This window comes from Halichoerus grypus, chromosome 7 (assembly GCF_964656455.1).
Source record: "Halichoerus grypus chromosome 7, mHalGry1.hap1.1, whole genome shotgun sequence".
NCBI lineage: Eukaryota > Metazoa > Chordata > Mammalia > Carnivora > Phocidae > Halichoerus > Halichoerus grypus.
The window spans coordinates 129422549-129564019 of NC_135718.1; the positions used below are offsets into that span (position 1 = coordinate 129422549).

General features: G+C 48.9%; 3 protein-coding genes across 7 annotated transcripts in view; all 3 read left to right on the forward strand.

The window, feature by feature from the left end:
* The first annotated feature begins 12691 nt into the window (after window positions 1-12691).
* On the forward strand, window positions 12692-103455 carry ATP2B4 (ATPase plasma membrane Ca2+ transporting 4). Of its 4 annotated transcripts, none has more exons than XM_036079557.2 (22): window positions 12692-13115; window positions 56596-57261; window positions 64054-64251; window positions 64896-65153; window positions 65608-65733; window positions 66159-66284; window positions 67377-67412; window positions 68955-69116; window positions 71831-72045; window positions 72394-72636; window positions 73204-73445; window positions 76915-77146; window positions 78070-78249; window positions 79108-79195; window positions 80731-80837; window positions 86011-86202; window positions 86662-86875; window positions 87432-87643; window positions 88633-88740; window positions 90732-90908; window positions 93727-93834; window positions 98871-103455. In XM_036079557.2, the coding sequence occupies exons 2-22, from the start codon at window positions 57069-57071 to the stop codon at window positions 99180-99182; spliced, it is 3729 nt and encodes a 1242-aa protein (XP_035935450.1). In that variant the 5' UTR covers window positions 12692-13115; window positions 56596-57068; the 3' UTR covers window positions 99183-103455. The 4 variants fall into 4 exon arrangements, with proteins under 4 accessions (XP_035935450.1, XP_035935447.1, XP_035935448.1 ...); XM_036079555.2 differs by having other exon boundaries at window positions 12693-13115; window positions 93727-93907; window positions 98871-99043; XM_036079554.2 differs by lacking the exon at window positions 93727-93834.
* Window positions 103456-112551: 9096 nt separating this feature from the next.
* On the forward strand, window positions 112552-123407 carry LAX1 (lymphocyte transmembrane adaptor 1). Of its 2 annotated transcripts, XM_036079550.2 has the most exons (6): window positions 112552-112755; window positions 112965-113160; window positions 115985-116097; window positions 116545-116655; window positions 117225-117310; window positions 119062-123407. In XM_036079550.2, exons 2-6 carry the CDS (start codon window positions 113072-113074, stop codon window positions 119854-119856), a joined length of 1194 nt encoding a protein of 397 aa, XP_035935443.2. In that variant the 5' UTR covers window positions 112552-112755; window positions 112965-113071; the 3' UTR covers window positions 119857-123407. The 2 variants fall into 2 exon arrangements, with proteins under 2 accessions (XP_035935443.2, XP_035935445.2); XM_036079552.2 differs by lacking the exons at window positions 112552-112755; window positions 115985-116097 and having other exon boundaries at window positions 113098-113160.
* A 15719-nt stretch (window positions 123408-139126) lies between these two features.
* ZBED6 (zinc finger BED-type containing 6) overlaps window positions 139127-141471 on the forward strand; it is a 5027-nt gene continuing 2682 nt past the window's right edge. Inside the window, exon 1 of the mRNA XM_078078281.1 lies at window positions 139127-141471. This exon is cut by the window's right edge and continues 2682 nt beyond it. Within this exon, the coding sequence (XP_077934407.1) occupies window positions 140045-141471 (1427 nt within the window). The 5' untranslated portion in view covers window positions 139127-140044.

Sequence of the window (141471 nt, forward strand, 5' to 3'; positions counted from 1 at the left end):
ACCACTGGGAGAACAGTTCAAATGCAGAAGGATCCCAGCCAAGATAGCATCCAACCTTGGGGAGGCAGTATGGACTGGGCCATAACCAAGCTAAAGACCGAAAGGCACTGGCCCCCCTCTCTGATTGGAAAGGGCTCTCAGAGGGGACCCAGGAGCCTGGCAGGTGTGGCTGCTTCATTAGTCCGAGGCTGAAACATCTTCAGCTTGCTTCCCTCAGGCATTTGCTAGTTAGGATATTCTTCCTCTCATCTAAGCACAGAATCTCCAGATGAAGAAGAGGGGGCCAGAGGGGAAGAATACCGTGGAGGTGATTAATACAAGTCCTGCTTCTCCGAATGGTAATTCAAAAACTGGGGCTGGCCAGAAGCCAAGATGGGTGTGGGTGCCAGGGAAGGCAGAGGCGGGGAACAAACAGGAGTGACTGACATATCTAGCTGCAATACACCGAAGAGCAGGGGCCTTTTAGTCTAATGCATTATAGCAATATCTTACCTTATAGGTAAGTAGAGAAATCCCCTAATGGTGTGACCTGTCTAAAATGTGACCTCGAGATTGGATACTGATACCAGCTAAAATCCCTTTGCTCTTGTGAGTAAAAATCCGCTCCCCCCCCCCCGCCCCACCCTCAGCTGATTCTCTGAATACTAGGGGCCTTGGATTGAAAAGGATGGGAGCAAGGCCTCCAGGAATTCTGGAGTTTTGAGGCAAAGAGGGTAATTACTTCAGTCTCAGGAATGGGAAGATACAGGGTAGACAACTTCTCAGGAGCACATATCATTGTCTACTGACCAACTGCTCCTCCCTCACCCAACCTTAGGGCTCTTCCTGGGATTCAATGCAGACCAACTGCATTGGGCTCTTCCTCACCCAACTGCTCCTCCCTCACCCAACCTTAGGGCTCTTCCTGGGATTCAATGCAGACCATCCTTAGGGCTGTTCCTGGGATTCAATGCAGCCTAGGGTCACCCCTAAAGGAGGGCTCCTAAGGAACATTGCTTTGCTTCTGGATTTCCCTATGGCCTCACCTGTCCTATGGGGACAATACTGCCTGGAGGCTTGCTCTTCCTCCTCATCTACACACTCTGACATGCTTATCCTGATGAAATCAGGTGGAACCAAACTCCAGGGACAACTTGGAAGGGGAAGGGAAGTGAAAAATGGTCAATGTAGAACAGGAGATGTGAGGAGGAAGAGAAATTCACTCCTGTTCCCTGGGACTAGAGGGAAGAGACAATATATATATTTTAATGAATATGGGTCTCAAGTCCCAAATTAGTCAGGATTTCTTTTCTCACTGCAATGAAAAGAAACCCAACTATCCCCTGGCTTGAGCTAAATCTGCAAGGACATCAGGCCTGGCTGCATACAGAGCTCTCACCATGTGGTCAAGACTGATTTCTTTCCAACTTATAGCTAGACTTTCATCTACATTGGCTCCATTCTCTAGCAGACATTGGCAAGATGGCCCCAGGAACAGCAGGTGTTAACCCTATTAGCTTCCATTCTACTGGAAGGAGTTTCGACCAAAGTCTCAGAATTGAGTCTTATTGCCTGGTTCGGGTTCTATGCTCACTGCTGGATTCCAGGAGTGGGGTCATCTGCTCCCAAACTGCAAGATCTGAGCATGGGGGAGCAGTGATTTTTTCCAATAAAAGTCAAAGTGCTGTTATCAGAAGCAGAGAATGCAACAAATGTCCTACAGACCCTATCTGGAATCAGCGAATCAAGTTTCTTAACATGAGGATGTCCAGTTAACCATGAAAATATGTGTCAGGGGTAGGGGAAGCATTTAAGCAGGTGGATGACATGAGGCACTTCTGACATACTCCTGGTCCCCCAAGGGCTACAGTCAGTCTTATCCACCTTTGTCTTCAGTCTTAAAGCACGAGGTCAGGACGTTTGACTTGAACTACCTCCCAGGCATTTAGGAAAACCGAGTTCAAGAAAAATGAAGAATGGTTAGCAAAAATGTCATTTTTCCTAGTGTCTAAAAGAGGCAGAAACTACTTGGAAAATTCTAGTTTTCCTAATTCAGGGGATCTGTTTAATTTAGTTAGCTCCCGGGGCTCCTGGGTGGCTCAGTCATTAAGTGTCTGCCTTCGGCTGGGGTCATGATCCCAGGGTCCTGGGACTGAGCCCTGCATCGGGCTCCCTGCTTAGCGGAAAGCCTGCTTCTCCCTCTCCCACTCCCCCTGCTTGTGTTCCCTCTCTCCTGTCTCTCTCTCTCTGTCAAATAAATAAATAAAATCTTTTTAAAAAAATTTAGTTAGCTCTCTGGGGTTGAGTCTATCCACCAAGATGCCAGACCCAGTAATAAACTATTTCGGGAACTCTAAACTTCTGACTAAATGTTAAGAGAGGGCAAGTAGAGGTAGGGGATAGGGGTGGAGAAAAGGCAGAGGTTCAGGAGCCATGGACTCTAGGCTTTGGAAGAGAAAATACAGGCTCTGGAGTGAGGAAACCAGGTTTGAAACCTAGTGCTGGGGCGCCTGGGTGGCTCAGTTGGTTAAGCATCCGACCCTTGATTTCAGTTCAGGTCATGATCTCAGGGTTGTGAGACTGAGCCCCCCATCCAGCTCCACGCTGGGCATAGAGCCTGCTTAAGATTCTCTCTCTCCCTCTGCCTCTCCCCTCCACTCCCTTTCCCTCTGCTCCTCCCCTCCACTCTCTCTCTCCCTCTCTAAAAAAAAGAAAAGAAAAAAGAACCTAGTAGTGCTATATACTAGCTATGTGACCTTGGGTAAGTTACTGAACCTCTCTGACCTTCGGTTTCCTCTTCTATAAAATGAGGATAATGATACTAACCCCTCAAATTGTCATAGGCTCAAATACAATAGCATAACTAAAACCTTTATCACAGTATCCGGAACTTCAGAAAGTATATGATCAATGGTGAGTATAGACTCCACCCAAGACTTCCTATTTCAAAGGTTTTTTAAAGATTTTAACATTTTAACATTTGCTACGCCATAGGCAGCCTCAGAAACAGATGAGGGAAAGACAGGGTGTTCTTAGAGGGAGAGACATTGAGCCTATTCTTCACTTCCTTCCTTAGTATCTGTGGCTTCCAACAGAGTCAGAGACCCGCAGCCTATTCCCAGGCCTGGCAAAACCCACGATTAGCCCAGACCAGGCAGGTGGCATGTCCCTCCATCTTAAAGACCTCCAGGCAACAGATTTCTTGGCCTCCTTGCCTCTGGAATTCTATTAGGTAGGAGAAGCCCTTCCTTGTGACCAACTCCAAAACCTCCCGCATCAACCACAGTTTACACCCGTGCAGGTAGTCATTCAACTGTGGATTCATTCTCAGTGTAATAATTATTGGGCCCCTGTTAGGTCAGGTACCATGCCAGTTGCTGGAAATACAAAAATGAGTAAGACACCCTTGCCTTCAAGGGGTCTGAAGTCTGGAGGGAAGGAGCACATCAACAGTCATTGTAGTACATGGTAAGCCCCTTAACAGAGGCCAGCTCTGAACAGTTTGGAAATCTCAGGGGCACCTAACCTGGCTTTGGGAGAGGGAACTCAGGGAAGGCTTCTCGGAGGAGGTGACAGCTGAGCTGAGTCTTAAGGGACTGCTGAGCAAGCAGATCCAAGCAACAGTTATTTTGTGACTATTGTTTCTCAGCCTTTATCACACAAGAAGCCAAACGTTGCTTATTGTCACATGGAGATGATATCACATGGAGCTGATTATCACATGGAGATGATATCACATTGACTGCACTGGGGTAATTACCAAGCAGAAATTGTAGCCCAATGCCTGTGATTCCAGGGTAGTAACAGTTTGGGCACTATGACCTCTTGTGGTGAATGATGCCCTACAGTCCTGAAATGGATGCACCATAGGGCTTGTTGCAGCCTCCACCTTCAGTGGGAAGTTCAGGAAAGTTAATGGAAGTGACTGATCCTCACAGAGATTGGGAGTAGTGGCCTGCCAGGGTAGAGCTTGGAATCATCTTTTTCCCTTGAGCCAGAATCAGATACTGTGTGGGTGGTGACAAGGACCACCCTGCCTAGAAAGTGGAAGGAAAGAACCAGATGAACCCTAGAGGTCCTCTCTTTTCAGGGGAGCGGACAATTTAAGAATCTGGCTATTTCTAACTTACCCCAAGGATCTTGGCTCAAGGTACTGCTGTTGGTCTTCCCCTCAAACTAATCAGCCGGACTTCACACCACAATAGGAAAGGCGTCCCAGGCTCCCACGCCGCAGATGTGGGGAGCCCACGGGGCGTTCAGAAGGTGAGCACTTTGCAAAAGCCCACTCGGCAAACCCAAAATAGAATGCTGGCCACTAGCATTGGTCAGATAAGCTACACTCCTCCACGCAACATGAAGAGGAATGGTTTTTCCTGCCTACACAATTTCTCCTCACCCTGAACACCAAATCCCAGAAAAAACTGAGAAGATAAACGAAGCCAGATTGCAGCAACCAGTTGAAGCAATCCCTCTTCACCTCCCCTTGGTTCTGGCTGCTACCCTCCATCATCCTCACCTGAAGTTCCAGTAGACAAAGGTGCCTCTAAGGTAGGAACCCCCCCCCCCCACCGTCACAAAGGTCAGTGCGGAGCGGGGTGCTAGGGACGACCCAGTACAAGTCTTCAAGTGTCCCACATCTCCATTATTGTCCTCTTTCTGTTTCTGGTGGGTGCCTGTCAGAATTTTCGGTAAGAAGGGCTCAGGTTAGACCTTCTGAAGAATGTGCTGGCTTCTTAAAGATAAAAGCAGGAATGTGTAACCCAAGAAGGCAGCAGTCTCCTCAGGGCGATTTTAAGGAAGAGTGTTCTCGACCTGTTGAGTCCTAGGCAGGTCTGCTTCGAGGGAGGGATACGGACAGACAGACGGAGTGACTTCCCCGGAGCAGAGGGTGCCAACTTCTCCATAGGTAGGGAGCGGAGCGGGACAGACAGCCGTTGGGGAGTGAGCGGTTTTTGTAAAAGATTCCCGGCCCCAGCTCTCACGACCCTTCCCTTCACACTTGGGTCTGCCCCTCCATTTGCCTGCTCTCCTCTCCCCACCCCTTCCTACTTCCTAGGTTAAATACAGAAAGTAGTTATCTGCTTCCCTCCTTCTTCTTCCTCTGCTAAAGCCTCTGCAGGGGGTCCAGACGTTTCTGCCATCCTCAGTTCCTGCCTTCTGGAAGCTCTTCAACTGAGATGGACACACAGACTAGCCAGACATTTAAAACACCTCCTCCCTGCCTTTGGGTTAGGCCTGGATACCGCCCCCTCTCCACGTCTGTTCTTTATTTTCAAACAGCACAGAGGGGCGGGGCAGAGTCAGAACGATGACAGCTGGCCCCAGCTTTGTGACTTACTGGTCATCAGCCCTCGCATATCTCCGGAAACCAGTGTAATAACACCTGTTTCTTAGGACTGCCAGAGCGAAAGGAGATAATGCAGGAAAAGTGGTCTGCCCATTGTCTGGCATATAGTAGGGCTCGATAAATAATAGTTGAATGAGTGACTGAAAGGTAAATGCCCAACGCAAGCATTTGCCCAGGCCCCAGTGGGAAGCCTTGGTTCAAGGAGTCATGGAGATGGGGGCTAAGGAGCTACTTAAATAATGGGAAAGACTGAAGGTGCCAGATGCCCGAGCCTCTGCTACAAAGCCAATCCCACTCTAGGTTTCTGTAAGGGCCCATCTCCTGTGGTCCTCCCCAGGTGAGAAGGTGAGGGAATCCGGATCCAGTCTCAGCTTGAGAATGAACCAGAAGGGCTAGAACCCAGTTCTTGAAATGGAGGCAGATTCCACTGCTACCTCCCCTTCCCTGCAGCCCCTCCCAGCAGGGCTGCTCTCCCCAGGTGTCCCCAACACTCCCCCAGTCCATGGATCCTGAAGCCTGCAGAACCCGCTTGAGTTGTGCAAGGTGAGGGAGCCCGTCAGCTCCAAGTAGGGGAGAAGAGCCCTGGGCCAGCCATCAGAGGACCTCTGTTCTATTCCTGCCTGCCAAATGAATTGTGTGGCGATCTCAAGCAGTTCGGTCAACCTGTCCGAGCCTCAGTTTCCCCAGCTGCAGCATGGGAATAATACCTTCACACCCCATTCTCCCTACCATATAGGACTATTGCAAGGGTCAAATTAAATATTCCACATAGAAAAGGCACTTTGTAAACTGCGAAGTTCTCTACAAACAGACGAGTCAGTGGAGGCTCTGGAGTGGAGGACCTAGGAGATGGGGCCAACCGGAAACTCTTCCTGTCTGGCACGGGGGCCAGGACGGATCCTAGCAGTTGGCTTTTCTTTGATCTGCATTTGAAACTTAATGAGCACTTAAGGCATTGCTGACACTCTAATTAGGATTAAAAATTAAATTCAAAAGCCATCATTTGTTTCCTTCTTTCCACACTCACTCCCTCAGCTGTGCTGAGCATAGCCATTAACCCAAAACTATTTTTAAAGTTGCTGTACACTAATTTGCTCTACACTGAAACAAATGAAAGACAAATATTTTGTTAGAAGAACAAATCACGAACCAAACTTGAGTTAAAAAAAAAAAAAAGCACAAACCTAGTTAATGAGTTCAAAGTGAAATTAACACCAAACCACTACAGCCTTCAAAACAATTGAACCAGAATACAATTGGAACAGCAAAATAGGCTCCCAAGTAAATCAAACTGATTGTGCATATCCTCAAAGGCCACAGATCCAAAAAAAAAAAAACCCAAAAAACAAAAAAACACCCCACTCTGGCCCTCACCTCCGCGGGTTCTGGCTTTCCCACATGAGATTCTGTATTCCTTCGTTTCGCAGGATGCCCCTCCCCCCCGGACATCCCAGAGGTGCTAAATCACTGGGGATGCAGAAATGAGGGAGACAGTCCCTTCCTCCCAGGAGCACATGATCTGACGGGCTTTCCCTCTGTGAACATACTCCCACTGCCCAGTGCCAGTGCTGTCCACCCAACACTGCTCTGCCCAACCTCGCCCGGTACAATGGCGTTCTCGGCACCCCCACTAATCCTGGTGATTGCCAGCATCAGAGCCCGAAACCGTCAACACACCAAAACACCAAAACCCCAACAAACACAGTTGAGCCACAAAGACCTCTGTGGTGACAGAGATTGGCGATCCTCTGAGACCAGCTCCTCCGAGCCAGCAGAGAAAGTGTGCTCTGATTTAATTCTGCATCGCACCCGTGCAATTCAGACGCCACGCTTTCTAAAGACCTCTGTAAAGGCTGTCCCATCCAGTCCTCTCCGCAGGAACTGCAGGAAGTGGGAAAAATGAAATTGCTGCCTGTCGGTGGGGATGACCACCCACACTCAGCAAGGGGGTGAGCAGGAAGCCAGGCCTCCTGTGGAGGACCCAGCAAGGTTCCTGCAGGGGAAAGATGGCCCCGGCTGGCTGCTGAGACAGCTGCTGAGATTCGCTCCTCGCTCACACACATGCAGCCGGAGCTGCCCGTCCTTATCGCCCTTGAACTCCCCCACTGAAGCCACTATTGTCTTCCAGGAGCAGTGTGCTCCCCATCTGGTTCCTGGAGCAACCCTCGCCACAGACTCGGGAGTGAGCGGTTTGATTATATTATCTATCATCTTGGGGGCTGAACCTTGGCTGTGTTATCCAGTTGCAGCCTCCTTTTATCTCCTGTCATCTTGGCCCAGGCCAATTTTATGGACTTCTGGCTCGATGTCTCTGCCTATTCCCTCTTATCTCCAGTCCCTATGGGGGCACGTTTGTCCCTGAGCCTTTGGGGCCAACCTGTGGCTATGTCAGTTTCCCCAGCTCTGTCTTCCTGGATCCGGTTTCCTCCCCTTGCCCGGGGTTATGTATGACAAGGACTAGAGGCATGAGGGCAGATGTTGCTTGGATAAATAGCTTGCCTTCAGCCATCACCAGACTCCTCTGCAGGGGAGTGGGAAGAGAGACACTGGGAAGAATTTCCAAGTCCAGCTGGAGCCCCACCAACTGGAAGAAGCCATCCCCCAAAAGCTCCAGCCCATCTTCAGCTTCCCCTTCACTAAGCTGTCTTTGGATTTTTCATCTAGATCCTTTTAGACATGATCACACACTGTTTTGTTACCTCTTTTTCTTTAGATTTATTTTTGTTTTTTATTTGAGAGAAAGAGAGTGCGTCTGTGCGAGCGGGAGGGGCAGAGGGAGAGGGAGCAAGAAACGTAAGCAGGCTCCTTGCTTAGCTTGTCACAGGGTTCCATCCCAAGAACCCAAGATCACAACCCAAGCCAAAACCAAGAGTCAGACACTCAACCGACTCACCCCTGTTGTTATCTATTTCATGTGTCTCCACAACTAGATGGGAGGCTTCTAGAAGACAAGGACTGTGTTTTATACAACTATATGAAACTGCCGAGCATCGCACTGGGCACGGATCATCCCTGCCTGCCACCTAGGTTTCCAATCTACCTTCCACACCACTGCCACAGCGAGCTTGCTCAACACAGACCTGGGGGGCCACTCAGTGCCCTCGGTAGTCCAGCCCCCCAGGCTTCACTCCATCCTTCTTACCTCTGTACCTTTGCTCAAGCCATTACCCTCATGGCTCCACCCCACTCACCCCTCCAAAACGGATTAAAGCTTGCTCTTCCAGGTTTTTCAGGTACCTCCAAATACCATCTCCTTTCTAGAGCCTTCTAACATTCCTGTCGGAAGTAGCCATTCCCTGGAGTATGGTAGTTATTGCTGCTAATCTCTTACTGTGCCTAAGAGATTGCTGCTAATCTCTTACTGTGCCTAATTTACAAATTAAACTTATCATAGGTATGTAGGTAGGTAGGTGCACATAGGAAAAAACATAACATATATAGGGTTCAGTACTATCCAAGGTTTCAGGTGTCCATTGGGGGTCTTAGAATGTATTCCCTGAGGGATAAGTGGTGCGGGGGGGTGGGGGACTACTGTGGGGCGCCTGGGTGGCTCAGTTGGTTAGGCGTCTGCCTTCAGCTCAGGTCATGATCCCAGGGTCCCGGGATGGAGCCCCACATTGGGCTCCCTGCTCTGCGGGAAGCCTGCTTCTCCCTCTCCCACTCCCCCTGCTTGTGTTCTCTCTCTCTCTGTGTCAAATAAATAAAATCTTTAAAAAAAAAGGGGGGGGGACTACTGTATTTTCATACTTCACCTTTTAACATGCATTACCTAGCACATAGTAAGCACTCAGTAAATATGTTTCAAAGAATAATTATAACACCTTCTATTGTGGTTACTTGTGCTATGAATTTATCTTTTTCCTCCACTAAACTATAAGCTTTATTATCTCTGTACATCTTGTCTGGGCCCAGTGGATGTCGAAGCAGTAGACGTTCAAGAAATGCATCATGAATTGAATAGTAGGTATCCAGTAATGAATAAAATGAATGAATAAAATTCCCTGAAATGAGTGTACCTAAATGGTAGGTACCAGCTCGAAGGGTTTCTATATTACTTTCTATATTACCTCGTACAAGGGACCAAAAAGCCCAATTTAGTGTAGCTTATACATGCATAATGAGTCATGTAACCAACTCATTTGTAGGAACAGCAAGGGCACAGTAGGATATGAGGTACAGTTGACTCAAATGTTGCCAGGGACTCACTCTTCATCTCTCCTCTCAGCCTCTCTCCCCACGAAAGCTTTCCTCTTTCCCACCGTCAGCTTTCTTCCGTGCGCAGGAAACATGGCCGCTGATAATTCCAGAGCCTCACTCCTCACAGTGTCCACTGCTGGAGGTAAGCAACCCTTGTTCTTTCTGTGGTCCTAAGTTCAAAAATTCCAGGAAAGGATGTAATTGGCTCAGTTTGGGCCAAGTAGGGGCGGGACCTCTAATAAACTGACAGTTCCCATGTTAACAGTGAGGAGAAAGATTGTCTTAAAGAAGAGGGTGTGGGTGTGGGGAGGATGGTTGCTGTTCTGGACAGGTAAAACAGCAGATACTCCCAGGAGGGAGAGATGCAGTTTGCATTCAAAGGCGGTAAGGAGAATCAGCAAGTGTGATCTGGGGAACTCAAGAGGGAGCTCCCAAGAGGCCGGAGGAGCATATTCTGTTAAACACCTATGTGGGTCCTCCCCACACCCAAGACCTCAAGCCTGCTGCTGGAAGAAACAAGGCACCGAGGTTTCTGGGTTTCCAGAAAACACAGGTTTCGGTGGCTGGCTCAGGTGTAGAGATAAGGCTGCGGCTAAAGGCCCCTAAAGTCACCTTGACCCATGTCTCACATCCTTCCCTCCTGCCTCCACAAGGGCTGAGGGCTGGAATGGGGTGGAGGGTTCCTCTTCTCTCATCCCACCACCCCCGCCTGGGCAGGGGGAGCCCTGGGCTCTGAGAGAAGGGAGGACCTACCTGATGGCTACCATGGAAGCCATATTCCTGGCCTGCCCAGGAATCCCAGCCAGCCAGAGGTGGGACTCACATCAGAGCCTCCTGGGCAGCACCTCCCCCACAGAGCCGGTCTCCCTGGAACCCAGGGAGTTTGAAGAGAGGATCTTGCCTTTCACATACTCACCAGCTGGGAACTGGCATCATGTCTCAGCCCCCACATGCCAGGCAGCCGAAGTAGACTTCTCCTTTAATGGAACCACACATCTGGCCTAAATTGTTACTCCCCCAAGACAAGTTTACTGAACAGTTGGGCAACGCTTCCACGCACAGCCACTGCAGACAGAGCTTAAAAGATACTTTAATACCTTTAAAGCACCATTCTGGAGACCGGCTTTCTCATGATAAAGACGCAACTGACATTCATTGGGCTCCAAAATGTCAAGTTATTGCAATCCAGCAGGGAGCCTGACAAGCCATTAAATCTGAAGCTCTGTTCAGCGGATTCCTTTCCTTCCATTCCCATGTCTTCCCCAACAACCCATCTCGGCTCCTGAAGCTGACATTTTGGCAGGACTTTCCAAACCCTAACAAGGTATGGTCCCTATCCTTGCCAGCAGGTCTTCCAAGGAAATGCCCTGGGGAGTGGGGTGGGAGGGACCAAAGAAGTTGGGGGGGGCAGGGAGTGAATGAGAACAAATCTCACCCTCGGCGTCCTCTAAGCGCCAAGGAGGGTGAAACTTGGAAAAGAAGCCCATGGATGGTTTCCGTAGAAGGTGACCCTAAAATCCCCCCACACCCCTGCAAGCTTCCACCAGCTGGGCAGGAGAGAGGAGGCACAGGACAGGAGAGGCTTATTTTGGACCTGGCTCCTAAGATGGATGGCGGCAGGCAGTCTTCAGCACCACCTTGGGGGAGCTCTAAGTTCTGAGCCCAGTGTAACAAATCTAAAAAAGTTTCCTTCCTTTTATCTGTTTAACTTTCCCCGAGGTTAGAAATAGGATGCAGATGATTTCCCGAGAAACAGTGGGATAGGAAAATAAAGAGAGGAGAAAAGGACCCAAATGTTACGCAATTGGAGAGGATGCTAAGGGGCAGAAGGAAAGTAGACTCTAGAAGTCCAATTCACAAGTCTGTTTCCCCATGTGCCTATGGTTCTCCATCCTGGGGCAGGGAGGACAGGATGCAAAGCAGGACAGGGATGGTATGAAGGGCTGGGTTAGGCTGGAAGGATCTAAGAAGCCTCTTCCCAAACCCTGAAGTTCTGGTAGGTCACCTTCTTCACTGCACAGTTGACAACCTTAACCTGTGTAGGTTAACATGCCTTCCAGGAGCATATGAATATGAATGAGCGGTGTGCTGAGGTAGGTGTGGGAATATATCAGTCAATGTAGATTTGTTGTGTGAATCAGTCGATGGTGCATGTTTGTACTTGAAAGCCACAATCAAAATCCAGGCAAAAGCTATGGGTGGTACTCTTGCCCAATGCTGGTGGGGGTGTGGCTGTGGAGGTGTGATTAACAATTTATAGGCTGTGTATAAGTGCACACAGATGCCTGAGTGAGGGCAAATGAAAATGGAAATGTGTGTTGGAGTAGGACACAAGCACAGGAAAATCCATGGACTTTGGAGTCGGTCTGATTGGCTTTGCATCCTGGCTCTGTCATTAGCCAGGTGTATAACCTTGCGCCAGCCACTGATCCTCAATTTCCTCAACTCTGAAATGAGGATAATAATAAGTACCTGCCAAGATTGCCATGAGCAGTGGAAATGAGACCACATATACAAGCAAAGCTTTTCTGCTTTAGCCCACACATAGTAGGCTCATAAGAAAGCAGCTATTACCATGCAGTGTGGATGGGCCCCTGGTAGGTACAGAGGCAAGAGGGAGCAAAATATGACCTAGGACTGTGTGTGTAAAGTCTGGGTGAGGAGGTGTGTGCTAAGATTTGTGTGTAAGCAAAGCTGTGTACTTGTGTGCATCCAAAGCAATTCCTTCTCCTCCAGGGAGCCCCCTATTCAGACAGGGGCAGGAGGGTGGGGGCCGGTGGCACAAGGTGCCTCAGACACCTTCGGTTTCTGGGTCCTGGGTCTAAGTGAGTAAGAGGTTGAGAGGCCCTTAGGAGCTGCAGGAAGCCAACAGCCAGCAGAAGCTTCCTTTTTTCCCTCCACCCAGCAACGGTTGAATACCGCCACCCACATCCACTCCCCACCTCCACCCCCCACCCTACTTTCCTTCCCACATGTGACAGCAAGGGAGGGGAGGAAACCAGAGAGAAGAGAGGATTCCTCCCCTCCATTTTTCCATTCCCCCTTAAGACGAACCAGGAAGCAGCTGCAGCTCGAAACCGGGCCACCTTAACAGTAGAGTAATGGTCTGGCCTCCAGCCAAGCCCCACCTCCGCTCCAGCTCTCGCTCCTCCCCCTTCTCCTCCCTCACTGCTCCGGGAGAGCTGGTGAGCAAGAGTCTGGCCCGAGTTGGCTGGAGCTGTTGCCATGACAAGCATTTTTTTAAGAAAGCTCTGCTGTTGAGACCGTCCAAAGCTGGGGGTTGAGGGGGGCAGCACGAACTTCCTGGGGAACCATCCCTCCGAGGAGAGCAAGGCCAGAGACACCCGTCCAGCTCCCCTGCACCCATTTTCTTCCAGGAACCTGAGAGGTCCTTCCCTTTGGGAGGGCCGGGGGAGGAGACCCAGCCCACTCCCTGGCCGTAGCTGGAAAGGCGAGAGGGCAGAGGCAGCATCTCTAGCGTGGTTGCCACACTGGGGAGACCGGTGGGTGCTCACCCCCACCCTACCCCGTCCATGGAAACCCGGAGGGAGAGTCCCGCTTGGAGAAGCCTGGATCTTTGCTAGAAAGAGAGGTAGGCTTGCAGAAAATGAATTGACTCGCGATTTGCAAACTTTGTTTCTTTCTTTGCTCTCAATGGCTTCTAAAACTCCCTGAATTTCCTCTGCCTAGCATGTTTCTTGCGACTGGGTTTGGAGTGTGTGTGTCTGTGAGCGTCTCTGTGTGTGTGCGCACAGATTTGTCAAACACCGTATTTCCTAGATTCCGTTCTGAGAGACCGAATAATCAAACAAGTGATTTCTTTCTCTTTTCCTAGTTTTTGTCATTCCTGGGCCACGGGGGTAGGGAAATGGAGGCACGGTCTTTTTCACACCCAAACTGAGCTTTTGGAAAAAGCATTTATTTCCCCCCATCCGTTCCTGCCCTCCCCCTCCCCCTTGGCTTGGGAATGAGACGCAGAATGGAAAACTGTTGCAAAAATATTTTCCGCGTCTGTTCCCTTTCTCCAAAGCCCCAAAGAGAGATGGAAAAAAAAAAAGGACCGAGTAAGAAATTTTCAACAGGAGGGAGGGGCTGCAATGAGGGGCTGGGAGAGGGGCTCACTTGGGGGGGGGGCGGACGTCGGAGAAGTTGGGGGCTGGGGAAGGGGAGTGCACAAATTAAATTTCTTTAGCTTTGTAGAGAAACCTCAGCAGTTTCTCTGCCGCTTGCAAAACATCCTCAGACTTTCACGTCTATAATTAGCTGTGGAAAAAGCCGGGAGTTCCCTGGCCCCGCTGTTGTTCAGTGTGCGCCGAGCGTCAAGAACCAACTGTATGAGTGTCTCTGAGGGCACCGCCCCACACATCTCTGGTCCCAAAGGGGAGGAAAGAGCAGGGGGTGAAGTTGGAAAGTTTGCAGTTCTGAGGCTGGTGCCTGTGGGGCTGGTGAGCGTTGAGCGGTTGGAGGTTGGTCACGGGCATCCTGGGGAGGGTCCCCCGAGCGCCCTGGGCCACTGCGCCGTCTTGCAGAAGAGCTGGAAATGATGGTCCCTCCCGCTCTCCTGCACACGTTCGCTCCCTCACATACTTGGCTGGCTCTTGGGGTGGAGGAGGCCGGCTGGCACCCTCCCCGAGGCGAGGCCCGCCTCAGGCGCTCCCCCGTGTCTCCGAAGGACCCACCGCTCTTCTTCTGCTGCGTGGGGGGGGGGGGGGGACGCGGGAGTGGCCGGCGCATCCTGGGAGCGAGTGGGCACTCTGCTGGCCAGAGGCACCTCCCCCGGGCATTCCTGCCGGACTTACAACAACTTGCAGACGCGGTGTCGGCGCCGGCTGGCCTGGTAGGGGGGATGTCAGATGGAGAAATCGCGGGCACGCAACTGACGCGGCGGGGGAGGGGAAGTGAATCCCGGGCTACAGCGCCATCTCCTCCTCTGGGTGGGGTGTCTGGCAGGGAGGCTGCAGATCCTCCCCTCCCTCCTGGAGCTCCTCCCCAGAGCTGCCCCTTCTTGCCCTTCCTATTCCGAGGTCCCCTCCAGCCCCCTTAGCGCCGGCCCTCTTTCCGCGGAAGGAAGGGAAGAGACCGGGGTCATCCTAGGCTGGGACAGGCCATGGAGGGGGGCCTAGGTGGTCAGGACGGGCTGGCTGGGGGAAGGTGGAGGAGGAGGGGGGCAGGAAGAGGTGGTGGCTCCGATGGCTCAGTGAGCCTGGGTCCCTGTAGCCTAGGGGTGGTGGCATGGGGAGCGGGCTCTGGGAGGTGGGTCCTGGGCCTGAAGCTGACCGATCAGCGGGGTCAGTCGGGGGTGGGGAGGAGGAGGAAGCACCTGCCTTCTGCCCCAGCTGGTTTGTTTGGAGGGGTGGTAAAGGTGGGAGCTTAACTGTAAAGAAGGAAGCAAAGGACTTTTGGAGGAGAGCTTAAATGGGGGCCCAGGAAGCAACAGGAACCAATTTTCATTTTGAGGCGTTGGATGACTGATCTGACTGCACCCCAAGGCCAGGCAGCTTCTCCCTCCTTGTCTTCTGATGGAGAATGGAATGAGGCCTTCCCCCAGTGGGCAGGGGACCCAAGACAGGATCCATGCCCTTGTTCTGTAGGAAAGGGGGAGGGGAATCGATTTCTTTGCTTCTGCTGGGGAGCCCCATCCTCCCTGCCACCATCTTGCTGAGGTACAACCCCGAAATCACCCCTCCCCCCGCGCGCCCTGCCACCGTGGGGGCCCATAATCCCACCATCCCAACGGTTGGCCTTCCTATTTTCAGTGCTCTGACTAGGAGTAGGTTCTGGTGGGTTCGGGGAGGGCTTCTCCCCGAGGAGCAGGTCCTTATCTAGCGCGCGCCGAGGCGCCGGCTCCCCCATCCCCCCACCCCGCCGAGGCCTGGAGTCGCGCGCGGGGCGGGGGCGGCGGGGGCACCTCCTCTCGGTTCCCGCCCGGGCTGCAGCAAACCCGCGGCCCCCGGGCTCCCAGCGGCCGGCGCCCCGCCCCGTCGCGGCCTCTCCCGCAGCTCGGCTCCGCCCCCCCGGCTCCGCCTTCCCGCGAGTACTCCGCGCGGGAGGCGCTCGAGCGGCCAAGCCCAGGTTTGCTGCCTCCCGGCCTGCGCTGAGCCTCCGGCCCCCTCCCCGGCCCCTCCCCGGCCCGCTGCCACCTCCGTGTCCCTGGCTGGATTCAAGGGCAAGTCTGGATTCGAGGCTGGATCGAAAGAGGCACAATCTTAGCCCCGGGACTCTCGGCACCTAACACAGTACCTGACAGGTTATAAGGTGCTTGATCAACGTTTGCTGAAAGAAGGAAGTGACATTCTGGGAGAGCCAGAGAATCACCCTCCTCCGGGCTGATGTGGGCTTCAGTTCCCCTCCGCACAGTGGAAAGCCTGCACCCACTGTAATGGTGGGAGGGAGTGGCTGAGTCAGGTTTGTCCGATTTCTTTGGTGTTTGGTGTCGGAACAAAGTCAAAATGGGAATGCCCAGTTACGGGCAGGAGGAGAGCAGTTAGTTTGCCCAAGGGGTGAGTGCTGGAAGAAGTAACGCGGTGTGGAGGGGGGTTGGCGGTCCCTGAGCAATGATATTGGGGAGCCTCACTCTTCCCCGGCGTTGGCTGGAGGGTCTTCAGAGGAAGAGGGGCCCTGGGGCTACTGGGCCCAGCCCTGACTCAGCTGCCACCTGTCAGCTACTCAGCATTCCACAGGAAACTGCCTCTATTTCAAGAATTTAGCTGCTCTCAGTAATCCTCCTGGGCCCTTTACTCTTTTTTCTCTATGTTCTTGGTCTGGGACCAAGCACCCAAAGATATGGATAAGCCCTGCCCATTTAGGGCCTTCCAGATCCATGAAGCTTTGGAGGGAGGAAAGGAAGGTGGTCGTTCTGGCTCCCCAGGACCTTAAGAATCATGTTTGGCTTAGGTTGACCCAGGTGTTTGGTTTGACCTTGAAGAGGAATGCCCTGCCCTGGGGCCTCACTGCTTTTCCTGGAGGAATTCTTCCAGCCCTTTGATGTCTTCCCCCCAGCCTATCCCTCAGACAGAGCTCCCTTCCCAGCCCAGGTCCCTGTTGATTCCCATCATCCCCAATTGGTATTTGGTCAAACTGGGATGACATCCTTTCCCCTGCTCATTTCCCCTTCCCCCTTTTTGTAGAGCGGGTCATAGAAAGAAAGCAGCTCCTGGGGCTGGAGTCCCCAAGGCTTGTGCGGAATGTTTTGTGCTTCCTCTCCCAACATCTCTCTTTGTCTCCTCTTTCCTCTTTCCCTTGTATGAGCCAGACTTGCTCCACTGACTTAACTTCCTCTGCACATGTTCAAAGAGAAATGACAGGGACTTTTGAATTCTGCCTCCACCTTAAGCCAGCCCTCTGTGTTCAGCCCACAGGAATGTGGTCTGAGGAGGGAAACCAGGCAGGATCCAGTTAGGACCAGAGCCAAGGGCTCCCGGTCAGCAGAGGAGCCTTTGGAGCCAATTTGTGTTGGGGAGTGGGTGGCGGGTGGGATAGTGGAAAGGCCAAAGGAGAGAAAAGGGAGGTGAGAATTGAGGCATCAAGGGGCAAGGGTCCTTCCTCTCTACGGCCTTCGCCACTCTAATTCCTCTCTGGCCAAAGTTTTTAGCCCCATCACTTCTCTGTGCTCTGATTTCCCAAGTGAAGTACAGAAAGCTCTGGGACAATTCAGGATGATGAACTGGAATGGAATCAGTGAGGCCCCTTTGCTCTTGCCTTCCTGCCAGATCACTAGGGCACGGGGAGTGTGAGGTAGTGTGTTTACTGGTGGGGAGGTCAAGGACTCTCACATATAGGCTCGGGGAAACTCTCAGCTCAGAACACCTCTTGCAGGATCCACCTAGGTTGCAAAATCAGTGCTAAAAGTGCAAACCAGTACAACTCCTACAGAGGGCAAGCTAGCAATATCTAACAAAACAGCATATGCATTTACCCAGCAGTCCTACTTCTAGGAATTTATCCAGAAAATGCACATTCACAGATACAAGAAGACATATGCACAAGGTGATTCTTTAAGGCATATTTGTAACAGGAAAGGAAATCACTGGAAACTACCCAATGCTCATCTTTAACAGACTGGCTGAATGAACAACAGTACATCACACAATGGAGTACTATGCAGCCAAAAAAAGTAGGAGCCCTGTGAACTGATATGATGTGATTTCTAGGATATGGTAAATGGAAGATGCAAGATGCAAAAGAGTGCATACAGTATGCCACCTTTGAGTTGAGAAAGCAGGAGAAATAAGAAGAGTTTTTTGCAAACACACACACACTAACACACACAAAGCATAAACCAGAAATTAATTTAAATGGTTACCTATAGAGTGGGTGGGAACAAGGTAGAGGAGATAGAGACGGGCATGAAACTTTCCTGATTATACTTTTTTAGACAGTTTTGGGTTTAAATTAGATTTAAATTAGATCCAAAAGAAAGAAAACCGCAAACCCCAAAGCCAACCACAACAGAAACAGTGAACCTAACTGAATATCAGTTTGATTACTCTTCAAAGAAAATAATTAATTCAAGTAATTTTTTTAGTTTAATGCCTTGACTCTTGGTGGAATGTATATTCTCGGGATAAAAAGAACTACAAAAAAAATCTTGAACTTTACTTTATCATTGTTTTATTAGTCATGGTTGTTGGTGTCAGAAATTGGAAACAGTTTTTTGTTTATTGTAGGATAGATCCAATGAGTAACCATATTGGTAGCTCTGGAAATCAGGGTTTCACTATGGAAGAAGAGAGACAGAAATACAGAACCAGGGAAGGTGAGGCAGAACCCTGTGATCCTTTATCTCCTAGGTCTATTCCCTGGAAGGGTCTAGAAGCAGAGCTACCCGGTAGTGGTGAACACGTCTCACGCCCAGATGTTTCTTTCTAGGGACCACCAAAGCAGTGCTCCCTGGAGAAATGGCGGGTTCTAAGTGTGGGACTGGGGAAGTACGCGTGAATCATGTGATGCCAGAAAGCTAGACCATGCTCATGGCCAAAGGACACAGGAATTGGCTTCAGGAAGCTCCCACAGCACAATTTCAGGACACACTGAGCAATGAAAAGAATAACAGTAATAGATTGTGAGACACTGAATAAAAGATGCCACGAGTCCATTCTGACAGTTAAAGTGGAACAGGGAGGGAAAACTCTTAGCACAGAGATGCCAGCTGATGAAAGGTGGAGGCACTGAGAGCACTTGACATTTACCAGTTTGCGGCCCCTCATGGAATAGCTGGTTCACGCCAGGCTTACTAATGAACGCTAAAACCATTGGGTGAAAGGCTGATCTCAACGCCTATCACCTCATGGATTACTTACTCCTTGCAAAATGAAAAATCTGTCTTTACAACAGGGAGATTCAGCACTGACCACCCTAACCAAGTGACCAAACTTCAGCCATAGTGGGACCACCCAGCCTGAGTTCCTCCTGATGCGCTGGACGTGCAACCACGTCACCTATATTCTTGTCAAAAATGTTTATCTGGAATGTAATCATGAGGAGACAAGAAATGAATCTAGAATGTGAGCCATTCCGCATGACAGCTGACTGAGGCTTCAAAAAAGTGAATGTCATTAGGAGAAACATTGAAATTGTGTGCTAAGGGAGAAGGGCAAGGAGGCAGAAGCCAGGCTAGGTGTAAAGAAGCTAAAGAAACATTATCGCCAGGGGCGCCTGGGTGGCTCAGTCGTTAAGCGTCTGCCTTCGGCTCAGGTCATGATCCCGGGGTCCTGGGATCGAGCCCCACATCAGGCTCCCTGCTCCACAGGAAGCCTGCTTCTCCCTCTCCCATTCCCCCTGCTTGTGTTCCCTCTCTCGCTGTTTCTCTCTCTGTCAAATAAATAAATAAAATCTTAAAAAAAAAAAAAAAAAGAAACATTATCGCCAAAGGCCATGAATAAACCTTAAATGGATCTTGGGTCAAAAAAAAGACTGTAAGAGACATCCCAGGACAATTGGACAAATTTTAATACAGATATGAGATGATATGTAATTATTAATTGTTGAAGATGTCATAATGGTAATGATAATGGTTTTGTAGGAGAATATGCTTGTCCTTAGAAAGTATGCAAAAGTATTTAGGGGCCAAGTGTTTGCAGGTGATTGTCAAATGGTTTAGCAAAAATAGTATGTGTGTGGGGGTAAGTACTTTGCATACAAAATGTTAACAATCGGTATTCTCAGTGAAGGGTCTGGAGTTGTTTATTGTACTGTTTTTTTCAGTGTTTCAGTTTTGGAGTTTTTCTCATACTAAGCTGGGGAGAGAAGTCAATACCAGGAAGGACCCCTAGGTTCCTGGACTCCTCATCTCCCAGACTCCTGACCCACAGGAGCATCCTTTCTCGGTTTCCCCAGCCCCACACAACACAGGGAGGGACCTTCTTGACAGCATGGTTTCCCCTGGGGGTCTTCCTTCTCTCCCTCACTGCTGTCAGCACCAAGCTTTCCAAACCTCCAGGTGGGAGCAGCTGGGGCACAATGGGTGGGCCAGCTGGGCCAGGGGCAACAGGTGGGAGCAGATATTCCACCCCCCCTCCCCCTGCCATGCTGTGGGCCAGCTAAGGAAGCCTAGGAACTGCGGGCTTCTAGAACCATTCACCTACTTTTTGGGGAGGGGTCCCAGGCTTGAGAGGAAGCATCCACTGACAGCCCCAAGGCTGTTTCTCCCCAGCCTTTCGTATCCCTTCTGAATTCTATTATTCGGTGATTCTGGGAGAACCTGGCTGTGCCTGCCCTAAGCCTTCATGCTTGGGCTAAGCAAGGCCTTCTGGGCCCACGCCCGCCCCCCCCCCCCCCGGGCAGGGACTGTGTACCAGCTACACTGTCAGTGACCCACATCATCACCGTGCTGGCCACCCCCGCCTTGCCAGCCTGGTCCCAGCTCTGGAGAGAGATCAGGTTTCCAGGACTGCCATTCTTCTCTCTCTCTCTCTCTCTCTCTCTCTCTCTCTCTCCCCCTTTCTCTCCCCTCCCTGGAAACCCTGGCATGACTCAGGGCTCTTTTCATGCAGGAGAGGGCTATTGATCCTTTAGTCAATTCCCCTTCTGTCTTGCTAGGGAGCCTGTAAGAGCACGAGCCAGGAAGTTGAAAGGGGGCAGACAGGGCAGAGTTTGTTCTTGGGTGCTGCCAGGCCTGCCAGAAGAGCATGGGACTGGGAGTCAGAAAACTGGTCATCTGGCCCCTTTCCTGCTGTGTGACCTCGACTAAGGCGGTGCTGTCTCTGGGCCTTTGTCTCCCCCACTGTAAAATGAAACCAGGCTTGGACAAAGGCATTTCTGAGTCAAGGCTCATTTTCTACAAAAGGGTAAAATTCTCAATGCCCAAACCAAACTCTTTCTATCTTAGAGCCTAGCACAATGTAGCCCAGCGGCCTGTAACCAAGTTCCATCCTTCTATCGAGGATGACCAGAGGTGAGGAGTCCTAAAGGAGTCTGTCCTGTGGACCACTACTCTTGAAGTCTGGGAGTAGGACAGGTCCTAAGATTCCCCACCTCACCTGCCTGGATGTTCACTTAAGAAGTCCCTACTCAGTATCTTCCAAAGCCACAATTCTGCTGTCCTAAGCCGGAAACTCAGAAAATTGGCTAGAGATACAGAGGTCCAGGCCTTCAGGGGGTTTACTCTGTCCTAGGGAACATGACATCCCCAGAGTTACTAGACTAAACCATGAACCATATGAAATTGCCGAGATGCAAAAAAGGCAATTTCATATGGTTCAGCTTTGTGCTAATATTAGCAGATATTGGAAATCAGTGACTGCATTCTGTGCTGGGGGATAGAGAGATGAGGCTTTCATCCGAACCATGTGTTGGGTTTGGAGAAATTTGGCCAGCTGCTGGGCCAGCCTGCCCTCCCTCTCAATCCAGACTTTTGGCCTTGGAGGTAGACACATCGGCCAAACCCTTGTCCAGACTCTGGCTGAGATTCCAACATTAGCCTTTCTGGTAACTGGCCAGGTCAGCTGCCCGTGGGGAGAGAGGAGAGTGCTGTCCATCCACGGTGCACTATTCCTCTGTCCTGAATGCCCTGCCTCATATCTTGGGAGCTGAGGCTGGATGAAAGTCAGAAAGGAGGGAATTGGGAATACCCACGCTATTCTTCACTACCCGCCCCCCCCCCCCAAGTCTGGTGGCAGACAAGAGCAAGATCACACACTTGAAGGCTCATCTGGCACAGGGACACGTGACCTGGTGATGCTTGGGTCTGAAGGGTACTAGTGAGAATGTGGAGACCCGAATTTCACAGGGCTCACCTGGAATTATTCTTCGAGGAGGTGATTGCCAAACAGGGTCTGAATGAAGAGAGAGGATAGATCTGATGGAGGAGAGGTTGGGGGAGGGGAGGTGGGTTGGGAGGAAGAGCCGGGCTGCCGCATCCGGCAGAGGGCAGAGGACACCAAGCATCCTGGAGAGTCAGATGCTCTGGCAGGTGAAGGATGCTGCCTGTTGCCCCTCCTCCCTGCCCACCCCCCCAACCCCCACCCCCAGGAATGACTCCAGCCTTTGTCTGAGCCAGCACCCAGGTCGCGGGCAGGATGGCATCTGGCCTCAGCAGCCGCCCGCTGCCTGCGTGCTCTCCTGGTGCTTGTGGACCATTAGGATGATTTTTTTGATGTTTCCTCCCTGCCGTCTGTACCACAGCCTTCTTCGTGGGACACACTCAGATGACATCTGTTAGCATGCTAGGACAGACACAGCTGGCGTCCACATTTCCAGGGGCTTCCTGACCTTGGTCCAGGGGAGGTTAGTTACCAGGCTTTGGCTGGAGGGTGGGGGGATTGTTCATGTTATGAGCCAGAGCATTTGAGATGGACAGAGTTGGGAAAAATGGTGCAGTTGCCTTCTTTGGCAAGGGAGAAAACTGAAACCTGGAGACTTACTCACCCAAGCACATCAGGCGAGTTTGATAGTTTGAGGCCAAGCCAGAACTAGACCCCACTTCTCCCCACTCCAAGTCTGTGGCTGGGCCCCTGACCCCATCAGTGCCACCCATGTGACCCAGACCAATGCCCAACCTCCTCACTACCCAATCTCTCTACCTGAGACACAGGGAGAACCACCCCGGTCCCTCCAAGGATGATGTGTAGTAGCATGGTGAGGTCATGTGTTAGAAGCACTTTGGAAAATGCCAGAAACCATGAAAGTGCTGTGCCATGATTGTTATTGTTGCTGCTTTTCTTAACAATCAAGGTCATTAGCACTGAAGAAAATGCACAGGAGAAGCCCTGCTGGCCCCACCCTCATCACTGGGGAGCTCCTAATGGAGCTGGGTTTCCTCTCTTGGAACTTTCCTCGGCTCCGCCCAGATAGTGGGCCTGGAGCTGGGAGAAGCAAGGTGATTGAGAGGGGGAGCCGAAGTCCTGGAGACAGGTGGGCAGAACCTTCCCCCTGCCTGGGCCTCCGTGGCCCTGCCCTTTCCACAGGGTTTGGCACCTCTGAAAGGTCAGAGGAAGTGTGCAGGGGAAGCCCTCTGATCACTACTTCTACCTTCACCTTCTGGGTTGGCTGCAGAGCTCTGATTTGGGGGCTAAGAGTCAGCAGGTGGGGGCCGCTGTAATGTGACAGACAGAACAGGCTGATGTGATTGCCAGAGCCAGTCTGTCATTCATTCGCTCGTTTGTTTATTCATTTAACAAACATGAAGTGAGCACAAACTGTATGCCAGGCACTACGTTAGGATTTGGGGAGAAGTCATGTCCAGGACGCAGAGTGGCTAAGAATCACCCCCTTTTGGCTCAAGGGCAAGTGTCCTGAGCCTGGGGGCCCACAGCAAGCCCTGAATGGCACAGTGTTCCGGAGAACTTGAATTTGTGTCCGTGGAGAGCAGGGAAAGGTAACCCCTGGCCTCAGAAACATAAGGCCTAGATTCCATATGTAATTGAGCTGAGAGGGGCCTTGGAGACCATTGCAGGGCAGCCCTGTGTTACCAGTGAACCTCTGGCCAGATGGTGAAGGCTGTGCCCTTGTCCTTTACCAGAGGAAGCCTTCTCCTGGGCCAGGGCGTGATGCGGAAGCTGGGCATCCATCTAGCCTGGTACATCCAGTCCTTAGGCTGGCCCCCCCACCCCCATGTTGTCTGACTTTGCAATCCCTTGCCTGCATCCTGGAGCCTCTGAGCCAAATCTGGCAGAGCCATTCCATTGCTGGGATGCCCAGAAAGGATCTGAATGAAATCTTGGAATGAAAACAAACTTCCCAGAGAAACCCTCCAGTTTCTCCTGTAATCCTTAACTTCCCATCTCCCATTTCAGCCCCTCTACCCTACTTTCCAGAGGCACTGTGGTATCACAGGATAAAAGAGTGGATGTAGAGTTGGTTGGTACCTATGACGCAGATCTTTATCGAACTTCAGTGTTCCCATCTATAACGTGTAAATATTATCACCTTTCCTGATCTGCCCTATAGAGTGTTGTGATGGACAGATGAAATACAGTAGGAGAAAGCATTGCATACACCCTAAAGGGCTAGGGATGTGCAAGTGCTAGCTAAGCATAAGGCTTCGTATTCCAGGGCCTCCTCTCATTCCCCACTGCTCGTTTTTTTTTTCCTTAAGATTTTATTTATTTATTAGAGAGAGCACGCAGGGGAAGGGGCAGAGGGAGAGAGAGAGAGAATCCCAAGTGGACTCTGCACTGAGCACAGAACCTGATGCAGGGCTCGATTTTATGACCCTGAGATCATGACCTGAGCCCAAATCAAGAGTCAGACGTTTAACCGCCTGAGCCACCCAGGCGCCCCCACTGCTTGTTTCCATTCCTTCTCTCTGCTGCCCAGCCCCTTGACCCCACTACGTAGCATATGCTTCTCTGTTCTCTGTTCTCTCACTGCCCCCTCCAGATGCTGGAGTCCTCCCTCCTTGCCTCGATCAACACCCAACACAACACGTGTTGCGTGTTAAGCAATAGTGACAACAGTAGAAGTGATAACCCGACCCACCATCCATTCATTATGTGCTAGATACGAGGATTATCGCGTGTCATATTTGCAACAGGCAATCAAGTCTTCATTTTACAGGTCAATAAAGGTATTCATATAGCATAAGGCTGAGGTCCAGCCCTAGCCTAAAACACACATAGATTTCCTCTGTCCATTGCCAAGTGAGTGACTGACTGGTTGACGAGAACATGGAGAGATTCGGCAGCATTTATTGAATGTTGCCTGAATGTCAGCTGCTTTCACATTATGTCGTAGCCACCACCTGAGACAGGTGCAGGATTCATCTTCCAGTTCATCTGGTTACAAAGCAGCAAAAAAACAGGGCGGGGGTGGGGGGCTTTTATTAGAAGCTTAGAGAGAATATCACAGACCTTAGTGGGGGAAAGGGTAGCCCCTGGGTGGGGGCTTCTCTCTGTGCACTCCCTTCTCCTCTGCTCCCTTGTGCACAGGTACAGCATCACTGAGATCAGCCCAAGCAGGGGGTTCAGCCTCCAAATCCATATGACCTTCCTGCTTAGCTCTCCAAGTAGGTGAACTGAGTCTCTCAGTCCAAAGAGATGCCAAGAGGTGCCGATTGCAGCTTAGGTCCCATGTCCACCCCTGTGCCAATGATCTGTGGCCTGCTGGAGGGAAGTGGGGACGAATCAGACATGGCCACCGAGGACTCTGCCTTCAACAGGGGCTACAGGAAGGAGCAGCTGTTTCTAGAGGGGACATTCTTTGACCTTACGTAGTGGATGAAAACCCAGATACGCTCCTCACCACAGAAACTGTGTCCAGGACACTGTAGAGATGATGCCCTGGTTTCAGCTTCTAAATAAAGGGCATGTGAGTTGTTGTCCCAGAATCTGTGGGTTTGGCTAGGAGGCCTGGAAAAATAAGATTAGCATTTGTGAACCCTGCTATAGGCCAGGCATTGCATATACATTTTTTTTTAAGTTTTATTTTTGGGGTGCCTGGGTGGCTGAGTTAGTTAAGCGTCCGACTCTTGATTTCAGCTCAGGTCTTGATCTCAGGGTCATGAGTTCAAGCTCCGCATCGGGCTCCATGCTGGGCCTGGAGCCTACTTAAAAAAAAAAAAAAAAAAAAAAAAGATTTTATTTTTAAGTAATCTTTATGCCTAATGTGGGGCTCGAACTCACAACCCCGAGATCAAGAGCCGAATGCTCTGCTGACTGAGCCAGCCAGGCACCACCCCCCCTTTTTTGCATATACATTATTTTTAATCGTTACAGCACTACTCCAACATGCTATTGTTCCAGTTTTACAGGTAAGAAAGCGAACACCCAGTGAGTTAAGTAGCTTGCCCAGAAATCTGGCCGGTTAAGGTTGGGCTGATCTTTGACCAGGCCTGTCTGACACTGAGACTCACGTCTTTTCTATCATGCACCTCTGCCTCCCACAAAAAAGGGCTGTTTTACTTTGATTCTGCTGGAATATACACTCCATGAGGGCAAGGTTCTTTGTCTCTTTGTTCACTGATGTATCCGAGGCAGCTGGAATAGTACCTGGCACATAGTAAGGACTCAGTAAAAAATTGAGTGGATTTTGCTTTGGTATCTTCCGTACTCCTGGGATTCCCATGGTCAGAGGACAAAAGGGTAATATTCTAACCCCTGGAGAATGACCCACTGGGTGTGCCTCTGATCCCCACTCCACTCCCACAGTCCGCGTTGATGGGGGACATTAGGAGCAGTCCCTCAATGTGGAGGAGTCCAAAGAAACGTATGGTCCTGGAACCATCTCTGCTGGTGGGCACGTCTGACCTAAGACACTTCGTCCTGTGAGGGGAGGAGGGAAAAGGAGGTTTCCCTGACACTGGAAAATCTCTTTCCTGGAACTAGGAAATGAATGCCAAGTTCCTCGATGGCTAGAGAAAAGAATGCTAATTTCCAGATTTTCAGCCCCAGGGGTCAGAGTTTACCAAATCCTGGATCTCAACCCCTGCCTTTCTCTATAGCAAAGCTCTGTGTTCTCGGTCACCCCATCCGCATTCCCAGTCCCAGCAGCCTGGTACTAGATAAGAGTGAGGATCCAGTGGAACTGGGTTCAAGTCGGCCTGGGCAACTGTGTGCCCATGGACACATCATTTGACCTTCTGGACTCAATTCTCTCGTGTTCCAGGCTTCTGGCACAGAGGAGGTGTTCACCAAATTTAAATTTTTCCTCTTCCAACACCTTCGCTTCTCTTTCTTCTCCCTGGATCCTGACATGAGCCTGCCTACCTGCTCCCTGCTAACCTCTGGGCTCAGTACATTTATAGAAGGATAATAGCCCATTATCCCCCACTAACCGAAAGGCCCAGAGGCCCCAACCTCCTGCAACTGTCCACCAAGGCGCCCACGGGGGCCAACCATGGGTTGCATCATTTCCCATGACAGGTTACCCTCCAGGGATGTGCTTGCTCTTCGTGCAGCCACAGTCCTGGAAAAGAATCGCAGCAACCAATCTTACCTTGTTGCCTCCTGCCCTGCATTCCTCCCCTGGAAGCAGATGCTGTAGGAGCCAACGCTGGGAAATCTCTTGTCGTTGGAGGGAGCGAGGCTGGGTCACGCTGTGGCCCAAGGATGCCATTACTCTGGTCACCCAGGTCGGCTGCCGTTGGAACTGAGCAGGCCACTTGATAAACAGGCAGGAGAGTCCCAGTCTGGGAGCCCCTCCCCTCTCTAGCTGGTATGAGGCGGCAGCTGGGCCAAGGTAATACATAAAGCAGCACTTGCCTTCCCTGAGCCGGAAGGCGCTTGGCACAGAGCTCCTGGGTCGGGTCCCGGTTCTTGCTCCTGCTCCCTATGGATCGCTGGAGTGGTCCAGGTCCTCTGGGAGTGGGGGACGTTCTCCAGGCTGGCATCCAGTAATGGGAGATGCTTTCAGAGGAAATGAGGGTGTGAATTTTAGCTGCGAGTTCGTGTGAGCGGGCCTATGGCAGCTGGCTGGTGCTGGCTACGGCGTCAGCCGAGCCCACTCACAGCCTGTGAGCTGCTTGGAAGGAGGGGTGGCGCCTTAGCCATCTCGGAACACCCAGTGTTTAGCACAGCCCTGGGTTCATAGGATGATCGTGAACATAAAATGTTGGATGGATGGATGAATAACTGGATAAACAAATAGAAATTTTTCATTAAACTGGAGTCGAGATCATAGCAAAGTTTACATTCTTCCTTCCCAGCGTCCCCATCCCTGTTCAGCGCTTCCTCATCTGGTGCCTGAAGAACGGCAAAGGCCTCCTACTGACAGGCAGGGGCGTCTAGAGGCATGAGTTCTAGGTTCGAAGTTGGGAGACCTGGGTTTTGAACCATTCGAGTTGCTTTATCACGTTTGGGAAATCACTGAGCCTCTTTCCAGACTTCAGTTTGTTCATGTATCACATGAGCCGTTTGACCTAAATGCACTTCAAGGACATTTCAACCCTCAAATTCTCTGCCTCCTCCTACCAAACAACCCTGCAGATGAATGAGAATTGGTTACCGACATTGAAAAATCCGAAGATTTCAAATAGAAATCCAAATTTCTTGCTTTGTCTCAGAAGTCAGAAGTGCTGACCCCATCGGCCTCCCTCTTTCTCAGGACAAAGTTAGCAGGAGCTGAGTAGCTTCCTCCGCATTCAGACAAGTGTGTGCCCGGGTCCTTCTCCCCCTGTCACCTAATGCTCAGCCTGCTTCGCTTCGTTTCGTGCCTGCCTCGTCCCTTAGGCATTTGAGTTTGCAAACCTAGAATGAGAAAAATAAAACTTCTAAGTGTGGAGGGAAGGGCACCTAGGATGGGCTGGCAGCCCTGAGAGGCAGCTGCTCATGCTTAGCCAGGCTTAGGCGGCAGAGACTGGGGGCAACTTCCTAGGAAGTGGGGTGAACAGAAACAGGAGCCGGTGCCCCAGGAGACTTTGCTTAGGGACTCGGCGCCCCAGAATTGTTGAGCCAAGCTGCGTCTCCCCCTCCTTGACCCCTCTCTCCATCCCGGACCCATGCCGGGAGTATAACTCTGTATAACTGTGTAAATATAACTCTATGGCCACTACTTCAAGGTTTGAAGAGGGCTGGGGCTCCATTTTAGAATTTTGACAATGGTGGTAATTCCCTTTCTGCTCTTCTCTGCTGTCCAACCTCCCCTAGTATCTTTGGCACAAAGCAGGGCAGGGCGTTGGAAGACCCAAGTGCTTAAGTGCCCCATGAGGCAATCCAGGAGGGCAGCTCTATTTGGACAAGTGGCGTGCACATTCTCCCGCTGACTAGCTCAGCTCTTCTCCTGCACCACGGCTGTGAACAGCTGCCCCCCAGAGCTCCCCAGGGCTGGCCCAGTCTGGGGTCCCGATCCCAAAGTCCCTTGTCTAACTGGGAGCTAACTTGGGCCCCAGTTGAAGTCAGGGCTGTTTCCCAATTGGCTCCTTAGTCATCCTGCCCGAGCCCCAGGCAACTCTGCCTCTGTTACCTTAACCAGGGAGCATATCCCCAGCTTAACCCACTCACCAAATCTTTTCTTCATACTTCCTGGTTTGTACGCTTTTCTTTAGCGTGTTACTTTTAGTTTGATCAATTATTCTGTGGTCTGGTCTAGTCTTGTGTGTGTGTGTGTGTGTTGTTCTAAAAAAAAAAAAGTCTGTATTTCCTTCCCCCAGCCAGGCATTACTCACAGTCATCATGCCTCATTTGACACCTTTCATATGGACATGACATCTCTAAACCCCAGTGTACACAGCAATTATGCTTGTCCCACTCACTTTCAGGGACACTGCATGTTCAGGCGGGCTTTTGTTGTTTTCCCAGTGTCCTTTAATCCAGATGGTGGCTATTGAGCAAAGTGGTTCTTTTTGTTTTTACAGATTCCCCCCCCCACTCCCCCAGGATAAAAGGAATGCATAAAAATCTCTAACGTTTCCTGAGCACTTACTCTGTGTTGGGCACCCATACCAAATGTTGAAATTGCATGACCTCCTTTTCCTTCTCAGGACAATTCTGTGAGGAAGGTGTCGTTCCCATTCTCCTTTTTTCCAGAGAAGAAACTGAGGCTCAGAGAGAGAAAATATTTTATCCAAGGTCCCACAGCTACTAAGTGGAGGATATGGAATTGAAACCATGCCTCTCAAATTCCAGAGTCTGAGCTCTGTACTGCTTCCGTACAAGATCATTCTAGAAAGTTTGGAAAATTCAGAAAAGCAGAAAAGAAAAAAGATGTCCATAAGTCCAGAGATAACTGTTAACATTTTGGTGTATTCTCTAGTATTCTTTTATATCTATCGGTGAGTATATACATTTTTTAAAATTGGAAACACATTAAATATTGAAGGTTTTTTTAAAGATTTTTTTTCTTTTCATTTTATTTTTAAGTAATCTGTACACCCAGTGCAGGGGCTTGAACCCCCAACCCCAAGATCAAGAGTCACATAGCTCCAACAACTGAGCCAGCCAGCCGCCCCTAAATATTGTGGTTTTGGTTCTAATTTTTTCCTACCCAATCCTATCTGTATCGTGAGCATTTTCCTACATTATGAGGAATTGGCCACAACTCATGTCTCAAATAGGGTCCAGGGAATCTAATAATAGCAGGCTACCAGAAGCAAAAGGTTGGTGTGATTTTAGAAGAGAATTATAGATACAAACGCCCGCAGCCTCTTCCTTGAAAGTGGACAGTCTGGAGCCAGCCTGGGTGGGGCGCAGAGGTCTGCACCTGGGATGAAGAGATCAGAGAGGGGAGAAAAGCTTGCAACTCTTGAATTGCCTTTGAGAAGCTCCGTCCCTCCCTCTGAGTGTCTGGATCCCACATGGATGTGCAGGCTCACTTGTGTTTGAAGTGAGAGTTACAAATGCAAAGTGGCTTTTACACAGGCTCAGCTAAGGGCCAGGAGTTCTGGAAGAAGATATGAAACACCCTAAATCAAGCCCCCTATAAACCTGTGAGTGGAATTACTCACTAACGACAGAGAGGCTGGCCCTGCCTGGAGGGTGTGTGCTTACACACTGGCCTCTGGTAGGAAAGAACCGTGAGGCTTTCCTGCCTTCTTTCTCTTAAATGTGTATGTGTGAGAGAGGCTGGGTAGATTTTATCTGCGGCTGTACTTTTAAAGGAAAGAAACTTTTTTTTTTTTTTTAATCATCCAAGAATAGAGCAGGGAGGGGCAGAGGAAGAACAGGAGGCTGTCACCAGCCCTAAGATAATGAGCAAATGCAAGGCTGGGGGCAAAGGCAGCATCTAGCGTAGAGGACAGGACAGAGTGATGCTTGCGGTAGGTGATTCGACACCTCTTGGGAATGACAACTGAGTTGCCAGCCTCTTGAAGGTTGCACCAAACGCCTGTTATCAATTCAAGAGTGACAGAGTCCTGGTGGCCTCCATGACTGACACGGTCTTATCCAAAGGATGTTGGCACGTGTTCAGTGCAGGCTCCAGAGCTGAGATAGGAGGTCTTGGGTTCATCCACGAGCTGGTGCCACCTCACTGACTCTGGGGAAGACTGCCACCACTCTGTGCCCATGCTCTGTCCCCTGGCCTACGGGGAGGTTTCCCTCCTTCCTGGGCCATCTTAGATAGACAAGAAAAATGGAGAGAGATGCTTTGGGTATCCATTATGAATGTAGAGGAATCTTCATGATCACATTGGTTGTTCCAGAACCTTCTACAGCAGCACAGGAAGAAGACCGGGTGCTATCATTGCACATGTCACTTAACTGTTAAACGGTAGCCTTTTCCTTCTACTTAAGATATCAGATAATAGAGTCCTGAATACCTTATAGGGTTATTACAAGAATCACATGGGGTAATGGATATGGAAGTGCTTTGTACACTGTAGAGTGCCTAAAATATGTGGGTTATGATTTATGAAGATTCTCAGATGGGGATCTGACTCCTCTGAGGTTTGGAAGGCCACCTCTCCAGCTTATATAAAATTTGAGCCCTCTTCCTTGGCTGCGGTGGATTGTCTCTATGGCTGTAGATGGGAAGGCGAGTCCCAGCAAGTGTGACGGGGTCGCTCAAAGTTGGGGAAGAATCTGGGACTCTCCAGGCATTAAAAAGAGCCCCTTAATTGAATTCCACTCTTGACCATGCTGCTAGCTAACAGCGTGGCCTTAAGCAAGCCCTTAACTTCTGAGCTCAGTTTCCTCATTGGTTATTTGTTCCTAATCACAAAGGATCCTTATGATAACCAGGGGGAGAGTATGGAATCTACATAGAAGTGTTTGAGAAGTTAAAAGCACTCTCCTTGTGTGAGAGTACATCCTTAGAGCTCACGGGTATTCCTGAGGATGCTGAGCTGAGCCAGTGATCCATTAAGACGAGAAGTCCTAGAATCCTGTATGTCAGTGCTGGAAGGAGCCATAACTCCAGCCCCTCAATTTTACAGCAGAACTGTGGCCACGGAAAGCATGTGGTTCCCGCTTGTACCCTGACCAGGCCAGGCTCTACTCTAGGGCTCAGGTTCCCCCCAGGCACAGTGGGGTGCCCTCCAGTTTACCTCCCCCTCATCCCCGCACCTCGGAGGGAGAACTGAGACATTCACTCTGTATCTACTGTAATAACCTGTGTTAGAGCCTCTGGGATTTACCTGGGGCCTTCCCTTGCAGCAGGATGTAAACCGTGCCTTTCGTGCTGACATCCCAGAATCACCCCAGTTTTCATCCCTTCCCTCGGACATCAGGCAAGCATTGATCATCAACATTTAGGGAGGCTGCCCTGCAGGGCAAAGTGTGGAGCTGGGCCCTCTTACCAGCGAGCCGCAGCAGCTCAAGGAGGGCAGCTCAGGGATGGGCTCTCCGGAAGAAACCCTGCTGAGCAGTAGGCTGAGCCACTGAAACCACAGGGCGTTGCTCTTGGGGTGTTAGGGAGGCCAGGTGAAGGGAAGGGCGGGGTGAGAACTGGCCGGCTTCCCCGCGGCGTCCCGAGGCTGAAGGGTGGAGATTACTCCCCGGAGGCTGAAGGGTGGAGATTACTCCCCGGGGTGTGGCGCGGGGTGGACGAGGGTCCTGGGGGAGGAAGCCGGGCTGCAGTGACTCACTTGTCCCTTCTATGAGCCATCGCTAGCTGGCCGGGGTGGAGCCGCCCGCCTTCTTGGGGGGCTTTGGCGCGGAGCCAGACTTGGAAGGGGCTGAGGCCTTAGTGACCCCCGCTGCTCCCGGGGCCGGGCGGCGCTGGAGCGGAGCTGGAGCAGAGCTGGCCGACTCGTCGGAACCGGCTGGCCCCCGGGGCGAGGGCGACGAGGGTGGGCGTGGGGCCGGGCGGCCCGGAGAGTGGAAGGGCTCGCGGGTGTGGGGCTCTCCGCCTGCCTGCCCACGGGGCCGAGGCCTCCGCTCTGGAGGCCCGACGCGACCGGGTTCGGGAGGAGGTTCGGCGGCTCGGCCCCCTCCCGAGCCCTGGGCCCAGGGCTCCCTGGCTGGGTGGGGGTGGCACCGGCTGTAGGACCCAGGAAGTCTCAGCGGGAAGGGGTTGGCGCTCTCCCCAAACTGTTTCACTTTGGACCTAAGAGGAGACGGGCTCTTGGGCCCCCAGTTGCTAATTCCCTGAGTCTCCCTTCCTCATGAAATGATGATTCTCTTCCACCTCTCCCCACCCCAAGGAGGAGACCGGGTCACCGCTGCCTTCTCCCTCCCACTTTCCTTCTGTGCGCTCCCCACTTCTGGCTCTCAGCCCCCAGAGGAATATCGGCCCCTGTGCCCAGTTTCCCTTTACTCCCATCTCCAGCCCACCCCCCGCCCCGCACCTCACCCCCAGAATCAGAATTTCTAAGTTGATTGGTACTTTCTTATTAGGCTCATATGGTCGAATGCAGTATACTACGTTGTTCAAGGACAAGTTTAGACCATGAAATTGACAATAGAAGTTCTCATCTAAAACAGTCTTGCTAAGTTTTGGTAGATCCATGGCTATCTTTGATCGTGCAGATTAAAAAATGTTGCAGGCAGAAATAGTGGAAACCTATTTTTCTTTTTCTGTCATCTCTAGCTTTCTTTATTTCTCTGGTGCACAAAATTGAATGAATATTCATGATACATTTTCTTCATTGGTTTATGCATGTCTCTCTTCACTACTTATTTATGTAGGTTATTTAGTATTTCAATAACCTAATGAAGACACCTAAACCCACCACCCAAGCCAAAAATAAGATCACTACCATAACTTGCATCCACCTATGTGCCCTTTCTATCCCATGCCCTTACCTCATCACCCGTTCCAACCACTATCGTGAATTTTGTGTTTATCATTCTCTTGATAAATACATGTATGCCTAAGCAAATATATTACTTAGTTTTGCTTTATGTACTTTATTAAAAATATATACCGTATACAGTCACCTGGGCTTTTTAAATTTTCATTCAATATTATGATACTAAGACTTATCCCTGTTGAATGTGGCTGTAGTTCATTCAATTTCACTGCTATACAATATTCTCTTGGTGAAGGTATCACCCTTTTTCACAGTTATGAACAGAACTACCACAAACATTCCTATTCATGTCTCTTGGTGCGTGTGTGCAAGTCTCTCCTGAGTATAGATCTCAGAAGGGAATTGCTAGGCCTTGGTATATGAATATTCAACCTTATAAGGTAATAACAGGTTGTTTCCTAATACATTTGTAGTAGTTTTGCCCCTACCAATGAAGTGTAAGAGATGCTATTGTTCCATGTCCTCTCAAGTACTTGGTATCATCAGACTTTTTAATTTTTGCTAACTGAGTGGTGGAAATAGTATCTCTTATGGTCTTGATTTGCAGTTCCCTGATTAGCAATGAAGTTGAGCAACAGAAATAACACAAATAGATCAGACCTGCAGAAATTACAGATATTGGGGTTATTAGGTATAAAAAATAGGGGCACCTGGCTGGCTCAGTCAGTGGAGCATGTGACTCTTCAATCTCAGGGTTGAGTTTGAGCCCCACATTGGGTGTAGAGATTACTTAAAAATAAAATCTTTTAAAAAATTAAAATTAAAATAAAATAATTTTTAAAATATATTTTAATATGTCCTAAGAGGGGTGCCTGGGTTGCTCAGTTGTTTGAACATGTGACTCTTGATTTCAGCTCAGGTCATGATCTCAGGATCCTGAGATTGAGCCCCACGTCAGGCTCTGCGCTGATCTCTGCTTGCGATTCTCTCTCCCTCTGCTCCCCCCCTCAGATAAATAAATAAATCTTTTAAAATATTTTATAAGAAATAAGAGGGTATTGAAAGAATGATGGACAGGAAACTCAACTAACCAGGCAGATATTCAAAGGGAACTTCTAGAAATGAAAAAATTTCTACAATTAACAATAAAGGAAATTTAAATTTCAATGAATAGTTTAAAAAATGATATATTACAGCTGGAGATAAAATTGGCGAATTGGAAGATATTTCTTTTTTTTTTTTTTTAATTTATTTGACAGAGAGAGACCTAGCGAGAGAGGGAACGCAAGTGGGGGAGTGGGAGAGGGAGAAGCAGGCTTCCCGCTGAGCAGGGAGCCTGATGCGGGGCCTGGGATCATGACCTGAGCTGAAGGCAGACGCTTAATGACTGAGCCACCCAGGCGCCTCTTGGAAGATATTTCTGAAGAAATTATATAGATGATGGAAAAGAAGATGGAAAATGTGGAAGAGGTGTACAGGCAGGAAAATAGAGCAGGGGTTGACAAAGTTTTTCTTTAAGGGGCCAGAGAGTAAATATTTTAGGCTTTGTGGCCCATATGGTCTCTGTCATAACTACTCAGCTCTGCTACTGTAGTGTGGAAGCCGCCTGTAGTTGATACGTAAATGAAGGGGTATGGCTGGATGCTAATCAAACTTCCTTTACAAAAACAGGCAGCAGGCCAGATTTGGACCATATGTTATAGTCAGCCCATCCCTAGAATAGAGTAAAAGGATCCCAGTGTACCTTTAATTAATGTTCCAAAAGGAGATAATAGAGAAAACAGGAATATGACAATATTTGAAGAAGCGGTGGTCAAGAATCGACGAAATACAATCATTATATTTATGATACCTAATGAATCCCAAGAGGGATAAATAAAATTCACCCCTAGACACATCAAAATGAAACTACAGAACACCAAGGGTAAATTATTTTAGAGTAAACCCAGAAGGTAAATTGCTTTCCAGGGAATGACATTTAGACAACTGATTTCTCAACCTCAATGAGAAGAGCCAAAAGACAGTGGAATAATATCTTCAAAGTGCTGAGAAGATAACTGCCAACACGGAATTGTAGCATCAGTGACAATCTTTCAAGAATGAGGGTAAATAAAGGCCTTTGCCGACAAACAAAAACAAGTTTCTACCAGTAGTGATTTCTAAAGGAAATAGTTCAAGAAGAAAAATTACCTTAAAAGAAGTCTAAAATTCAAGAAGGAATGATGAGCAAAGGAAATTGTAAACATGGCACTAAATCTGAATACTGATGTCAAAGAAAATAAAGACAACAATGTCTAACTTACAGGGATAAAATGAAACTACAGTTAAAATCCCCAGTAACAATAGCATATAAATTGGAAGGTGAGTAGTTGGAGTTCAAGTGTTCTAAGGTCCTTGTGTTGTTTGGGAAGAGGTTAAAGATACTGATCATAGGGAGTTTTTAAGTTAAATACATATGTTAAGATTTCTAGGCTAACACTATAAAACTAGGAATAATGTAACTTCAAACTAGGGAAGAAAGAAAAGGAAACAGGAATGAAGACAATAGAAAATGTGGCCATTAAAAAAAGGTTTGGGGCACCTGAGTGGCTCAGTCGTTAGGTGTCTGCCTTCGGCTCGGGTCATGGTTCCAGGGTCCTGGGATCAAGCCCCGCATCAGGCTCCCTGCTCAGTGGGAAGCCTGCTTCTCCCTCTCCCACTCCCCCTGCTTGTGTTCCCTCTTTCACTGTGTCTCTCTCTGTCAAATAAATAAAATCTTTAAAAAAAAAAAAAAGGTTTAACGTTGTGATCTAGAAAAAATAATAACTATTACCATTTATTGAGAAGCTACCATGGAGTCATTTTGATTCATTAACATTCATAATTTCATGTGATATGTGTAAGAGTGCCAGTCAAAAAGAAAGCATACAAATCATAGTTTCTATTATCATTGCATCTTTGTGTTCAAAACAAGGTCTGGAACTCAGTAGAAACTCATTAAAGAATGAATGAAACGGAAGTGAGTATTGATTCCATCTAAAGATGAGCAAACTGAGGTCCTGAGAAATAGCACGTTAAAAGGAAAAATGTCGACATGAATATGAAATTCACCTTCCCTACTTAGGAATTTTGTGGTATTGAGCATAAAAATACAGCTCTTTTTTTTTTTAAGATTTATTTTATTTTGGAGAGAGAGAGAAAGAGTGAGCGTGCACGCTCGCCCACACGGGGCGGGGGGGCAAAGGGAGAGAATCGCAAGCAGACTCCCTGCTGAGCATGGAACTCGATGTGGGGCTCCATGCAAGGCTCAATCTCAGGACTCAGATCATAATCTGAGCTGAAATCAAGAGTCGGTCGCTTAACCGACTGAGCCACTCAGTCTTCTCCTCAGTCTTCTTATCTGTAAAAATAAGTCATAGAGTACTTGATGCCAAATAACGCTCATTAAATGCTAAATGCTCACTAAATGGTAGATTTGGAATTCGACCATAGCTACTTTCCCTTCTACCATGTAGTAGATTTTTCCTCTCTTCTCTAACGCAGAAGCATCATGTAATAGCTGAGAATATGAGCTTTGGAATCAGGCAGACCCAGGTTCGTGGCTCAGCTTGACCACTAGTTAACTGTAGGACTCTGGGCCTCAGTTTCTTCAACTGTTGAGAGGAGATAATAGAAGCTATCACAAGAGGGTTGTAAGACTCGGAGAATGCGTACCAATCACTGGGGTGCTGGAGATCACAAATTAGGTCCCAATTTAATATAAGGGAGAGTAGGAGCTAGTGAGTAGGCTCATAGGGAGCAGCAAGAGGAGAATGGTTTCTAACACTGGACAAGAGATTAGTCTAAATGACTTTAAGTCCCTTCCAACCATAAGGTTCCTTATACAGAAGTCAAGGAAATACTGCACTATTTCCACACTCACCTTCAGACTGGTGGGCAGGCCCCTAGTGGCTCCACACCCAACAGGTGAAATGGGCTGATGGATAACATTCCGTAATAACCACAATAATTATTTGAGTGCTTACTCTGGGGCAGCATTGTGTGCCTTTATGTGGATTAATTATCTCAAAATCTTGCAAAACATTTTAAATGAGGTTACTACTATTATCCCCAGTTTATCACTGCCAAAAGAATGAACAGAGACATTAACTAACTTTCTCAAGGCCAAACAGGTAATGACAGTGGATGTGGGCTCACTGAGCCTGTGCTCTTGATCACTGCACTATACCGTAAGAGAAAAAGAGAAAATGAGCCCTCGTATCCGGAAAGCACCTTCAAGGCAATATTGTGGAAGAAGTGTAGCCTTTGCCAAGCTCTGGTTTGGATTCTAGCTCTGCATTACTGTGTGGCCCTAGGCAAAGTACTTAGCCAGTTTCTTCTCTGTAAAACGGGGCAGTATTATCCACTTCCCAGATTTGTGGGGAGGGTCAAATGAGATAATGTCCAAGGTCCTCGAAAAGACTGGAGACTCTGTATTTCCACTGTGAGTCAGAAAGGCCTTAGCTCTACCTGCTCCGTGCAGATGCCTCTGTGCCCTGAGCCAGTGATGGGGTGACTTTGGAAGAGTGAGTAGCTGAAAGCCAACTTTTTCCCTTCTGCTTGAAAAGAGAACTGGTCCATTGCCCTCAATGCCCTTCCACCACCATCCCTGCTGCCCCCCCCCACCCACCACACACACACAGAGCTTGGTGTTTAGAGAGCCCAGTCTGTTTCCCCTCCCCTTGGCCTCGCCACTCAGCCTTGCCAGGTCACCTGTTGTGTTGTTCGATGGTGTGCCAGGCCCTCCGTGGGCTCCCGACCCTGGACGTGTCAGAGGCCGCCTTCTGGAATAACTGACCTCTGAGCCACTGGGCCTCCACCTCCATTACCAAGATGGGGCTGAGCTCCTGGCGGCAGCTGCAATCGGGCTCCTCAGTCTTGAACTTCGTTCTGCTCTTCCTTTCTGCCTCTTCTCACCTGTCTGCACCAGCACTGTTCCATTTGCTTTCCTATCTTCTTTTTTTAATTTTATTATGGCAAAATAAGAGAACATAAAATTTAACCTTTAACCATTTTTAGTTGTACAATTCAGTGGCATTAATTACATTCACATTGTTGTGCAACCATCACCACTATCCATTCCCAGACCTTTGTCATCCCCCCAAGTAGGAACTGTACCCATTGAACAGTAGCGCCCTGGGGTGCCTGGGTGGCTCAGTTGGTTAAGTATCCGACTTGATTTAGGCTCAGGTCATGACCTCAGGGTCATGAGATCAGGCTGCGTGCTGGGTATGGAGCCTGCTTAATATTCTCTCCCTCTCCCCCTCCCACCCACACTCTCTCTTTCTCTCTCTAAAAAAAGCACCCCACCTTCTTCCCCCAGTCCCTGGCAACCTCTACTCTACTTCCGCCTCTGAGTTTGGGCCTAGAGTAGGTGCTTCATCTAAATGGAATCCTATAATATTTGTCCTTTTGGGTCTGGCTTCTTCCTTTTTTTCTTTTTTTCAAGATTTTATTTATTTATTTGAGAGGGAGAAGCAGACTACCCACTGAGCAGGGAGCCCGATACAGGCCTCGATCCCAGGACCATGCGATCATGACCTGAGCCGAAGGCAGACACTCAACCAACCGAGCCACCCAGGTGCCCTGGCTTCTTTTACTGAATATAATATCCTCAAGGTTCATCCATGTTGTAGCAAATGTCAGAATTTCCTTCCTTCTTAAGGCTGAATAATAGTTCATTGTCTGGATAGACCACATTTTGTGTATCTATCCCTCTGTCTTGAATCAAACCTCCTCGGGTATATCATCAGTTTGCTGTAATATGGAGAGAACTGTCTCTTTCCTGGAGGCAGGAAACTGAGGCGGTGGGGGGGTGGGGGGCAGCCCAGTGTGCTGTTTGTAAACTCTGCTCTGGAGCCTCTTCTGGGGTTTCGCCCTTCCAGAGGTCTCTCTTCTCAACAGATAATGTGAGTGACATCACCTGAACCTGGATTGCTAGTTGGAAAGGAGAGCAGGGATTATCTGAAGCTACAACCTGGGGACAGAGGCTGCTGTTTCCCTCGGGGGTACTCTGTTCTCAGTACTGCAGGCAAAGGGTCTGGAGACTCCAGAGCAGCTTTTGTTTCCTATGCTTATTGTTGAGGGTTTTGTTTTGTGTATTACTTCCCCTCATCAATGTGTCATCTCTGGCGTCCTGCTTGGCTTGATGCCCTTCTGGATTTCTGTATGCGCTGTGCTAGAACTCTGCGGCTTCTCAGTACAGGCATGTCCTATCTTCCTTATGAAGACTTCTAGGTCTGGGAGTTCCCTTCAGCAAAGGGCCCCTTCCTTCCTTTCCCTGACTCTTCCCCGCCCTTTTCTGTTCTTTTTCTGTTTGTCCCCCTTTGATGCCCCTCCGGCGCACCAGCCGCTGTCTGTCCCTCTGGACCACAGTCTGTGCCCTCAAGGTGTCCACAGGCTAAGAGGATGACACACGCTGACATCACACACACCCTCCGCGTGTCTCACAGATACCTCTGGGAGGAAGTAGGAGAACCCGTATTTATCCTCTGAGCTCATCAGGACAGGAATCCCCCAGCTCCAGTGTCCTGGGTGGGGCCTCACATTACCTGACTGGGGAATAGAGCTCTCTTGCTCTCTTATTCCTTTTTCTCCCCTCGTCATAAAGGACCGTGTGGCATGTGGTGTGTCTTAGCTTCTTCCCGGCTCTTCCTGTGGTTGCATGGCCTTCGCGGAGTCATGTCACCTTTAAGACCATGTGTTACAAAATTGGTAGAGAGAGTAATATCATCAGTCCTGTCTACCTTAAAAGGCCCGTCCCCAAAGAGCACACATCAGAGTGCTTTGAAATGGCAAGGCATCACCCGGATGTGAGTTCTTACCACAAGCTTCTTTGACTCTCAGGAGCTTTTCTGCCTTTCTGCTCAGTCTTGCTGACACCACTTCACAAGGAACCTCAGGCAGACCGTTCCCCAGATGGAGCTGCAAAAGTTCGAGGTTCTGGAGAAGTCTGTGGATGGGGAGTACCAATGACTTCCTGGTACATAGAGCCCAAGACCCAGACCCAGGACTGGGAAGCATGGTTCAATAGCATCTCAGTGCAAGGTCTCAGTGCAAGGGCCGGGGGCCTTTGTACACAAAAGAAGTGACAATCCTCTCAGCTTTCGTCTGAGGTAGGCTATTCTTGTTATCCTTGGTTTTCAGCTGAGGATTCTAAGGCCCAGGAAGAATGGATTTGGAGGAGGGGACGCAGAGGGAAAGGCAAGCCCTGAGCTGCTTGGGAAGAGCTGGTATGGGAGAGCCCACGAGCTGAGAGGCGCAGGAGTCTGGCCAACGATGGGCAGCTCTGGCCCGCAGGCAGAGCTCCAGGAGGGACTGGGGCCACGACGCCAGCTGCTGTGGCACCTCAGCCCTTCCGAGTCCATCCCCTGGTCAAACCGGATTCACTTCCGGTTTTCTTCCCTAGCTATTTCTTAGGGGCTGGCGATCCAAGGCCGTGCTCCAGGTTGACGGCTAAGTCAGCAGCTACTTGCAGCTAAGTCTTGCAGCTACTGACCTAAGGCACCTCTATTAAGATGTTCGAAAGATGCCCCCTTCAGATGACTACAGCCCATGGGCACATGACCTGTCCCATGAAGCTTAGGCTGTTTCACTCCCAACCACCTCCTTCCCTGGTTCCCGTGTTCAGGACACACTCTGCACAGCTGGAAAGCCCTGAGAAAGCTCCCCTTTGCTCGTGGTGTGGGCCTGAGCCCATCAGGAGCATCCAGGCTGTGAGCGAACTCTCCCCAGCAGCGGCTGGATGGCTGCGAGCCGGCCTGCAGGGCAGAGTCTGGGGGTGTTGGACACACACAGGGGAACAGGTCAAGGAGAGATCTGCACCCTTCGTTTGACACCCGATCACAGATTTCTTTGCCTCATCGACCTCTGCCTATATTCTGTTTTTCCGTGTAGATTGAATAGCCTTTTTGTCCCAATGCCCAACACCGTGTTGGACTCATCAGGGCTTCGCTGTAAAATGAGGGGGTTTGTATTATATTTTCCTTAAAGTTCCCTTCATGACTGTGATTCTGGAATTCTACGAGATGTCTGATACAGTGGGTAGGAGAAGCAGAGGGTCTGTTCCCCGAAAAGGCCAGGAACTTACTGGCTAGTGCAATTGCCAGGGATGAAATTGGGATTAGGTCTGGCCTGCCTCCGAGCGTGTGGTCAGTCAACCCACGGCCCGTTCTGCTTGAAGAAGGTAGCAGAGCATCCGTGGTACTTCACCTACGGGGCTGCCTCATCCCTGCTTCCGGGTGTGGCAGAGTCCCAAGCAGCCCTGTCTCCTTCCTGTCTCCCCAGTGTGAGCCGAGCAGGCACCAGCTCTGGAGGAGGCATCCAAGGGGTCCTCCTACAATGCAGATCACTGCCCCTGAGTCTGAAAGGGAATTCTTTGGCCAGGTGGCCCTGTTGCCCAGACAGCTCCTGCTAGGAGGACATGGTAGCATTTTTGGCACCTGACAGGGTTCTGTCCCACCTGGCTCCTTTGGAAAGAGAGTGAAAGAGTCCTGACCAGGGGGCTTGGGAAGGTGGCGCATTAGGGTGGGCTTCAATTCTGGGGATCAGCACCTCTCCACATCACTTCTGGGGATGGTCATCTCCCTGCCCTCCTTGCAAGCAAAACTCAGAGTCTTTGGAGGTCCTTGCCTTTCCCAAAGCAGCTCAACTTCTGCTCTGTGCTCCCTGCCTCCTAGGTTAGGTTGGCTGGACATTTTAGAGAGAAAGATTGCTCGTCTTCCTATTTACTTCCTGGGTTTATCTCAGCCCCTGAGAAGTAGCTTATCATCCTATTAATGGGGCCTTCCACCCCGGCCTCCCCAGGAAGAATGGGAGTTGTCAAGACTGTCCATTTTCTTTTCCCTGGAACCTTCTGTAACCTCCTCAGCATTTTACCCCATCCCCGTCTTGTCTTGGCTCTTGAAACTATTCCCAGAGGAAGAAAAGGCAGTTCACCCTCCTATCCCTCTTTAGAGCCAAACCTCTGTTTGTTCTCTTGGAAACCATGGCAACCTGGCCTAAGAGACCATTTCTACCATCGTGGAAGTTAATGTCCCAAAGCCTCGCACTCACAGCTGTGAGCCCTCTGGCTTCTTTTTCCAAAGGGGGACAAGAGCCTCTGATCTTTCAGATCTGCTAAGAGGAGAAAGTTTCAAACAAACCAACCCCTAGACGATCTTTTCACAAGCAGGTCAGCAATGGGAGCGATGTATTCTGTAGGGTCTGGAGTATGAATACAGGCAACATTAGCTGGGAACCCTGAAGAGTATTCTGGAGTGTGGTCTACACTTCTTTTTCTTCTGCTCTTTTCTTCTCCGCCCCTCCCCACACTTACTCGGTTACTCAGAAGACTGGTGTTGGGGGACGGTTATCTGTTAGCTTCCACTAACTGTTTTTTTCTTTTTCTTCTCCTCAACATGTTTGTCCTTCTAGCTCTGGTGCTACCTTTTAAAGCCCAAATCAGGAATCCAGGGAGCCACAATGATTAACTGCAGGAGCCCAGTAAGAGAATTCCACAGCCTTAGACGGCAAAGTTTCCAGGCCTCACTGCCCTGGGACTTTCCCCCACAGAGGAGTCCTCTTTCTTGCGCTGCCTCAAGGAGGAGGGGGGCAGGGAGAGCAGCTGTTCGTCCTCAGCTTCTCCTTGGACTTGGCTGCTTGCAGAGGGAGAGTTCAGTGGCTGAGACCCTAAAGGGAAAGCACTGACCCCTCCCCGCAACTGAAAAGGATTGTTCTCCAGTGATGGAGAGCTTACTGATTTGGAACAGATGGCCAGAGTGTGTGAGCCTGGAGATGTGGGGGGGGGGGGGGGCGGGGGTCGGAGCGGGGGGTGGGGGGATGAATGCTCTTGCAAACTTTTGCAGAAGCAAGTGTTAGGCAGATACCGTAAGACGCCTGCAGAGGTCTGGCTCTGCCGGGTCGCGGTCACTCTGAATCCTGGAATCCTCACACCGCGGTGGGGCAGAAGGCAGCCCTGTCGCCAGGGAGCTGGATCCAGCCTCCATATGTCTATTCCCCACCCATGTGTTATAGGCTCCGAGTGAAAATGAAGTGGGAGAGTGGAGCTATCTTGCAGCTTGTGGTGGGGTAGGACCAGCTTATTGTGTTCAGTTCTTGACTTTTCCACCTCTGTGGACGCTTTGAAAACAACCAGAGTCAGATTGTAGTCCCAGGTGCCTTTCAGTCTGTCTAGGCTCCCAGCCCCTTCGTCCATCAGGCCACTTCTTTATTTATGCCAGATTGAGAACTTGGTCATGCACACTCAATCCTGATTTTAGTTTTTAATCCACGCAATAGTCTCATATCCTTTCTCTTCCCCCATCTCGTTAGGGCTCCTCAATTCTGGGGCCTTGGTGTTAGCCATTTATTTGCCTGTACTTCAGGCACAGATCGATGCACACATTTGGCTTAGCCAGGCAAGCTCCAGAAGGATGATGGAGGATGCAGGTAGACTCACAGAGTTCATCCTATGTGCCCTTGGTCCACCATCCATGACCCCAGGGGCATGGATTGGCGCTGTGTTGATGCTCACTGTGATAGCTCCATCGTGCCCACCTGCTTCTCAGCATGCCCATACCCCTTCCACTCCTTGCGCCAATGTGCACTGGACAGGGTTGATCGGTTCCAGAAACATAAGGAGAATGGAATTCCATACAATCGGGCTGTTGCTGAAGATGTGGGAAAGAGAATGAGAGATTTTACGATTGAGGTAGATGGGGTAGGGGGAGCAGGGTGGGGGAGATAGGGAGGGAGAGAAGGAAGGAGGGAGACTGGTAGACTGGGAGAGAGGGAGAGATGGGGAAAATGATACACATACATATAAAAAAAAGAAAGTGAGAAGCTTGGAACTGAGGTATAGGGAGAAAAATGAGGAGATTGAAAGACTTTGGTGCTAGGTATTTTTCCGATGATTTCTGGCAGCACAATGCTTCAGAAAGAATCCAGAAAGAATCCTTTTTTGCCACTTCCTACAGGCGTCCCCCCTACCACCATCACCATAGTTCTCCCAGGCTTTTCCTTGGAGGTACTGCAGTGGTGTTTAAAATGCTGTGTGTGGGAGTTGAGAATTGAATGGGTGTTGGGAGAACTTCAATTCTTTATGTTTACCTTTGCCTCTCCCTAGAGAGCGGGTGATTTCTGCAATGATGGCTGGTCTGCCTCTACCTGTACCCAGAGAGCCCTGGGACTGTGTCCTGGAGAACAAGAGAGGGGCGCCAATCCAGCCAGTCTACCAGGACCCCAAGAAGGAGGAGGGGAAGATGGGGCAAGTGGTGAGGGAGTGGTTCTTGGGACTTACAGGTAACCGATTCCCTCTGGAGATTGGGTCCCCTTCCGGGACTTCCATGCTTCTTCTTCCCTTGGAAATGGAAGCCCACTGGATCAGAGAAGCATGGTTCGTCCATTAAGTCCATGTGAGGTCAGGTGCTGGCTCAGGGCCTGGGATGGAGAGGTGGACGACCTTTCTGCTCACTTGGAAGAAGAAGACACACTCTCCACTTTCTCTCCTCTTCCATCAACAATGACCAGCTGAGGCTGAGTCACCTCTTCACCTGCCCTCTGTGTCTTTCAACAATGGGCTCTGTGTCCATCACCATGAATCTGGGCTTTTTTTGAATAGATGTTCTTTCTAGCCCCATGATTTTTGGAAGCTTCCTCTACCTTGGGGGTTCTGAGATGTGTCTGCTTCTCTTTGTCTTCTTATCTATCCCTAAGTAATGGCCACTCAGCTTGAGTTAATACCCTGAGACTTAGGAATAGAAACACTGGTGTCTGGGACACCAGCCTTTCCATCAGCCTCCTCTCAACTGTCCGGGACGGTGCCCCATACCAGACCCTTTCCTCACCTCCTCCCTCCTGCCTTCTTACCCTAGAGGAACAATGGGACGTTGATGACAGTTGGTTTGACAGGCTTAGAAACCATGCCTGCTCTGCTCTTTTGACCCCAAGGTGCTGCCAAGACTGATTTCTGTCCCAAGTTCTGATTTTCCCAGCAAGACTTCGTCAGCTAACCAGGGCTGTCAGTTAGGGCATTGACCTCTCCTGGGGCAGCCGAGGGTGCTTCTGCCTTCTCCTGCCCTCTCTCCTCCTCGTGGGGTTGTTTTCCTCAATATCCTTTCAGAGTTACGGTGGCATCTGGAAACATTCAGTTATAATCAGAGATGGAAGGATTTGGAACAGTTTGTGGGATTTGCTCTTTTTAATACTGCCCTAACTTTATTTTATCTGATTAACATGCCCATCAGCAGTAGGGTTTTTGGGGGTTTTTTTTTCTCCTCCTAAGGATATACCAAATCCAAAAGGAGCTGGGATAAGGTGGAGAAAGAGGGATGATAAAATCCTGTAGCATCTTTTGTATTCCCACCAGCTGTTTCTGGAAGGGGACGCTCTCTTACTGAGATGTTATTTAGTGGTTGTCGGCCTATAGCATGTTTGTCAAAGTTGGTGCACATTTTTGGCTTGGGGGGTGTGTGTGTGTGTGTGTGAGTGTGTGAGTGTGTGTGTGTGTGTGTGAGTGTGATTACCACAAGGGCTAGTTCCTTCCACTCTCTTGCCCTTCTTGAGCTGCCTCTGACCCACAGCCCATTTCTTTTTTGTTACTTTACCTCGGGTTGGATGAGTGGAGAAGGCAGAAGGCCACAGTGCCCCCGGCCAGTGGCTAATTTCTGATCACTCCCTGCCTCCTCTGCCCAAAACCTTTCCCATGTGCCTGGTGCCTCGAAGACAAGTGTGTCCCAGGAGGAATCAGCCTCCCTTCTGATTATCCTTCCGTATCTGAGCCTTGAGTGCCAACTCCTTGGTACCAGCTAGGGGTCCTTGCCACCCTAAAACCTTCCATCTTGTGTAGGATAACCCTTCACCCCAGAGCTCCCTGAAGGGTGAGAACTGGATGAAAGCTCTCTGTGTAGGTGGAGAAACACGTGTCCCTGCAGAGGCATTTCTAGAGGTCCAGTCCCGGCAGACCTACAGCCAGGGGGATGCTTTGGGGCTCTCTCTCCATGACTCCTGGTGGAATCGTCTTCACCCTGGTGACATTGGCAGCAATGGGGACTGATGGCGGGGGGCAGGAGGGGGGTGTGAGGAATGCTGCTGGCTGGAGCCTGCCTTTGACAGGAAGACAGAAGACAGAGTGGCTTTGTCTCCTTTTAATATTCAAAGTGGTGCAGAGGTGAGAGGAGTTCCTCTCTCCTTGAGGAGCTGAGGCACAGGCCTGTATGAGCAAGAAGACACACATTCCTGGCTTGAGAGGAACGTACCATATTCTTCACTTCAGCTTTCCCTTTCCTGGACCGGGTCCTAAGCTCTGTTTTCCAGCTATACTCTTTCTGTTCCTGAGAAAGTTGTGGTGGCTCTTTTTTTTTTTAAAGCTGTATGAGGCGGTTGGGAAAGGAAAGCTTTAAAAGTAAAATAATAAAAAACAGACCGCTGTGCCGTTACAAGCACATAAATAGCTTCACTGTAGCCGGGCTGCACGCTCACTTTGCCATAGCAACCTGCAGCGGGTGTTTATAGCATCCTGTCACCCCGACAGGAAAACAGCTGCTTCTCCCCCAGCCCCAAGGCCCCGCCGCCTGGGCCTCAGAGCAGTGCGCAGGCGCCCCCCCAGGGGCTGCTGGGGGGTGGCGGGGAGGGCAGCCTGGGGTCCAGCTGGGCCAGCGGTGGGGACACAGAGGGGAGCGGGAGCCCAAAGCGAGTGGTGGGCATCTTGGGTTTCCACGTTTCCATCCCTGCGTGCGGCCCCCTCGGTCCCCCATCTCCTGCTGTGGGCTGGAGGAAACAGGGGCGCAGAGGGTGCTTGGTTCCCCCTGAACCTAGGAGAGGCCTGGGTGTTCTCTGAAGCTCACCAGGTAGCTTGTTTCAACTTTCTGAATAAATCTTGGCTCCTGTTGCAAGTCCCAGGAGGTCCTCTCGAGTCCCGATTTCTGGCGGACTCACAGGAGAGGGGCTTTCCTAGGGAACATCGTGGCTCTCTCTGGGAAAGGGGCTGCCCTGAGGTGAATGGAAGCAGAGACGGGCACCCTGGGAGAAGGAAAAGCAGGAGGAGGTTTGTGACCAGACCCTCCCATGCCTCGGTGATCAGTCGAGGTCCGAGAACACTGTCCGAACTGGGCCCCTCTTTGGGGCCTGCAAAGGGCATTCCCCTGGTGTGGTGGGAGGTGCTTCCGATGTTGTTTGCAGAGACGCTTGGTCACCTCTGCGGTGTCCTCAAGGTGTGGGCCCCAGACCAGGCGCGGCAGCACCCTTGTAGGGAACGTGTTAGAAATGCATATTCCCAGGCCTGGCCTCATATCCCCGAATCCGAGAGCCTGGTGGCAGCAGCAGGGCCCAGCCATAGGTCATACTCCCCTCCCGGGGACCTATTTTTTTTTTTTTTTTAAGATTTTATTTATTTGACAGAGAGAGAGAGCAAGCACAAGCAGGGGGAGCAGCAGAGAGAGAGGGAAAAGCGAGGGGGAAGCAGACTCCTTACTGAGCAGGGAGCCTGACGCGGAACTCGATCCCAGGACCCCGGGATCATGACCTCAGCCGAAGGCAGACGCTTAACGGACTGAGCCCCCCAGGTGCCCCTCCTCCCGGGGATCCTGCTGCTCACTTGAACTCAAGAACCACTGCTCTAAGGCAGGCTGCAAGTGTAAGGGAGAACGACAGGTCGGCTTTCTAAAGCCCGGGGGGGCCGTGGTGGCTGCTGCTGTGCAGTTTGTGAACGAGGAAGGGCGAAGCTGGGCCAGTGGGGTGACACGTTATCCGGGGCACTCCCACCCCCCTGTCCTCGTGCCCGCCATCTTCTCTGTGTGGAGTCCTGGCTCGTCTGCCTGGGACTAGCAGGAAATGGGTGGCCTGAGGGAGGGCTGGGGGAACGGGGGATTCTCTGTGCTCTGTACAGGGGAGACTGTCATGGAGTGGAGGGTGGCGATGGGACTGCCATGCCGGCCCGATGTCCAGTGTGTGGAACCCTGACTACCGTCTGGGTCACACAGCCACAGTGCTTGGCTTCCTCTGCTGCTGAGCTCTCGCCGCTCGCAGCACCCTCTCTTGGCGGATGAGCTGTGGCCTTCTCTCGCCCAGGCCGGGGGCTTCCCCCGCCCCTCTGAGGGCTCCACCGGCGCCTGAGGCCCAGGAGCTACGAGATCCTGTTCCAGAAGCCAAGGGAGATTGACCCTCCTCTCCCTCTCCACCAGCCTGGCATGACTCTGCTGAAATTTATTTCTAAAAATAACACAAGATCCAATCCAGCTGCTAAAAAGCCCCTTTGTTCCCTTGGAACCAAAATGTGGAAAAACCACAGAAAGCAGTCCCAAGAAAGGCAATATATGTTGTCCAATACAGTATACATGCTGGACAGTTGCATGTTACCGCCCAAGGTCTGTGTCCTGTCCCAGTTCTGAGGAGCTGCTCCCTACTTGGTTGTGAGAAGCAGATACCCTTGCAAACCCATATCCTGAGCATTTCCCATGAGCAGGTGGGAGGGACTGGGGGAGGCTGCCAGCACCCCTTTCGTTAAACAGCAGACCTGCGTGGCCCTGTCACTCCCACCTGAAATTAGCTCTTGTCCTCCTTAATCAGCTGAAGGAAATGGTCAGTGTTATGGTTCCATCCTCCACGTTTTTTTAAGCTCTGGCTTGCTGTGAATACTCCCCCACACCCGTAGGGTCACAGGAGGCCAGGGAGGTGACCCAAGCCAGTATGACTCAGATTATGTGGAAGAGGGTACATTCCCCATGGCTCTGAGCCTGAGGGACTGCCCTTTTTCATCTTGATATATTGATGCTATTTTAGGATAAAGCCAGGGGGGGGACACTGCCCTGTCAGGCACATTCTGCTTTAGTGTCCCAACGCATGCCGAGAAGCTTCCTGTCTTCATCTCGAAGGTTCCCCGGGGGGTCTCTGACGTGAGCTGTATCTCAGCAAGCCACATGATTAGGGACAGGCTACCAACCTTGGGTCAATTCTTGATATCACTGTGTAGAGAAAGTTTATGCTCTCAATGGGCCCTCCCTTCCCCTGCCCCCTGAAGGCATCAGGCCTGAGCCGATAAGTTTGGTCATCATTGCCATAATGTATTTTAGACAGTACAGCCCCTCTAGGACTGTAGGTTTTCAGGATCATGGTATGTTTTGTTTTTATTTGTTTGGATCTCAGGTGCAGAGTAGGGGGCTGATCATACCATTGGTTCGTGGCCCATTTTATCACTGGGCCACGCGAGGCCCTTTGCGCGCTCACTGTTACCTCACATCCCACATCTACCCCCTTCACCGCCCATGAGCAGCATTCTCATGGGCTCATACATATCTTTTTGTTTAAATACATCCCTTAAAATGTATAGCATCACTTTAGATCATGTGTTTTTAATTTGTGTAGAAGCTATTAAAGCACTCTGCCCCACCCCAACGCTGTTTCTAAGATCACTGGTATCGTTGTGTGTACATCTGATCTGTGTTTCTAACTCTTGCCTAATAACCGCTGTTATCTAGTGCACATATTCTGCCCGCCCATCCCTGGACAGGGAATCTCAGGTTGCTGTCACCGCCAGTAACGTCCCAGTGAACATCCTTATGCATGCCCCCTGCTGAACTTGCATGGTCATTTCTTTGAGAGATGCACCCAGGAGTAGAGCATGGGGCCAGGGTGTGCGTAGATGTAGTTTTGACTTAGAAGTACCAGGTAACTCTGGAGAAGAAGGAAGAATTCTGGATCCCTGAGGCTCAGGGGTGGAGGGTGACACCTTTTCTCCAGAAAGATAGCTTTGATTCTCGCACTACATTTCTGCTGTGGAATTGAAGGCTTGCTCAGCGTGGCAGACGGGGAAGAGATGGGTCAGTGAGACAGCCCCATGGGTATTGCCCCCCAACCAGGAAGTGAGGTTCTCTCTTCAGGAAGGAAGGAACCTCCAGAACCCAGGTCCTAGGAGCTGGCTGAGAATTAGCATTGGGTTCCAGGACCGAGACCAGGACCACAGGCCACATCGTGACATCCTGTGGTCAGTGAGGAAGCCTGGTTGTGGCGCCCTAGCCCTCACTTGGCTTCCTGGCATGGGCACGGCTTTAGGGGATGATGACGGGGGTGACGCCCACCACCTGGACTCTGGCCTCTGACCTTCTTCCCCCTTGCCTCCAAAGGGCCTCCAAAGACTGAAGGAGGGTGTGTGCTCAGGTCTGCTTCTGCAAGCCAGGGGGCATCGGAGGGGCAACAGGGCAGGGCAGGCCTGGGGAGGGAAGGAAGAGCCTAGAACCGTGATGGGGATGGGCTGCCAGACCTGAGGGCAAGAACTGGCCAGAGCGGGCTAGGATCCGAATCATGGAAATGAGGGGCCTGTAATGAGGAGGGGCAGAGAAGCCTCTGCGTGGGGTTTAGACCTGCAGAGAGAAGGGCCAGCCAGGGATGCTTCACGCCAGGCAGACCGCCATGTTCAAGTGCTTGCCATATTTCTTGACAGGGCATGGCCCTCTCAGAAGCCTGGGAGTGCCTGAAAGGAGAAGCAAAGCTTTGGAAACGGTAGGTGATGGCCCAGGAAATGCCCCTGCTGGAGACAGGAGAGAGAGAAGCTAAAGCAGGATCTCTCTGTCTCAAATGGTGTTTCTAGGTGTTTCCCTGCCCTGTTTCAGAGCCCTTAGGGCTGGCTCTTGGGCAAGGGACAGAAAGGTTTATGTGGACCTCCTCATCAGGCTTTAGGAGGTAAAGCTGTAGCTTTTTTCCCTTTGTGTCACAGGATTGTCCTTGCCCTTGAGGCAAGGTGGCTTGGATTCAGACTGGGGCACAAATCCTGGCTCTCTGAAGCTCTGTTTCCCTGCCATAAAATGGCAATGCCCTCCCTATGGGGCTACTGGTGAGGATTCAGTGAAACAATATACGTAATGATGGTAAGAGCTACTGCGTGTGGACCGACCACTCCGTATCAGCCACTATGCAACGCACTATATGTCACATAACGCATGCGCCCGCGCCTGCGACTTCTCATTCCCACACAAAGTGCCGACTCTGGTACCTGGCTCACTGTATGCGCTAATATTATTTCCCTCCCTTCCGACCCCCCACCCCATCCCCTCCCTGTCCCTGCAAATAGGGAGGAAAACAGAGCCTCACTTAGGAAAGGGAGCTTCCAGTCTCCCATCCAAGTACTAACCAGGCCCGACCCTGCTTAGCTTCTGAGATCAGACAAGATCGGGCGCGTTCAGGGTGGTATGGCCGTAGACAAAAGGGAGCCTCCGGATCAGAGAGAAGGGAACAGGTTATGGGAGGGGGGCTGCTGGAGCAGGTCTCATATTTCAGTTTGGTGCCATCTAAGGTGGGACTGGCCTTGCCCCCCACCTTCGAAATCTTGCCTCCTTCACCCCTCACGTCCCCCATGGCAGTGATGCTCGCACTCCAAGCAAAGCATCTCCGAACGCTACCAACACGCTCCTGAGCAGAGGCGCTGGTAAAGAGGACAAGCCAGGGCAGGGCACCAGAGTCTGCTCTACTGAGCAGCCCGCCCTTGCAGCCTGGAGGCCAGAGTTGAGTGTAGCCCTTATTATTCCAGGCAGGTCGAGCTGCAGTGATGAGCCAGCCTGATGCCCTAGCCCCTGGCCCCTCCTCTTTCCTTTCTCCTGTTTCCATTCATACTTCATTTCCCATGCATCGTGCCAGATTCAATAGAAGCCTTTGGCAGGGGAGATTCAGGGGGTGGCTTCCTTCCAGATCCTCAAAAGACCCTACTCGATCCCCTACACGGGAGCTACCCTTTCTCCTTGTAGTCTGGGGATGGATCTCTTCCTTAGTGCTGGGAAGATTTCCAAGAGTAAGGGATTCCTTGGACAAAATTGGAGGAAACAGAGTGTCTGACTATTGTTTATGGTTTGATGGCTTAGGGCATGAGGTTCTTGTCTCTGGCAGCTCCCTGTTTTGGAACTTGCTAGCAAACCTCGCTGCAGCCTGAGTTATCAGGAAGTGTGGGGTGGTTTGCTTCTCAGGTGTGTATGGGAGTGGGGGAGGGTCTGTTTCAGCCCCTGTAATGTAATATAGTTGATTCTGAGCGAGAAAGAACAGGAGGAAGAGTCAGCATTTCCTCTAAGTGGAAATAGGTATTTTCTGTACTCCAGAGACGCTGCATTTTAAAGGACCTCTTAGATGTTTGTCAGAAAATGAGGAGGTCCAGACTCGAGGGAAGGAGTAAAGTGTCACAAAAAGGGCGCCAGACAGCCAAGGACGCTGACTTGCCAAAGACTAAATCGCTTCTTATCTGGGTAGACCTCAGTGTCTTCATCTGTGGGGGGAGGGGGAGGGTGTCCCAGCTGTCCTCCCTAGAACTGATATATGACAGTGCTTTCACACGTCATTACAAATTGTAGAACAGATGTCACAGGACTTTAGGAAGAAAAACATTGAAATGATTCAGCGATCATGTAAAGTAATACAATTTCTTGCCCCTGAAGGAAGCGATGGGAGGGTTTGCTCTTCCATCCTATCGTCCTTTAAGCTGGCACAATGCTAGAAACTGGGAGTGAGAACATACCTTACCCAGAATGCCCCGAGCTGAATGACTAATCCTGACCTGACAAGAGGTGGTACCTCCCAGGCGTCTGAGCGTTGCGTCTGAAGCTGAGGCTGAGGCTGAGGCTGAGGCTGAGGCTGAGGCGGTGTGAGCACTTACAGATTATTCTTTGCCAGTTGCCTAATAAGGATAGGGGCTAGGCAGGCTTGGCAATTGCAGAGAGCTCACATTCTAAGAGCTCAGAGAGAAGTATGGGTGCCTGCGACGCCTCCGAATTCCAGAAGAACTTTCATAGAGATCCCACCTTAACCTGGGCCCCCAGCTGACACAGCCCACTTTAGACTCTGTACCAGCCGCTTAGTGCTTACCCTCCTCTGTATGTGTCTCTAGAACAAACCTGAAGCAGACAAACTTCATTCTTTTCCACACGCCCCCTATGTTCTAATCTTAAGTGTCCTTTTCTCTTTGATTGCCCAAGTGACTGAAAAATTTCTCCTCTTTGATATCTTGAGGAGAGGTTCAAAGTAAGGAATTCTGACTCAGACTGTCCCTTCTTCTTTTCTAAAAATCTGAGTTTGCCTAGCCTAGTGGTATTGCCAATGGTTATAACCTAGCTAATGGTTATTGCTAATGAAGGTGCCTTGGAATTTCCCATTCTTTTCGAGGGTTGGGAGTTCCCTCCAGCAAGGAAAGATGGAGGGGCACATGGAGCTTATTGGCCTTCTGCTTAAAGGGCTAGATACCAAAAGTTTATTGAGATCAAAGTAAGCCTTCTCCCATCACTTGAGAGCGGACATGCTGGACGCTGGGCATCTTTCATCTAAGACTTCCAAGCACTATTTCTATCTCTCATTCCTGTCCTTCATCACTTTCTGAGGATGGTGTGAAGAGGTAGGGCTGATTTTTTTCCCCCCAGGTAAAGGCGGGAGGAACTGAGCCCTAAGAAGGACAAGTGACTTGCCCAAAGGGTACCTGGCAAGATGGTAAATCTGGTTCTGAATCTGCTACCAATTATTCAACAACAACAAATTAACTGGATGCCCACTGTATGCGGGCTCTCTTCAGGCACTGGGGATAAAGCAGTGAACAAGACAAGTGCAGACCTTTGCCCTCAAGGAACATAGAAAAAAAATAAAGAGAAAAAAAGTAAAATCTGATTTCCAGTTTAGCACTCCCATCAGCACGGTTCTCAACATCCTCTTGAAAGGTTAAGGAGTTCTACTTACGGGTCAAGATGGGCTTCTTACTGCTATAGCCCTTCCCACTGCTTCCAGGCTTAGGCGGGAAGCTGAACTGGAGGGACAGTCTGTGGTACCCCACTTATCCCCATGCCAGTCGGGATGAAGGGAGTTTGATGCGCTGCTTCAGGTTCCTTCCAGACCTCTACTCCCCAGGCTCCTGGACGACATCAAAAAAGAAAGGCAGAAAAAAGAAAGGCAGTATGATATTTGAAAAGCAATAGCAACAACAGAACAAAACCCTGCTTGCTTAACCCTCTGTAGGTCAGAGTCACTCTAAAAATCTCTGGTAAAAGGAGAAGGCAGGGGGTGCACTAGTGGGGAGGCGGAAGTGTAACCTACTCCATCCCCTGGGACCTGCCGGAAAGAGGATTGATGGGAATCAGCAGGAACTTTGGCCACATGTGCTTTTTGGAAAAGTACCTGGTAAAAGAGTCAAGCCTTTATCTGATGGTTCTTGTGCTTCTTTGTTCACCTTCTAGAAGGGAGGCTGTCATCTATGTGTTAGAGAGGGGCTGTCCAGAGCTCCTTGCCACCCCCTGGTAACTGAACTCAAGTCAATGGGGACTGTTTAACCAGGGCTGGGCCCCCAGGTTCTGGTGCTACATTCAGAAAGAGCCCCTTAGGGATGCCTGGGTGGCTCAGTTGGTTAAGCGTCTGCCTTCAGCTCAGGTCATGATCCCAGGGTCCTGGGATCGAGTCCCGCATCAGGCTCCTTGTTTGGTGGGGAGACTGTCTCTTCCTCTTCCTGCTTCTCCCTCTGCCTGCCGTTCCCCTGCTTGCACTCTTGCTCTCTCTGACAAATAAATGGATAAAATCTTTAAAAAAAGAAGAAGAAGGGCACCTGGGTGGCTCAGTTGGTTAAGCGACTGCCTTCGGCTCAGGTCATGATCCTGGAGTCCCTGGATCGAGTCCCGCATCGGGCTCCCTGCTCGGCAGGGAGCCTGCTTCTCCCTCTGACCCTCCCCGCCTTCTCATGTGCTCTCTCTCTCTCATTCTCTCTGTCTCAAATAAATAAATAAAATCTTTAAAAATAAAAAAATAAAAAAATAAAAAAAAATAAAAAAAGAAGAAGAAGAAAAAAAGAAAATGCCCCTTCACATTTTTTGAGCCCCTTCACAATTAAATGATCTGGGGGCGCCTGGGTGACTCAGTCGGTTAGGCGTCTGACTCTTGATTTTGGCTTGGGTCATGGTCTCAGGGTCATGGGATCAAGCTCTGTATCAGGCTCCACGCTGAGTGCAGGGTCTGCTTAAGATTCTCTCTCCCTCTGCCCCTCCCCCCCAAATAAATAAATATACAAACAAATAAGTGGCTGATGTGTGGCAGTGGGTCCCACACGACAGGCAGGAGCTGCGCTCTAAAGCTAAACAGGACAAGGATGAGCCTTTCCACCTTCAGCCCTTTATATCCTCACCTGCACATAGCTCTGCCCCTCCCCCAGTCAGAGGGGGAGCACCTGTCTCTCTGAGGAGAGAAATGCTGATCTGAGACCCTCTGGTGCTCACTCCCACACGGGCTAACGCTGCTCTCCCACTGACCTTGCCGTGGCCCTGGGCTCTATCTGAACTGATTGCTGTCTTATCCCTGCCAGCCCAGTAACTTTAACACTCATATTTAACTTTAAACTCTCTTCCTTCTCCTCAAAGGTCCTTCTGTCCCCTTTATGTAAAAAGGCTCCACCCTGTATGGCCGACTGCCAGAGCATTTTACTCTCCCCTTTTGGAGAGAGGGAAAGCTTTTTGGAGGGGTGGGCTTAGCTCCAAGACCTGAACCTAGTACCTGACCCGCTGACAGCAGCTGCGGGCTGCAGGATTTCCGTCCGGCTGGAGGCTGAATATTCTGAGGGGCCCCCGAGGACGCGGGCATCGCCTACCAGGTTGGCCTCCTGGCATGTAACTGTATGTGTCGGGTGCAGGATGCGCGGGTGACAGCCTGGCAGACCACCCTCCAGATCACTCTGGTCTGGACTCCTCTTCTGACCTCTTCTCCCCAGTTAGAGGCAAGGTCAGATGAAAGGATTTCGTGATGGGGCCCTCAAATGAATAGACAAGGAGAGCATGAGAGCCGTTAGTTTCTGAAGCTGCCGGATCTGTGTCACTTGGCTTGAGAGCGGTGTGTTGGCAGGACGGGGGTGTATCTGAAATTACTTCTCTACACGGAAGTTTGCAGGCTGCTGGGGCCTCCTAGGGAGGAACGGGCCCCTCCTGAGTCCACCCGCTCAGCCCAGGCCTCAGCGATCGGTTTGGCTCAGGCATCAACTGTCACCTAAACCCTTGTGCTAGAATGAGTCCCTCTTGCCCTCGCAGATGCCAGATCCTCACGGCCGCTCTAATTGTTTTTGTCTGTCTCTGAATCTTTATTCCAGAGATCCAGTTGTCAGCGGTATCCAGGGAGCCCTCCTCTTCCTCCTCCTTCTCCTGCCGCCTCCCTACCATCGCAGTTGCTGGTTGTTGCTAAGGTGGCCTCCATGGTAACATGCACATCCTGTTTACACCTCCATCTGGGCAAGTTGGTCTAAGCTAGGAACCTACCTACCCTGGACAAGCACTTCCATCACTACCTGGGGACAGCAATCATCGCGACACGTGGTCTGGCTTCCACTCAGTTCCCCCATCCTCTTCCTCCTCTCGCTGCCAAGCTTCACACACAAAAAAGGATCTGGGCTAGAGGCTGCTCCTCCAAAGACTATTGCACAGGATCTAGTCCATCTATTTCCTAACTGGGCTCCCAGAGAAGCAAGAAGTAAGAAGAAGTGAGGCAGAAAGGCAGGTGTCCCTGATCAGTTAAAGGGAAACTCCGCATTTTCTCTGGTCGAGGGGCTTGGTAACAGCAGACAAAATGACGAACCCAACAGAACATGCCTTGCCGGCCAACTCGATGGTCGAGAGCCATGAAGGGGACTTTGGCTGCACAGTAATGGACCTGAGGAAGCTCATGGAGCTGCGTTCCTCTGATGGAATCGACCAGATCAATGTCCACTATGGAGGTGTAATGAATCTCTGCAGTAGACTGAAAACCGACCCTGTGGAAGGTAAAGGCCGGACCAGGGGCGGGGAACCAGAGCAAGGTGGCTAGTGTTCAAAGCTGTTGCTTCCCTAGCTCCTGGAGAAGGCAGCGGGAGACCTCCCTGGTATATCTGTGTCTTTTGAGAAAAATGTGGTCTCTGAAGCACTGAAAGGGGGTGAGGCCATGGAGAGCCATTTCATTCCTGGAGATGGTGTTCTCTGAAGATCATGCTTTCTTCCTTTTTCTGTTATCAATGTGCAGAAAGGAGACAGTTTACCTCTGTTTTACAAATGTTTATGTTAGAGATGCTTTTATCAGCAAACAGTCAAGTCTCTGATTCAGGATCGGTCTCTGATCACAAAAGAATTTAAGATACAGTTCTGCTCCACACTGATCTTACAGTGTAACTGGGGAGAAGGGGCACCAAAAAAAATGAATGAGTCCATCTACCCAATGTGGCACTTCTCTATCGTGGACAGTTAGAAATAGGGTGCAAAATCATTGGGTATATAGAAGTACCTACCATATCTTTGGATTATTCACTTTGTTTCATGTCAGGGAGTTATTGATGACTTTCAAACCCGCCTGGTGCTGTGGATTTGGATCGAGCAGAATGTTGGTGCGAATTTCTATTTCACGTTCCCTCTGTACCCTGCGACTTCTCCTCTCAGAGCTGAGGGTGTGACAGGGATACAGAGGGTTTCCTGTTCCTTTTCAGCCACATTCAGGTGCTGGGGACCCCAGGGTGGATCCGGCAGGCACAGTCCCTCCTTCCCTAGAGCTGACAAGAGGATACACAGAAACTAAGGCAATTTCAGAAATATTGTCACAGTGCTGTGATGGGGAAGAGCTGGGTGTGATGGAAGCAGCCAGGACGGGGACCTAAGCTGAAGGGACTGCAGGGGAGGGGAAGGGGCTTAGAAGGTGAATAAGGACTCCTGTACATCTGACTGTCTGGGACGGCTCTGTCCTGACCACGCTCTGTGGTAATTGCTACCACTCACTGAATGTTCCTGATGTAAGATGCAAGTATGTGTGCCTCACAACCTTACTGAGCAGCTGCTAGGTTTGGGGAGCTGAGATTCTTTGGGGGAGGGAAAAGCAGGAAGGGAAAAAATCTGTTTTAAGACCACCCAGCCCGAATTATGACTCTGGTTCATTAACTGCAGGATTTAGGGTACTATTTCCTGCCGCCCCAAGATCTCTTGCATTCCTGTTCCCAAGCCTTGGGTCAGTGGCGTGTTCTACCAAGCACTGTCCATTTTTCTACAAGCTGGGACATGCGGGGATGGGCTCTTCCTCCATGTGGTAGATTGAAATTTCCAGTAGCATTTTCAATCTGGAAAAAAATTGAACACATAGCCCCAGTGATAAACAATAAATGCTTACCCTCAGCACTACTGTATTACTATTAGTACTTCCAATGCTAGTATTATTTACGTAGTAAGATAGGCAAGAAATTGAAGTGGATGAAGTAATATAAAAAGTTCTGGTATTTCTCCCACACTCCGGCAGATGGATGCGCCCTACTCAGAGACCACTGCTTTAGAGAATTCTAGTGTTGGAGGGGAGTAAAGAACCAAGCGAGCGAATATGGGATGGGAGGGATGGGAGAGGAAGATGGCAACTGGCTTCTTTGACATTTTCTTCCCTGTCTTAGAGCGTATAGTGTGTTTCAAAATATCTGCATTCAGGAGTACGTCAATTTCAGAATAGAAGCAGAGCCAAGCTCCTTCTCTTAACTCCAGCCCTCTGCCCTGTGGCCATCACCTTGAACTCTTGCCCCAACTCTACTAAAGATGCCAAATAAATGATCCTAAAAACAGTGTATGTGGGCCTGGCTGCAGAGGCCAACAGTCTGGGCTACTCTGCCCATCACGCTCGGGGCGGATCTATTAGCACTACTTTAAGATGTGAGAGAGACTCAAGCCAGAAGAATATCTTGGCGGGAAGGGAGAGGGTGGAGGTGGGCAGACCAGCTCAAACAGCCAGAAAGCAGCTACGCTGTGATGTGAGCAGTTGAGGCAAGTCCAGGTAGCTTCATAAAAGAAATACTTAGTACTTTATAGAGGGGTGGGAAAGGCTTCCTACCAAACCCACGAGAAGCAACATCAACAGCTGGAAGGAGGAGGGTAGATGATGGAGAAAGAGGAGAGTGAAAGTGCCCTCTCTCTGTTCCTCCTCCCCCTGCAGGGAATTCCACGTTGCATCCTGGGAGTTCCCTGTCTGATATGAGTTATGTGCCCAGGGCTGAATGAGGCCAACAGCGTGTGACAGCTCTGGGCCTTCTCTTCCCTCTCCTCCCAGCCCAACCCGGGCTCTGCGAAATCCAGTCCGCCCCTCCTTGCCCAGAGCGGGGCTTCTGGGGTTGCTGGCATAGTGCTGCCAGGCAGGGGCCAGAGAAGTCTTGATGGGGATCGGGGATATGTCTTCCTGCCAGGAGCCCTTTGTGCTGCAATCCTTTGGGAGCTCAGCAGAAACTCTTGCGAGTTCTGTGTTGTTTTGAACTTTCTTACTGCCTTGCATCGAACATCAGCTAGGGCTGGGAAGAAGGATAGCACTCCCTCCTTGGCTGAGGCAGATGTTGCGTCTACCCTTGGAAGTAGGGCTTTCGCTCTTTTTATTTAGCTCCAAGGTGTGAGCACCGGAGAGTGTGATACTGGAGGGGCGCACACGCAGGCCGTGTGGGAGCAGGTGGCCGGCGGAGGGCTGCGGAGGGCAGACGAGGGAGCTTGCTTTCTCCGCTCCAGCTTCGGAGGCGGCAGAAAGGGCACAGAGCAGAGGGCCAGACAAAGGGAGACATGCTGCCTTCCTGAACCGAGAATGAGGTAGGGGCCATTCTTCCCGAAGTCCAGCATCCTCTTGCGATGACCCCGGGGAGACGGCTTTATCTCTAGGGGCTGGAAGTCCAGCAGATTGAGAGCACATCTCCGAGCTGTGGGTGTGGTAAGCTGGAGATGCTGACGTAAGGAAACTGCTCTGCCTCCTCAAGAAGTGGCATTTGGTTAAAGCCTGTGGTCCCTGTGCTGATTTTAAGCTCCTCCTCCCCTTCGCCCCCAATCCAAGGTGTTTACAGTAGGACCTGAAAGGCATTCTTCCTTTCTTTGGACTTGAAAGGTATTCCGATATCTGTTCTCATATACCAAAGTGGACTGCCTTCGAATCAACCCAGAGAAACCTCTCCCTTGCATTATCTGTGTGGGAGAAGATTCTGCTGTCTCTTTGGCAAGGTATCATAACTCAGACAGCTAGGAAGTCCCTCATGATGTCTAACCTCGCCCCACCCTTTCTGGGGCTGAGCTGGTTCTCATAGGGGTGCCTCTGCCGACAGTCCTCGGCGTCCCAGGGAGGCGGGCGGCCGTGGCCCTGCCCTGCTGGAGCCAGGCCACTGAGGGCTGGGTGCAGGCTCTCCTCCCAAGAGCTGGTTCCCTGCACAGGCTCTCAGCACACACAGATTTTCCACGGCTGCCTGCTCCATCTCCAGCCAGCCTGGGCAGGGGCCATGTATCTCCCCAGCATGGGGTGGGGACGATGACTTCACAGCCGGACATTCTTGTCGCCTCTCCCAGCTCATGTGTTCAGTCTGGTGCTTAGGGCCAAAAGTACTCCTGATTTGGGTGGGGCTTTCTCACTCATGTTCTTGGGGACAAAGATTCCTCTCTTTTTTTTTTAATGTATTTCTAAGGGAAATCCTTTTCCTGCGTTTCCAGCATTCTCTCCCTGCCAAGTGTTCCTTCCCCTCTCCGGGAAGCTGTGTGAGTATTTGCGAAGCAACTGCGGAGATCAGGGACTAATACCCTCTGCTTGGCCAGACGAGTCCTTCTGTGATATCACAGCTGCAGAGAGCAGGGCCTGAGAGCCTCTGGGGGCAGGAAGAATGGAATGGAAAGCCCAAAATTGGGGATTGGCTGAGCTCCCGGTCCCACATGGCCTTCCCGTGCCCCCTAACCACAGGTCCAGAGAGGATTCCCAAGGCTACTAGGCTCACAGCCCCCACCGGCCCCTCCCTGCCCCAGGGCACGCTGGGAACCGGGACAGCCACTTGCCCGTCTTAAGGCAGCCACTGCAAGAGCTGAGGGTCGCTTAAGATGGAGCAGACAGATGAGAGAAAATGGCAAAAGGGAAGTAAGTGTGTGACTCTGAGAGCATCTAGGCCGGAGCAAGGCCTGACCTTTTTTGCTTTCCTTAATGGGTCTTGTTTGGCTTGCTTGGGTCCGAAAAGGCCATCCTGGACCTTTTATTGAGCACCAGATCCATAGGCTGGACTCTGACGGGCCTGGTGTCACCACCTCTGAGGACAGGAAAAAGGTAGGACGAATTGAGCCCAGGTGCGAACAGTGGGAACAGGGCTGATTGGCTTCGAGGCGCAGACAGAAGCGGCACGTGGGCTGCCCTGCCTGAAGGAAGCAGGGTGACCGACCATCCTGTTGGCCTGGGACCCAGGGAGGTTACGGTTTCCGGCGGGGGGGGGAGGGGGGAGGAGCCTCAGTGCCCAAACCCGGGAAGTCCCAGGCACACCGAGACTGGTTAGTCACCCTCCAGTGAAGCCTCAGTGGAGTGCGGCCAATGCTACACCCCGGCCCCCTCGGGCGTAACCTGGTATCCCGGTGCTTCCCGGGGAGTGGTGTCGCCTCAGCCGCAGACTAGCTGGGTGCTTACCTAACCTCTCCGGGCCTTAGTCTGCCCCGATGAAACGCGGGGTTCACAGTAGCTGCCACATAGGGTTTGGCGGTGTCTGAATGAGAAGACACGAGTGTTCCTGCTGAAGCATCTGGCACATAGTAATCGCTTAAATGTTAGCAACCTGATTTATTACTCATTCATTCAGTTCATTCAGCACATTTGTATGCGTACGATGTGCCCGGCCCTGCTGTAGACCTAAGGAACAAAGACAAAAGTCCTGCCCTCGTGGAGGGCGATAGACAAACATCTTAAGTAAATACATCATATAACGTGTTAGGGAGAAGGCCTGTGGAGGGGACCAATGACACAGGACAAGGGGATTGAGAGTCCTGGAGCAGAGAAGCCACCTTATTAAATAGGATGGTCAGGGTCAGCCTCACTGAGAAGGTGATGTGTGTGCAGAGACCCTAAGGACGTAGGAGAATAAGCCCGAGCCAGTGAGGAGCAAGCTGAGCCAAGGGAAGAGCTCGTGCAGGGCCCTGAAATAGAAGCTTATCTAACGCGTTCAGGGAATGGCAGGAAGGCTCGCTGGGCTGGAGCTCAGCGAACAAGGAGCAAACAGTAGGAGTTAAGGGGTGGGAGGGCGGGGGGCTCTTAGGGGGCCTTACAAACCATCATAAAGACTTCGGGGCCCAGTTTCACTCCCAGTAAAAGCCAGCAGAGGATTCTGAGTCGGTGAGTGGCAGGAGTGGGGTTTGAAAAAGATCATTCTGGCTACTGTGTTGGGAGGAGACTGGGCACAGGACAGCAAGGGTGGGAGCAAGGTTACCAGTTAGAGGACGGTTGTCATCACCCGGGCGAGAGAGAATGCCAGCTCAGACCAGGACGGTGGCAGTAGAAAGTGAGACGTGAGTGGACCTTGGGTATTCTTTGAAGATAAAGCTGCCAGGATATGCTGGCTGAATGGTTAGAGTGAGGAGAGAGAGAGAGGAAGCGAGGGTAGTCACGGGGTATTAATCTGAGACCAAGGAGGGCAGGATGACCTCAGAAGGGGGCTTTTAGTCAGACCTCTGTCGTCGCTGCTCTTGTTTTGGCCTCTGTTGGGCTGTGGGATGTCCCTTAAGATGATCTCTATTATCTGCTGTCTGCTTTGCCCTCATAGTCATCTACCCACCTTGTTGCGGGGGGCGGGGGGGGATGGCATCTCCTTGCTGCTTCCTTGAGAAACATCCCAGGGAGATGAACAAATGATCAGAACTCCTATTTCCCTCAGGCCAACCTGGCCTCCAGGACAGCAACCCCAAACTGGCACAGCCTCGTGCTCTCAGGTCCTCAAGGAGAAGGACCCAGCCCGGACCCCCCGGCTCCTCTGCCTCTGCCCGCCCGGGGGTCAAGATGCCCTTTCCCAGGCCCTTACTCTCCCTTCCCACTGGGAACCTGATTTCCCAGAGCGCTGGAGACAGGGAGCCTCTGGGAAGCAGCCCAGTTTGCTTCCAGTTCTTTGGCCAAACCCCCTCCCCCGCAGAGCTTGGCTGTGCCGCTCAGCCAGAGGCCAGGGTGGTGCATCTGGGCACCAGGAGGCAGGAGGCCCTGGATAAGAACATCAGCCCCGCTCCCCTGCCTGGCTTCCTGTTCTCCCTTTTCGAAGCACTGGCCGGCCAAAGGGGTCTCCCTTCTTCGACTCTGTAAGTGCAGCTGCAGGTTCACCCTTCCACACTTTCCCTCCACGCCGGGTCCTCCATCTACCCTCCCAGACAGGTGAGGGTCTTGAGGACCTCCCCTGATGGTTTTGTTTTTTGGGTGGAGAAAGGGAGGCCGTCTCAGACCCTACAAGCAATACCCCCTTGGGGACCCATTTTCCCCATTTTCAGAGTCTTTTTCTGTCCAAATGTCTTCCTTAGGTCTGACCCAAATCTCTCCCTTTGCTGTGTAAGGTACCACCCTGGGGTCCTGTTGAGTGGAGATGGAGAGTAGAGGTGTGCCCGCACGCCACGCCCCAGGCCCCTCCAGTGGAAGAGCCCTCACATGGACCCGAGTGTGAAGAAGTCCTCTGGCCGTAACTGGATCTCCTACTTGGGCAGAACAGGAAGCAGGGGGGTCTTTATTTAAAGGTGTCTTTGGACCACCTTCTCCCATCATAATTTCTCCCCCTTGTTTTTCTTACCTGCTCCTCCCCCTCGTATCGCCTTTTCAGGTCTGTCTGGGAACCCTGCAGACCTGGAGAAACGTAAGCAAGTGTTTGGACAGAACTTCATCCCCCCCAAAAAGCCCAAGACCTTCTTAGAACTAGTGTGGGAAGCCCTTCAAGATGTCACACTCATCATCCTGGAGATCGCAGCCATCATCTCCCTCGTCCTGTCCTTCTATCGCCCCCCTGGGGAAGAAAATAAACGTGAGTGTCTAGGACAGCCTGGCGTGACTCTGATCCATGTTCTTTCCACCCCCACCAAAAAGCACTAGTATTCGTGGGTGACAGGTTTGTAGCTTAAAAGCTTACCCCACTCTCCAGGGTGGGTTCTCTAAAGAAAACCAACAAGTAGCTAGCCAGCCATTCTTCAGCCCATCCTGATTCCAGGGTCTTCTTCCCCTTCTTCCACCAAATCCTTATGCAAGATATCAGAAGTCCCCTACCCTCACCCAATCACCAAAACCTGCTTCTCAGAGTGCCCACCATCAATTATCTGGCATTATGGGAAATAGCAGTGACCTAGAGCCCGGAGCAGGGGGCCTGGCCTTGTTGGGAATCATAAGTTCTATACATATGACTGGCCAGTAATTTGCACTGACATGCTTTGTGCTACATACTCATTAACTTCTTTTGGGCTAACATAAATACTTATATCGGTGATGACACGATGCCCAACCCAGCTGTCCTCCAGTATCCTCAGAGGACAGCTCCCCTGCCCAAGGGTTGTATTTTCTGTGATGTTCTTTCCCTGACTTTCCATCCTGGGGGGCTGTGGAAGCACTCCTCCCATTTTTAGTGTTCACCAATGCCCCCGGTGACCCTTACATTCTGCCCTTTCCCTGGGCTAGAGTGTGGTCTACCTGTAAGTAGCCCAGAAGATGAAGGAGAGGCGGAAGCCGGCTGGATCGAGGGGGCAGCCATCCTATTCTCCGTGATCATCGTGGTGCTGGTGACTGCCTTCAACGACTGGAGCAAGGAGAAGCAATTCCGGGGGCTGCAGAACCGCATTGAAAAGGAACAGAAGTTCTCCGTGATCCGAAATGGCCACATCATCCAGCTGCCCGTGGCTGAGATCGTGGTGGGTGACATCGCCCAGATCAAATACGGTGAGAGCTCGTGCTTCTTGTACCTGTGTCGTCCTCCCTATCTGAGGGCTGGGTCCTTTGGCACAGGGGGCTGGGAATCACTGAGGACCCAGAAAGGTAAGACCCCAAATGGCGTTAGCTTCTAGGTTAGTTGAAAGAGGTTGTTGAGAAGGATTCAAAGAAAGAAGAAAGTCTCCCCAAAGAATGTCACACCTGCACCCTGTGTATCTCAGGTTTAAAAATACATAATGTTGAGGCCATGGGAAGGCGTTTTGGGATCATTGTTTGAATCTATAAGGAGTCTTGTCGTCAGAGATGAAGGCGTCTGTCAGAGGTTCTCCAGGTACCCCCTGGGCCATTGCCCTATAGGTAGGGCCCGTGGAAGCAGCCCTGAGATGGGGTTGGATGGTTCCCACCCTCTGACAAGCTCTTCCCTACCCTCTTTCCCTGTTGCCCCTTCCCCTCTGCACACTAGGTGACCTGCTGCCTGCAGATGGGATCCTGATCCAGGGGAATGATCTCAAGATTGACGAGAGCTCTCTGACTGGGGAATCAGACCATGTCAAGAAGTCCTTGGAAAGAGACCCAATGCTGCTCTCAGGTATGGCGTCTGGCTGCTCCAGGCCTTGCCCTCTATTCTGGCCCTGCCCCATCTCCTTCCCCTGGGCTCTTTTGGGGCAGGGGCATATTAGTGAGCTGAGTACAAGGTTATCAGTCAACCAAAAAGAGGTTCTCTATAAAGCAAGTGCTGTAGGGGCCTTGATAGGGCTCTGCTGGTTAGCGGTGGGAGTGGGGGAAGGAGCTTTACCCTAAAGCAGTTAGACACATTTTTCTCCTTACCCCCCAATTTGTCGGTCTATTTTAAATGGGCCCAGCTCTTGACCTTTTCCTGCTATCTGCTGAGTATATCATTATCCACGGGGGAGGAAGGAAGAGGGACTGTTTTTTTCTAAGTTTGTGTTCCACACCAAAGCATGGCTAGGTATAAAAAACAGCACTCCTTCCATCTTTTCCTTTCTCATATAGGGACCCATGTCATGGAAGGTTCTGGCCGGATGGTAGTAACTGCCGTGGGTATCAACTCCCAGACTGGAATCATCTTTACCCTTTTGGGAGCCAGTGAGGGAGAAGAGGAGGAGAAGAAGAAAAAAGGTAAAGGGCATTTGGGATGAGATTGTGTCCCCTCCCATCCCCATGGACAGACTAGGAAGCAAGGGACCAGGTCTGGATGGAATGCCTGGTGGGAAGAATCTGCTGGATGAAGAATGCAGATATCCAAACTTCTTGCGGAGATAAAGATGTTGAGCCTGGCTCCCCAGGGTGCTCTGATGAAAACCAAATCAGGTCGCCTTTGAGCCTCGACTCCTGTGTCTGTTTGTGGGTTATAAAGGTGTGAGATGTAAAGCTTGCCCCAAATGAGCTGGCCAGGTGCTGTGGCCCCAGCAGCCCTCTGTGTAGTCCCCCAACGCTCAAACATGAGGGAGTAAGTGAACCATCCAGGCTGAGGGAAGACTGCTGAAAGCCTGGGCTGTCAGTGGAAGAGACATGGCTAGGAGAGTGGGAACACAGAGGTAATGTCTCCCCCCAGAGTTAGCCCCGTCTTTGCCATTCACTTGCTCCTAAAGGAAGGACAAATAAGGAAGGAAGGTGAACAAGAAAAAGATACTAAAGAGAGATCGACACCTTACCCTCAGCATTCCTTCTTTCCTTGGAGAAGAGAAGGATTTCTGTCACTTGGCTGGAGGACCATCTCAGGCTGTTTCGTGGACGGCAGTTTATCAGGAAACAAAACCCATTCCCTTGGGAACTAGACTAGGTTTTTGCAGCTACCTGCAGATGAGTAAGGAGGGACCCGGCCACAGAGACACCTTTCAGAGCCTTTGCCTTCAGGCAGAACCGGTTCCAACCTCTCACTTTCTAACCCCTACCCCACATCTGCAAGTGATGGGACTCAGCCGAGAGCAGCCTCCCAGCAGCCGCTGTGCTCTGGGAGAAAGCAGCCCAGGTGTGGCTGTGCGCTCACCTGCGGGAGAGGTCTGGTCCACATCCCGGGGAGTCCTGCGACCCTGAGTAAGCGCGGATGTGAGCAGAGACGTGAACTTCCTTTACATCCCCTTCCCTGCCATTCCACCCCTTTTTGCTGTGGCCCTTTTGGGCTCTGAGCAGGACCGACAGATTGGATACCTGATCTCTTAATAGTCACCTTGGGTCTCCACCCCACTTTTTTCTTTCTTGTTCAAACAGGTAAAAAACAAGGAGTCCCTGAAAATCGCAACAAAGGTAACCTCTCCACCCACTCATTTACCATCTCTACCTGCCCACACTCAATCCAGACCTTTCCAGGCCATCTGCCTTCTCCCTTTTCCTCTCCATAAGTCTGTTATCTGCTGCTGGGGCCCCCCAATGCCTCATCCTGAGGAAGGTGCAGAGATTTGGGGGTGGTGTCCAGGTCCCGAGCCCCATCTAAGACGGGACAACAGCACCCCCTGCTGTTGTCTCACGGACCCTCCCATCAAGGTTTCTCTTGGGGAGCACGTGGGATTGATCTGCTCTTCCCCGGGGCGCTGAACTCCCTGCTTCACCGCCCTAGGCCCACGGTCATCCGTTTCTGGGCTAGAAGACTTCAGGGTCCCCACGGTGGAGGGAGTCGGGGTGGGCAGTCCCTGCACCCTCCTCTTGCTAGCTTCCTCATCGGTGTCCTCTTCTGGTCTGGATTCCTTCTCTGCTAGTCTTCTTGGGGTGCTTGGACAGAGCCCGTTCTCTGTACCTCTCCCCACTTCCTTCTTTGTTCTCGCCGTCTGTCTTCTTCCTCCCGATCTGGTGTGTGTTTCTTTTTTGGTGACTGTGTTTACATCCCGTCTCTGTCTTTTTTGTGAGTCTGACAACAGAGACAGTATCTCAGGAAGGGCATCCTAAGCAAAAGGGCCGAGCTCCACAGGGGTGAAGCTGGGGGTGGGGGGTGGGAACCGGTGAGAATGGCTCTCTTGAGACAGCTACTGGAGATTTTTTTTCCTTTGTACCCAAGTCATAGTAGTCTTTAGGAATAAAGTCATCACATCGGAGAAGCAGGGCTCCACAGAAATAATTCTTTAATTTTAGGTCTCTTTAACTCTTCTTTGGAAAGCAAAATGGATTTATATGTCTGTCTTTATCCCTCTTATTCCAGAGGGTCCCTCCTACCAGTTTCTTCCCTCTCCCCCAAAAGACTTACCCTCCCCACTCTGTATCTCCCCACCTTCGTCAGGGGAGAAAGGGCATTTCCTTCCCCAGTTATTCAACTGATAATAAGAAGGAGCTGGAAAATACCCTGTTTGGGGGTCTGTGTTTCTTCCCTGACAGTCTATAGGGAGAAAGAGATGAACCTTTTAATAGAGCAGACTAGGACCCTCATGCTCTGGAAACATCTACCAGCCTTCCCCGTCAGTCAGCCCCTTTCTGCACTAAAGATTCACTATTTTAAGCACTGAATTCCAGGAAGGATGGTTGTTGGTAATAGCACTTAGTGGCATGACTAATCCTCTTGCTGGAATAAACCTGGCTTGGGGCTCTGAGGTGGTGCCAGGAAGCTGCCACTGAAGAGGAAATCCATACCCTAAAAGCACTCCCGTTTCATCTCCCGTTGTCAGAATATCATTCTAAAGGCCCTAGCAGAGGGTGGAAGGCATGTTCCTTGCCTGGCATGGGGTGAGAGTGGCCAGAGCTGACGCTGGGGGTCCAAGGTGGATTCCAGGAAGGAGACAGAGGAGTTTTGGTTCCCACGTGCTTGCTCCTCGGCGCTACCACCTCGCGCACTCACCTGTCCTATTTGTGTGCACACCCTAGCAAAGACTCAGGACGGAGTGGCCCTGGAAATCCAGCCACTCAACAGCCAGGAGGGGATCGACAATGAGGAAAAGGAGAAAAAGGCAGCCAAGCTGCCCAAAAAGGAGAAGTCGGTGCTGCAGGGCAAGCTGACGCGCTTGGCTGTTCAGATTGGGAAAGCCGGTGAGTAGGGCAGCGCCTCCTTGGTATTGGGGCTACTCTGGATCCTCGCCACTTTGGCTGTCTTCCTTCTGTCCCAGCCAGGCCGGCAGAAAGAAGCCAAACCTTCCCAGGGGCTCCTGCAGCCGAGGTGGCTGCGCCCCTCTCTCTGCCCCCCTCCGGCCCCTCCCTGGGCCTTTTCAGAGAGAAGTGTGCCCCTGTGTGCGAGGGTTAAAGACCCCACGCTTGGTCTCTTCCCTCCCAACAGAAGGGAAATAAAGGACTTCTGTCATGGGGGGGAGATTTACGTTAGCAAGAAGGAGGACGTGGACAACCACTCACCTGTTTCATGTGTTGGCTAGTAAATTCCTTCAGGAAGAGAGTCCCTAGCACGGGACTAGCAGCTGGCCTGGCAGAGCGCGATAAATGCAAAATAAGGACTAGAAGACATGGGAAGACCGTGATTTAGAGGGGCTCTTTCCAGAGGAGGGGTCACTCTTGTGTATCTTGAGAGGAAGTGGCTTCTCCAACCCCTGCCTCTACATTCCCTCTCCACCTTCTGGCGGGGCGGGGCGGGGCGGGGCGGGGCGGGGGGTTTGGAGGAAGAAACTAAAGGAAGATTGCCCCTTTGGTGGACACACCTCTCAAGGGACCACCTTGTACCACTGTTTCATTTGCTCCTGACCCCGCCCTTCTGTGGACCACAATCCGTCTAGTCCGGTACATTCTGCGGGGACACTTCACCTGAGATCTTATTAAAGCGCAGATTCTGATTCAGGAGGTCCGGGGGCGGGGCCCGAGGTTCTGCGTTTCTAACAAGCCCCCAGGTGGTGCCAATGCCGCTGATCCGCTAACCACACGTTGAGTGGCAGGAATCTATGCAGGGCACTACCATGGCCACTAACCACGCTGTTTCCCCTTCAATGAATTACAATTAAGTATGGGTAAACATTCAGTTCCTCCATCACATCAGCCTTGTTTCGGTTGGTCAATAACGACACGTAGCTAGCGGCTACCTTATTGGATAGTGCAAACGGGGGATGTTTGAAGCATCACGGAGAGTTCAATTGGACAGCATTCGTCCAGCGTATTCATTCAGTTCTGGTCCCCAACTGATGGTGCCCACCGTGAAATCTCTTGCATATCAAGTGTACATGGAGGACATGAATTACAGGTGTGGAATCAAGTTACTGAGCCTGGCACACAGGTGTGAGACATTAAACAGACCCCACCCAACCCCTCCTATGGTCCTCTGAACCCCTGCCTTGTTCTCTAGGGAGTACAGGCTTACCTGATGGCTGGCCACTAGTCTCCTCTCTTGTTTCAGTTTATGTTTCAAGCTGGGCCAGTAGGAGGTGAGGCAAGTCTGGTGCTTTGTACCACCCTGGGAGGGAGTGCTTCCTTGAATTTTGGACCCTAGGCACCTTGTTTGCCTCACCTTAGCCCTGACCCTGCTGAAGCAAAATTCAGAAGAATATGCTTTTATTGATATAATCACCTCTAGCCTTGCCCTGATCCTCTTGCATCATTAGGCCCTCAGGAAAAGCAAAGACCCACACTTACTATGGTTGGAAGCAAAGCTCTTCCCAGATATTGAGCCACAGATCGGTACAGTGTGCCCAGATACTGATCCCCTCCGCCTGCAGGGTGGCCAGGCAGTCCCCAGGGTGGTTGGAACCCCTAAGCCAGTTGCTTTCTGACCTCAAAAAAAATTCTTCCATTCACATCAGTGTGTCAGATGACCAACCTGTCCCAGCTTGCTTGGGACTCTCTTGATTTTACCACTGAGAGTCTCACATCCCAGGAATCTGCTCAGTCTCAGGCAAGCCAGAATAGTTGGTCCCCCAACCAGTGTGCCATTTACAAAAAACCCTCTGTGGGGAGGTGGGTGTAGGGATGGGTGAAATAGGTGATGGGGATTAAAGATGACACTTACCATGATGAAAATAAATAAATAAATAAGATTAAAATTTTTTTAAATCATAATTGTTTCTTGATCTTCTTTAAAAAAAAACTCTTTGTGTCTCAATTTCCTCATGAAAGGGGATGATAATACTAACTATCTCACAGGGGTTTTGTGAGGATTAAATGAGTTAGTGTTTGTGAAATGCTTGCCTGGCCTATGTAGTAAGCACTATAGAAATATTTGCTTATTATAAACATATAAATTATTGTCATATTCTGTCTATCCCATGTCAAGAGAAAGGTCAAGAAGCACCGTTCTAAAGGTTAGCCATGTGGGTGACGGGCTAACACCATAGGGGCATCGCTGTAAACAAGTCAGGTGAATTACCCGACGTTCCTCAGCTGCTAGGGGAGAAGCCCAAATTGATAAATTCCTAGGAAATAGGCAAATACAGTCACTACATTATGAATTGTAGAAAGAGGGTAGGTCTGAGTTAGATTCATAAAATGCTGTTTTAGAAAACTAAACCAATTCCTTATTTATGAATGAGGAAACAGGCCCGGAGAGAGACAACGACTAGTCCAAAGCCACGAGTCGAGTCAGTGCCGTGCTGACACTAGAACTGTGTCTGTGGATGACAAAACCAGCGTCTTTTCCCCTCCCCGACAATGTACACGCAGCCGAGGACGGATAGGGGATTTGGGTGTGACTCCCCAGAGACAGTGGATTTAAACCTTGGTAGCAAAGGCTCCACCTCATGCCAGCCCCCTTCTGGCTGGGGCCCCCGGGGACACCCTCGAGCCTGGGCTCTGGTGCCTTGTTTCCGGGACAGGCCTCATCATGTCTGCCATCACGGTTCTCATCCTGATCCTGTACTTTGTGATCGACAACTTCGTGATCCAGCGCAAACCATGGCTGTCGGAGTGCACTCCCATCTACATCCAGTACTTCGTCAAGTTCTTCATCATCGGTATCACCGTACTGGTGGTGGCCGTGCCAGAGGGGCTGCCCCTGGCCGTCACCATCTCGCTGGCCTACTCTGTGAAGGTAAGACCGCAACGGGGCCGCCTCTCCTTTGGGGGCAGAGGTGGGAGGGGAGGGTGCTGGAGCCTCCGCCGAAGGGATGGGCCATCCTATCTCCGCAAACTCCGGGGGGCGCCTCAAAGAGCAGAAGCCTCGGCACCGCTCAGAGACGAAAGGACCATCTGGATCGGCTGCATCCAGGTTGAGGTAACCCAGGAGCATCTGAAGAAGATTCATAAAAATTGTCTCCTGCATTGTTGTGCAGACAAGAGCATGAGACGTGGAGACACGTTGGCTAAAAAATGGCCTTTGACCTATATTTGGCAGAGCTCCGTCGGTCTCCTCTCAAGTCTGTTCTCATCTCCTTTGTAGAAAATGATGAAAGACAATAACTTGGTGCGTCACCTGGATGCTTGTGAGACAATGGGCAATGCCACGGCCATCTGCTCTGATAAGACCGGCACGTTGACCATGAACCGCATGACTGTGGTACAGGCTTACATCGGAGACACTCATTACCATCAGATCCCAAGCCCCGACGCCCTCGTGCCCAAGGTCCTGGACATTATTGTCAATGGCATTTCTATCAACAGTGCCTACACCTCCAAGATTCTGGTAAGCTCTTTCTTTACCTGGACACTTAGAGTGGGTGGTTGGAGGGGACCATTAATTTTCTTTGGACAGAGGAATTTTCTCTTGTTTATTCTGCCTGCGTTGCCACCCCACATTCCCGCTCCCTCCTCCTCAATGAACATGTTTGCAGTGACGAGGGATTGATTCGTGGGAGTAGAGTTGGGGGTGGGAGGCAGGTAGAAATCCAGGTGTCTGAAATGCCCACCAATCACCATATCATGGCAGTATCTCTAGGAGAGATGGGTTTGTCAGGGGTAAATTACATACTTTCTAGAAACGAAGAGAGGGTGTTCAAATGAGACCCACCCAGAGTGAGAGACCAGCACCATCCCGAGGGCAGACTAGAACATCGCGAAGCCCAGGATGGCTCGGGGACCACAGTTACCGCTGACCGCTGTCTGCTTACCCTTGGAAAAAAGACAAATGCGGTCTCGCCGTGTGAGCTCCGGGCACATACATGAATGTTTCATCGGGGAGTTCTTTCCTTCCTAAGGTCTCTCCCTAGTCAGGGAAGATGTTACTCAACAGCATATCCAATTTTTCCCTCAGCCTCCGGAGAAGGAGGGAGGCCTCCCGCGGCAGGTGGGCAACAAGACCGAGTGTGCCCTTTTGGGCTTTGTCACTGACCTGAAGCAGGATTACCACGCCGTGCGCAGCGAGGTGCCCGAGGAGAAGCTCTACAAGGTGTACACCTTCAACTCCGTGCGCAAGTCCATGAGCACGGTCATCGAGAAGCCCAGCGGCGGTTACCGCATGTACAGCAAGGGCGCCTCCGAGATCATCTTGCGCAAGTGAGCACCCCTGCCCCCACTTTTCCTTCCCTTCCAGATCCTCCCCGCTGGAAGGTCTGGGTGACACGCGAGCCCCCCTTCCAGGTGGTGACACCATCACTAATGGCTGAGCCCTTATTCAGGCCGAGGCTTATTTTCGAGTGCCTCGGGTGTCCCCTTCTGCTTAATCTTCACAACCCAGTGCAATAGATGCTGTTATCATCCCTGTTTTACAGATGAGAAAGCAGAGGTACGGGAAGTAAAGTAACTTGCTCAGGGTGAAACAGCTAGGAGTGGCGCAGCCAGGACTCAGACCTCAACAATCCAAGCTTTCATCTTCTCCTGTGAAACCCAAGGAGTACCCACGGGTTACTAGGAGTAGAAGGGTCCACGCGCACTGGTGCGCCTAGGACGTGTTGTGAGTTCGGTTCTAGAATTGCCGCAACGAAACGAGGCAAATGAGTCTTTTTGTTCCCCAGTGCATACAAAACTCATAGTTACACTAGATTGTAGTCTGTTAAGTGTGCAATAGCCTTTTGTATAAAAAAACAACATACATACCTTACTTTAGAAATACTTTATTGCTAAAAAATGCTCGCCATCATCTGAGCTTTAGCGATCATCATCTTTTCGCTGGTGGAGGGTCTTGCCTCCGTGCTGCTGGCTGCTGGCTGATCGGGGCGGTGGGTGCTGAAGGACCAGGCGGCTGTGGCAGGTTCTTAAAATAAGACAATGACGTGTGTGGCATTGATTGACTCTATTTGTGAACGATTTCTCTGTAGCATGAGATGCTGTTTGATAGCATTTTATCCGCAGTAAAACTTCTTTCAAAATTGGAGTCATTTCCCCTCAAACCCTGCTGCTCCTTTATCAACTAAGTTTATGCACGATTCTAAATCCTCTCTTGTCATTTCAACGGTCTCCACAGCATCTTCATCAAGAGTAGATTCCATCTCAAGAAACCATTTTCTTTGCTCATCTGCAAGAAGCAACACCTCATCTGTTCAAGTTTGATCATGCGATTGCAGCCATTCAGTCCCATCTTCAGGCTCCGCTGCTAATTCTAGTTCTCTCACTGTTTCCCCCACATCTGCACTGTCTCCCCTGAACTCTTGAACCGTGAGGGTCAAAGTCATCCATGAGTGTTGGAATCAACTTCTTCCAAACTGCTGTTAGTGTTGATATTTTGGCCTAAATCACGAACGTTCTTTATGGCATTTAGGCTGGTGAGTCCTTTCCAGAAGGTTTTCAATTTACTTAGCCCAGATCCATCAGGGGAATCTCTATCTCTGGCAGCTATAGCCTTACAAAATGTGTTTCTTAAATAATAAGTCTTGAAAGTTGAAATTACTCCTTAGTGCACGGACTGCAGAATGGATGTCGTGTTAGCGGGCATGAAAACAACATTGATCTCGTTGGGCATCTCCATCAGAGCTCCTGGGTGACCAGGTGCATTGTCAGTGAGCGGTCCTATTTTGAAAAGAATCTTTTTCTGAGCAGTAGCTCTCAACGGTGGGCTTAAAAATATTCCATAAACCATGTTATAAACAGATGTGCTGGCATCCAGGCTTTGTTGTTCCATTTATAGAGCACAGACAGAGTGGATTCAGCATCATTCTAAAGGGCCCTGGGATTTTCAGAATGGTAAATGAGCACTGGCTTCAATTTAAAGTCACCGGCTACGTGCGCTCCTAACAAGCAAGTCAGCCTGTCCTGTGGGACTTTGAAGCCAGGCACTGACTTCTCTGTAGATGTGAGAGTCCTAGATGCCATCTTCCAGTACGAGGCTGTTATATCTACATTGACGATCTGTTGTTTAGTGTAGCCACCTTCATGAATGATCTTAGCTAGACCTTCTGGATCACTTGCTGCAGCTTCTGCCTCAGCACTTGCTGCTTCAGCTTGCACTTTTGTGTCCTAGAGATGGCTTCTTTCCTTAAGCGTCACGACCCAACCTCTCCAACCTCTGCTGCTTCAGACTTCTGCTGCAGCTTCTGCCTCAGCACTTGCTGCTTCAGCTTGCACTTTTGTGTCCTAGAGATGGCTTCTTTCCTTAAGCGTCACGACCCAACCTCTCCAACCTCTGCTGCTTCAGACTTCTTCTGCAGCTTCTTCACCTCTCCCAGCCGTCATAGAATTGTGGAGAGTTAGGGCCTGGCTCTGGATTAGGCTTTGGCCTGAAGGGAATGTTGTGGCTGGTTTCATCTTCTATCCAAACCACTCAGACTTGCTCCAGATCAGCAATAAGGCTGTTTTGGTTTCATGGGAGCAGCGTTTTTCATTTCCTTCGAGAACTTTTCCTTTGCGTTCACAGCTTGGCTGTTGGGCACAAAAGGCCTAGCTTTCAGCCTCTCTCAGCTTTTGACTTGCCTTCCTCACCAAGCTCAGTCATTTCTAGCTTTTGATTTAAAGTGAGACGCATGTGACTCTTCCGTTCACTTGAGCACTTAGAGGCCACTATAGGGGTATCCATGGCCTAATTTCAATAGTGTTGTCTCTCAGGGGAGAGGGAGGCCCGGGGAGAGGAAGAGAGAAGGGGAAAGAGCCGGGCAGTGGAGAAGTCAGAACACACGCAACATTATCAATTAAGTTTGCCACCTAAATGCACGTGACTATTGATGTCCCCAAACAATTACAATGGTAGCACCAAAGATCACTGATCACAGATCACCGTAACAAATAAAATAATGATGAAAAAGTTTAAAATATTGCCAAACTTACCAAAAAGTGGCACAGAGACATGAAGTGAGCAAATGCTGTTAGAAAATTGGTGCCAACAGACTTGCTCGATGCAGGGTGGCCACAAACCTTCAATGTGTAAAAAAAAAGAAAACAAAAACAGTATCTGCGAAGTGCAGTAAAGCAAAGTGCAATGAAACGAAGTACACCTGTACCTAAAATGCCGGGCCCATAGCAAGTACTAGAAATGCTAGTTGTATGTCCCCTTTTCCTTCTCACGCTCAGTTCTGATTACAGGAAGTTGCATAACTTCATCAAGTGGCTAGACTGTTCACGGGTCATTAAAGCGGACCTGTGTAGGTCCAGGGCCAGTAGCTGAATTAACTGGCGTCTCTGTTTGGCTCTAGCCACCTTCTTTCAATCAGTCCATACCTGTGGAGCAGGCCCTATGCACCAAGTACCATTCTAGTACTATGCTAGTACCGGGAAGTAAAAATGTCTCTCCACCTTTGAGAAGTTCAGAAGAGCAGGTGATCCATCCACAAATGACCCTTGGTGTCACATTCACAGATGAGTGGATGAATAGGACCAGACGACATGGGAGAGTCACATCCTCCGCTTACCTAGACCTTATCCACCTCCAGACCACCTCACCCCAGCCAAAAGGGACTCAGCGGGACAATGGACAGATTTCTGGCCTTGGGACAGTTGTCTGTACGAGTAATGCGGAGGCGCCAGAATGTCTTCAAATGATTGTAGAGACATATTGGGTGGGAAGGGGGTGCCGCCTCCTGATTGTGTGCCTCCCCAGGTGTAACCGAATCCTGGACAAGAAAGGGGAAGTGATGCCATTCAAGAATAAGGACCGAGACGAGATGGTCCACACTGTCATCGAGCCCATGGCCTCCGAGGGCCTCCGAACCCTCTGCATAGCTTACCGGGATTTCAACGACGGAGAGCCCGCATGGGACAATGAGAACGAAATCCTCACTGAACTCACGTGTATCGCAGTGGTGGGCATTGAGGACCCCGTGCGCGCTGAGGTGAGGCTTTGGCTTTGGCCAAAGGGTAAGAAAATATGAAGGGAAGCCTTCCAACAGCCTCTGGCCCACGAGCAAGGCAAGCGCGACGTAATGGGAAGCCAGCCCAGAGTCACGGGAACTGGGGGGACTCATTCCATTTCTAGCTGTGACCCCAGGCAAGTTACCTAACAGCTTCTCACTTACAGGGATAGATGTTTCTGTGCCTCCTGCTTCACAAAACTGCTGTAGAGTGCTGAGCTGGTAGAAGCTGGCATTCTGACGGTTATTGCTGTCGGAGGGGTGAGAGGCATAGGTTTTATTGAGCTTATGATCTGGTGCCTAAGAACAGTCAGGAGGCGGAGTTAACCAGAACACCAGCTTTGCCTCCAGCCACCTTCTTTCAATCAGTACATTCTTGCCAAGCGCCCGCAGAACAGCTGAACCGTATTCCAAACACTAAGGCACTGAAAAAGTCTCTGCTTATGAGAAGTTCAGACAGATGGACTATGAGTTGGTCAAGGCCCAAGGGCACGGGAAACTATAAAGAATTGACTGGTTGGAGTACGGGCCAGGGAGGTGGAGAATGGTAAAAACTTCTCCTAGAAAGAAAGACAGTGGCCAAATCCCGAAGTGGTGTGTGTGTGTGTGCGTATATATATATACACACCCTACTAAGGAGTCTAGACTGTAGGGAGAGGAAGCTTTCACTCCTGGCTCCTGAAGCAGATTTCCTCTTCAACTCATGGTACAGGAAGGCAAATTCAAGGGTAGTATTATGGGTAGGACAGAAGTGAGGTGGCACCAAACAATAAACAATGACTAGACGTGGCCTGTCCCCATGGTGCCGCTCCTAGAGTGCTTCTCTCCTGTCCACAGTGAAGGGACCCCGGACAGGGGCAGCTCAGCAGGCCTCACCGCCCCCACCTCCTCCTTACTCTCCACAGGTACCCGAAGCTATTGCCAAATGCAAGCGAGCTGGGATTACTGTCAGAATGGTGACAGGTGACAACATCAACACAGCCCGGGCCATCGCCACCAAATGTGGTATTATAACACCTGGGGATGACTTCTTGTGCTTAGAAGGCAAAGAATTCAACCGACTTATCCGCAACGAGAAGGGAGAGGTGCGTCCTGGCTGGGAAGACCCAAGGCCTCATTTGGCACCTGGTTGTGGGGGGTCGGGGGGGGGGCGGCTCTCACATCTGGGACACGCATCTGGGACACGGGAGAAAGTGGCTGGGTTTTGTTGTTCTTGTTTGTTTGTTTGTCTTGAAGATCTAATTGGCTTTATTAAATGGTTTCATGAATTGGGCAGCATCCCATATAGCAAGTAGGGGGAGCTGTGAGGAGTTGGACTGCAGGTGCGTGGTTTTTAAACTAAAATCTATTCAGAGCGAACCTTCTACCGGGGCTGCTCAGGTGGGAAAACTGGGAGTTTTCTTTCTTCTCTTTATCCTCTGTCATAAGCTGTCTTTTGAGACAGTGTCACTGACTTCCTACATCTTCCTGATTGCGTTCAGTCATGGGATGCTTTCATACCGATTCCCCTCCACCTCACCCTCCTGTGTCGCCGCCCTGTGACTAGTGGTGGGTGGCACGGATCTGCGAGAGGATGTGGTCTGGGTGTGGAGCAGACCAGAGCTTCCTGGTCTGCACAGAAACCAAACTGGAGACCTCAGAAGCACCTTAGCCAACAGTGGGCCCTGGCCCACCTCCTGTCAAGGGTCCAAGAAATAGGGCATTGGCTCCCCAGTAGGGAACTGGGAGGGAAGTGAAGAAACGCAGGGCCTGAACGGTCACCATCAATAAATCTGGCCCAGGGGACTGAGCTGGCTGTTTCGTCTCCCCTGGAGGCCGTGGTAACACCCACCACGGGCTGTGGCAGGCCAGCTCTCCCAGAATCTCAGAGCGCAGGGAGATGTAAACTTCACCCGGATGGCTGTTCTGAGCTTGACTGACCCAGTGTGGTCTGGTGTTGGCAGGTAGAGCAAGAGAAACTGGACAAGATCTGGCCGAAGCTTCGAGTCCTGGCGCGATCATCCCCCACGGACAAGCACACATTGGTAAAAGGTGAGCTCGGCTCCTGACCGGGTGCCTGGGGCAGATGATGGCAGGCTGGGCAACAAGACAGAAAACAAGAACCACTGGCCAAAGCAACTCTCTTGTCTTGAATAGGAAGGTCCCAGGAGAGCTGTCCAGCTCATGGCGGGGCGGGGAGGGGGCAGACAATTTAGCAAACATCTACAAAGAAGACCTGTAATAAAGTTGTCTTTAAACATCGTATCTTGTTTGCCAATATTACTGTGTACTAGTCAGAGCGGGTTAAATTGTTCCCATTTTGCCAATGAGGAAGTTTGAGGCTGAGAAGACAAAGAACTTACCCAGACTGCCCCGCTGGTGAGCGGAAGTGGTACAGTTCAGCCCCCAGGTCTCTGTCTTCAAATCACCCGGCGCTTTCTCCAGCACATACTGGCCGCCTTCGGGCCCCCGCTAGGCTACCTGACGAGGACGGACTCAGAGCTCCGAGCGCCACCAGGAAACAATTGACAGCCTTTGGGTGATCCTATAGAGCCTCCAGCATCGGGAAGAAAGGAAAGAACAAAGTAGAAAGGGAGGTGGTCCACACACTCACACTCACACACGCACACACTTCTATGGCACCAGCCTGGACTCCAGAGAAAGGGCATCCAGGTTCCATGTATGTGTGTGTAGATGTGTGCACACGTGCATGTGTGTACCTGCTGGTGTCCCACTCTGACCCCCTGATCTCCTGTCCTCTCCTTGGCCAGAAGCAGCCAGCCTCCTGGCAAGTGTAATTTTCCGCTTTCACTCTTCCCTCCAGTCGTTTGCTTCCTGCTCCCGCTCGGTAGCACACAGCCTCGTTGGCCGAGATAGGATGGAATGATGGCTGGGCTTCACCCGCTGGCTGTGGGACCCTGCAAGGCCTTTCCCCTCTCTGGGTTTCAGTTTGCTCATCTGTAAGGTGATAGGAGTTGCTCAGAGCATGGATCTCTCTGGATCCCCTCCAGGCCTCTGATCGTATCATGCCTGCTGCGGCTTCGGGCTGCCTGTTACTGGACCCTTGGCTTCTCCCCCTTCAAGGTGCTGTGCCTGCTGGCGCGGGAGGCCGAGACCCTGCTCCCACCACCACCACCAGGGGGCAGGAGAGCACCGTCCGCCAGGCGCCCAGTCCGCCAACCTCAGCCCCGTGGGGCCTGGTCTTACCCCTTCTTGTGGTGGTTTTCAGCTAGTAGCTGGACTTCGATGTATAAATGGCCTGTGTTTCTTGCCTGCTGCCAGGGTGAAGGCTGGACGAGGTGCTCCTCCAGCCCTGCCTCTGACCTTCAGACAGCTGAACAGAACAAGGCAAACCAGTGGCAGCTCCTCAGGAGCTGACAGATCTGTCGGCGCTCAGAAGGGGGGGTTACACTTTCAACATGCTATAAAGTGAGCTTGTCACCCACAAAAAAAAGAAAAGAAAAGGAAGGGAGGTGGTAGCAGGGACCAGGGAAGAAGAGCCACAAAGGGCCTCGGTGGGGAGCAGAGGGCTTCCACCCGGCCTGCGGTGGTTCATGTGGACTCACCGGGTTGTACTGTTTTCCCAGGCATCATCGACAGCACTGTTGGGGAGCAGCGACAGGTGGTGGCTGTCACTGGTGATGGCACAAATGATGGGCCTGCTCTGAAGAAAGCAGACGTTGGTTTTGCCATGGTAAGCAGCTCGGCGCGCTGTCCCTGCCTGCAAGCTGCCCTCTCCACCCGGAAGCCAGGACGGGCCCCTTGCAGCCTCCCGCTTCCAGTACCTTCACCCCCTCCCTGTGCTCTCTTCTCTGACACCATCTCTCCTGCTGACCTGGCTGGTAAAAGTCTGTGTAATGGGAGACCCATCAGGTATGAAGACTAGATGACCCAGGCAGGGAAATCATGACGCCTCATTACCATGAACGTGGTGATGTTCTAGGCAGAGCATAGAACATTCAGGTTCCCTATGAAGCATGTATGCCATGGTCAGCACTGTCCATCCCTCTGCTTTTCACTTGTGAGACCAGGAGCATCAGAATCACTTGGAAAGTTCATTTAAAATCACGTATTACAAGGTTCCGCAAGTGGATATCTTGATTCAGTAGCATCTGGGTCGGTCCCAGAGATGTTTGGCGTTTCCTAACAGCCACGCTTGTTGATTCTGATGTTGCAGCAAATGTGGAAGCCCCCAGATGGCCAAGGACGTCCTCACACCTAAGTGGCTTGTGATTGTAAGCCTCCCGTGTGTATTGAACTATTGGTGATTTTTAAGCAGTGGAAGGAGATTCAAGAAGTAATCTGTCTTTACGGTGCTCCCTTTAACAACAACAACAACAAAAACATCGTTTCTAGGAAGTTTCAAGAAGATACAGAAGTAGAGAGAATAGTTTAATGAATTCCCATGTACCTGTCACCCAGCATTAATTATCAATACCTGGCCCAACTTGTTTCACTGAATGTCCCCCCCTCCCCACTTCTCCCATCTCCAGCTGAACTGTTCTGAAGCAAATAAAGGACATCACATCATTTCATTTGAAAGAATGTTAGTGTACGCCTCTGATAAGTGTGCATCGAGGACATACATCTAGAAGAATCATACCACCAGTCATCTAGTCCATCCCCCCATTGCCCCAAGTGCTTTATAAATTCTCTTTCTTCGTCCAAATCAGATCTAAATAAGATCCATACACTGCAATTGCTTGCTGTATCTCTTAGAGCTCTTAATCTATAGCAGGAGTTTTTGAAGCATGCTCCTCCTCCCAGCTGGGCCTGGAAACCTATAGAAATGCAGATTCCCAGGCCCACCCCAGCTCTTCTGGATCTGACAGCTCAGCGTGGGGGCCCAGCAATCTGGGCTTTCACAAGCCCTTGACATTTCTGTCACACACTAAAGGTTGCGAACCACTGGTCCTATAGGATCCTTGTGTCAGGGGTCCCCAAGACCAGCCTTTACATTTGTGGATTCACTGGATGGACTCATGAGACTCTGCATAGAGTTGTACTCATGACCAAGATTTATTGCATGGGTACGGTAAGGGAGAAGTCTGGAGGAATCCACATGCAGGCTTTCTGCTCTCGCCCTCAATGAGGGCTCACACAGAGCACACTCTTGCCCTGGCAACACATGTGTGATGTTTCTACCCGGGGAAGCCCATCAGAGACCCAGTGCCCAAAGTTTTTATTGGGGTTGGTCATATAGTCACTTTGCCTAATACGTGCTAAGATTCCAGACTCCTGGGGTGCCTGGGTGGCTCAGTTGGTTGAGCATCCAACTCTTGGCTTTGGCTTGGGTCATGATCTCAGGATCGTGAGATCGAGCTCTGCATTGAGCTCCACACTCAGCAGGGAGTCTGCTTGAGATTCTCTCTCCCTCTGCCCCTCCCCCCATTCACACATGCTCTCACTCTCTCTCTGTCAAATAAATAATTAAATCTTTTTTTTTTTTAAAGAGAGATTCCAGATTCCTAGAAGGAAAGCAGGTGTTCAAGAGAAAACATATTATTCAGGCACAGTCTAGGCACAATGAACCACTAATTAATTTTCAGTTAATTGTTGACTGGGAGCGTTCTAAGAGCCAAGGTCCCAGATGCCAACTCAGGGCCAACCTCACAAATAGCCCTTTCTAAGGATAACAGCACACTATGTTAGCTCTCCTGCCCAATCCCCTCCATCTTTTTTCCTAGCTATTTAATTTTGAAGGAACCAGGCTGGTTGAATACATAGAACAATGCATAGCATGGATTTTGTTGATTGTATTCTTGTCATATGCAATCAGATTCTAGATCCCATCTTTCATTAGGGGCTGCAAAATAATGTCCAGATTTTCTCTATTTATTAACTTGGAGACTTCTATAGAAAGAAACTTGCGTGCAAGGATTATTTGGTTACTCTGAGGTTGAGGTTCAAGTTCCTATATGAAAGGCAGCTAAATGCCTGATCCTTTTTCTTTATTTACTAGTTTTCAAAATGAGTTGACTTTTTAGGATACTCCAAAGATGACCAATAATTATACATATATATGTTTTTAAATTTTATTTTTTAAGTAGGCTCCATGTCCAACACGGAGCTTGAACTCATAACCCCAAGATCAAGAGTTGCACATTCTAGTGAGTGAGCCAGCCAGGCACCCATGAATTATATTTTTTAAATTAACTCTACTAAGTTACTCCACTAAAAACAGTTCATTGTTTATTTTTTTAATATCAATTTGAACTCACAGATTTAAGTATATTTGATGTGTTTCAATCCATTGCCTTTGTTATTATTTTGACGTTCACATTGACTTGTCAGTAGCCTCATGAGTACTGCTGGGTCCTTTAGATACAACCCCAGTTGTCCTTAATACCTTACTTGGCTTCTGGCACGATAAGATGTTCCAGAATCATCATACATATTTCTCATCCTAGATCTGGAATCATCCATTTCTCAAAGAGTCCTGCTTTTTAGTAAGAAATGGTACTTAGAGACCACAATCTGAATGTCGGGGTGTTCCTTACTACCAAGTAAATCATTGTTTCTAGATCTTTTCAATGGTTTTGGTCAAAGCTAGGAAATATATCTTTTATGTCTCTTTTTTGTTTTTGCATTTCTTTGTTTTAAAGATAAAATACTTCATGAGTCCATATTGGTATTTTTAATTGAAATTCAGAATTATAGAACTCTAACTTACTACTTTTATTTAACTTCCCTAATTTTATGTTTATATCTCTTAAGCTGAAAATTTTGATTCCTAATGGCATTAACATAATCCTTACTGGTTTTACCCTAAAATATAAGTAACAGTCTCAAAATAGCAATAATAATACAATTACTCTACAAAAAACAGTTCAAGATTTCTCTTGTAGTTCTTTTTATCCTATAGGTATACTCTGCTGGGTTCTACCATCAAGGTACTATGTTTTTTTTAAAAGCCATTGGAATATTTTTCCTTTGTGTGATTGTGCTACCCACTGGTTATACCAGTTTGTTTATACCATGTTGCTTTCCATTTTAGAGATTGCTTCTTTTTTTTAAGTAAGCTCCACACTAGGCCCCAGTGTGGGGCTCGAACTCATGACCATGAGATCAAGACCTGTGCTGAGATCAAGAGTCAGACACTTAACTGACTAAGCCACCCAGGCGCCCCTAGACATCGCTTTTTAAACTTACTTTTGATTTATACTCATATAAAGTAGTTACATAGTTCTAAAGTCAAATATACACAACAAAGTCTATTCCTAGAAATCCAGCTTCTATCCCTATCACCTCCACCCTATTGCCTCCCCTCTTAACCCTAAGTAACATTTCTTTTGTTTTTAGTGTATCCTTCTGTTTGCCTCTTTAAAATATAATCAAACATATGATGTATTTGTATCCTATCCTCTTAGATACGTGATACTTACCTATACTGCCATGTATACTTATCTACACACATACCATACACTCTTTTTTTTCACATTCTATAGTAGAAAGTATATATAGTCCTCCTTTCTTTTTTTCCCCCTCCTTTCTTTTTCCAGTGCATGTGACACATTGTGTGGATGTGTTAGAGAACTTTTTGATGGGGAAACTGAATTGTATAATCTATAACATATTTGTTCATTGCAATCTGGATAGGAAAATATTACTACCAGGTAAAGAGAACAAATCATCTACTACTGCAAGCCAAATCAATGAATAAGCTCCTCTGTGGTTATAGGCTTTGTGAGACATGGAATAGAAGTAGGGGCTGGGGTTCTTAGGGATGGTTTTGCATCCCATAGACCATTAAAGATAGACAAGGTTTAAACAGATGAGGAAGGAGGATGTTTCAAGTTTAGGGAAATGGTGTAAGTAAAAGTCTAGACTCTAGAAGTGAAGGAGAGATTCAGGGAATTGTGAATAAACCAGTGGGTTTTGAGCAGAAAGATTATATAGGAGTAGACTGGAAAATGAATCTGAGTTCACCTGTTGAGGGCTCTGACTACCAGTGTAGAAATTTTACTGTTTCTGTAAGCACAGCTTTCAACCATTGTCTATTGAGAGACCTTTAGTGGTTCCCCAGGAACAGGAATTTGAACAAGCATAGGACATCTGAACTTCACTGCCAGACTACTCCTGCCAGAAAAAAGTGTAAGGTGACTTAGAGGTGTGGGGGAGACAAGGACTTAGGTGAGACACTGGCCGTGGCAAAAGAAATATAAGAATTTAGGGGCAAAAAAAGAATTTAGAGGCTCCTGGCTGGCTCAGTCGGTGGAGTGTGTGACTCTTGATCTTGGGGTTGTGAGTTCGAGCCCTACATTGGGTGTAGAGATTACTTCAAAATAAAATCTTGAAAGAGAAAGAAAGAGAGAGAGAGAGATGGAAGGAAGGAAGGAAGGAAGGAAGGAAGGAAGGGAGGAAGGAAGGAAGGGAGGGAGGGAGGGAGGAAGGAAGGAAAAAGAAAGAGGGAAGGAAGGAAGGAGAAAGAAAGGAAGGAAGGAGGGAAGGAAGAAAGAAAGAAAGGTTAAGAAAAAGATAAAGAAAGAAAGTGTAGGGATTTGGAGGGAGAATAGGACATGGGTTCCCTATCCTTTCCTTCATTTCCAAGGTGGGGGAGTAGCAAAGAAGGGAGAAAGGAATATCAAAGATAACTGTCATTTCCAGTTTGGGTTCAGGAGTAAGATGGTGGCATCAGGCCCTAGCTCTGCTTTCTGTGGACGGACAGCGACACATTTCCTCTGGAGGAGAGGAGAACTCAAAATACGGCGGCTCTGTCATTGGCATTAGCGTGGGGAGTGCGCCCTCTAGTGTTTATGGCCGGTTCAGAAGCTTCTTGGAGGTCTGGAAATGCAGTCTGGGTTCAGAACGTAGATAAACTCTGCTTTATCCACGTCCTCACTGCTCTCCTTCCCTCTCTTACTCAGGGTATTGCAGGCACGGACGTAGCAAAGGAGGCATCAGATATCATCCTAACAGATGACAACTTCACCAGCATTGTGAAGGCAGTGATGTGGGGGCGAAACGTCTATGACAGCATCTCTAAGTTTCTGCAGTTCCAACTCACTGTCAACGTGGTAGCCGTGATCGTGGCTTTCACCGGAGCCTGTATCACTCAGGTGAAGGGAGTGCAGGGTGGGCCGGGAGGAGAGGGATGAGGCGGGGGCTAGGGAACGTGGGGAGTGGGGTCCTGGCTACTGAGGATTAAGGACAAGAGTTTCCTCAGGGGGGTTGGGGCAGGAGTTAGCTCTCCTAGGTCTCCATCGGCCCATGCGGGGGAATGAGAAGTTATCTACCGCTAATTTAGCACATGCACGTTAGCCACTATGATGAGTACTTCTATGGTCTTCAAAAACAACCTTGCAAAGTGGGTATTCTCCCCATTTTACAGGCGAGGAACCCAAGGCTCAAAGAGGTTAAGTAACTTTCTCAAGGGCACTCAGCTAATAAATGGGCAGATCCAAAGTCTGGGTGGATAGCGGGAGCTAGGCTGTTGCAGGGGCAAAGCTGAGGCTGATGAGTGAGGTAGGGGCTGGTTTCCAAGGAAAGCTAAAAGGACTGGTGCTTCTTCCCACCAGGATTCCCCACTGAAGGCCGTGCAGATGTTGTGGGTTAACCTAATCATGGACACTTTTGCCTCATTGGCCCTGGCCACGGAGCCTCCTACAGAGTCTCTGTTGAAGCGTCGCCCCTACGGCCGAAATAAGCCTCTGATCTCACGTACTATGATGAAGAACATCTTGGGCCACGCTGTCTATCAGCTCACCGTCATCTTCTTCCTCATCTTTGCCGGTGAGCCAAGGGTAGGGCTGGGGCTGGGGACAGGGGTCGGAGTGCAAAGCAGAGATGGGGGCAGAGAACGGCCCAAGGGAGCAAGCTGAGCACGGGACTGGGGATGACAGCAGCTTCACCCACTGGGGGTGTCCCTTGCCCCACTATGTGGCGCATCATGCTATTTGACCTGCTCCTCTTGAGAATTTCACACGGTGGCTTTCTGTAGTTTTTTTATTTTTTTAAAGATTATAAAACTAAAGCTCGGGTCACATGGTGAGTAAATAGTGGCACTAAGATGGAGCCTGTTGTCTGCCTGACCCCTGTGCAGCTTTCCCCCCATGCTGCACCGTGAGAAGGCAGTCACTGGAGCGGACGCGGAGAGAGAGTCAGGTATGCTGAGACCAGAGCTAACGCTTAAAGTGTTTGATAACTAGTGTAGCTCAGATACTGACCCATTAGAATGGACAGCAGCCGTAAGCCACCAGCTTGGCCATACCAACGTGCTGTTCTGACTCAACCTGGGCCCTCGCGGACACCATACTTGACCCGCTAATGCTTCCTTTGTCCCCACTAGGTGAGAAATTCTTTGACATTGATAGCGGGAGGAAGGCGCCTCTACACTCGCCCCCCAGCCAGCACTACACCATTATTTTCAACACCTTTGTGCTGATGCAGCTCTTCAACGAGATCAATTCCCGCAAGATCCACGGGGAGAGAAACGTCTTCGCGGGCATCTTCCGCAACCTCATCTTCTGTGCCGTGGTCCTGGGCACCTTCATCAGCCAGGTGAGCCTCTGGCTGGAGTCGGGGCAGGAGGGCTGGGTGGCAGAGGTCCGAAGCAGGGAACAGGTTCCCTAGGTACCCAGGAGAAGGGGGGAGGGAAGGATGGGGACTCGGGCTGCGGATCGAATGCTTTTGGATTCCCAGTTGGCCTCCATTTGCACATTGCTCCGGAACTGGAGCTTGCTGGGTCAAGTGCTGCAGTGCAAGGCAACACGTTGGTGGCAAATAAAATAAGATTGGTGGGGTCCTTTCCTTGTCTTTCTAAAGCACAGAAATTTCAGAGTGGCCAAGAAGAGGGTCACTCCCCGCGGTCCTTTCCATGCCTCCTGCCAGCGTACGTGAGACGTGCGGGTACGTGCCGTAGGGCTCTGTCCTTGTCCCCGCCCCTTCGTTCATGAGGGGCCCCTGGTAGAAAACGCTGCGCAGTTCGCAGACAGAGAGGAGTGTGGCATGGGGCACAGGCGGTGGACAGATAAGCCTCTTGTAGAACTGAGGTCAAGGGCATGGCTGCCCTGGGGTAAAAGGATTGGGTCCCTTCCTCCTTGCCCTAGTCCGAGGTACCCTGAACACCTGCAGATACAGGAGACTCTGAGCTCGCCCTATACCAAGGGCTTCTGCCCTCCCCAGCCGGGGTCCCCCTCCTGGGCCGCCCTCTTCAATTCCTTCTCTCCGTCTCTGTGCCTTCTCTTGGCACCTCACCCACTGGCTGTAGTCACGAGAAGCCTCCAGCCCCCCTGGATCTGCCCCTCTTACCTTAATAATATTCATAGTAAGTAGCTCTGTCTCCCCCTCAGAGTCTCTAGAAAGACTGTGTCTGTCTTCTCTTCTCCCCTTTCGGATTTCTTCTTTCTCCTCCTCCGACCAGCAGATCAGGACTGGCACCACAGGGATCATGGGCCAGGGCTCTGACGTCGCTTTGGTAGCCTCGGCTAGAGGGCTAGCTGCCCGTGACTCGCCTCCCTGATGGTGGGCTGCCTCTTTCTCTGTTCTAGATTCTCATTGTGGAATTTGGGGGTAAACCCTTCAGTTGTACGAAGCTCACCCTGTCTCAGTGGTTTTGGTGTCTCTTCATCGGCATCGGAGAGCTGCTGTGGGGCCAGGTGAGTACCGGCAGGCCCGCCCCATGCGGGTGCATGGCCGGCACATTCTCCCTCCTCTGGAGGAGATGGGACATGCGATGGTGGCACCTCCCAGCTCCTCACCAGCATCTTCTCCTTCCCTCCCCTTCCTCCCCCCACTTTTCGAGGTTTTTCTGTCTTGCAGGATCCTGGAATAGCATGATCAGTGCCCACCATTTCAGAGGCTTTGGATCTCTTCTCTAACCATGCCTAGAGGCAGGCAGATCCCTTAGCGTCTCTGAGATGGGAGTGGAAATTTTCAATGGAATTTTGCTAAAAGGAGAAAAACAAAATTAAGGGTCTTAGAAGTAGAAGTTTACAGAGCAGAAGTCTTTATTTTAATGAAGCCACAGTCTGGCTGTGAGCTGCTGGTCTGACCTAGTTTAGGGCTCCCCTACCCCTCATGTTCACCACGGCCTTACTGGGTTGACTGGGTTGAATGGCTGACTCTCACCTTAGATAAATCTAGACCCACCAGGTCGCTAGAAAAGCAATGTAGCGCCCAGTTCAGAGCATGGACTCTGGGACCGGCTACCCGGGTTTGAATCCCACATCTCCTTTCTACAAGTTGAGTCACTTTGAGCAAGTGCCTTAACCACTCTGTGCCTCCTCAGTCTCCTCGAGTTAGGAGAACAGGATCATTGTTCATCGTTGTTAATCAGCCAATCAGTTACGACACAGAAATGACTTAGAACAATGTCTAGTACCCTCTAAGTACACAGTAAAAGTTAGCTATTAACATGATAATAGGATCAGGTCTGGTAAGTTTTGTTCCTTCCCAGATACCACTTTGCACATCCCCCTCATCCTCAGCTCTGAGCCAGACTAAGCTCTGCTTTACAAACCTCCAGTCTCTCCTGATGGGCACCTAGCCACTGGGTAATGGCTTTGCTCTAAGTGGCCCCAGAGGTCCTTCCCTGGGACTGCAGACCTTCCCCATATACCTGCTAATTGTTTCTTTCCTACGTCCCAGATGCCTCCCTGATCAATTGCTGTCCCAGTTCCTTCCATGAGTCCCTCCACCCTGTTCTGTTTGGTGGCGTTTCTTTACCATGGGTCCCTTTTACACCTGGGTGAAGCTTGGTTGTTTCACCAGCTGTCTGAATGTCCCGTCTGGGTCTAGTCTCACACATGGCCACACAGCCTTGATGCTAGGGACCAGCCTTCCTTCTGCGTCACAGCAGCTCCTTCCAATCATCCAAAAGCAGATATCCTTCCCCTTTCAAAATCCTTGACTCCATGTTGGACTGCTCATACAGTCCCTCTCTCATCCCAGCCCTGTCTACTCCTCGTCTGTGTGTCGGGGAGAACTGATTGACTGAGCTTCTTGAGTGACTTATTTTGAATTGCAAGCCCAACCTCCTGCCCATGTCTGATAATACTTGTGTATCCCTTCTTCCCCGGCCTGTCCCACCCACTTCCTCGCTCCAAGCCCAAGAAAACCTCTAGTATCCTTTCACCCTTGTTTTGTAACACAGGAATTACTTTGCACATGGTAACTAGAAGAGGGTCCTTCCCTTCTGACACTTCCCTTCCCTTTGCCCATACACTTGCGATGGGATCATCCTCTCCTATCCCCAGACTTGTTTTCCCCCAGGCTCTGGTCCCTGTCCCTTCTTACCATGTGCCATGCATTATAGTTCTACTTCCCTTAAGAGACACATGGCAAAATGGAAATGAAGAACTGAGACAGAAGGAGAATCAAGTATATAACTAACTAGGCAGATGGCTGGCCGCACATGCAAATGTCAGTTCTCCTTCGTGTGTCCACAACTACAGAAAACCTTCCTGAGGGCCTGCCATTTGGTAGGCCCTGAGGAGTGCTTGCCTGGCTAGGTTGGCACGTCTCCTGCTGCCCCCCCAATGGGTGTTGGGGCAAAGTGACCTATGCAAGGGCCTGACCCCGTGTGAGCTGAGGGACAGCCCTCTCACCCTGATTCTGGTGTCTCCCCTTTCGCTGCACCTGTTCTCAGATCATCTCCACGATACCTAACCAATCCCTGAAGTTCCTGAAGGAGGCTGGGCACGGCACCACGAAAGAGGAGATCACCAAGGACGCGGAGGGGCTGGATGAAATTGACCATGCAGAGATGGAGCTGCGCCGAGGCCAGATCCTCTGGTTCCGGGGCCTGAACCGTATCCAGACTCAGGTACTCTGATAGTGGCCTGTCCCCCTGCCGGGAGAAGACATCTCTCCATGTTGGGAAGTGTGGGAGGGGCAGCCACTCCTGGTGGCCAACATCTCTTCCCTCCCTAAGGCTCACTGCCGGTGGGCTGCCCGAGCTCCCTAGCTGCAGGGGCGAGCTGCCTGGGCTTCTCTGAGAGGAGAGGAGTCATAGGGCCCAGAGCACCGGACGCAAACTGGTAGCATCGTCCTTTAGCTTCCAGTGGGTTCTAAAGCCCATTTTGCCACCCTCCCTGGGGCCAGCAAGCTTCCTGTGTAAAGTCTCTTGCAAGCACCAGACCTGACGTCAGGGTGGGAGATGTGCGGAGTCTATCCCTACCCTTCAGGAGGAAGGAACTAGACAATAGCCCTAAGCCAGCGTACACTTTGTATGCGTCCCCGAGCTGCTGCGAGGGTAACACAGCCGTTATCGGGAGGGGTCTTTGTAAAAGAAACTCACCCTCTCGTATCTTCCCCACTCACACTTTAAGGCCATGGTGGGGAATCTGACGGCTCAGTGTGTATAAATGACAAGTCTCTCAATGCCTGAGTATCTTTTGCAGGATTCAGATTTGCTTCCCCAAAAGGAAGAAGCTATAATTTCCTCAAGCCTTTTCCCTTCTCGCAATTTCTGAAATGACATAGACGGCTGCTCTTAAGCCCCCTGCCTGTGGAGCCCTACAGTAACGTTTTTCTTCCCACTTTCCATGCAGCAACTGTAACCACCTGCTCCTGGGTGGGCGGGCTGGTCTAGGCCCTGGTCATTCTGTCATGTTCCCTGTTCTTGCCCTATATGCCTCTGTTCTGAGTCCTGAGATTTCCCGTCTCCAGAGAGCAGGCCTATTCCTCTCTGCTGGTTGGCTGGAGATCCCAGAAACAAGTTCCACTCTCAAAAATTAGCTGCCGATGGCGTAGAAAGTTCCCTAGTCAAGCCCACCTCGTTCGGTCATAGGGAAGAGAGATCAAATGAATCCTCACCACTGCATACCTGCTGGGAACTTGTCCCCCATAGGCAAGACGGTGATGGAAGTGGGAAGGCAGGGCTAGTTAGGGAAGCACTGGGGCTCCTTTCTCCTCTCTCGGGTTCCTCCCCCCAGAGAGGGAAACTCCCCAGGGCCTGCAAACCACCCCCCCCACCCCACCCCACCCCCACCACTGGCTCTTGTCTCTAAAGCCCCGGTGCTTTCCTTCAGGTCTGCTCCTTTCAAAATAACCTGTCTGCTTTTCTCCCTTCAGGGTCACTGCCTCCTCTTCTATGTGATAATTGTTTTTTCCCTAGCCCAGGATTCCCTGGTTCCAGCATCTCCTTGGCCCCTCACCAGTCTTCCGTCGCGGGGGGCTGAGATTCATGGATCTCCCTTCCCCTCTACTCCCAATTCCCACTCCCTTGACTCTATACCCCTGGGTTCGGATGCACGACCTGCACAGTTTTCACTGTGGAAGTGGGGGCCTTGTGACGCGAACGAGCTCAGGAAAGTACCTTCCCCGTCGCGGTCCCCCATCCCCATGTGCAGCCCCTTCCCTCCCACAGGATCAGGCCCCTCCATCCCCCGGAACTAAAAACTATATAACGTGATGAAGGGATGGTAGTTTAGCTCAGACTTTGGTCTGAATCCGGAAACCAACCCTAAACATTCCGTGGCTTCTCAGGAAGCTTTATAAATAAGAACAACTGTCTGTCTCCCAAAGTGCCTGTTTTGTTACCTGCTCACCTGGGGAAGCAAAGCGAAATGAATGGAGTCGGCCCCTGCTATTAAGCCTGTAGGCACTTTTTAAGATGGTTCTACCAGATCCTGAAGGATAGAGGAATTCCTTTTGATTTGTTCCTTGTCACTTAGGGGTCGGAGATCAGGACAGTAGGTTTGTCCCAGGCCCCAGACCAAGGCCGTGGTTGGTAACCAAATGGCACAAATCACCTCCGTGTCTGAGAAGTAGGACACAGAGAACCAGAGACCACTGGCTAGACTGTAACCACTGACCCCCACCGCCAACCAGCACGTCTTGCTCCCCCGCCCTCAGTCTAGCTACCAAGTTATTGTCAGACGTTGCCAGACGTTTCAGGACCCCCGGTGCCGGTGGCATTCTCGCTAAGGAGCCTGGCTGCTGGGTTCCTGAGCTCCCTTCTCAGGGGCCCTGTCTGCTTCAGCCCAAGGAGGGGGGTCTCAGAACAGATACCCAGAAGCAGGTGAGCCCAGCAGTCGGGAGCTAGGAGCCTTTCCACCCCAGCCACCTGTGTGTGGCCTACTATGTGCCTTGCTTTTTTTCTTTAAACGCAGGAATTCTTTTCCTGCAAAATCTGCAAAAATCGATAGTCAACTTAATTGGTTCAGAGGTTCCTGAGGCTCAAAATTCAGTTACTATATATACTCCACCTTCTATCTTAAATGGCATATGCCTTATTTTTTAAGAGTACAGATCAACACAATGAATAAGCTGTCACTCTCTGTTAGGAGTCACGGGGTGGAGAAGTCCCTTTAAATTGTAGATACCTTTGGACACCTGCACACCTAAAATGTCCTTCGTAGGCTGCAAGGGAAGAGAAGACCGGATTCTGGCTGGGTATTTGGACTCCATGGCAAATTGTTCTTGAAATGAAGTGTGCTGTGCAATTAATGGTTTTCCCCTTCTCCTCACTGTTGCTTTGTGTATGAGGGAAGCTTCTCTCTTGCTCCTGCTCCTATCCCCTTTTCCCAGCACTTTCCATCCCCCTTCCCTAACCCTCCAGGATCCCCCCCCCCACCTCTTTCTTCCCCTCTCTCTCTGGACTATGCAGCAAAGCTGTCTCACTCTCTGATTCTTTGCAGATCGACGTAATTAACACATTCCAGACGGGAGCCTCTTTTAAGGGAGTCCTAAAGCGACAGACCATGGGGCAGCACCTTGATGTTAAACATGTTCCTAGTTCATCCTATGTAACAGTTGCGCCAGTCACATCTCCCCCCACCACTTCTGTTCCTGCTGCTGTCTCATCTCCTACTCTGGGCAGTGAGTGAGAGTCTATTATGATGCATGATTTGCTAAAATGACCACAAGAGAGCACGTGGCATCCACTTTAACCAACCGTGGCATCCACTTTAACCAATCGTGGTTATCTTTTCCTTTTGGTTTTTCCCTTTGACCTCTGACTTAAGGGAAGAAAAATGGGACAGAAATCCCAATCCCAAACCAGACTGTGTGCCCTTTTATTTTATTTTATTTTTTAATGTTGAAAAACTATTAAACCATAATCATTTTAAAGACAATAATCCTATTTTCTGATCGTTCCTCTGCACTGCCTGTTTCTTCCTTGAGTTTTTTGTTTGTTTGGCTTTACTTTGAGTTGTTTGTTTGTTGGTTGGTTGGTTGGTTTTGCTTTGTTTGGATATGGTGTTGTTCCTCTCCTCTCCTGCTCCTTTGAGTCTAAACTTGATCTCCTGAGGTTAGAGGTGAGGTTGGGCCAATGAAAACCCAGCCCTCTCTTCATGGGAGGGAAGGGGGACAAGTTTCAAATCTCCTGAAAGAGAATATGAAGAGAGCTACCCTTCCCATGGGCTTTTCTACCAGGAGATCCCTCATCATTGAGCCGACGTTGAACTTGGCCGATAATAACGGTCCTTCTGGGCTACCGCCCTGTCGTGAGCTGGCCACATTGGTGTAGAAGCTGCAGCTGAGTGTGAAGAAAAGAAGGAGCTCAGTTCACTTGCACAGCGCTGAGTGTCCCCGAGGTTTCACTTTTCAGGGACGGCAAACCAAGCTCTGGTTTAAGAATCAATGTATTCAAATCTGGGCAGGAGAAATGTATACGCAAAGGTCCAAATAACTTAATTTTCTTCACTCCAGCTTTTTTCTTTTTAGGAATTTCTGAAGAGCAACTTTTGTTTTGGTTTGGTTTTTTGCTTCCCCTTTCCTCTAGTTTGACTGTCTCACCCATAGCCAGCCCTTCATGCCTTATTTTGCACATGAAGTTTTAGGTGCCTCTTTCTCGGCCAGCCTGTCAGCTGGAATGTTGTCAGTTTAACCTAAGATCTGGTGCTCCCATCAGTAGATGCTTGGATTCTTGCTAATGCTTATGCCTTACAATTCCGGGTCATTTTACCTTCCCCAAATGGGACACAGAGAGGAGAGAAGGCTCTTTGCTGATAGTGCTATTAAGTTATTTGGTGGGGAAGAAGTCTCCTTGTGTTAAGTCTGTTGTGAGCTTCAGATATTTGACTATTTTATTTATCTCTTCTTCCCCCTATCTCCCCAAAACCCTGGAAGGGAGGGCGCGGTAAAGAAAGAACAGTTACATTGTCTGTGGTTCAGGTGATTGTGAGCTGCGCAGGTTGACCAGACTCAGATTATTTGGTGTCTTTGTGGCCAAATGTAAGTATTCTGGTGTGAGATATGAGGGGTGGGGTTTTCTATAGATACATATTTCTTTAGGCCCTAAAGCAGTCAAAGAACTGAGTAAGTCTTACCCTGCGAAAATCTAAGAGCTTCTCCCTCTAGTCCTTCCATATTCCTTTCTTATTTCCTTTTTTCTTCTAGCTTTTCCCTGTCCTTCTAACTAGTATCTGTTCTTTTTTAATCATGCCTTTCTGTGAGGAAGGGCTAGTGTCAGCTGTCCCAGTGATTTGAAGGTGGAAAGAGACTAAGCAGAAGACAGAGCCCATCGGGTTCTTATGGAATTGCTCTTATGGAAAAGAGGGTAAGCTGCTGACCCTCAAAGGCAGAAATTGAGTCAGGAGACAGCCACACCCGCTGTCTCTCCAGCTGCTCCTTCTTACCCGGACGTCCTAGAAGAAATAGTCACGCATTTCAGGACCCCCGTCCCCATTCCAGATCTCCAAGTGAATTCAGTTATTTGTCTAACCTTCAGTAGATAAATCTTTAAGATTTCCCTCTATAGGAAAACCCTTAATTCCTTCTCTTCCCCTGGTTTCTGAAAAGAGAACAGAAGACTATAGAATCTAGCTGAAGAAATGGAGTCTTCATCTACCCATTCACTGAGCTCCAGAGAGTGGTCCTTAGCCCTCATACCTAATCGAAAGGTCCAGCCTGGTAAGGACTCCTGAGACACGAGAAAGAGTCGCCCTTCAATCAGCCACTTCTACGTGTAGGACAGAGGCCACAGAAGAGCCATGTCCCAGAGGTTTTGAGGGACAATAACTGGGGAAGGAAGGGCTGATTGGCTGAGTGGAGAATGCCTACAGCTTTCACAGTGGCCACTTCACTAGCTGTGTCTTGTTCCCCGTACTCTGCTCACGCACCAGGCATCAGGGAAGGAGGATGCCACCTTTGCTTGGGGTAGACTGGTGGTGATGTATCTGTGTGATTGTTCATCAGCATGTGTTATATAGTCTCTGTTGGAGCTGAGGAGCATTCTGGCACAGCCCCAAGCCCTCCACCCCCACCCTTCTCTCCCCCACCAGGCCACTAGAGGTGCCACCTAGTTCCCTGACTCCTCTTCCTTTGAGCTTCCCTTGCAGGATGCTGGTTTCCCTTTAGATTCTAGAAGCCCTGCAGTCTAGCCGGATGACTGTTCCTTGCTCCCCCAAAGAAGACATTTTCCCTATTGTTTCCATCTACCCATTCCAATTCACTTTTATCTCCCTTATTGTTTGCCTGTAACATTGTTATTGATCACCCCAACAGGTGAGAGGAAAAGCCAGAAAACAGGGCTCCAGACCCTGACTCTAACCCCAGTTTTTAAAAATCTGTTTTCTGTATTGGACTTCACATATAATTATTTTCATTAAGTATTCAGTAGCTTCAAAAAAAAAAATAGAAGCAAGAAGTTTGAAAATCACTGATATTGAAGATAACCAACTGGTGGTATAAAAAGGTACCTCTTCTTCTGCAGCACTTGTTAAAAACTTGGAAATCTCAAGAGCAGGTGAAAAGTGTGGGCTATGTCATCCCTCCTACAGGGGTTGGTATGGCTTTGAACCCATCTCTTGACCAGGGAGAAGGCACTGGGTTTGGACTCACTTCATCCAAGGTGCCTTGCTCTCAGATTTGACGGAGATCAGTTAAAGCTTGGGGGCCTCTGCAAGACCAAATGGAGCCTCTGTTCCATCTGATCTCACCTAGGTCTGGAGCAAAGAGAACATGACAGGTAAAATTCACCCATCAGATTGTCAACAGCAATCATAGAAGGATGGAAACCTAGGTCCTTACCTTCTGTTCAGCGTGGCGAATGTGTGCCCAGGTTCCTTGCTTCTTCTTGGCTGAAGTGTGGAGCCGATTCTACTGAGCAGCAGAGAGTCCTTTGCCTTCTAAACTCTGGGCACCCTCAGTCCTGGGTGGGTCTGCCAGGCTGTTGTGGAGTGAGGCAAGATGAGGAAAGCCTTAGCCAGCGAAGACACAACTTCAGTGAATCCTCTTCGTGCGTTAGTCTTGAAGGGTCTATCCAGTGATAGCATTTCCTGACTCTTTGTGTCTCCTCTGTCTGCACATTCTTGCCTCTTCTCCAGGGACCTATTCTTTGCTGAAACAACAGAGACATGGAAGAGGGGCCCTAGGCCACCATTCAGCCTCCCTCCCTTGCCCCTCCTACCACACCAGTCTCTCCGACAGTAGCCTCATTTCTTTCCTGAGGGAAGGATTTTTGGACAAGACTAGGATCAGCCACCTCCCCACCATCAAAACCGTCCTCCAGCCACTTTCCTCTCCCTTGGCCTCTGTCTCCACCGTCTCGGGATCCAACCTACTGCCCCGACCCCAATTCTGCCAACCCAGGTTCTAAACCATACTTCAGAGAGGCCTACCGTTCAGAAAAGCAGGCTGCCAAAAGAGCTGCGACCCATGGATAAGGCAAAGGCTGACCACAGGAGTCAGTTGTTGTTTAGTTTTTTCCTTTTCTCCCAATTGACTGAATCCCCTCCTTTTTTGTGCGGTAGAAAGAGACTTTGACGCTTACGGGGCAGTGCGTTTCCCTCTGCCCACTAAAGCCACATGGTGTTGCCATTCCTCCATCTTCTTCATCTGCCTCATCAGAAAAGCCACTTGTCTGTAGCGCGGCCTCCAACCAGGTGGTTCCTCTCCTGGTCCCATCCCTTCCCTTCTCCACATAAGGTCATGCCCCCCGTCACAATGTAGAAACAGCTGGAGAAACCCACAGGCTGGGGCACAGGTGTTATGCACCAGAGGCATGGACATGCCCTTGAACTGGGAGAGCCCGCTCTTCTCTCCATGGTCAGGAGGAAGGCATCTTCTCATACCCATGTTTCAGCCCCATCTGCCAGGGGAGGGATGGAAGGAGCGGAGTTCCACTTTCTGGGGCGGGCAGGGGACATGGCAGAGGTTGTGGGATAGAAATATATGCATGTTTCCTGACTGAAAGAGCAATTATTCAACTGGAGAGTATAAGAGTTTTAATTTCTTGCATGCTGCTGACACAAATGAAGAGTGTTTTGTCTGCCTTGCTGCACGGTATCCGTAGCCACTTACCACCCGAAGTGTATTATGTATGGATTGGAATGAGTTTGACTCTTTAAGGGTTTTAAGCAGATAACTAAACTTCAATGTGTAATTTTTCCATTCCACGTTCACAAAATGTTTGGCCTCGACACAGAAAGCCACATGTCTGAATCATCTTTTAAGTTCGGCTATTAATTTGCACCTGGTTCCTATGTTCTTGCCCTCATCCAAAAGAACTAATGAATCCTTGTTTTCTGTTTCATTTTAAGAATGGATTGTTTGGGAATGCTAACTTTGCTTTGGGTTTTCTACCTTTTTTTTTTTTTTAATGCAGCTTTGAAATATTCAGTTGTTTGCCATTACTCACCCCACCCCACCCCCATGCTTGAAATTTGATGTTTCTGGTGTTCCATAATCTCTTCTTATGTGTTTGGTTTTGGTTGTTGCGCGGTAGTGTTTTGTAGTTGGAGTTTTGTTTCTCTCCTCAAACCACCAGTTCTTTGTTCTACTGGTCCATTCTCACCTTCGTGTTTTCTCCTCCTCCTTTTTCTTCCCCCCGGTATAGATCAAAGTGGTCAAAGCGTTCCATAGTTCCCTCCACGAAAGCATTCAGAAACCCAAGAACCAAAACTCCATCCACAACTTCATGACCCACCCTGAATTTGCCATAGATGAGGAGGTGCCACGAACACCACTCCTGGATGAGCACGAGGAGGAAAATCTTGACAGTCCTAAGGCTGGGACTAGGGTGCTCCTGTTGGACGGTGAGGTCACGCCATACGCCAACAAAAACAACAATGCGGTGGACTGCAGCCAAGTGCAAATTGTTGCCTCCCACTCAGAGAGCCCTTTGCACAGCCTGGAGACATCTGTTTGAACTTCATTCTCTGACTCCCATCCCCGCTTTCTCCATGTCCTTTTTCATCTGTCCCATCAGTAAGGTGACGATGGGACTTTTCACTGTCATGTCAGCTGCTCCCAAGTATGTGTGAACCCCCACCTGACCATGAAGAGGCAAGAGCACAGACCTACGAGGATGTCGACTTAAACTTGAGCTGGGGTTTGTAGCAGGACCCAGTCAAACCCCAGGCAGGTAATGAATGGTAGGATCTACTCCTTGGGTGTATCAGTTGTCATTTTTAAAGAAATGATGACAATCCTCTTGGCATTTACCCCAACCCAGACTCTCCTCAGTATACATACGTATGTCACCATCTCCTGACCTCTGGATTTTACCCTATGAGTCTGTGCCATTTATAAGCTAAGTCGAGGGTTCCGAGAGACAAATGTCCCCAAATGCAATGTGTTGAGGTAGGAATGGACTGTATAGAATCAGCCTATAGAGTGATTGTTTTTAAAATGACTTCCCCACTTTCAAAACTTACACCTAAAGCCCTCTAGCTCTTTCTGCCCTTCTAGTCAAACCTCCCTAAGGTTCTTTTGGTCTTTTGTGACCACTGTCTCCCTTATCTTCACTCTTTCTTGTTCTTTTTTCTTTTTTCTTTTTTTTTTTTTAAGTTGTGATGATTAAGAAAGTGGAATGGACATGGCTGAATTGAGTCAACTTTGGCCATTCCCCCTTCTGGCCCCAATGGAATCCTTGGCTTAGTCCTAGAGGCAGATAGGTTCTTTGCTAATGGGATCCTCTTGAAGCAATTGAGAGCTGGTAAGAATGTATTTCTGTGGTTGCCAGGTTACCTTCCCCTTCTGAACTGCCATCTTGTCAGGTGTGTGTCCTTTCTAAGTGCCAGGGAGATCAGCTTTGACCGTGAAGCTCACATATGTTCGTTATATAGTTTTTCCCATAAGCCTGAGCTTTCTTCTATTGCTAAAGTGGTGGCAAAAGAATGGATTGAGAATGGCCCTGCCTCCTAACTGGACTGGGATATTAAGGACCAGCAGCTGGCAGGTCCACGACAAGACAGACCATCAAAGTCAACTCTTGTGCCATCCTCCCTGGGTTGACCACTCCTGCTTTCAAAGCCTTCCGCCACAGCTCTTCTGGGACAGGACCTGCTTGTTGCGGGAGTGCGTACTGAGAAGACTTGGGAGAGGCCGAGGGGCCATTCTAGCAGGTTCTGAGAAACCAGACACCTTGAGCTTAGGCGCCCAAGTACCAGCTTTGACATACCCCTCAGCGTTCTCATTCTGCTCTGTCGTGGCCCCTAACTTGTCTGGTCTCTCAACAGGCCCCAACCTTTCCCACATATTCCGCATTTGAAAATACCCATCCCAAGTGGGGTCCAGTGACATTTTGCTGACTTAAAGGAGCAAAAGACCCACCCTGGAAAGTTCTCCTTCCTCTCTTCCTTTGCTCCCACACGCCCCCTCGAGGCCCTCTCCAGAACGTGCTCAACTGCTGCACACGAAAGCCCTGTGCCTTCCTTCCCTGAACGCTGCCCAAAGCATCCCCCACGCGCCTGCCTCTCAGGAGGTAGGGACCTCACTAGGAGATTTTTTTTAAGTGTTCCTTAATGGGACAAGGTGGAGCCACGTTTGCAGGAGCTCCATTTTTATCCCTGCTGGTGTTGACGTAAGCTCTTCTGTGCAGGGGCTCGTTAACTCACGTCTACCAATTCCCATGAAAGAAATGAAGCCCGTCCCCCTGTTTCAAGAGTGATGGCAGTGTGGGGTGGGGCTTGAGGCTCTTATGAACTGCCAGACTTCCACTTGTGAGCGTAAGGTGGCCAGAACCTCTGCTCTCCGGCCTTCTCTTCTCTTCGGGATCCCTCCTCCCTCCCCCCTTCCTCCTGAGCTGTCCGAGGTAGGAAGAGCAAAGACACAATACCCGCTCCACATCCCCACTGCTGCGCAACCCGCCAGATTTGACTTGGGTTTTGTAAAGGTCACATGCTTCAGCAATCTTTTCTCTGTCTTAAATCCTCATGTGGGAATAAAACAGCTCACCCAAGGTGTTAGGTGTGCACATATATATTTATTAAGTACATTGGAAGATTTCGTTCTGTCAAGTCTTTTATTACCTCAGATCAGTTTAAAAAACAAGCCAATAACAAACTTCAGAGGCTATTGCACCATTCCTGCTCCCAAAAGACTCGTGGTGCCAGACAGGTTACTCTTGAGGGCTTGTGTCTACTTGTTTAAAGTCAATGGCTTTTGTGTGTCTTTTAGTTTCTATGGTAGGAGAGAAAATAGAGAATATTATGCAAAAATATATAGTTTTCTTTAGCTCAGAAATGGATATTTTTGAGTCAGCCATATGTATTTTGTTTAAAGGATTTGAAATAAAGTGCTGTCGTGTTACCCTGTGGAAGGAGCATATAACAGCTGTTGGATGTGACAGGCGACTTAGCGTATTTGTGACTGGTTATAAAACCAATGCACCGTACTTCCTTTCTCCAAACAGCCATCTTTATACTTAGGGAAAAAAAATGTGTTGGGTTCTAGACTTTTTTAATATAAATTTTGTTGATATGGAATTGAGTAAGTTTAAGTGTTTATGTGCATATGTTTTTTATATAAGTTTTTTTCTATTCAGTTTTAGTGATCCAACTGGCAGTGAGTAAATATGGCGTAAGGTAATAAAGCTTTCCCCCCATATGGTGCTTTCGATCTGAAAAGGGTCTGATGGGGAGAAGGGGAAATAATTCTCCTAGAGAAACCTAGGAAAGTGGGCAGTGGCCTGTGGATGGGAAGGAAAGCAGCCAGCGAGAAAGGAGCGTGCGTCCCCCATGGAGATGGGTGCCAGGCCTTTTAGTAACTAGTGATCAGGGTCAGGGGCCTTGGCTGGATGTTGTTTTTTGATGAGTAGCTGGTAGAGTGGTACCCAAGGCGTGAATATCTCTCGGGCTGCAAGGATGCTCTGATTGGGGCTTTGCATATTTTATGGTTCTTTCACGCATGTTTTATGGGTTCTTCACCCTGGGAGTTTTCCATTAGTGAGTTTTTGTGCAAAGCTCTGATTTGGGACTTCCCCTCTCCTAGAAAGGTTGTGTGCGATATATGAGATGGGGGAGAGAGTTCTAAGTGGAAGTCACAAAGGCCGGTTCTAACCCGGGGTGACCGCCTTGGGGCTAGGTCCTTCCCAGAGGTGCCCTCTGCCCTCTGAAATGATGACTCCCCCATCCCTAAAGGTGTCAGAGAGACCACCTCGCAGTCCTTCTGACACTTGTGGGTTCTGTAGGGTCTGGGTTTCTTCCACTTGAGCTTCAGAAGGGAGAGTTCGCACAGTTCTATCTGAGCGATTACCTCACTGCCGAAAACCGAAAACCTGGCGGGGGTGGGGGCAAGTCCGCATGCAACCTCGAAATGCCTCACCTCCTTTCTCTCCTGCTTTCTTTGCCTCACAATCGATCGAAGCAGCCCGTGATACCATCACAAAGTGCACACTTCCTCACTCTCCATATCTAGGGACCACCTACTGCAGTGGTGGGGACGAGGCACTTGTAAATGCCTGCTATTCTGAAGCCATTCTAGCCTTTTCCTCAGAATAGACCAGATGCCCTTCTATGTAGCTCAGTGCCAGTGCTTTGCCTCCCAAGCCCTGCTGTCAGGCCTGCTGTCCCCTTTCCTCTTGATGAGGAGAGACGGAGGCAAGTGAGCTCCCCGTGACCGAACTGGCCTTTGGTTCGTGTTTGCTCCCTATCTGTAAATAGGCCATCTGTGAACATGCCATATATTATATGTGCCAACAAATCTATCTACGCTGTCCTTTTCAAATCAGCACGCAGATAGGAATTTTGAGTTTCTTTTTTTTTTTTTTTTTTTTCAGTAACTAGAATAACAAGCACTGGTATTTTTGTATAAAAAAGAAAAACAAAACAAAAGATTGACTATTGTGGTCTGCATGACATAAGCAAACATGGTGATATCCAAGCAATGTGTACCCCAGTGTGTGTTGCCATAATTTGCAGTCGGCTTAACGGTGCACCCAATCTGTATTTGCATTCTGATATTATTTAAGCTCTCTGTACAATGTTTTGCATGTATTTATATGGTTTATAGGGAAAAAAATGCTGTAAACTGGCAAATCTGAAATTCAAATATGTTGTCCACTGAGACGGGAAGAAGAGGAGTTTGAAAAGATGGGGAAAAAAGGGATAATTTTTTTTTTTTTTTGGAACCAATAAAGCTTGTTGCTGATGAGCAGAAACCAGTACTGCCGTGCACTGAGAATAAAAACCCATGCCCACCAGTACCTGTGCTGTCCTCAATGTGTCTCCACTTGTGGGTAATGTCACTGAGGGTCTGCTGGAGTTTGAGGAGGGACCTGCCACGCTGCATCGAGACCCCTGTCCATGCCAGCCCGGAACTCAGCTTATCACTGGCCCCTGCCACGCTTCTCTGCCAACACAGCCCTCTGGCCACTCGCGGCCCCACTTGCCGGGTCCACGCGCTGGTGGGACAAGCTTTCCTCGGCTCGCTTCGGGCGGAACCCCCGGTCGGGGCGCAGTGAAGCCGGAGCTTTTGAGAAAGGATGAACTGGGAAGGATGAGAGTCAGAGTGGCAGTCCTTTCTTATTCTCTTTGCCTTTTTTTTTTTTTTTTAATGAAATACATTCTGGAAAAATTCATTCCCCTGATATTAGCACCTTTTTTTCCTACCTTGCCTCTGGGGCTCTCCCCTTCTCCTTTCCCCAAGTTTTTGTTTTGTTCCATTCTGTTAATTGTCCCATTCACCGAGTCTCTGGCAGGACTGATGAGGCCCCAGGTTTGGGCCAAAACCACTTCCTGGCAGGTCATTTGGGTTCTGAGCTTTCGTATCTCAGAACTCAGAACTCCCTGCCGCTTTCATCCCAGCGCTCGATCAAGTTCCCTGCTCTCTCTGAACACATCAAAGGGAGGAAAGGACTTTGTGGGCTCCCCCTGGTCTGTTAGGAAAAGTATGATGGAGAAGGACAGCCCAAACTCTGCCGGCTGTTTGAACAGGCTGCTTCTGAAGGTGGAGCCAGCCCTGGAGGAAAAAGCTTCTGGAGTATGAAGTCTCATCCCCACGTCTCCTGCCTGCCCCAGCTCACACTCCATGGGCAGGCACACTGCCTACTTCATTTCTTTAAAACTTGGGCTAGGGCAGAAAAAATGAATAGTTCATAATGGGGCTAGGTCTTGCTTGATAACAGAAGTCATTTGCAAAACAGAACTAGTCTTTTTCCCATTATAGGTTCCCTCCCAATTACCCTTGCTAGAATGGGATGCAAAGCACACAGGCACCGCACGCAGACGAACACACACGCACACACACACACACACACTCAGCTGGAGTCCTTTCTAAAGTTTGGCCCTGAATTGCCCCTTACTCTTGCCTTGTCTTGGTTGGACCTAAGATCTGTACCTCTCTATGAGGCCAGACCGGATCTTAAGCATCTACACCGCCTGACTCCAGTGTGCAGTAAGGTGTGGAGGATGAGCTTCAAAGTAGCTCTCTGACTGCGACCAATGGATCCTCAGGTATTGCTTTAATGGCGTCTAAAACCAGCTCAGCTCCTTGGCCTGAGTGACGATACAGAAAAGTGCATGCTCTTTGTTCCATCTTTTTCCCCACCCCCAGTTCTAGAAAAGCATAATTGCTCTGCCTCCTTCTTTAATAATGGTTTGCAAACCTTTTTCAGCCACCATATCCTCTCCCTGTGGTCACTGGGTTTGTTTGAAGCTCTTCACCAAGACTCACTGGTTCCCTCCCAAGTACACACAGCCAGGCAACTCCCTGCTGACTTAATCTGGGGCACATCCAAAGATTAGCCATTGGGTACCCGTGAACTAGTTACTAGCCCCTGACCTGGGTCTCTTAGGACATGGCCTTCATGTCACTGCAAGCATGAAGGAAGGTAGAAATGGCATGTCCTTTACTGGCAAATACTTTGGAAACCCTGTTGTAAATAAAACATGTAAACATGTTACCATGTTGGTGGTGTCATGAACATTCAGTTGTCCCCAACATGAACCTAAGCCATGAGCGATAACAAGCTGCTGGATCCATAGACTGTCCTACTTTCAGCCTTGAAAGGGAGTGGCTTCGGGTTCTGGGCTTGGCCATATCCCGACGCGGAACTAATCGTATGTCTTCACTTCTCCGGAACTTATGTCAAAGAATACTTCCCTGTCCTCAGAAAACACACACACGGAAGGGAGCAGTCTTTGGAATGGCCTCCCTCTGCCATCTCCTCAGAAGCCGGTGTCAAAACAAGCATGCCACTTCACCCTGACAATGAGACCCACCTATGAGAAAAGCCACGTTACCATCAGAAGCTTGGCTTCTGCTCCTGAAGTCTGAGCAAGGGGGGTGACCTGAACCGTCTGAGTAGCCAGAGCCTTCCCACTCTGAGCCGGGAACCTCCGTCTCTGCTCTTGGATAGACCTGGTCCCTGCATTCAGGCTCAGCCAACACTCGGTTTCTCCCATGTCCCCTGTAATAGAGGCCACCTGGACCATCCCCCACATGCAGCACCACTGGTTAGCTTACAGGGTTTTTTGCATCATACTGGACCCAGGAACACTATGTTGAAGGACTGTGATGTGTGTTTTAGAACTCCAGATCCCCCTGGCTTGGCCTTACTGAAGGTAAGTACATGTGAAAACTTACTTGAGGGACGCCTGGGTGGCTCAGTCGGTTAAGCGTCTGCCTTCGGCTCAGGTCATGACCCCAGGGTCCTGAGATCGAGTCCCGTGTCGGGCTCCCTGCTCAGCGGGGAGTCTGCTTCTCCCTCTTCCTCTGCCTGCCGCTCCCCCTGCTTGTGCTATCTCTCTCACAAATAAATAAATAAAATCTTGGAAAAAAAAAAACTTACTTGAAAGAGGAAGTGAAGCTGAGGACATCAGGGCCAGGGACTAGCAATGGCCTTCAGCACCCGTAAGAGGAGAACAAATACACCCGTGGTAATCCAGAACCCTTCATGTGAGTCAAGAATCCCCACGTCTTCCCCACCTAACCTTAGGAACTGAAACTGCTGCCGATCAAGTACGAGAGAGAAGGGGTTCAAATCTTTGCTGCTCACCCCGTGGTGGAGGATCTAAAACAGAGATGTCGGGGAGGTGGAATAAGATCATGAAGTGTGGCCGCCCAGGAGGCAGGAAACCCTCATCCCTAACCGTGCCTCTTGAGTGGCTTGATTTTCCATCTAGACAAGGAGACAGTTGAAGTACATCAATGATTTTCAGATTACGCTTTGAAGATCCGAAAGGGATTCCTTAGAGATGATTCAGAGCCCACAGGTGTTCAACAAAAGTAGCTTTAAAAAAAAAAATGTATTTGGTTTGTAAGTCAGCGGTAGCATTGAAAAAAATGCCTTAAAGGTGAATTCATCCTCTCTGAGGTGACACCATAACTCTCGCAAGAGTTGTGTGATTAAATACACAAGCAAGCCTAACTTGGATCCTGTCTTGATGGTTTCCCGTTATAATTACCAATGTAAGCACAAACACAACAGAGTAAAACTTAGAAATTGTAGTCCATCCATCCTGCTAAGATTGTTATCTAGCTGATTCACCTTCGGAATTTGTTGTGAAAAGAGCAGAGGTCTGAAGATCAGAGATCTCGCCCAGTGGGATGGCATAAAATTACAGAGCAGAAGCAAGCTGGCTCCTTTAAGCTATGGTGGAGAGCGCTGGCCTGGGAATTGGACGGCCTAGGTTATAACCCTTACCCTGCTACCAAGGGTCTCCCCAACTCTGACACTCTTTCCATTCTCAGTCTAGTGTCTAAAATTGCTGTTAATAACCACTGGAGAATGCCCAAGTGGCAGTTCTCTTTCATCGCTTTATCTCCCCTGGAATGTGGCGTTATCGTGCGTGCTTTGGACAAGAGCACATACCGGGACGTGCGCGGGCAGGCTCAGCCACTTATACCTGCAACAAAGACAAATTGCTCCACAGCCCTTAGAGAACAAGAAATCTGTTTCTTCTCTAAATCTAATAAAATCTAACCCCAAACTAGCTAGCACTCACCAAGATCTGCAAGAGGCCTCTCTCAGTTGTTTGTTATGTTCTCATCGCCTCCCCTTGGGTATTGGTCCACTCATCACTCAACAAGCATGTGCTGGGCCAAGCACTGTCATAGGCATCGGGGATGCGGCAGGGAACGAAACAAAGTCCCTGCCCTCTTTGAATTGAGTCTCATGGAAGAGAGACAAAGAAGTAAATACATAGCATGTCAAATGGTCACAAGGACCAGGGAGAAAGGTAAAGTGTAAGGGAAATAGGGAGCATGGGGCACGAGGGTTGCTCTTTTGTTGATTTTATTTATTCTGGAGAGGGGGGGAGAATCCCAAGCAGACTCACCGCGGAGCATGGAGCTCGACTCAGGGTTCGATCCCAGGACCCTTGAGATCATGACCTGAGCTGAAACCAAGAGTCGGACGCTCAACCAACTGAGCCACCCGGGCGCCCCAAGAGTTGCTCTTTTGCAGAGAAGATCTCTGATGAACAGACATTTGTGAAGATATGTGAAGGGAGTCAGAGAGTGAGCTAGGTAAATATGTAGAGGAAAGAGATTCCAGGCAAAGGGCCCAGCAAGTGCAAAGGTCCTGACGCAGGAGACCTCGATGTGTTTGAGGACACACAGGGAAGACAGGAGTCGGAACTGAGTGACTAAGTGGGGAAGTGCGGGCACGGAGCTGGGAGCCGGGCAGAGCCTGCAAGCCATTGTAAGGCTGGCTTTCATGAAGTGGGAAACCACTGGAAGGTGTTAACTGAGGACTGCAGTGATCTGTCTTAACAGTGGAGGGCCTACCGCGTGGCTGCCATCTCAGGGAAAACGGAAGGACGATGTAGATTGGACGAGCACGTGTGCCATGCACATGTGGGCCCACCTTAAACCTGAAGGACGCAGGTAAATCCGAGCCCTCTGTCATGCTGGTGTCCTATGACACACAGAACAGTGAAAAGAAAACACATGTTCCAAAAAAAGTTCAGATCTATTGCTTGCCACCCGAGCTCAGTAGCGCCCTGGTTAATGAAGTGATCGAAATGACATTCTACTCACTCACGCAAGAAGGGAACAAAGAAAACCCTCTTGACCTGCACCCTTCCTGTTCCCGCCTCCCACTCCGATTGCCGCATTGGCTGTCAGGTCCCCAGGCGGGCCCTCTGCCCTCAGGCCTCCTCTGAGATAAGCTGTACCTCATCTGATCCCTAATGTGACTGCCCGCCCACCCCCGGGCTGCTGAGGTGTTGCCTCCTTCCTGCCCAGAGCCCCAGGCTCAGAACCTCTCTGCGTGTGGGGGCTGGCTGAGGGGAACCAGCGTGCTCCCAGCCCTGGGGCTCAGGGGAGACTTGGGGCTGTCAGCAGACATTTGCTCCCCCAGACGTGCCTCACACCTCGCTCAGCTCCACAGCTCTGCCGCCGCTGGGACTCAAGGGGGGGGCTGCCAACCCCAGAACTCCAGAAGGACCAAGGGGGCAGAGGTCTACCCTGCTCTCGGGACACCAGACTTAAGGAGAGGGTTCTCTTGCCTGTCAGCAATGCCAACCCACCTCCTCCACCAAGGCCTAGCCTAAGTGGGGGACAAACGATCCCGTAGGCCGCTCACACCCCTTGCTTTCAGATTCTCCTCTCACTCCTCAAGGGCCTCGGGCAGAATGGGGGCAGGGAGCAGAGAAATCTTTCCATACTTTCTAAATCTTTTTGTCCTAACCCTGCTCTCTCTCAACTTTAACTTAAAAGGAAAGTATTTGCTGCCTTTGTTCTCAGTTTCAGACTTGCCTGGACTGGAGAAGGCCTCCAGCCCAGAAGCAAGCGAACAAGGAGGGTGGAGGATTGTCACCTGGCTAGGGTTGACTCAGCCCCCAAACCTTCAGGAACAAAGCCTGGCGGGAGTTGGCTTTCACACAGGGCAACTTTGGCATGTTTGGGCCCAGAGACACAAAAGCCGCTGTTCACCCCTTCCTGGGGCAAAGGAGACCCAACACAGGAGCCAGGTTGCCCTTCCTACAAAGGGCAGCGAGGGCCGTACAAGGCTTGTCTCTTCCCTTCGCGGCTGAGCACACAGCAGGAAACAATACTAGACACCCATTTCTTTCTCAGTTGCTCATCCTGTCACACACTCAGGTCATAAATTCACAGCAGCAATAAGCTCCTAAGAGAACTTCTCAGAAGGTCCACTTCATTCTGGTGGTCAGGCGCTGGCCAGATGCCAGAGAGGCAATAAATAGATTATTTTTTTTTTATTTGAGAGAGAGAGCACAGAGGGAGAGGGAGAGGGAGAAACAGACTCCCCACTGAGTGGAGAGCCCAACGCGGGACCCAATCGCAGGACCCCGAGATCACGACCCAAGTGGAAGGCAGACGCCTAACTGACTGAGCCACCCAGGCGCCCATAGAGATGCAACAAATAAAACAAAGTCCCTGCCCCGAAGGGGGTTCAAAGGCTACCTGAGGAGACAGGTGTTTAAACAACTAATCCCAGCAATTGAGAGGTATCATGCCTGGTGCCATGGGGACCCAGAAGAGCAAAAAACCCAGTTCCAGAAGGGGACGTCTTCACAGAGGTGGTGACACAATGTATTTTTTAATCACAATTTTATTTTTTTTATAAAAATGACACCTAATCTTTATAATAACTTAAGCCATAGAAGTCCAAAGAAGAAAGTAACAAAATACCTCAAGCCCCACAACCCAGAAATAACCAGTATAAACTCTTCAAATGGGTTTTTTTTGGAATTTTACGAGAGAGAGAGAGAGAGAGAGAGAGAGAAACTGCTATCACAGTGAAGGAACCAGTGCAAAGGCCCAGAGCATGGAAGTGATGAGCCGGGTGTGCATGGGGTGCAGAGTGCTGGCAAGGGGGTGCCAGCTGAGGCTCAGCACGGTCCGCAGGCCAGGCCCACTGCGCATGCAAAGAGCCAGGATGCCTAGTGCCGAGCAGTGGGAGACTTCCCGTAAATCCGCACTTAAGGAATAAGGTGATACATGGCAGGAAGAGAAGAAGAGGGAAAGGCAGGGGGCAGTCCGCTAAGTATAAAGAATTGAGCCCAGGGCGCCTGGGTGGTTCAGTTGGTTAAGCGACTGCCTTCGGCTCAGGTCATGATCCTGGAGTCCCTGGATCGAGTCCCGCATCAGGCTCCCTGCTCGGCAGGGAGTCTGCTTCTCCCTCTGACCCTCCCCCCTCTCATGTACTCACTCTCTCTCATTCTCTCTCTCTCAAATAAATAAATAAAATCTTAAAAAAAAAAAAAAAAAGAATTGAGCCCAATGCATAATGAGATAATCACATAATAACAGCCCCCACTTAATGAGCTTGCATATGACAAGTCCTCCGCTCAGCATTTTTCATTGTTAGCCCAATTAATTTTCACAACAGCATTACCTAAGTTGTAGTATTGCTATTTTACACCCAAGGAAACACCCAGAAAGATTAGAGGACCTGTGCAAGATAACCCAAGCAGTCATTTAGGATCTGAACTTGTGTGGATGCTCTTAACACAGTGCTTCTGTCTTTCCAGAGGATTCTGAAAGGTTTTTAGTATTAACATCACTGAGTTAGGGCAGAGCCCCTCCTCTTCAAGGGGTTTTGCTGACTTGGATGCATAAGTTCCGTTGGTTTAAAACCAATCTTGATACTTTTTTTTTTAAAGTAGGCTCAATGCCAGACTCGAACTCATGACCCTGACATCAAGACCTGAGCCGATATCAAGAGTCAGATGCGCAACCAACTGAGCCACCCAGGCGCCCCCAATCTTAATACTTTAGGATCACATGTTACATTCAACCCTGAAATCATTAAAAGTGGTTAAAGGGAAACACCAGAGCAGTCAGGTATAAAGCATATGCCCTATTTCCCAGGAATGAGTAGTTTTCTTCCATTATCATGATGAATAATTTCACACACCAATTTTGGGTTTGTTGGTTTGATGGGCCGTCACAAGCCCGCGAGGGAAAGGAGAGCAGGTGGCAGGGCTCAGCCCCATCTGGAAACCTGGAGCTCACCCTGCAGAGCCTCCTCTCAGAAGGCAGTTTCCCTCAAGTGTGGGGGGAGGTGGGAGTCAGGAGACCAGAGGGAAGATTGATTAGTCTGACTCAAGCACTCTGGGTAGATAAGAGAAGCAAGGTCTTAAGATGATCACACAGAAGAATTTCTTCTAAAAAAAAAATTTTTTTTTAAAGTAGCAGTCAGGGTTCTAAGGTTTGGTTCTATTGGCCCTTCTCTTTGTACCACCTTCCAAGTTCCCAGTTCACACACAGCCTTCTGCTGGAACGAGTGGCTCAGGACAGGCCTGAGGAGCCTTGCTCTCTCGCCCACTAGTCCCGGCCACTGGGGCCATGGAGCGAGGGATCTTCTTCTCCTGAGGAGTCCTAGTTCTACTCAGACCCATTCCGAAGGACAAGCGGGCAGAGACCCAGGTTCCAGCTCTCGAACCAGCTGCCTCTGAACCACCTCTGCTTCCTGCCAGGTAAGGCCACGTGGAGGGAGGGCAGCAAGGGCTTGGAAGGCAGAGCTCTGGGGAGAGCCAGCCAGGAGTCACCTGCGGCTGCAGCCCCTCTCCCCTGGGGGCCCTGTGAGAGCCTGGACGTGCAGGGCAGGGGTGGACAGCCCCCGGAAGCCAGGGGTCTTGGTGTCCACTGGGAAGAGATGGGAGAGAGGCATGGTGCTGAGGCCCTGGCTGTCGTCTTGCCGGCCCCCTGGGAGTCCGTTTCCTTGTGGAAAGCCAGGTCAGAGGCCCTTCACAGCCTCATAAAAGTCTTAGTGACCCCTTCTCTTTGGACTCTGCCAAGATGCAAAGAGCTTCGGGAGATGGGTAAGGGAAAGAGAAGGGAGCTAGAAACAAATTTTGAACAACTGTCTAAGTTTGGGACACTTTGGGTAGACACGGGGAATGAGGTATCCAGCCTCTGAGACAGGTGCACAACAAGCAGGACTGGGATGGATCTCCAGAAGAGTCCTGCAGAGACAGCCAGCAGCCAGGGGCCAAGAAGGGCAGGGCTTCAGGAAGGAATGGCCTCCAGGGCCCCCGCTGACCCAGCATCGGCTCCATTCTGAGCGTCATACCCAGAGATTCTCAAAATGTGAAACATAGACCAGCTTTGTCAAAATCACCCGGGAAGTGTCAGTGCAAACAGCCTGCCCCCTGTCTCAGAAACCCAGAGAAACAATCACGAGCCCCCCACCACCTTGCCCCATCTTTAGTCCCACTCCCTACAGACCACGGCCCTCCGGCCAACCCAGGGAACAGGGGGTGCAGACATGTTTTCTTCTCCCTTATAGCTGAGCAGCATTTCCTGTGCCCCATGCTTCATTAGCACATTGGTGGTGTCGTTTCCTGTGACGATTCTCTGTTTCCATTCTGGCAAATGTTTGCTCTTTTCTGTCTGCTTTGGGGGTTGGGGGAGGATGAGCTTCTCACAGAGTCTCTCTCGAGCCTCTTGGCAGTTTCCCCCTCTCTACCCCTCACACTTCCACCAGAAGGCTGAGAGCATAGCGTCTCCCTGAACCACCTCTCTTGGGGAGCACCGCACCCGGCTGAGGTCTCACCTCCCGCGGTGGGCACTGTAGCCACATCCAGGTAGAACGAAACCTGTTGTCATTTTTGTGTCTGGGGCCACGCAGCCTGACATTTCAGGGGGAGAGGCCAGGTAGATGCAAGGTTGGGGGGAAAGAAAGTTCTAGAAAGATTGAAAACATGAAGACAAGGAGGATTTCTATCAGTCTTATCTACTTAAAGTGGTTGCGATGGTATGTAAAACACCAACCAATTTTGCCTTTTCTCCTGAGGGATGGCAACTTAGGAAGAGCCAGGAGAAGTGGCAACATGTGTTAGCTGTTGATAATTAAGAGAAGGCTTAGGAGGAGCAGCTGAAGCCAGAGACATTGCCGTGACAATGGATTCGATCACCCCAGCCCTTTCAGAAATCAGAGGGAGGACCTCGGACGCCAGGACTCTGTGGGTAACTTCCAGCAGCCTGGACAGGTGAGTGACTTGGGGTGGTGAGCTCCACCCTCCCCTGATTTAGACAGACAGCCCTGGCCGACCCCAGGGGCTTCTACCCCAGCAGCACTCCCAGCCCTCACAAGCACGCTCAGGTCCACTAAGACCACCAAATTCTAGGCTTAGAGAAGCTTGCTCAGGACTGCTGGGAGGAAAGGAATAGGTATTGAAGAGAAATGGGAGTTGCAGGGGGAGAGGGAAAGCCGTGTTAACACAGGATTTCCTTAGACCCCGCTGCCTGGCCTGGTTGGATTTCTCACCTCCCAGAGGCCCCAATCGCTGTCCTCAATCTTTCCTGTCTCAGGTCCCCACAACCACTCTCCCCCCACAAAAAAAAAAAAAAACTAGGTCCCACCATGATGGAAACAAAAGGCCTGTTTTTTTTCAACGATGTGTTTCTAGGTTCTAAAAACTTTCCATGAGTGGAAAATGTAATCATAGATGTGATAAAGATATGTCTTTAGGATACAAAATCTCACAGAACTAATTGCGACTATAAATTTTACTGCTAAAACCTTCAGGGTCATACTAACAAAAAGAAAAAGTCCAACAGCAGTGGAAGCTTCAGCAACAGTTGTAAGTTTGAATCTCAGTGCTGTGATAAGAGTGGAATTCAGCGATAATAAATTTAAAATCACTGTCATTTAGGGAAATAAATGTGATTACCATAACAAACAAATATATGTCCCTGCAGGTGGACAGGGGCATTGATGGGGAATGAATTCATAAAGCTATCAAAACCCTGAAGTCCCCCAAAAATATCTACTTCTGTGTTCATTCATGTTTATTAATTCACTCATTCATTCAGATAATTCATCCTGCCCTTGCTAAGTGCCAGGCACTGTTCCAGGCACCAGATAAACAGGATAGACAAGCCCATGGCTTCCTGGAGCTTACAGTCAAGTGGGAAAGTCAGTTATGAACAGATAAACAAATGAAGTATAATATAATGTCAATCAGTCTTAAGTGTATGAAGAAAAACCAGAACAGAGTTAAGGGGCCTGAGAGTAATAGACCTGTCTGAGCAGGTGACATTTCCGAAGACACCTGAGGGAAATGAGGGACTGAGCTACACAGACACCTGGGAGAGGGAGCTGTAGGTCAGAGGCAGGACTGTGCTGTGCATGGACAGGGACCGGCCAGGAGTCCTGGCTGTTGAAGTCAGAAGGAAAGTGGTGGGAAATGAGGTCAGATGGTAGGCAGAGGGGTACCTGGGTGGCTCAGGCAGTTAAGCGTCTGGCTTTTGATTTCAGCTCAGGTCATGATCAGGGTCGTGGGATCAAGCCCCGCGTCGGTTCTGCGCTCAGCATGGGCTCTGCTCGGGGTTCTCTCTCTCTCTCCTTCTCCCCTGTGCTCTCTCTCCTGCCCTGTGCTCTCTCTCTCTCAAATAAATAAATTAAATTAATCTTTAAAAAAAAAAAAGAGAAAGAGAAGAAGAAGAAAGTAGACAGAGGCTAGAACATAAGGTGCCATGACATCCTCACTGGGTAGGAACTGTCGCTGTTATCCCAAGTGTGATCAAAGTCATGTGGGTCACGAGAAGAGAGGAGACATGATCTGGTTTACTGTTAAGAGGATCACGCTGGCTCCTATGTGAAGATAGGATGTTGGGGTCAAGAGTGAAAGCAAGGCAACCATTAAGGATGTTAGTGCAAATGTCTGTGTGGAGCACACGGTGGCTTGGGGCGGGGGGAGGGTGGCAGTGGAGGAGTGAGGGGTGATTGGGTTTGGGAAAGATGCCCAGGGTTGAGCAGACAGGATCTGCTGGTTGACTGGAAGTGAGGTGTGAAAGAAAAGGAGCAGTCAAGGATGGCTCCAAGATTTCTGAGTGAACCACTAGGTGATGGGAGACACCAGAGGAGAAGCAGGCTTCTGGGAGAAGAAGAGCCATTCTATTTCAGACCTACTCAATTTGAGATGTCCATTGGGCAGCCTAGTGGAAATGTCCAGTATAAATTGGGTAAACAAGCCTAGGACTCAGGAGGACAAAAATCTTCCCTGGTAGTTGATCTGGTTTCTAATATTTAGGTCCACTAATGATTCCTGCTGTAGCCTCCATTGGCTACTTCTTATTATAGTAGGCAAAGCAGAGCAGTAACCCCAGCCCTGTCAGGGAGTCACAAGCAGCAGGAACTCAGCCTTGCATTTGCATCGGTTACATTCCACAAAACTGCAAGTGTTGCTTGGAGACCAGCTTCACAAGTCCGTACATGGGGGTTGCTCAAATGCCCGCAAGCCAGACTCTGTCACAGAGGAGCTCCCTCACTGTATGGCGAGTGACCCCTCCTTCCACACAAGACAGGATGCCCAGGAGCAGTACATGATTGATGCTCGAGTAGGGAGTACGGGATGAGGGCAGATGAACCCGATTTTGCAAGTTTGGAGGACAGGGTGGTGCGGCAGGAAGAGCATGGTCTTTGGGCCCCAACAGACCTAGACTCAAATTCCATCTTTGCTCCTTCCTACCTGTGTGATCTTTGATATGTTACTCTGCCTTTCTTGGTCTAAATCTCGGGTTTCTGGCCACAAGGAGAGATGAGACTGTTGTAAAGATGAAATGAGTTTCACACACACGCAAACCCTTGGCATCCAGTAGGTATTCAAAAGGGACAGCGCCCTTCTCCTGTGTCCAGTTCCCCTCTGTCCACAAAGAAGACCCTCTCTCTAGCCAAGAGCCCACCCACCTCAGCTTTCCTTCACCTGGCTCCCATTCCAAGTCCTCGGGCTCCAGTTCCTGCAGGAAGCCTCTCCTCTAACCTCCTCAGCCTCCTACAGCCTGGGGCATGGCACTTGTTTTTCCTCACAGAGAGAAAGACCAGAACAGCGCCATCTTTTCTGGGTTTGCGGGATTCCTTGCCATCCTCCTGACCACTGTGATTTTCTACAGCCTGTGGAACTGGAATAAATGGAAGAAGCACCGTGAGTCCCTTGATTGTCCCAGGTTGAGACACTCGAGCATCAGTCATGTAGCCTGGCATTCAAAGCCCAGTTTATTCTCCAGGGATAAACTGTTGCACTGGGGAATCCTCTGTTCTTCCCTGACACACTGGTCATTGTCTCACTCGAGGGTCTAAGCTGTGGCTCCAAAAGGCTCAGTGCTGATTGGAGTTCCATTTTGAAAATCGTTGCCCGGGACATATTCATGCCCACACCCCCCCCACACACACACACACCCCATTTCTTCCTCCTGCTTCTGTGTACCAAGTCTTCTAGTTCAAAGGGAATTGGGTAAGTGTGAAAATGCATTTTTTATGATACATAGTGCAGGTGGGAAATATTTTCAGGGACCACCTCATCCCCAAGGGCCCCCACATTCTGTAACAGTGGCCCCTGCCGTGATTCCTCATCTCTCTCATTACCTTGCAGGACAAGTTCCTCACCTCCGAGTTACCGTCATGCCCTTACTCTCTCTGTCTCGACCCAGACAAGGAAACAAAAATATTTATGACTGCTTGCCCCAGAGGCAAGAAGAGCTGGGTAGGTTTTTCTTTCTAATCCATGGAGCATAGATGTCCCCAAACTTCTGCACCCAGAATGTACCTCTCACCACCCAGAGGCAGCTTTCTTTAAACACTCAGACCTTTCTGCCCTTCAGGGAGCATGGAGGAGGATGAGCTAGACGGAAGCAGGATGTAACTCCACTGGGGGCCTAGAGAGCTCTAAAAAGGGAGCTCGGGGTTGTCTACAAAGGAGGGGTGGTTTTATCTTGATATGAAGTTAGCAAAAGACAGATGGGTGTGTCTAGGGACGGGGGAGACACCCAGAAGGAGAACATGGCCTCCAGCATTACAGGTGGTGAAGGTTTGCCCCAGGAGCAACCAACCCCTGTGCTAGTTAGTGTCCTCCGGTCCTTGCTAGAAACCGAGGACAGTTCCAGGCCTCAGAGCACATCATTCCCCCTAGCTCTGACCCTCTCGCCACAGAACATCAGCCCCAAACACCAGACACCTCACAAACCCACTTCACCCACACCGCGGGGACTGTTCAGGCTGAAGCGTTCACAGGACTGGCCTACGAGCTCCAGGACTTGTTCTCTGTTCTTTTAGGGAGACGTCAGTCGAGGAGTAACCGTATTTTCAGCACCGAGAGCCTCCTCTCCAGAAATTCTGATAGACCTCCTTCTGAGCCTGTGGTAAGAGTCAAGTGAAGGGACAAGCCCCTTGGGAGAAACGACATGTCTCTGGCAGAACTGAAGTAAACAAGTTCAGGTCACAGATCTCGTTTCCTGGCAAACAGCATGTCCCCTGGCAGTTGCCCTGTGGCCCTATTAATAAGTTGGGAAGACTAGCCTCAGGACCTCCCTCCTGCCCAGGGAGAAAAATTGAGAAAGGTAGGAACAATTGTTCGGGATTTGGGGCAAGGCATCAGGGCACGTGTATTCAAGGACAGGATGTTAGAACTGAAATGGATTGTTTTAACAAAGACAGGTAACAGCTTATCCGAATATTGTCCTCTTCCAAGTAATCACCTCAGGAGGGTATACAAATATTCCAACAATGCTGTTGGTGCTCAAAACATCCTTAAAACCCTGCTTGGGGAATTCCTTCTGGGGCTGTGACAAACTGTTTCAGTTATCTTCAACAGGTATATTTGTAAGTCATTGAGGACTGTCGCTGGTGTAGAAAGTGTTTGATCAAATGGGGGATATTTTTCGGAGGTTACCAGGGGAGTGCTACGGGGAATAACAATGACCCTATGTGTCTTATGATCTGGCTCTGAAGGCAGCCCCAGGGAGGGGTCCCACAACGCTGTGCGGCAGAGACCGCAGAGACAGCAAAGGGAGGACTTTGAAGCTCAGGGGGCTCATCTCCATAGATAAGTTCTCATTTGCTCCTCAAAGAATCAGTCCCTTCAGTTTGTGGTCATTTCAAGAAAACACAGTCCTAGCACTGCTGCCCAGCCTCTCATCACCCAGAGCTTTGAGTTCAGGAACCCTGCGGCCACCTCCTGGTCCTGCTCCCACCTGTCCCACGCTTGGGCTCTGCTCTCACCTCCGGGACTTTGTGGCGGAGCAAGTCCGCACGGCTGGTAACATGCAGGGAAGAGGGAACTTCGCTGCCAAAGTGAGTTCCAGCGCTTGGTCCCAACCCCATATGAGGCCACAACATGTTTGGCTTGGACTCTGTAGTGCATGAAGAACATTTCGAACCAGTTGCCAACATCTAAAAATCAAAAAGATTTCACATCAAAGTCCAGATGTCCAGCTTTTTGTGAAAAGTCAGAAGTTCTGGAAACAGCAGACTGGCAGCCCCAAATGGCCATAATGGGCTGAGTCTGTATGTCAGCTGCCCCTTTAATAATAAGAGCAAGCACGTGTCCGTGCTTTCGACGTGCCAGCAACTAGTCCAAACACTTTACACATAGTCAGACACTTGCTCCTCACAGAAACCACATTATGTAGATATTTTGATCGTCCCCATTTTATATGCTAGGGAAGTAAGGCACGAAGAGATTCGGTAACTTGCCCAAACCCCGCACAGAGTGGCGAGGCTGGGATTTGCACCCTGAGTCTAAGGCTGAGTCGCTACTTTTGGCCACTGTGCTGTATCGCCCCTCAATGGGCTCTGAGGCAGCAGGCTCACTCCAGTTTACAATACCCTCCCCACCAGAGACTCCCCGTTGAACAGCCACCCACTGTGGCCAAAAACCAGTAGCAATTGATCACCACATTTACACTGTTGCTTTCCTTAAGCTTAGCCACTTTGCTCATACCTGCCTAGGATCTAGGGCTTTGCATTTGGAGACCCCCGACTTAGAGATTTTCTCCAAGGTGAAGAACCGAGTGAAGGAGCAATCAGATAGTGGTACTGGGTGGGAAAGTAGAAAGGCTTCGCCCGTATTTCTGCTTCCGTCCTGTCACCGGCTTTCTCTTCTTGCTTATAGCCCTCCCAAGCAGCCAATGCCCTCTGGCTGCACAGAGACCATAATCCTGCCAACGGCTATGCAGTGGGCATCTATGACAATGCCACGGGGCTCCAGATGTGTGGGGACCTCACTCCCTCAGCAAACTATGTCAATGTCAAAGCAGCCCGAGACTGCCTGAGCATTTCTTCAGAGGATTCGAGAGATTACATCAATGTCCCCACAGCAGAGGAGATTGCTGAGGCTCTAGCTTCTACCAACAGCACCCCCGCGAACCTCTTTGCCCTCCCACATGCCCAGGAGCTGGAGTTTACTGAGGAAAAAGACAAGGGCTGTGGGAATGCCAGTGACCACACCTGTTTTTGGTCTCCAAGATCTGAGAGCGATGATCCACTCAGCGATGAGGACGGTTCTTCTGAGACCTCAAATGACTATGTCAATATGGCAGGGTTGAATCTGGAGACCCTCCAGGGGAAGCAGCCCCGGATGGCTTTCCAGTGCTACAGAGATTATGAAAATGTCCCATCAGCACCTACCATTGGAAACCAGCAGCAGGTGGAGGAAGAAATGACCTCCTCAAACACGGACCATGTGGAAGGCCGGACGGATAGTCCAGGTACCCACATCCAATTTGTCATGCAGTCAGGGACGTTCCTGGCTCTAGGGGAACATGTGACCTGTCAGCCATCTGCACAGAGTGAGACTAGTCAGATAAAACATGGAGAAGAAATGTCAAATGACATTTCTAGTGACTATGAGAATGTGCCAGCTGCGAAGTCAGGAGACAGGGACTCCAAGCAGGGGCCAGACACATAGCTCCTTCCTGATGAATTGGGACCCAGGCACCCAGTTGGAGAGCTCTGTGAAGTAGTCTATTCTGCCGGATCCGTGGCCACTATAGGGTCTGATGAAGACCACTGACCATCCTTGTATTTCAGTGGGTTCGTTCAAGTAGACTACAAAGAGGCTGAGATACACAGAAGTTAAGGAACTCACAAAAGCCAACTTCTGAGAAAGCCAGAAAGGAATTCTTCTCAAGCATGGTGCTGTTATCTCTCATACCAACCTAAGAATGTTTGCTGAAACTGCCTTATAGGACGGTTAGTAGATTAAAAATTCGATAGTTCTTTCGTGCACAGTGGAAACATGGGGGGTCTAAAATCATTACCTTTGCGAATACCAGCAGGATGCAAAGCGAGAATACGGATTAGTTTGTAATCCAGGCAGAGGCCAAAAAGAAGAAAGAAGTCGGAGTTGGGGTGGTGCAGCAGTTTCCAGTTGAAAAAGAGTGGGGACAACCAAATGCTAGAGAAGATGTGGGACAGCAGAACGGTCATTCATTGCAAAGCACAATATCCACTTTGGAAAAGTGTTTGGCAGTTTCTTATGAACATACATTTACTATACGGCCCAGCCATTCCACTCCCGGGTGTTTATCCAAGAGAATTGAAAACTTGTGTTCATACAAAAGCCCATATATGCTATTTATAGCAGCTTTATTCACAACTGCCAAAACTAGAGATAACCCAGATGTCCTTCAACAGATAAATGGACAAACAAACTGTGGTATGTCCATGTAATAAGGTTATCTACACTCAGCAGTAAAAAGGAATGAACTATTGGTTCGTGCAACAACCTAGACAAATCTTAAAAGCACTTTGCTAAGTGATAGAAGCTAGACCTAAAAATCTACATATTGTATGATTCCATTTATATGACCGTCTGGAAAAGACAAAACTATAGGGATGGAAAACAGATCAGTGGTTGCCAGGTTTAGGGAAAGGAAGTTTATACAAAGGAATTTTTAGGTTAATGGGGCTCCTCTGTATTGGTATTATGGTGGTGGATACAGGACTCTGAATTTGTCAAAACACAAAAAACTATATAGCACAACCAGTGACTTTTATTGTATGTAAATTTTTTTAATTAACCATGCTGTCAGGGGAAGCCAGTATGGAATGCAGATTAAGACAAATAAACCTAACTATATTATAGATATATGATATAGCCTCACTGAAGGGGTGAGGGGAAAAGGAGCTGGCCTAATTAACTTTAGAAAACAATGTTTTCACTTAAGACTATAAGAAAGACACAAAAAAACTACATAAACACTGTACTCTAGTTGGTAAATTCGTATCTCAGAGGAATATAGGTTAGCAATTCTGAAAGTACTTTAAATGTAGCTTGAACAAATAAGTAAATGTAGATAAGGAGGGACAGGTTTCTCATTATCAGAAAGGCTACAGTGAATTCTGTGGTGCTGGATTAGATTTGGAGGTATAGTTTGAACTCTTGTTTATTTAAATATATATATGAATAGATACACAAATAAATATAGATATGTGTATACATAGGCTAGCAGACATATATTTCTTAGCTCTGTCCGCTAGACGGTCTAGAAGAATTGACACCCTAGAAGCAATGAACACACTTAGCACCCAGGTCTTGGTTTCTAAATATCATTCTCACTAGAAGGAACCAGAGCTCCTTGGAGAAATGTGCAGTTCTAGGGCTGGGGTGGGGAAAACACAGGAGGGGGGGCTTGACCATCTTGTAGATTTAAAAAAAAGAAAAAGAAAGAAAGAAAGAAAGAAAGAAAGAAAGAAAAAGGAGGGTGGCAGGGGAAGAAAACACAAGAAAATATGAAGGTATGTCGAAAGGAGCCATCTAAGAGTTCCCAGGGGCAAAGCTAGAACAATTTCAGCAATAAAAATAAATAATTATGATATAAATTTGTAACTCAACGAAATAAATATTCTTGAGTCCATACCAATAAGTGAATAAAATGGAGGAGGAAGAAATCTTCCTTCCTGATGAATTCTGAATAATAAATATAGAAGAAATGAGGGGAAAACAAAATCACTACTAAGATACCACAGAAATGTATGTTAACTATACCGGAATTAAAATACAAACTTAATTAAGAAAAGGACACCACAGAATAATTGCTGTATGCAAGTCCTAATGAGTGATAAAATTAGTGGATGACACTTTAAAGAGAACTAAGATAGTTGCATAGCTTCAAAGATCTCCCCCCAAATATTTATACATTGCTATCATGACTCTGACACATGTCCGTCCACAAATTAGTCAATACTTTCCCCAGAACTTAATTCCCCTCTCCTTCAGTCTGGAGTGTGGGCTGGATTTAGTGACTCTTTTCTAACAAATAGAATATGGAAAGGCCAGTGCAGGCGTGGGGGGTGAGGGGGGTGGGCGTGCAAATTTAGAGCAGACACCATCTTAACCATATGATCAAGGCTAACTCACCAGTAATAAGTCAAGTTGTTATATGATCAAGGAGAAGGGTACTTCACCTCCGTAGTATTCTTCCCCCAAATCCACAAAACCCCATTCTTATCATGAGAAAAAAAATCAGAAAATCCAGATTGCATAACATTCTACAAATACCTGACTTGAACTCTTAAAAGTGTTAAAAGTCACGAAATATAAGGAAACACTAAGAAACTGTCACAGATTAGAGGACACCAAGGAGGCCTGATGACTGGATATAGAATAATGGTACTTTGGATTGGATCCTGGTACAGAAAAAGGACATTAGTGGGGGAAAAAATGATAGCATTCAAAAAGTCCATATTTTAGTAAATAGTATTACATTGATGTTAGGTTCTTAGTTTTGATCATTGTATCATGGTCATGGAAGATGTTAGCATTAGGGGAAGCTGGGTGAGGGATATATAGAGATTCTCTCCTATTTTTGCAACTCTTCTGTAAATTATTTCCAAATAAAATAATTTTAAAACATGGATAAAGTGAAGACATCTAGCTTCATACCATTTAAAGAAATATGCCTTGTTCCTTCTTCTGCAAAATGGGTATAACATTAAAGCATAAGCTAGTATAATTGTTCTGGGTATTTGTTTGTTTTTCTGCATTGTTTTGTTAACATATTTGATCAGTCTCCCTATTAATCTGTATCATTTTGCCTGCAGGAAAATATATTTAAATCCTTTGTATCCACAGTGGATCTTAGCAGAAGGCCCAAGATAAAGGCAGGTTATTGATAATTGATGATTGATGATATTGTTTCAGTGCATATACTTATGCCATAAAAAGTTGTGCCCCCCAAATTCGTATGTTTGAACCCCCAATGTGATGGTATTAGGAGGTGGGGGCCTTTGGGAGGTGATTAGATACGAGGGTGGAGCGCTCATGAATGGGACTAGTGCTCTTACAAGAGAGACCCCAGAAAGAGCCCCTGTCCCTTCTGCCACATGAGGACACATGGCAGAAGACAGCCATCTGTGACCCGGGAAGCAGGCCTCACCAGGCACCAAACCTGCTGGCACCTTGATCTCGGACTTCCCAGCCTCCAGAACTGTGAGAAATAAATATTGTTGGCGCCACCCAGTCTACGGTATTTTTTTGTTAGAGCAGCCTGAAGGGACTCAGACTGTGGGATAAAGGCAGATGGTCCCAGGATCTAATTCTCCCACACCGGGTGACGGGATTGTGGGCAGATTCCTTCAGGGCTGTCGGACTCACCCCACAAGTAACCGGTGTTGAAATTCCTGCCTCACAGGAGGCACCCAGTCGGGGCTCTCCAGGGACGCAAGGACAAGCCCCAGGAGGGTGGCAACCCCACCTGGTCAAGTAAGGAGACAGGAGGGTCACATACGAGGATGAAGACTTGAGCAGAACTGCATCTTACATACTGGCATGAGAGACTTCTCGCAGCCAGGAGGACAATGAAAAATGAAGAAATCAAAATGAGACTTTGTTAAGAGAGCTACGACCAAGTAAGGAAGGGAAGTTCAACCAACCACAGTCAGGGGGCAGGCCCTGGAAAAAATAAAGGCAGCTCATGTTTATACCCCAATAAGCCAGTTATACTTACATACATTCTCCCAAATTGAGAATGAGTAATAAGCTGTCGATTGTCCTGAACGAGATAGTAACCTTTCTGTTCATTTCTTGTTCTGAGCTTTTTTACAAACGAGTGAATGGAAGACTGTTTATGACATAATTATTTCTTTCCCTTTATAGTTTTATTTTTCTCACATTAGTTGCCAGGAAATTTTGAGTTAAATTGAATGCCCAAGTGCGGTAACTGGCTCATCTCCTGAGCCTGACAATGCCTAGTAGGAGGTAATTTTTTCAAGGTAAGGATGAGGAAGTAGATATGAAGATAACGAATCCGTTATGATTCCTTAATTAGTTAAATATAGTAAATTAATTATTCAAATTCATATTATATTGATTGGACACGATTCAGAACGCTGTTTAGTATGAAATACAGAGTTTGCTAAGTCTCCTTCCCTCTTTATAATTCACCCTTTAATGGTGAGCAGAAGAAAAGATTTTGCCGTCCCTCTGCCATGCCTCCTCCCTGAGCACCCCTTAGCATCATGGTGCTTTATTATCATTTCTGGTTTCCCTGTGGGCTGAGGGCCTGTACTGAAGTGCAAATACTTCCAGAAACTCTGACTCTTAAACCAGTTGATAAGCAGGGATTACAGAAAGAAGGCAATAGTGTTCTAACACAAATGACCTACCATGTCCTTTCTTACTTCCCCTACTTCTTTATATTAGTTTTAACCACTTATGCTGAAAATGGCACAGCAAGAAAGGGGAAAATAAGATACCCATAGTTTTGTTTTTTTTTTCCTTTCAGTCTTCCCTTCCTCATCAGTAAGTTGAAGGTGGAGACTGTTGGTAGAATGTGGGCATATCAAGAAGTGGAGTTAACGATTCTGACTGTCATCTCCTGTCTCCCTCTTATAAGGATCCTTGCGATTACATGGTGCCCACCCAGATAACACGGGATAATCTCATCTCAAAGTCCTTAACTTAATCACATTGTAAAGTCCTTTTTACCATGTAAGGTCACATATTCACAGGTTCCAGGGATTAAGACATGAACACATTTTGTCCACCACAACTGCATAGCAGATCAGTATCTCTGATGACACACGAACCTTATAATATCTGAAACGGGTTATAAGACTCAAAGATATATACACACACAGGTGCGTGTACACACACACACCCCCTAGGTTTTAGAAGATGAGAGAGTAAGAAGAACGCTGTTAGGCCTGGTACATTGCTGATTTCCTGATTAACTGATTTAGATTGGGTACCCGATATAGCATTAATTTAGGGGAGGTGCTTCCTTTCCTGGAAGTCACAGCAACCATCAAAGCAGCACGCAGCCACAGAGAGCCACGAATGCTCTGGGAAATACCACGCAGACACTCAGAGGACGTCTCCAGTTGGCTAAATGTAGACAAGATTCCTAGGTAACTGGCACTCAGATGCTGAGAATCTCTGACAGAAGCTCAGGTTTGTCCCAGGTGTCCTGGAGAACTCTGACTCTTTCTAAGAGGGGAAATCCATTCCTGAGGATCCGAGATCAAGACATAATTCTTCAAGGGTATTCTAATTTTGCAGAATCTCACATGAAAAGAATATGTGTTCGGACGCCTGGGTGGCTCAGTCGGTTAAGCGGCTGCCTTCGGCCCAGGTCATGATCCCAGGGTTCTGGGATCGAGTCCCACATCAGGCTCCTTGCTCAGCAGGGAGCCTGCTTCTCCCTCTCTCTCCCTCTGCTTGTGCTCTCTCTGTCAAATAAATAAAATCTTTAAAAAAAAAAAAAAAGAAAGAAAAGAATATGTGTTCAGCTGCTGTTGAGTGGAATGCTCTGAAAATGCCAGTTAGGTCAAGTTGGTTGATAGTGCTCTTCAGGTCATCTACATCCTTACGTGCCTTCCATGGGTTCTAGCAATTAGAGAGAAGTGTTGAAGTCTTCAAATATGATTGTTGATTTGTCTCTTTATCCTTTCAGTTATACTCATTTTGTCTCCACGTGTTTTGAAGTTCTGTTGTTAGTTGTATGCACATTTAGGATTGTTAAGTCTTCTTGATGAATTGACTTCCATCATTATATGACGTCCCTCTTTATCGCTGGTCATATTCTTTGTTCTGAAGTGTACTTTATCTGACATTAATGTAAACACTACCCCTCCCTTCCTTCTTTCCTTTCACTTAAAAATGTTAAAACCTTTTTATTTTGAAATAATTTTAGTCTTATAGAAAAGCTCCAAAAAATAATGCAGAGATTTCCCAAATACCTCACCAACCATTCCCTAATGTTAACACCTTGCATAACTTTGATATGATGATGAAAACAGAGCAACTAACATTGGTACAATATTATTTACACACTTTACTGGGATTTTATCAGCTTTTCACCAATGCCCTTTCTCTGCCCCAGGATCCACTCCAGGATCCCACAGAACATGTAGTTATACAACTTCGTCTCCTCCAATCCATGGCAATTCCTCCCTCTTGCCTTGTCTTTTGTGACCTATTACTTCTTCTAACATTTTTCTGCATCAATCTGTCTCTTCTCTTCTTTGGAAATCCAATGGCATAAATATTAGAACTTTTGTGTTTTTAAAGATTTTTATTTTTCAAGTAATCTCTACACCAAACGTGGGGCTTGAACTTACAACCCCGAGATCAAGAGTCGCACACTCTACCAACAGAGCCCTCCAGGCACCCCAATATTTAGAACTTTTGATATTGTTCCACAGATCCCTAAGATCCTGTTCTTTTTTCTTCCCGATTGTTTTTCTTTTTGTTCTTTAGATTGAATACATTCTATCGATTTTCAGGTTCATTGACTCTCTCTTTTATCATCTCCATTCTGCTGTTAGCACATCAAATGAATTTTTTAATTTCACATATTGCATTTTTTCAGTTCTGAAATTTTTCTGTTTGGTTATTTATAGTTTCTATTTCTCTACCAAGAATGTCTACCTTTCCATTCGTTTCAGGCATGTTTACCTTTAGTTCATGAAGCACAGTTGCTTCCCTGCTTTAAAGTCTCTGTGGTAATTCCGAGATGTCTGGGTGGCTCAGTCAGTTAAGCGTCTGCCTTTGGCTCAGGTCATGATCCCAGGGTCCTGGGATCAAGTCCCACATCAGGCTCCTTGCTCAGTGGGGAACCTGCTTCTCCCTCTGCCTGCTGCTTATGTGCTCTCTCCCTGCTTGTGCGTGCTCTCGCTCTCTCACACAAATAAATAAATAAAATCTAAAAAAGAAAATGGTTTAAAAAAATAATAAATTAAAAAAAAATAAAGTCTCTGTGGTAATTCCAAATTCAGGGTCATCTTGGGTTGGCATTTGTTAATTGTTTCTCGAGAACTGGTCACACTTTCTTATTCTTTTTATGTTAAGTAATTTTATATTGTACCCTAGATATCTCTTTTAAAGATTTCATTTATTTTTTAAGTAAACTCTACACCCAATGTAGGGCTCGAACTCATGACCCTGAGATCAAGAGTCCCATGCTCCATGGACTGAGCCAGCCGGGCACCCCAATCCTAGATATTTTTAATATTATGTTGTATAAACTCTGGGTACAATTAAAATCCTCTGAATAATTTTTTTTTCATTACAGCAGACAATCAACCCAGTTAAGTTCAAACTGCTAGTGATGCTTCACTTTCTTGGGCAGTGGTTTCACCGTTGGCTCAGTTCTCAAAGCCTTTGCTGTGCTGGTTTGTATCTGATCCATTCAAGCACAGGTCCAGTGTGAGCCCATGGTGTGGACGGGTTCCTATACAGAATTAGGTGGCCCTCTGCTCATTCTCTCCTCCTCATGAGTTCTCCCGGCTCCCAGGCCCTCAGAGCCACCTTTTTGGTGCCTCTGGTCAGATGAGAGATCAACTGGAATTTTAATTGCCTGACCTGCCAACAAAGCACAGCTCCACAGGGAGGGCCCACCTTCAGGGCAAAGCTGAGAGAGGGAAAAAGAAATGACGATCATATACATACATTCTCTTCGATCCCCTCTTCCTGGTTCTTCTTTCCAGAAAGATGGGGTTTCCACCATAATTTAGCCTCTTCTCTTCCGCTCCCGCAACACACGTTCATTTTTGCAACTGGTACCTGCCATCAGGCCAAAATTATGAGAGAAAAGGAAAAATTTGAAAATACAAGAAACTTGCCTCTATGTAGCTCACTTCTCTCCACAATTCATCTCCTTTTGTTGACTTTCAAGATCCTCATATACTTGTTTTTTTTTTAAAGATTTATTTATCTATTTGAGAGAGAACAGGGGGAGGGGCAGAGAGGGAGAGGGAAAGCATCTCAAGCAGACTCGCCACTGAGTGCAGAGCCCGACACAGGGCTCAATCCCACGATCCGAAATCAAGACCTGAGCCGAAATCAAGAGTCAGATGCTTAACCGACTGAACCACCCAGGTGTCCCCTCATATACTTGCTTTTTATGTTGTGTCCAGAGTTTTTAGTTGTAATCCATATGAGACAGTGGCTATCGTGGGCTTATTCAGTCTCGGACAGAACCAGAAACCTCACTTCTATTATTTTTATGTGGAGTTATTTGATTAAAAAGAAAATATTCTGGCTCATTCAGCCTGATGCAGGGTCCATGTTGGAAACTCTTGTATCTTCCATCAGATATCATTTCTCCCAGGATAAAAGCAGTTCAGATAATATTCTTTAAAATGTGATAGTTGGGATGTTACACAGAAAGGTTGAGAACCACCGGTCTGACAAACTATAGTTTATCTTTAGTTCTGGCCACTCCGTAACCAGGGGTAAGCAGAAACACATTCAGCTGGCCACCTCATTGGGCCAGGGTTGGTTTTGGGGTTTTTTTTTAATGCTATTCTCAACAGGCTTAGCCTCTTAATTAATTAGAAAATTATAAAATTCTGCTATCCCCTGTTTTCTGTGTCTTTTTTATTTAGAGATTTTATTTATTTATTTATTTGAGAGAGAGAACAAGCATGAGTGGGGGGTGGGGGAATGGCATAGAGAGAGGGAGAAGCAGACTCCCCACTGAGCAGAGAGCCTCACCCAGGGCTCAATCCCAGGACCCAGGATCATGACCTGAGCTGACTGAGCCACCCAGGCGCCCCTATTTTCTGTGTCTTAAGACCTATTAGGTTGCGTTGTCTGTGTGCCTGGGGCCACCAAGCAATTCATCAAGCACTTGGTTCCTTTTCCTGATTCTTCTCTCCAACTTTCACATGTTGGCACCCTAGGGCTGGGACCTGCATCTCTTTCCTCTGGCCTGATTCTCTCCCTAGGTGACCACTTCTTCCATGGAAGGAATGGTCTGTCTATGGGTTCATGACCCCCCTAAATTCCACATGTCCCATCTAATTACCTACTGGACATCTCTACCTGGCTCTCTGGTAGTATCTCAAGAGTTGTATATCTAAAACAGACTTCTAGATCTGGTTCTCCTCCGTCTTCCCCATCCCAGTAAATGGCACACCATCTCCTCAGCATCTATGTGCTTGGGCCCCAAACCCAGGAGTCATCCCTGATATCCTCTAAGGCTTGTTTCCGCCTCCAAGCTGCCCACTCTCTGCTTCTGCCCACAGCCATTGCCTCCACCATCATGTCTCTCCTAGATGGCAGCAAAAGCCCCCTGAGTGCTCCCCCTGCGTCCTTCAGTCTTTGCCCATTCTCGGTATATTCTCTCTGTACAGCAGCTTCTGCAGCAGAAATCACATCATTCTCTTGCTTAAAGCCCTTAAGTGGCTTCCTTTGGCAACCAGAACAAACCCAGATGTCTCTTTGTGGTCTCAAAGGTGCCGCATGACCTGGTCCTGCCTCCATGCTCCTTTCTCACCATCCTCCCATATGCCTCAGGAGGAAGACCGGGAGAGTCTCTGGTCACAGAAGCCATGCGGAGAGTGTTTCCAAGAAAGATTGGTCCCTGTGGCCAGTGAGGCTGAGAGGCTGAGTGAGAAGGGGCACAGACAGGGCCTCTGGATTTGCCCACATGGAGGAGTTAGTGACTTCACTTCCTCCATTAGTAAAGTGGGTTCCTCTGAGGAGTATAGATTATGGAGAGTCTGTATCCAAGACATCATTAGTCTGAGTTCAAATGATTTTCCTTCTGCAGCGATAGTCCATCAGTCATTCTCAAACCTCAATGTTTATTAGAATCACCCAGAGGGCTTATTAAACTACAGCTTTTCTAATTCATTAGGATTGACACTTCGCATTCCTAACAACATTCCAGGTGTTGCTGAACCTCACCCTGTTTGACAAATAGGAAGCTACAGTCTTTTCCAGGGGTTACCTTCTGCTCTTTTTTGAGAATCCCCACGGTGCCTGTGTGTCCATGAATAGCCCGGGTCACTGCTTGCTACTTCAGCGCCCTGGTGAAAAGGAGACCAGAACACCCTTTGAGCTAGGCTCTGCCATCCGTGGTCCCTAACAGCCCCTTGGAGATGCCACTCTGACCAAGTCACCCATGCCTGCTGGCCTCTGCCCAGCTCAGGGCAGCCAAGCACCTGCTGCCACTTCTAATAATGGAACCACAGATCCACCACTCAGTAGAACTAGAAACCTGTTAATGTCACTGGTGTCAGTTTCTTGGCTTAAATCCCAGAAGTCCTGAAGGAATCAAATTCTAGTTTCCTGACTCCTAAAGGCCTTAATGTAGGCATCTGTAGGTTTCCCCAGACAGTAAAACTTTAGTGCAATGGGAAGGAACATGCTCTACCAAACCCAGTCAGAACCATCCCACTGCAAGGCTGCCCCACTTTCTGAGTGGTGAGCTCACTCAGTTCATACACATACCCTACTCTAGAGTCACCTCCCTCCACCTCCACCTGAACTCACCCTCCGTGCACACACTACACACCGTTAAAGGATTAGCCCCATAGGGCATTAAGTTTGAGTCCGGGTCACTGGCTCCAGATCCATTTTTCCTCATAGGAATTTTCCTCTTGAGAATCTGCCCCTCCGTTCCTGAAGTTGAACTTTGGCTGGGCCTTCCCCACCCATCAGTCATGTCTTTGTAGCCTTAAATCTCAGGGGGCTCAGAGTTCCTGGTCCCTCTGTTTTGTGGGATGGGTTCATTTCTGAATAAATTTGTGGCTGCAGAAAGATACAAGGGATTCCACCACAATTCACTGATGACAGCAAACAAGCCCCCAAAGCAAAGAGATACACTGGAGGAAAGGCATTCTCAAACTGCCCAGGCCGGTAAAGCATTAACATATACATGGTATGGATGTTCAAGAAAGGATAGCCATTACTATTATTGCCTGTTTCTGCCCTATAAGCCCATCTTTTTCCCCAGCCCAATTCCCCCTCGGGCTTTTCCTGCCCATCCCAGGGCCACAACCCTAATCCCCACTCTCATTTCCTCCCACCCGGATTGTGCCCAACGCTTGACTACCTAATCTCTGTCCCTCCAGCATTTCTCTCCCCAAGTACATTTTGTCCTGCCTTTCCCTTAAACAAGAAACAATGAGTCCCTGTTTGTAATCATCTAAACTCCTCTCCCTGGCCTTCAAACCCTGCTCCCTTATCTCTCCAGTCTTAGCGTGTATTCCCCCAAATCCATCCAAACACACATCAAATGCCTTCAGGCACTGGGACTATAAAGATGAACAAAACGTTGCTGCTCTCAGTGAGTTCACGGTGTATAGAAAGAAGCAAATGAGCAATAAGCCAACTCCTAAACCTTGTAAGAAGGCCTAGGCTGCTGGATCCCAGTCAATTGGTTGATTGAGGGTGAAGAAAAGGCATATGAGGCAGAAGAAAGCAGATGTGCAAAAGCATGGGGGCTTGAGGAGTAGAACACATTCAGGTCACTCCAGGTCATTCCACATGAGGGAGCAAAGAACTGGAGGAGAATGGACTGACAATTTTGGTGGATGAAGAAGCAGGCAGGAATAAGATTTTGCATATTAGTAGATAGCCACAGAAGCTTAGAATTGATCCTAAGGTTAATGGGCAATAGCTGAAGGATTTTCAGTAGGGAAGTAAATTTTAATCTTAATATACAAGTTTGAAATTGTTCTGATTCATAGATAAGTCCAAATTAAGGGACATGTTTAAAATGTGTTTTAGGGGGTGCCTGGGTGGCTCAGTCAGTTAAACATCTGCCTTCAGTTCAGGTCATGATACCGGGGTCCTGGGATCAAGCCGTGTCAGGCTCCCCGCTCAGCAGGCAGTCTGCTTCTCCCTCTCCCTCTGCCTCTCCCCCTGCTTGTGCTCTCTCTTGCTCTCTCTCTCTCAAATAAGTAAATAAAATCTTTTTAAAAATAAAATAAAATATGTTTTAAAGATCTTACAAAACAGATTGGTATTTGTGAACATGGAAGGAAAGCTAAGAGGAGTGACCAGTATAGTTTGGATTATACTGTATGTATCAGGGTCTGTCCTATATAAAACAATAATTAGGCAGTTCATCAGGGAACGCAAAACTAGTCATTACTGGTATAATCGCCCTTCATTTTGCATAATACTGTGTATCTGCAAAGAATCAGTATTAATTCATTCATCACAGTGATAGGCAAACTTGAAGAAGCAAGACAGCTTACAATCAGTGTAAGACAGTACAAGTGAACTCTGTCTCCTCTCATGAGATGGATTAGATCACCTATTCAAATGATATGCATTGAAAAAATGTGAGTAGCTTAATACATAAATGCAGTGTAAAACTCAAACACCAAAAGCCAGTGAAAAGTAAGCTTCTTCCCAAGCCACCTAGCAGGTTCCCCGCTCCCTTCACCTTCCCCAGAGGCAACTACTCTTATAAATTCTTCCAAAGACCATTCTATAATATTCAAATGGTAACATTTTATAATGGTCTTTTGCGTGTTTAGACACATTAATACAGGTGCATGGTGCAAAGCACATCCTTGCTTTTCATAACAACATAGAACTTAATTGTACAGGTGTACTACTTTAAATTTAGCCATTATCATATTTATAGGTTAAATCATAGCCATGTATATTTGTCATTTCTGCTCCTGTGGGAGTACAAGTACAGGGCAAACTTCCAGATGTAGACTTGCTGGATCAAAGTATAGAGATGTCCATTTTTACTAGTTTTTATAACAAAAGTAACATATATATAGTAAGACAAGATTTGAACCGGTACCAAAAAGTACAGTGAAAAATCTCCTTCCTACTTCGGACATCCAGCTCCACTTTCCTCAGTTCATCACTTTTCATAGATTCTCCAGAAGGTATTCCTTGCATAAGTGTGTGTGTGTGTGTGTATGTGTGAGTGAGTGTGTGTGTGATGTTTAGATTATACTTGCATTTTATTTTTTATTTTTTAAATTTTATTTATTTGAAGTAATCTCTACACCCAATGTGGGGCTGAGCTCACAAGCCCAAAATCAAGAGTTGCGTGCTCTTCTGACTGAGCCCACCAGGCGCCCCTATACTTGCATTTTAGAAGAGAAATTCTGTGGTTGTTTGGAAGAGAGAGAAGAGAGGGCAAGATGGAGAGGCAGCAAAACCAGTGAAGAGGCATGGCAGCAATCCAGAAAATGAGCAGCAAGTGATAAAGGCCTACACTAAGCAGAAGCAATGGGAATGGAAAAGAAAAATGCAGATTCAAGAGATACTTAGGGGGCTAAGTCAATAAGGCTCCCAAGTATTTGGACATGGGAGGTGAGGAAAAGAGTCCTCGTTCACTCCCAGATTTCTGACCTCAGTAACTGGGTGGATGGTGGGTGGCGCCATCCACTAAGACAAAGACGTCAGGAAGAGGAGGAGATGTTGGAGACACTAGGTGATGATTTCGTTTTGGTAAGTTGAATTTAAAATGACTCTGAAACATCCAATTGAATGATTCCTGTAGGCAGCCGGACGGAGATCTGGGTCAGAGATACAGATCTGAGTCACCACATAAAATTAATTCATAGCTGAAACCAGGGAAATGGATGGATAACCCAGAGAGAGAATGCAGAGTGAGAAAAGATGAGGGATGAGGACTGAATCCTGGGGAACACCAATGATTAAGTGAGGGATAGAGAAAGAGGAACATGCAAAGAGACTAGAGAACAGGCAGCCAGAGAATTTGGAAGGAAACCAAGATAGAATTTTGTTCTTTAAACTATGGGAGAGGAAGTTTAAAGAAAGAAAAAATGGGGACGCCTGGGTGGCACAGTCTGTTAAGCATCCGACTCTTGGTTTTGGCTCAGGTCATGATCTCAGGGTCTTGAGATCAGCTCCACAATCAGCGTGCTTGGGATTCTCTCTCCCTCTCCCTCTTCCCCTCCCCTCCCCTCCCCTCCTGGCATGTGCACACGTGCTCTCTCTCTTTGTGTCTCTAAAAAAAAGAAAGAAAGAAAGAAAGAAAAATGGTGAATGAGTGTCAAATGATTGCATAATGATTTGGAGTTGGACAGACGTGGGTGTGAAGCCTGACTTTGCTACTCACTAGCAATGACCCCTTGGACTCATCACTAGAACTTTATAAGTGTTTGTAAAAGAAGGTTAATAATATTACTTATCTAATAGGAATAGATAATAGTAGTAATCTAACAGCTATTTTGAGGATTCAATTGGATAATGTATATAAAAAAACTGTTAGTGTACTGCCTGGCACATAATAAACTGTCACTATAAGCTGGTTACTAAAAAGAAGAAAAATAGGCACTGAAAAGGAGCCATTCAATTTAAAACTTGACCACACTGTAGTAATTTCAGAGAAGCCATGAGGATGTAAATCTAAATGAAATACATTGAAGAGTGTATGTGAGGTGGAAAAGTAGCCAGTGATCGGCAAAAAAGATGAGAAATTAGGTGTGCCAGAGAAAAATAAGGAACTGAGCATAAGACTTCCTCACCATCCAATTTTTCTTTTTAAATAGAAGGAGGAATCTTGTATGTTGCTAGGCTTTGGGGAACAATTATAGAGAGACAAGTTTAAAATACAAGGGACTGAACATCACCACTATTTCAGTCTTTCTGAGACACAACTTTGCACACTTTCTACCTTTCTACAAACTTTCTCCCATTTTATTCCTGTTCCAAACCCTTCGAGGAACCCCTATTGTCTAAACAATATTATTCAAATGCCTTCCCAACATCCAAGGTCTTCCACCTTGAATTCTTGATTCTTGCTCCCACCTACTTTTACAATGTTCTCTCTTTCTCTAACCTGGGGACTCCTCCAGTTGAATTTCTCTCCTCACCCCTTCAGGAGGTTTCCTTACATAGCTTCTTTCCTTGTCTTCACTTACCTCTCACCTCTGGCCCACGTTCGGGCAACTCAAGTCTCACTCCCTCCAGAAAGCATGTCCTGAAACACTGCACTTTTCAGTGGCCACCTCCTTTCTAACCCTTCTAGAACTAAAGTAGAGGTTGTAGACCAGCCCACAAAGTGATTTCTGTTGTAGTTGTTTTATCTGGATTAGCTTCCAAGTTGACAAATCAGAAATTTTCAGATAAAACTCTGAATTTTCAGCTTCTCTTTAAAAATCAGAAGATAGGGGTGCCTGGGTGTCTCAGTCAGTTGAGCAGCTGCCTTCGGCTCGGGTCATGATCCCAAGGTCCTGGGATCCAGCTCCGCATCGGGCTCCCTGCTCAGCGGAGAGCCTGCTTCTCCCTCTCCCTCTGCTTACCACTCTGCCTACTTGTGCTCTCTCTCTATCCCTCTGTCAAATAAATAAATAAAATATTTTAAAAATAAAATAAAAATCAGAAGATGTGGTGACAGTGAGTCTGCATCCCCTCTTGGCAGGAATGGGCTGGAGTTCATCGTAACAGCTGGCCCTTTGGCTAGGGCACGGACTCCAAGTTTTATCCTTGCAGTTGCTCACTGTACTCATATGTGCCTGGCTCATGTAAGTATTTGAGTTTGTAACCCCAAGTCTAAACCATGGCTGGACACTTGGTGTGCACTACCTGGTAGTTATTTAGCTTTATATTTATCAGGTCTTCCAGAAAACTTCCACATGGGCATTTCCACACCTTAGGCCCATTTGGGATCCCCCCAAAAGCCTAGCACAGCAAGCTAAACATAGGAGTATAGTTAGTGTAAGGTAACTGAGGATGATGAGGATGAAAACTAATCTGTCTTTTCTTAAATAACCCATCACCCAATAAAACCAGTTACCTCATTCCAAAATTAAATACCAAGAAAAAAAATTCCATACGAGGAAATCAAACAACCTAAGAATGCATTGGGAGTGAAGAGGTGAAGGCAGTCCTAGGAAGGTTGATTTCAGTGAAACCAGTTCTGGTCTTGCAGCTAGAGCAAGATGCTGAAATTTATCTGTTGTAGTTAGTTAGCAGATGTTTGTGATTTCTGTTTAAGGCTTCTTGCTAGAAGGCTCTGCTGGTCCCTATTTCTTCACTCATACCAGACAGCTTAACCCCAAAGGCAGGAAGAAAAAGAGGAGGGATGATGGATGCTGGTGATGGACACTGGCTTAGAGACATGTTGGTGTAGAAATGGCTTTCAAGAATACCCCTATTACCCACTGTGCAGACTCATCTGGCATTATGACCCAAAGTCATAGGGCAAGAGGTCAGATCTTGATGTAAGTGGCATGTAGATTATGGAGGAGAGACAAGGTTTGAAATGTATGGAGCCAGAAGCTAGACTGTGGAAAATTCTTTCAATCATCACACTTGTAAAATTGTCAGTGGAAGATTCAGTTATCACTAATACCTGGTATGGTAGCAAGCATCCAAGATAGGCCCCAGTGATCTCTGCCTCACATTATTCATATCCTGCTGAAACTTACTGCAAAACAGCCTTACAGTGGAATGGGAACTGTTAAAAAGAATAAGGTAGGCCTCTAAGCACTGATGACCATTAAAAGATATTCAAGATACATTGTACAGTGGGGAAAAAAGCAAACTGCAAAACAATATGGATAGTATGGATAGTTTTAGCTTGTTCATATCTTTAAAATGCTGTATTTCTTTCAATCTAAAACATATATCCTTTCAACTTTCAACATCTCTGATTAATGGCTGGGTTTTCTGGTTTTTGGTTTGTTTGTTTGTTTTTTTTGTCTTAGAGTTCTATAAAATAAGATGTGTCTTATTGCTTTAGATTTGATGAAATATGATATAACTATATATAGTATACCAATCAGAACAGGACTGCAGCTTGTAAAGCCCTGGGCTGAAAACCCCTTCAGCTGTTTGGCTAGCCTTCTGCTAAACTTCTCAGTTAAACACCCTAGGTGTTGTGGCACAGACAGAAATTGGTTATCAGGAACCTGCTTGTTAGGCCTGGTTGACATGGCAATCACAGAGTATTGTCATGTAAGGCAGGGATTGGGGCTAGGATTCTAATGTTGTGCCTTCTCACTTTAAAAGGGGATAAAAGCCCAAGTGTGAGGAGACCTGGGACTGGCTGAGGCTCCCACACCAAGCTGGTATCTGGCGGAACAAGCCTGGGAGGAAATAAAAGGTGCCTGGAGTCCCATCTGCTTTACCATCAAATGTATGCTTTCTTAGTAATAGAACTGTATCCTTTATCCAAGCTGGATAAAATGTTGCCACCTAAGTAAGTTCTGTTGAGCCACTAACCCAGAGGGGATCTTGGGCTCCTACTCTCAGAGTAATAGACTTAGGTATATTTGCATACAAAAACGTTAGAAAGAATATATGCTAAATTAGAGATTATTTTGCAGGAATGAAATTAATGGAGAGGTCAATGTTCTACAGTTGTATATTACTTAAAAAATTTAAAAACCACTTATATGTATTACTTTTATAATGAGAGGAAAAAAAGGTAAACACATCCAAATTGGAAAGTACAGTATAATGTTAATAATGAAGTGGCCAGGCGACCACTGGTTTTTCCTTTCCCTACTCCAACCCTCACGAAACTTGTAATGAGCATGAATTATTTTTTCAACACAAAAATTTGTTTTAAGAAATAAAAGAAATTCCCCCAAACCCAATTTCACCTCTTCAAATAAAAATAAAGGCACAGATCCTTCAACACTGCATGGGGAAAGTAGTTTATTTCTAAATGAAAACTATACATGGTTCAGGCGATTTATTTATGAACCAAATTCTATGAGGGCCCTACTGTCTGGTAGACAACAGTTCTCGCGGCTTTCTCGCTTATTACCTCATTTGATTAAAAAATTAAAAAAAATTTTTTTTTAAATCAAAGACGGTTTCAAGAAACCCGTAAGTTTCCAAAACCGCGTTCCCCCCAAAACTAAGACACCCCACGTCCTAGCGCCTCCCCTCTCACGTGACCCTGTGACCCGGGGAAACCATCTTAAGCATCGCCTCATAGAGGAAACTACATCTCCCAGAATCCTCTCGCATTGCGTCGTGCTGGCACTTTTACTGGCCGGGTCTTAGAGCTGAGCCTGTAGCCAGGCGCCATCTTTGACGCTGGCAGTCTTGGATTTCTGCTGGTGCTGCTGCTGTGAGGACGGCGGGCGGCAGCGGCTAAGAAAGAAGAAAGACGTGGCAGCAAGCGGGAGTCGGGGACAGTGTCGGCGGTTCGGTAAAGTTTCTGTTCTCTGGTAACTAGACCCGTTTTTTGATTCCCGGTGGCTCGGGGCAGGGGAGGTGGGGGAGAGGGCGAGGGGAGTGGCCGCGGCCTCCCCTCGCCCCTGGGTTGCGGCCTAGCCCGGGAAGTCAGAGCGGGTCCTTCGGCCCCGCCGTAACGATCCCCCTCCCCTACCCCCCGCCCGCCGCCCTCGCCGGGGCGAGCTGGGAGCCCCGGGCTCCCGCTCTCAGTTCCATTCACCCCACCCCCATCCCTTGCACCCCACCCCCACGGCGCCTGCTCCTTCCCAACAACCTTCCTCCCCTCCCCCACATCCGGTGTTGGCGAAACCGTAGGAGCCCGGAGCAGCCCCGGAAAGCCGGCTTGTTCCCCGTCTCCCGGAGAGAGAACTGACACTAGCTTGCTTTCTCCGCGACAACAGTTTCCCTAGTTTAGCGGACCCCCACTGCCTAAATCAAACTGAGTGCCAGGAGCTGAATTTACCTACTCTCGTTCCTCTCCAGGGTCCCACTACTTGGGAGATATTCTCAAACTCCACATACTGAAAGCCACCGACCTTAATCCGGTATCCTACACCCCTTCCCTACTTTAATTAACTCCCACCCCAGCCCTCCGCATCGGAGTCAAGAACAACAGGGACACTTCCGTTCTCCTTGTAGGATTGATGAAACCGTAATGAAGAACACCCCCTAAAGTCCCATAATCGGTGCGGATTCCTATGGGGAAGGCCCATGTTGTTGACATCTTGCAGGCCTTGGTTCTGGACCTTGAGAAGGAGGCTGTGGAACTAGTGATAGCGATGCTTTTTAGGGTAAATGTATGTAGGTATTGGGGGAAGGGGAGGGATCAACCGAAAAGGAATGAAAGTGGTTTAAAGCTTAAATTTCAGTGTTTGCTGTTCATATAGAGTTCCACTCATGAGTTACTAGTACATTTACAGGCAGTAAAGCTTCTCCAGTCTAAAAATGTCTGAAAACTAAATTTGGATTAACTCTTGATACAAACAGTAAATTGAAAATGCAGCTTGTGACCTTTTAAATTTTTATTCTCAAAACACTTTTTTTAGCCATCCACATTTTTAAAAATTGTATTATTTATATTTAAAGCTGAAAGGGCCCAACTAGCATTTGCTGTTAATGACCAGTATGTGGAGTCTGCTTTATATTCCCAGAATTGACTTTTTGGGTTGTATTGTCAAATCACAGTCCTAAGGGATGAATGTTGAATGATGCACTATGTTTTTGTTTAAGTGAAATTTCCTGAAAATAATTAATTTCAGAATTAAGGGAAATTGATGTTACTACCATGACACATCATTAAAATATATATTTTTAAAGCTGAAGGCATTTCAAGGAGATGTAGTTCTTGATGAAGCAGAAAGGACATGGGCCTGGGATTTGGAAGACCTGGCTTCTAGCTGCTACTAACTCTATGACTCTGGGAAAGTGGGCCTCAAGTTCTTTTTTTCTATAACATGAAGAGATTGGACTATTTGAAATCAGATTCAGAACTCAGAAATTGGAAGGGATCATAAAACCCTCTAAGAAAAGAGTTTGGGAATGTTCTCCATTGCTGTCACTTTTCCTCCAAAAATAACCTGGCTTGAAAGTCATTGTTCCAAAGGGAATTTGATTCCCCATAGAAATTGGAGACAAGGTAATGCAACTAGAGAGGAACAGCTGTATTTCTGCTTGAGTAACAAACCCACTAACAGATTCTGGTACGAATTTTGGAGACATAAAGAGAATGAGTGTATGTACCTTAAGTGTACCAGTTTCCTCACTCTCTCCTGGCAGACGATGCAGCACTTTTAGTGGTGCTGGGATTCTGGGATGTGTTCCTATTAATTCGAATACAGATGAAGAAGATGTGGTAGAGGGAAAGATGGTGGCAGAAGGAATGGATAAAGAGGCAAAATTGCCTGCTAAAAAAAAAAGAAAGAAGGGTTTACGGATTAAGGGGAAAAGGCGAAGAAAAAAACTGATCCTTGCGAAAAAGTTTAAGGATTTGGGATCTGGGAGGCCTGTTGCAGATGCCCCTGCTTTATTAGCTTCCAGTGCCCATGAGCAGGATGAAGAAAGTCTTTTTGAGAGCAATATAGAAAAACAGATCTATCTACCTAGTACCAGAGCCAAGACCTCCATTGTATGGCACTTCTTTCATGTTGACCCCCAGTATACCTGGCGAGCTATTTGTAACCTCTGTGAAAAAAGTGTTAGCAGGGGCAAACCAGGCAGCCATCTGGGGACATCTACTCTACAACGACATCTGCAGGCAAGGCATTCACCTCACTGGACCAGGGCCAACAAATATGGAGTCACTAGTGGGGAGGAGGATTTTACTTTGGATGTGCCTTTATCTCCCTCTTCTGCTGGAAGCAATGGAAGCTTTGAATATATGTCTACTGATCCATTAGATGAAAACAGAATGGGTAAGAAACGTGATAAATCAGTATCTGATGCCCTGAGGGCAGAAAGAGGGAGATTTCTCATCAAAAGTAATATTGTCAAGCATGCCTTAATTCCTGGAACAAGAGCCAAGACATCTGCAGTTTGGAATTTTTTTTATACCGATCCTCAGCACATCTCAAGAGCTGTGTGTAATATATGTAAAAGAAGTGTGAGCCGGGGTAGGCCAGGTTCTCACTTAGGAACTTCAACTCTTCAACGACACCTGCAGGCCACACATCCCATCCATTGGGCTGTTGCCAACAAAGACAGTGGTGCAGTTGGAAATGGATTAGATGAGGCTGAGACTGAGAGAAATGATCTCTTAAGCGATCCTCTGCATGGAGAGAAGTCTACAGGCAGCCATGATTTAACAGCTGAGGACCTTAGTGACTCTGATTCAGATGAACCTCCTGTGTTAGAGGTTGAAAATAGTAGAAGATCTGAGAGTCCTATTCCTGTAGCAGAGCAAGACGCTCTGACACACGCACAGGAGAGAGAAACAACGTATTCTGAAAATTCTGTCTCAAGTCAAATAAGTCAGGCAATTATTCAAATGATTGTGGAGGATATGCATCCTTACAACTACTTCTCAACTCCAGCCTTTCAGAGGTTCATGCAGATTGTGGCCCCTGACTATAGGTTACCATCTGAAACTTACTTTTTCACAAAGGCCGTACCTCAATTATATGATTGGGTCAGAGAAAAAATTTTCTTAACTTTGGA

What these genes read in the sequence shown, in the direction of transcription:
- ATP2B4 (XM_036079557.2), top strand. Translation starts at nt 57,069, where the DNA reads ATGACGAACCCAACAGAACATGCCTTGCCGGCCAACTCGATGGTCGAG. An exon ending in CCGGAGCCTGTATCACTCAG is followed by an intron (nt 86,203 to 86,661) that starts GTGAAGGGAGTG and finishes TCTTCCCACCAG; the next exon opens with GATTCCCCACTGAAGGCCGT. An exon ending in CTTCTTCCTCATCTTTGCCG is followed by an intron (nt 86,876 to 87,431) that starts GTGAGCCAAGGG and finishes TGTCCCCACTAG; the next exon opens with GTGAGAAATTCTTTGACATT.
- LAX1 (XM_036079550.2), top strand. Translation starts at nt 113,072, where the DNA reads ATGGATTCGATCACCCCAGCCCTTTCAGAAATCAGAGGGAGGACCTCG. An exon ending in ACTTCCAGCAGCCTGGACAG is followed by an intron (nt 113,161 to 115,984) that starts GTGAGTGACTTG and finishes TTTTCCTCACAG; the next exon opens with AGAGAAAGACCAGAACAGCG. An exon ending in CCAGAGGCAAGAAGAGCTGG is followed by an intron (nt 116,656 to 117,224) that starts GTAGGTTTTTCT and finishes CTGTTCTTTTAG; the next exon opens with GGAGACGTCAGTCGAGGAGT.